Source organism: Oncorhynchus gorbuscha, linkage group LG09, assembly GCF_021184085.1.
Source record: "Oncorhynchus gorbuscha isolate QuinsamMale2020 ecotype Even-year linkage group LG09, OgorEven_v1.0, whole genome shotgun sequence".
Classification (NCBI taxonomy): domain Eukaryota; kingdom Metazoa; phylum Chordata; class Actinopteri; order Salmoniformes; family Salmonidae; genus Oncorhynchus; species Oncorhynchus gorbuscha.
In genome coordinates this window covers 34,371,209-34,487,404 of record NC_060181.1, presented here as the reverse complement: position 1 = coordinate 34,487,404, position 116,196 = coordinate 34,371,209, and the positions used below count along the sequence as shown (strand labels likewise).

Here is a 116,196-nt window from a genome sequence, read left to right as displayed (position 1 = left end):
TTGGAAAACTTGTAATGTCAGTTTTCACCTATTCAGACATATAATACTGCATTTTCAATGTATTTGGACCAGGCCTGTATGTTGAACAATAACTAACCAGAACCTGATAATTTGGCGCCCTCTTGCTGTAGAGACAAAATATGACTACAATAGTGAAGTATTCTGACTGATGTAGGTGGTCTTTGCAGGCCCCCGGTCTCCGGTCTGGAGTGTGAAGTCACAAGCTCTGCCGATCGGCTACTGCTAGCAACCCAACGGTGCCAAAAGCCCTGGTCTGCCCTAGAAAGCCTATGTAAATTACAATCGTCAGAACGGCCAAAGTTGTTGTGATTCTACCAACAACGACCAGAAACTGCCATGTGGGGAATCGTAAGTGACTTGTTACAGATTGTTCTCGATACCATGTCTTGTTTTGAGGTGTTTTTACTGATTTCAATGTAACGTTAAATATGTCTACAATTGGCCAGCTAGCTAAACAACTGTAACGATGTTTTGAGAGACACGTGCTCATTGCGCAAACGTATTTTTGGGTGCACGTTGATAACAGGGGTTCTTAAACTTTTTCAGCCTGGGACCCAAATGAGAATTTCTATTTTCCTGAGACCCAAGCTTATGAAAATATGTAACTATACGTAAATACTGGTACATTTCATTTCCCTTAAACCAAAAACAAATAACAATGAAATACCCTTTTTTCCCATTAAAAACACTCTCTACATCAGTCTAGGGTGTAACTATTGTTGTTAAAATACAATAAATAATTTTACATTTTAACTGGAATAAACTCATTGATCACATCGCACAGGTTGAGTTTTTGATAGTGCAACCATAAGTAACAATACAGATGAAAAAAAATGAGGCCTACTGTACATCTTACTGTAGGAAGTATTGTTGAAAAAAGTATCGGTTAGAACTGTTGCTGTTAAAATACCATATATTTTGTTTATTCTGAACTGTAATGAACTGATTGATCAAATCACACAGGTTGTCTATTCTGGGTATTTGACAGCGCAACACGGAGGTCATGTTCAGCATTGAGTCTGTTTCTGTACTTGTTTTTTAAGTATGCCAGAGTTGAGAACCCTGACTCGCGTAGATACAGTACCAGTCGAAAGTTTGGACACACCTACTCATTCCAGGTGTTCTCTTTATTTGCACTATTTTCTACATTGTATTATAATAGTAAAGACGCCAAAACTATGAAATGACACATATGGAATCATGTAGTAACCAAGAAAAGTGTTAAATCAAAATACACTGCTCAAAAAAATAAAGGGAACACTAAAATAACACATCCTAGATCTGAATGAAATATTCTTATTAAATACTTTTTTCTTTACATAGTTGAATATGCAACAAAATCACACAACAATTAGCAATGGAAATCAAATTTAACAACCTATGGAGGTCTGGATTTGGAGTCACACTCAAAATTAAAATGGAAAACCACACTACAGGCTGATCCAACTTTGATGTAATGTCCTTCAAACAAGTCAAAATGAGGCTCAGTAGTGTGTGTGGCCTCCACGTGCCTGTATGACCTCCCTACAACGCCTGGGCATGCTCCTGATGAGGTGGTGGAGAGTCTCCTGAAGGATCTCCTCCCAGACCTGGACTAAAGCACCTGCCAACTCCTGGACAGTCTGTGGTGCAACGTGGCGTTGGTAGATGGAGCGAGACATGATGTCCCAGATGTGCTCAATTGGATTCAGGTCTGGGGAACGGGTAGTCCATAGCATCAATGCCTTCCTCTTGCAGGAACTGCTGACACACTCCAGCCACATGATGTCTAGCATTGCCTTGCATAAGGAGGAACCCAGGGCCAACCGCACCAGCATATGGTCTCACAAGGGGTCTGAGGATCTCATCTCGCCTGCTTTCATCTGTGAAGAGCACAGGGCACCAGTGGCGAATTTGCCAATCTTGGTGTTCTCTGGCAAATGCACGGTGTTGGGCTGTAAGCACAACCCTCACCTGTGGACGTCGGGCCCTCATACCACCCTCGTGGAGTCTGTTTCTGATCGTTTGAGCAGACACATGCACATTTGTGGCCTGCTGGAGGTCATTTTGCTGTGCTCTGGCAGTGCTCCTCCTTGCCCAAATGCAGAGGTAGCAGTCCTGCTGCTGGGTTGTTGCCCTCCTACGGCCTCCTCCACGTCTCCTGATGTACTGGCCTGTCTCCTGGTAGCGCCTCCATGCTCTGGACACTACGCTGACAGACACAGCAAACCTTCTATCCATAGCTTGCATTGATGTTCCATCCTGGATGAGCTGCACTACCTGACCCACTTGTGGGTTGTAGACTCCGTCTCATGCTACCACTAGAATGAAAGCACCGCCAGCATTCAAAAGTGATCAAAACATCAGCCAGGAAGCATAGGAACTGAGAAGTGGTCTGTGGTCACCCCCAGCAGAACCACTCCTTTATTGGGGGCGTCTTGCTAATTGCCTATAATTTCCACCTGTTGTCTATTCCATTTGCACAACAGCATGTGAAATGTATTGTCAATCAGTGTTGCTTCCTAAGTGGACAGTTTGATTTCACAGAAGTGTGATTGACTTGGAGTTACATTGTGTTGTTTAAGTGTTCCCTTTATTTTTTTGAGCAGTGTATATTGTATTTTTGAGATTCTTCAAATTACCAACCTTTGCCTTGATGACAGATTTGCACACTCTTGGCATTCTCTCAACCAGCTTCACCTGGAATGCTTTTCCAACAGTCTTGAAGGAGTTCCCACATATGCTGAGCACTTGTTGGCTGCTTTTCTTTCACTCTATGGTCCGACTCATCCAAAACCATCTCAATTTGGTTGAGGTCGGGTGATTGTGGAGGCCAGGTCATCTGATGCAGCACTTCATCACTCTCCTTCTTGGTAAAATATATCTTACACAGCCTTGAGATGTGTTGGGTCATTGTCCTGTTGAAAGACAAATGATAGTCCCACTAAGCTCAAACCAGATGTGATGGCGTAACGCTGCAGAATACTGTGGTAGCCATGCTGGTTAAGTGTGCCTTGAATTCTAAATAATTCACAGACAGTGTCACCAGCAATGCACCATATCACCACCTCCTCCATGCTTTACAGTGGGAAATACACATGCAGTGATAATCCGTTCACCCACATCGCGTTTCACAAAGACACGGCAGTTGGAACCAAAAAATCTACAATTTGGACTCCAGACCAAAGGACAAATTTACACCGGTCTAATGTCCACTGCCCATGTTTCTTGGCCCAAGCAAGTTTCTTCTCCTTATTGGTGTCCTTTAGTAGTGGTTTCTTTGCAGCAATTCAACCATGATGGCCTGATTCACAGTCTCATCTGTTGATCTTGAGATGTGTCTGTTACTTGAACTCTGTGAAGCATTTATTTGGGCTGCAATTTCTGAGGCTGGTAGCTCTAATGAGCATATCCTCTGCAGCAGAGGTAACTCTTGGTCTTCCATTCCTGTGGCAGTCCTCATGAGAGCCAGTTTTTATTTTAACTTTATTTAACTAGAACAAATTCTTATTTTCAATGACGGCCTAGGAACAGTGGGTTATCTGCCTTATTCAGGGGAAGAACAACCAATTTTTACCTTGTCAGCTTGGGGATTCGAAATTGCAACCTTTCGGTTACTAGTCCAACACTCTAACCACTAGGGTTAGTGATCGGTTGAAGAGCATGCATTTAGTTTTACTTGCATTTAAGAGCAGTTGAAGGCCACGGAAGGAGAGTTGTTTGGCATTGAAACTCGTCTGGAGGTTAGTTAACACAGTGTCCAAAGAAGGGCCAGAAGTATACAGAATGGTGTCGTCTTCGTAGAGGTGGATCAGAGAATCACCAGCAGCAAGAGCGACATCATTGATGTATACAGAGAAGTGAGTCAGCACGGAATTGAACCCTGTGGCACCCCCATAGCGACTGCTGGAGGTACGGACATCATGCCCTCCGTTTAGACACACTGAACTCTATCAGAGAAGTAGTTGGTGAACCAGGCGAGGCAATATTTTGAGAAACCATGGCTGTTGAGTCTGTCAATAAGAATGTGGTGATTGACAGAGTCGAAAACCTTTGCCAGGTCGATGAATACGGATGAGTAGGTGTTCTAAAACTATTCTAAATCTTTTGACTGGTAGTGTATTTGCATAAACTCTTCACAGTTGTGTTCTGTAGGTGTAACCGAGTAGACTGATTTCATTGCTTCACAATCCAACCTTGTTTAACATTATCTAGTCTAAATATGGCATGATTCCACCAATTCTAAACTTCTGCATCACTTTCAAATAGGTACTTTTATTTTGAAGGTAAACCTCAAATTACACTATTGTGCCTAATCCTTATTGTGGCTAGCTTCACAACATATAACCCGGTCCGGTCGAGCATCACTAACCAGATGAAGCTAGCTGGCTGCTTTTAACGCTAGCTTTAGGCAACAGAGTTATGTAGCTGCCTAGCTATTTATTTTAATGAATTGAAGTTTAATTTCATTAGGCAAACAACAAGTGGCTACCTAGCTAATACTTAAGGATTGCTAAGAATAATGAAAATGACTGCAGTTTCAACTGGTCATTGCTTTCAGGCTGGTTGTATTGGTGCTAGCTAGCTACCCCAGAGGTTGCGGTCGAATAAATAATGCTTTATTACCAACGAAGAATTGTAAACACATCGTTAGTGGCCAGTCTTTGCTTGTTTGCCAGCTTTGCCAGTGCTACTGATAGTAGTGGTGGCGCTGGGCTTGCACGTGCAAATTCAGAACATTCTATAATAAAACTGTGTTATTTGACGTGTCAAATTTAAAGATTATTTAACGCAGCAAATTGTGTTATTGCCAAATGATAGTATTTTGTGATGTGTATCTTTTTTGACACGCAAAGACCCAAACGGCATTTATGTCGTGAAGCTAATAGCAGTAATGCTGTTACTGTGTAACTCGGGTAGGGCAACATCTGAAAAATAGCGCACTGGTAGTGTGTACCGGTGCTCGACCAGTCGTGAAATCCAACATCACCCACGACAAAACGGTTGATTGTCAAGGGAAATTAATTCCATTATCTTAGTGTTAATGGATTTTGCATTTCAGTTGTCTCCCTGAAATGTGTTTACTCTTTCAAATGACTGCTCGACTTGTGGACTGCTCGATCCACACAGCAGACATTGAGGGCTAAGTTAGGAATGCTGTGTTGCACGTGTAGCACCAAATTTTCCGTGGCATCATTACGTCATGTACTTAAGTTATATAGGTATGCACGTCAGCTGTGACATCGGTTTTGCACATATGCATTAAACTAGACATCGGGCTGATACCGATGTTGGCATTTTTAGCTAATAACATCCGATTCCGCTATGTTCACCGATATATCGTGCATCCCTACTGTACAGCATTACCTATGGATTGTGGATAAATGACATGGGGTATCAATTTACTCAGTGACACCCACAGAACACAACTTTAAAGAGTTTAAACAAATATTAGCAGTGTAGCTCTTATTGCGTGACTTTGACTGTGTGAAATCACTTCCTAGTCAGCTTATTGTGCGTATTGACATTAATATTGCATTGTTTATAATTTGTCCCAAAAAATAATCTCGCTTGAGGTTTCTGGAGCATCTGTTTTGATTTTGGTTAGTATCGCTTTAAAATGGCATCTAAGGATACTAACCAAAATCGAAACAGATGCTCCAGAAACCTCAAGGGAGATTCTTTTTTGGGACAAATATAAACTATAGATTTGACAGTAAATAACTCGAAACTACTTGTTTACACACGTGACTCGTACTACATTGAAACCAATATTAATGCCATTTATTAAATAATTAAAATGTTTCCTTTTAATACGTGAAAAGCCTGGCCTCTGGATCCCCATTCAGGCCAATGAGGGATCATTTTGACTCAACATTCAGTGAAATAGCAGGGAGCAGGTCTCGAAAGCCCAAAGTTCAGCGCGCTATCATAATATGGGGACCCCACCAATTGTTTTGGTATAGAGCTAGGAACGGTTCTAGGGAATTGTAACCACTGTCAAATTAATAGACTACACTCAGAATATTTTTACTTTGAAACTATACATCGTTCGGTTCGTAAACATTCGATTTGTAAACACTCACAGCTCACAATATATAATCATCATGTATGGTTGTCAATCTCTAAACAGGTATGGAAATTGAAGGTGAAGAAATAAAATTGAGTGTGGAAAGTGAATTAGGGTTGAAGGGATGACAGATTAATGTGCTTACATTTCAAATTAATGTCTCTTACCGTTTGCAGTGTTTGTCCATTTTGTGGTTGGCAGTGGTGTTGAAGGAGTGGCCACAGAGCAGTTCAGTAGCTGCTTTCTTCTTGCTGAAGAAGGCTCATTTTATCCTCCAATGTCCACCTCTTCTCAACCATCTTATTTTTATTTCTGCATCCCTCTCTTCAGCTGCTCCTACTTACTGGTACCGAGCAACTGAAAACCCAGAGAAAAGTCGTGTTTTACATGGATCTTTCGAAACAATTGTTGTTGTTTTTTACGTAGGAAGAAAGTTTGAGGATTTAGCTAGGTAACTTTGGCTAACTTGAATTCAATTTGGGATAACCGGTCATACGAAAGTGGCTCACCTTTTAGCCAGGTACATAACATATCTGACCTGCTCCGGGGAATGCTAACGAGTTTAAATCATGACGTCAGTGATCTTCAGGTCGGGAAGTCAGCTCGAGAAGGATGCCTGAGTTTCGACTTGGAATTCCGAGTTCCTTTTTTCCCCAGTGCCAGTTGTTATGAACGCGGCATAACTCACGGTTAACTCCATTTATCGCGAATGAAATGTCCGAGCCATGAGATGACGACCAATATAATCAGATTACCTCCCTCTTGCAAAGATTGCGTCATCATCCCCATCATTTGAGGAAGAAGACTGATTACATATTTTAATAAAATGTTTTTTTTGTGTTAAAATGTAGTCATGTTAAAATATCACGTTACACATTTAGTAATGACAGAATGCATTTTATACTTCACGCACATTAAGACTCTTGTATGACTTAGATTAATACATTATTGTATATATTTTATGATAGGAGTGGGGGGAATGGTGCTTGTGCATTGATAAGCACGCCAAACTCGGCATCACTTATCAGTTATAAAATAAAGACAGCACTTCTAATAGCCTATTTCACACCATAGCATGCTGAATGTGCACATTAACATTTCTTTCCTTTGTTATTTCAGCACAGCTGAAAATGTTGCACTGATGCACCCAATGGATTAATGTTTCAGCATTGCCTCAATGAAGAGTTCAACGTTCGACCACCTATGTGCGACATGTGTTACCCCTTCTAAGAGCTTATAATATAAACAACAACGAGAAAGGTACGGTTTACTTCACTTTTAATCATGTCAGCACATGTAACAGCAATTTACATCCCTTTCTTGTTTCTTATTCTTCCTCTCCCCAATTCACTTAAACTATATTTCTTTATTTCCCAAGGCTTCACCAGAGTACCCTCTAGTACCCCCAGCTGTATTAAGCCCCTTACAACACAGTTGAAGTCGAAAGTTTACATACACCTTAGCCAAATACATTAAATCTCAGTTTTTCACAATTGCTGACATTTAATCCTAGAGAAAATCCCTGTTTTAGGTCAGTTAGGATCACAACTTTATTTTAAGAATGTGAAATATCAGAATACAGAAAATGATTTATTTCAGCTTTTATTTATTTCATCACATTCCCAGTGGGTCAGAAGTTTACATACATTCAAATAGTATTTGGTAGCTTTGCCTTGAAATTGTTTAACTTGGGTCAAATGTTTTGGGTAGCCTTCCACAAGCTTCCCACAATAAGTTGGGTGAATTTTGGCCCATTCCTCTTGACAGAGTTGGTGTAACTGAGTCAGGTTTGTAGGCCTCCTTGCTCGCACACTCTTTTTCAGATCTTCCCACAAATTTGATTTAGGACTGAAGTCAGGCTTTGTTATGGCTACTCCAATACCTTGACTTTGTTGTCCTTAAGCCATTTTACCACAATTTTGGAAGTATGCTTGGGTTCATTGTCCATTTGAAAGACCCATTTGCGACCAAGCTTTAACTTCCTGACTGATGTCTTGAGATGTTGCTTCAAAATATCCACATAATTTTCCTGCCTCATGATGCCATCTATTTTGTGAAGTGCACCAGTCCCTCCTGCAGCAAAGCACCCCCACAACATTATGCTGCCACCCCCGTGCTTCACGGTTGGGATGGTGTTCTTCGGCTTGCAACCCTCCACCTTTTTCCTCCAAACATAACGATGGTCATCATGGCCAAGCAGTTCTATTTTTGTTTCACCCATGTGCAGTTGCAAACCGTCATTTGGCTTTTTTATGGCGGTTTATAGCAGTGGCTTCTTCCTTGCTGAGCAGCCTTTCAGGTTATGTCGATATAGGACTTGTTTTACTGTGGATATAGATACTTTTGTACCTGTTTCCTCCAGAATCTTCACAAGGTCCTTTGCTGTTGTTCTGGGATTGATTAGCACTTTTCACACCAAAGTACGTTCATCTCTAGGATACAGACAGAACGCGTCTCCTTCCTGGGTGGTATGACGGCTGCGTGGTCCCCGGCTGCCTTCCTACAGACTTTTTATCATTGGCCACTTTAATAAATGAAACACTAGTCACTTTAATAATGCCACTTACGAATGTTTACATATCTAGTATTACTCATCTCATATTTATATACTGTATCATTCACTATCTATTGCATCTTTGCCGCGCTGTCACTGCTCATCCATATATTTTATACTTATATATTCTTATCCCATTCCTTTACTAGATTGTGTGTACGTCAGCTCCTGGCTGGCTGACGGCTCCGGCAGGTCCTGACTGGCTGACGGCTCCGGAAGCTCCTGGCTGGCCGACGGCTCCGGCAGCTCCTGGCTGACTGACGGCTCTGGCAGTCCTGGCTGACTGACGGCTCCGGCAGCTCCTGGCGGCTCTGACGGCTCAGGACAGACGGGAGACTCTAGCAGCTCAGGACAGACAGGAGACTCTAGCAGCTCAGGACAGACGGGAGACTCTAGCAGCTCAGGACAGACGGGAGACTAGCAGCTCAGGACAGACGGGAGACTCTAGCAGCTCAGGACAGACAGGAGACTCTAGCAGCTCAGGACAGGAGGAAGGCTCTGGCAGCGCTGGACAGGCAGGAGCACCTGTAGGCAGAAGACAGAGAGACAGCCTGGTGCAGGGGGCTGCCACCGGAGGGGTGGTGCGTGGAGGTGGCCCTGGATAGACCGGACCGGGCAGGCGCACTGGAGCTCTTGAGCACCGAGCCTGTCCAACCTTACCTGGTTGAATGCTCCCGGTAGCCAGGCCAGTGCGGCAAGGTGGAATAGCCCGCACTGGGCTGTGCTGGCGAACCGTTGACACCATGCGTAAGGCTGGTGCCATGTACGATGGCCCGAGGAGACGCACTGGAGACCAGATGCGTAAAGCCGGCTTCATGGCATCTGGCTCGATGCCCACTCTAGCCCGGCCAATACGAGGAGCTGGAATTTACTGCACTGGGCTATGCACATGCACTGGGGAGACTGTGCGCTCCACCGCATAACACGGTGCCTGTCCGGTCTCTCTCTCTCTCCAGTAAGCATGGGAAGTTGGTGCAGGTCTCCTACCTGGCTTCACCACACTCCCCGTGTGCCCCCACCAAGAAATGTTTGGGGCTGCCTCTCGGGCTTCAAGCCGCGCTGCCGGGCTGCCTTCTCATACCAGCGCCTCTCTGCCTTGGGACAACAATATTCCCCTGGCTGTGCCCAGGGTCCTTTACCGTCCATAATCTTCTCCCAAGTCCAGGAGTCTTGTGTTCTCTGCTGGTGCTGCTGCTGCCCGTTACCACGCCTCTTGGTCCTTTTGTGGTGGGTGTTTCTGTAACGGCAGATTTCCTCTTCGTCTGAAGAGGAGTAAGGATCGGACCAAGATGCAGCGTGGTAAATGTTCATGACGATTTATTAAAAACAAACTGAACACTGAAATACAAAACAATAAACGATGTGATGAAAACGAAAAACGAAACAGTACCGTGTGGCGACAAACACTCACACAGAAACAAACACCCACAAACCAGCAGTGAAACCCAGGCTACCTAAGTATGATTCTCAATCAGAGACAACTAACGACACCTGCCCCTGATTGAGAACCATACTTGGCTGAACACAAAAACCAACATAGAAAAACAAACATAGACTGCCCACCCCAACTCACGCCCTGACCATACTAAATAAAGACAAAACAAAGGAAATAAAGGTCAGAACGTGACACCTATTACTATCTGCGTTCCCAGCGAATGACCTGCCACTTTCACAACACATTGAAACAAACCTTTTTCATTGATGTTACATTTACTTGAAACTTTAGGCTATTCTTCATCGCATTAGAACCCTTTGAGTGAACTTAAGTTGGTATTTAGGACTGCAGTGCTTTAAACTACATGCCTACAATTCTTGTCTCATCCCTTAAAGTCAGACTCCAAATGATTTAATATCACAATAAATAAATATTTGTCGCTAATGAGACTTTAGTGTAATCGTTTGTCACGATATGTGCCACGTACAGTATCACTCTCTTAATTGGTCAACAAGATGTGTGTTGCTGGACTCCACCCTCTCCTTTGACCAACACATAACACAGACTGTCAAATCCTAATTCTTCCACCTCTGCAACATTTCTAAAGTCAGGTCCTCCCTCTCCTGTCCTGCCGCTGAAACCCGCATACATGCATTAATCTCCTCCTGTCTTGACTACTGCAATGCCCTACTCTCCAGCATCAACTCAAGCTCCCTCCATAAGCTCCAAATGGTTAAAAAAATCTGCAGCCCAACTCCTCAACCACACTAAGTCCTGGCAGCACATCACCCCTGTCCTCTGTGAACTCCACTGGTTCCTTGTCTCCCAACGCATTGATTACAAGATCCTCCTTCTGACCTACAAAGCCCTTCACCACCTTGCCCCCCTTACCTCTAGGTCATTCTTCTCCCCACCAACCCACACGCGCATTCTGTTCCACCACAGCAGGCCACCTTGCCATCCCCAGGTCGAAGCTCCAGAGCTTCAGCGACAGGGCCTTTTCCACAGTTGCTCCTAGGCTCTGGAACTCCCTCCCTCCAGCCATCTGTGACAGCGAGTCCATCACTGTCTTTCAGTCCCTCCTAAAGCCCCACCTCTTTGACAAGGTCGACCCTTAAGCGAGTCCATATACTACAAAGACACTCCTCTCTTCACCATACTGAGCTGCACCTAAACCAAACCCTTACCCTACCACTTACCCTAAACTGGGTTTGTATCCAAATCCCAACCCTCCCCTACCCATACACTGATACATCACATTTTTCTTTTTTCAGCCCACCCCTATCTTTATTCATGTTTTTGTTTAGTCTGATTATTTCTTGTTGACTAAATTTGGTTGTTTTACAATTGTGAAGTGACTTTGGGTCCTTGAAAAACTCTATATAAGTCCACTATTGTATCATTATTATTATTATTATTAATTTGCCATGTAAGGATTATTTTATCTTATAGAAGTTTTGCAATGGTTAGATGGCTACAAATGCAATGACACAGTATAAGTGGACGCAAGTGGCATTTTGGCATCTTTGTTGTGCCTGTTGTCATAGAGACTCATCATGGATATAACCCCTTTTAGCATGGGCATTGCCGTTGAGGGCTTCCAGCATTTTAAAGTAGATAACTGGGTGGGGAATCCTGAGTTTGGACCAATCAGCCAATGAAGATAACCTCAATGGCACTGCCCATGCTGTCACAGATGCTATAATGGCACAGATACAAAGATGAGTCCTATATTTATCTCTATGACCTGTTGTTCAGATGCGTATCTGCCCTCTCATTGGCTAGAACTCATTCTCTTAGGTGGTAGTTTCCAACTCAGGTCCTAAACTACCCCCAACCGGACACATTTCTGTTGTGGCCCCGGACAAGCGCACCTGATTGTACTTGGCAACTAATCTTCAACCCCTTGAAAAGTTGAATGAGATGTGTTTGACTGGGGCTTCAACAAAAATGTTGTGTGCTGTTGGGGGTATTCGAGGACCAGAGTTGGGAATCAATGCCTAAGTTGAAGCAAATCAAAGCCCCACCTATAGTCAATATTTTTGGAAGCCAAATACCCCGGGATCCCAGAGTTCTAATAGTAATACTCCAGGGGTTTTATTGTTTGTGAAAATAATCCTGCTCTCCAAGATATGGTAGAAACAGTAAACATGCTAAATAAATCGTGTTTTTTCCCCCCCTTTTTTTTCTCCCCTTGTCCCCGAGGCCCCATGCGGTGCTGTCTTTTTGAAAGCAAACCTGAGTGGATGGGCCAACAACGCCTGTTTCATCTAGTCATCCAGGGCCTGACAAGGTCTGACTGGCCCGGTCCCCAGTGAGATCTCAGAGTCAAGGCTCGCCACGGCAATCCATAAACAAACGGAGCCAAACGTCATCAGATGTTGGCTTGCATTTAACCGGTGGACGTTCTGGGCAGTGGAAGGTGTGGTGGTAGATTTAGCTATGATTTTGGATGTTGGATGTAAATATGTGGAGACTAATAGAATTTGAAGTTAAATCAGTCTTTTGGATGCTCAACGTCAGTGTGGCCATATATTCTGTAAATTTCCATAAAACACCAGGGTTGTATTATGTGGATGAGCCACACAATTGCTCTATTTGAATTCTTGAAAGACTGGCTATTGGAAGTGTCTGTGTCTGAAATCTAATGTGGCACCTACTTTTTGGAGAGAACCCTTGAGGTGGATGGGTGTAGTAATAATCAAACCACTTTTTCTCCCAGAAGGGTATGGGTGTGATGTTCCAAGATGTCCGTGTGCCCCGACACCTTGGAGAACACGGCAGTATTCCGCTGGACCAACTCTCTGAGCTTTTGTCGTTGGGTTGGGCTGAGATCTTCCCCCATTGCCACTTCGACCAAAGGAGGGCCCTGATGTGACCGGGTCCACGTTACGCACAGTGCCTCGTGTGTGTGTGACATGTCTTCAGTAAATTCACATGGTAAAGCTGGAGGGGTTTTCTCCGCCCCGGTTGGCGGACCTTATAGTTGACGTCGCCTACCGACTCAACGATGTCGTAGGGCCCATGCCACGTAGCCAGGAATTTACTCTCCGTGGTAGGGATCAGCAACAAGACCTTCTCACCGGGTTGGAACTCTCGTGGTTGGGCCCCCCAGTGGTAAACACGCTCCTGGGCACGTTGCGCCTGGTCTATGTGCTCTCTCTCACCACTAGCCAAATCACCATCATCCTCATCTCCTCCACATGTTCTACTATGCTGAAAAGAGGGGTTGGCTGCTCTTCCCAGATCTCTTTGGCTAGGTCCAGCAGCCCGCGGGGCCGACGGCCATACAGGTTCTCAAAGGGGGAGAACCCTGTGGATGCTTGGGGTACCTCACACACTGAAAACATCAGGTGGGGCAACACCTGGTCCCAGTTCCTCCTGTCTCTCTCGATGACCTTCTTCAGCATCTGTTTCAGGGTCTTAACGAAGCGTTCCACCAGCCCGTCGGTTTGTGGATGGTACACACGGGTCCTTACCTGTTTGATTCGTAACAGATTGCAGACATCCATCATCACACGAGACATGAACGCGGTGCCCTGGTCCGTCAGGATACCCACCCAGCTAAATAAATGGAAAAGCTCCCGTGCGATACCTTTTGCTGCCGCCGTGCGTAGTGGGATTGCCTCAAGATACCGGGTGGCATCGTCCACAATTACCAGGATGTATTGGTGTCCTCTCACGGTCTTCACCAATGGACCTACCAGATCCTTTGCCACCCGCTTGAATGGCACTTCTATAATGGGCTAGGGAACCAAAGGGTTTCGATAATGCACCCTTGGAACTGTGATCTGGCACTCCGGGCAACTACGGTAGTAGTCCTCCACGGCGCGCTTGACTCCGGGCCAATGGAACCGGTTCCCGATCCGCTCCCTGGTTTTCTCAATCCCCAGGTGTGCCCCAAGCAGGTGGGTGTGGGCAAGCTGCATCACAGTCCTAACATACTGGCTGGGTATGAGTAACAAGTCTTTGGTATACCCATTATGCTTTGCTACCTGATACAATAAATTATGCTTGATTGCGAAGTGGGGGTAGCGCCGATCACTTACCCCAGGTAACAGTACGCCATCCACCGCAATCACCTGGACCCTAGCGTTCTGGAGATTGGGGTCTTTTAATTGGGCCATCCCGAACTGACCCGTGAGGATTCCCATGCCGCGGGGTCCGTCTAGGGCCTCCACCTCCATAAAGGGGAGCCTGAGGTCTTCCTCGCATGGTGGATCGCTTGCCGGAGCGGGGTCATCTCCCTCCCCCCCGGGTCTGACTCGGGCCCAGTGGACCCCTCTCGTGGCAGGGGTTGGGTTGCACAGGACACCGTCTTTTTTCCTTTTCTTCCTACCTCCCGTACTTGCCTCCCCAGGTCCCTCCCCCACAGTGCCTGGAAGAGAGGGCAGTCTCGACCGAGGAGAAGGGACACGGGCAGGTTAGGAACAGCTCCCACGTGCATCTGGCACTCCCCCTTTGGGGTGGTTATCCTCACGGGCACAGTTGGGTACCTCTTCGTGTCCCCATGTACACAGGACACTGTCACCTCCTCGTCCCCTTGTTCCTCCTTCCCCTCTCATGTGAGCCACTGCGGGTGGGCCAGGGTCACCATGCTGCCGGACTCTGCCGGAGGGGCCGACTCGGTGTGCGCCCAAAAGGAGGTGACGTAACTCGCCATCCGGGTTATCCCAGAGCTGGGGGTTGCGGGTGTTCTGGTGAATCTCCACCACTGTCAGCAACTCCTCCAGGCTCTTGGGGTTCTGCATGCTCACCGTCTTCTTCATCTCGTAGGGCAGGGCCCGAAGGTATTTATCCAGAATAAGCTGGTCGAGCATCGGGAGGGACGGTACTTCCATCAGTAGCCTACCCTTGGTCAGCCGCAATAGGTTGATCATCTGAGCACGGGGGACAGAGTGGGGTCAAAGGCCCAGTCGTGGACCACGACGTGAGAAATTGAACCCATTATGGCTTAGTATCACCCTTTTGAGTCCCTCATAATTCGCTGCCTGATCAATGTTCAAATCCAAGTAGGCCTTCTGGGCCTTCCCAGAGAGGTAGTGTGCCAACAGGCTGGCCCACTTGGGCTTGGGCCATCTTCCCGCTGTGCCGTCCTCTCGAAGGTGCACAGAGACGACTCCACGTAATCTTCCTCCCTTAACTGAACCAGGAACTGATTTGGGCCAGACCCCTGAGCCATCCCAACCTTCAACTTGGCTACCTCCACTACCAGTCTGCGGTTTTGTTGGTGCTGCTCCTCCAGGACTTGCTCCTGGAGAGCCTATTGCTCTGCTGGCTGAGGATGAACTGAGCCACCAGCTCCTCCGCACACTCGACCCCACGGCACCCAAAGCCGAGCATGCAGAGATTGACACAGAGACAGGGAGGCTTTAGTCCAAAAACAACTTTACTAAGACGGAAAATAAACCTATCAAAGAAATCACTTCGGTTTTGCTCTGTCTTTCTTCAATCTCTTAACTGGTGTCCGTCTCTCCCCCTTCTCTCTCGCGGTGTGCGATCATGCTCCTTTAATTTAGCCTCCACGGCTGGTTGGCACTTTCCTCTGAATACCTCCTCCACTTATAGCAGTCCGTGTCGGGGTGCCCAGCTCCCGTATCCCCAGCTGAGGGAGACAACGTCACCTTACGTACCTCCCCTCTATTACCATCCCCCGGGGTAGACCTCCTGGGATGCATTAATAAAACAAATGCTGTGAGTCACCAATCAATAATAAAAAAATTAAAAAGCAGAAAGTAATTCTTATTTATACTATATATTTCAGTCTAAAACTACATGCATTAGCTCCCTAACTAAGTATGATACTGTCACGTTCTTTCAAAATCGAACCCAGAAGCAAACCAGGACAAGAAGAGTAGGAAGAAGGTGAGTATTTATTTACAAGTGAATGTGAATGGGTAGATATATCCAGGTGGCGTAGCGGGCAGCGGTGGTGAGTTGATGGGAGTAAATAGGTGGATCCAATGGGGTAGCGGAATCCGACGACGACCAGGTGGGAATGGGGTAAATGATCCGGGTGAGTAACTGAAGACAGAACAAACGGAGGTAAGTTTAAGACAAGCAATACGTAAAAAACAACAAAACAAATTCTATCCAACTTGAGGCTGATACTATGGCACAACATACTGTTCATGGCTAACGATCCGGCAGGGAATGGATGTCAGGTCAGAGCTTTTGAAGGGGAGAGGTGATGATCAGGACAGGTGTGCAGATTACTGATGGGATACAGGTGCGGGTGAACATCGATCTCCCAACAAGCTACTTCGCCCGCAACCAGACAGGGTGCGTTCCAGGACACCAGAAACACACTCCAGGACAGAAACACAGGCAAACACAGACTCAGGAAGCGGGATTCATGACAGATACTGTACTTATGAAGCACTGTCTTTCAACTGTCTTTATACTACCCGAGGTAGAGACCGTCTTTATACTACCCGAGGTAGAGGGGGGAAAAACTATATGATAAATAAATATAAAATCAAACCAGGCTCAGCGTAAGAAGAAGGGGAATTAATTGACAGAGAGCCAAACAGCCCACGTACACATACCCTTACAATGACTTTGAACCTCTGCGGCTTGTAAAAGTGAGACATAAATATTGAAATGATAGATGATGCCTGCCACACAGTGATGCATGGAGGGAGATGGGTATGAGGGCTGAGCCAGGTGCCAAGGCCTCAATCATGGATATCACATACATGTAGACAAAAACAAACGCACACAAGCGCACACTCACTCGCTCTCACTGCCTTACGTAAATACATGTGCCCCCCACTCACACATTTTTACCCACTGTGAACTAACACACTTCCTCACAGATATACACTCACCACAATACCTCACACACACAAACCAACACTCTCTCTCCCTTTCCCTTCCTTAAATCACTCCACCCCCCCCACACACACACACCCAGTCAAATGTGTTAGGATGTGGACCAGCAAAAGATTTGGTTGGCACCCCCCTTTGGTTGTGGGTAGTATGGGTGATTCATATCAATTATATAAAGGATGATTCATATTCATATTTGCATGCTGTTGAGACTGAAATAAAGAATATTATAAATACACTTTAGAAATCGTTCACAATTTTGAGGAGAGAGAAATTCATTGTCCCGAGAGGTGAGGCGACAAGAACATTTAAATGTGAGAAATTAATTTCACAGATTTGATTTGGCTGAATGCTAATATGATATATTGAGAGAGAGAGAGGAGAGCGAGATGTCCAAACTTTCCTTACAACAACAAAAACATGTGAAAATAGCATTTTCATAATAGCTGTTTTTCACATGTTGAGTTTAAAGTTTTTGTAGAGTTTAAAGGTTTTTTTTGTAAGGGTTCCAACATCTCTCTCTCAATCCATAATATTTGCTTTCAGCCCGAATCAAATCTGTGATATGCAGTTTCACGTGAAAACTTTCATGTGAAAATCTCACGATCACATGTGGAATTGCAAGTTAACATGTGAAAATCAATGTGAAAATCTCACGTTCACATGTGGAATTGAAAGTTAGCATGTGAAAATCAAACTCCACATGGGAAAATCTTACTTTGTCACACCCTGACCTTAGTATTCTTTGTTTTCTTTGTTATTTTGGTTAGGTCAGGGTGTGACATGGGTGATGTATATGTTTTTGACTTGTCTAGGGGTTTTGTATGTTTATGGGGGTGTTTCCTATCTAGGAGTTTTTGTAAGTCTATGATTGCCTAGATTGGTTCTCAATTAGAGGCAGCTGTCTATCGTTGTCTCTGATTGGGAACCATATTTAGGCAGATTTATTCTTTGGGTATTTTGTGGGTGATTGTTCATGTTCCAGTGTTCCAGTGTTTAGTGTTCACATTACAGGACTGTTTCGTCTTCGTTCCTTTTGTCGGTTTGTTGTTTTTGTTCGGTGTTTAGGTATTCCCATTAAATATGGCTTATCATCACGCTGCATCTTGGTCCTCCTCTCTTTCACCCGAAGACAATCGTGACAGAACCACCCACCATCAAAGGACCAAGCAGCGTGGTAACGGGCAGCAGCAGGGGAGGCAGCGATAGGAGGACTTCTGGACGTGGGAGCGAGATCTGGACTATGTCACTACTTGGGAGGAGATAGATAGGTGGGCGGTCGACCCAGGGAGAGTGCCGGAGCCCGCCTGGGATTCTCTGGAGCAGTGTGAGGAGGGATACCGGCGAATGGAGTCAGAGCGGTGGCATGGTAGGAAGCACGAGGGGGGGGGGGCACGGGGAGTGTGGCGGAGACCTGCGCCAACTCCCCGTGCTTACTGTGGAGAGAGAGGGCGTCATCCTGGTCAGGCACCGTGTTATGTGGTGGAATGTCTCCAGTACGCATGCTTAGCCCGGTGCGCTTACATCCCAGCTCCCCGCATCTGCCGGGCTAGAGTGAGGATCCAGCCAGGGCAGATGGTGCCAGCCCTGCTCTCCAGACAACCAGTGTGTCTCCTCGGGCCAGGATATTCTGCGCCGGTGTTACGCACTGTGTCTCCCGTATGTCTGCACAGCCCAGTGCGTCCTGTGCCTGCGCCCCGCATGTGCCGGGCTAGAGTCACTATCCAGCCAGGACGGGTTGGGCAGGCTATTAGCTCGAGACCTCCAGTGCGTCTTCGGTCCAGTCTATCCAGTACCACCAGTGCCAACACCAAGTACCAGCCCTGCAGTACGCCTCCACAGCCCAGTACATCCTGTTCCTTCTCCCCGCACTCACCCTGAGGTGCGTGTCTCCAGCCCAGTACCACCAGTGCCGGCACCACACACCAGGCCACCAATGCGCCTCCAGGGTCCAGTACTCCTTGTTCCTGCTCCTCACACTCACCCTGAGGTGCGTGTCCCCAGCCCGGTACCACCAGTGCCGGCACAATGCACCAGGCCTATAGTTCGCCTCGGCAATCCAGTAAGCCCTGTTCCTCCTCCCGCACTCGCCCTGAGGTGTGTGTCCCTAGCCCGGTACCACCAGTTCCGGCACCATGCACCAGGCCTACATTGCGCCTCGCCAGTCCAGAGTCGCCCGTCTGTCCTGAGCCGCCAGAGTCGCCCGTCTGTCCTGAGCCGCCAGAGTCGCCCGTCTGTCCTGAGCCGCCAGAGTCGCCCGTCTGTCCTGAGCCGCCAGAGTCGCCCGTCTGTCCTGAGCCGCCAGAGTCGCCCGTCTGTCCTGAGCCGCCAGAGTCGCCCGTCTGTCCTGAGCCGCCAGAGTCGCCCGTCTGTCCTGAGCCGCCAGAGTCGCCCGTCTGTCCTGAGCCGCCAGAGTCGCCCGTCTGTCCTGAGCCGCCAGAGCCAGTCTGTCATGAACCGCCAGAGTCGCCCGTCTGTCCTGAGCCGCCAGAGTCGCCCGTCTGTCCTGAGCCGCCAGAGCCGCCCGTCTGTCCTGAGCCGCCAGAGCCGCCCGTCTGTCCTGAGCCGCCAGAGCCGCCCGTCTGTCCTGAGCCGCCAGAGCCGCCCGTCTGTCACGAGCCGCCAGAGCCGCCAATCTGTCAGGAGCCGCCAGTCCGTCAGGAGCCGCCAGAGCCGCCAGTCAGCCAGGAGCCGCCAGTCAGCCAGGAGCCGCCAGTCAGCCAGGAGCTGCCAGATCCGTCAGTCAGCCAGGATCCGCCAGAGTCTCCCTCCAGACCGGAACCGCCAGAGTCTCCCTCCAGGCCGGATCCACCATAGTCTCCCTCCAGTCCGGATCCGCTAGAGTCTCCCTCCAGTCCGGATCCGCCAGAGTCTCCCTCCAATCCAGAGGCGCCACTCACTCCAGACTCGACCATCAGTCCAGTGGCATCCTCTAGTCCATGGTCAGCGGTGAAGGTTCCTGCTCCAGAGACATTAAGTAAGGGTGAAGTGGAGCGGGGTCCACGTCCCGAGCCAGAACCGCCACCTTGGGGGTTCTCAATTAGAGGCAGCTGTCTATCGTTGTCTCTGATTGGGAACCATATTTAGGCAGCCATATTCTTTGGGTATTTTGTGGGTAATTGTTCCTGTTCCAGTGTTTTAGTGTTCACGTTACGGGACTGTTTCGTCTTCGTTCCTTTTGTCGGTTTGTTGTTTTTGTTCGGTTTTTAAGTATTACCATTAAATATGGATTATCATCATTTTCATGTAATTACATTTTCACATGTAAAAACAATCACGTCACTCTGTCCACACATTTCAGGGTTGCGTTGAAACAATAACAGGTAAATGATCCAAGACCAGCTCAGTTAATCCCTACCATTGTGACAATGAGTCGTCATAATGCTGCATCAAATATACATGATCTTAGGGGCATTGGCAAACACAATGTAAGTCATTTAATTTTTGTACCCCTAATTGCACCGAATACATCTGTTTATCCTACAGCTATTGTAAGCAATAATCATGAGCTTATAAACCAGAGTTCCACTGTTAGCACTGAGGTGGTGTGCAATAGTAGGAAGAGCACTTTATGCAGCTCACCCTGCACTATCAGCTTCAATGTAAATAACATGAGTAAGTCTACTGATATGCTTCCCAGTAAAGCATTAAAAACAATCAAGCAACCCAGAAAAGTGCTAAAAATAGCCCATATTAACATATGTAGCCTAAGAAACAAGGTCCAAGAAGTCAATAATTTGCTTGTAACAGAACATTCATATTCTGGCTATCTCTGAAACACACTTAAAAAGTACCTTTGATAATACAGTGGTAGCTGTATGGTTATAACATCTACCAAAAAGACAGAAATGCCAACGGAGGTCAGTGTCTATATTCAGAACTACATTCCTGTAAAGCTTAAAGACGATGTAATGTTAAATACTATTGATGTAATATGGCTACAGGTTAATCTGCCTCACCTAAAGCCCATTCTAGTGGGAAGCTGCTATAGACCACCAAGTGCTAACAGTCAGTATCTGGATAATATGTGTGAAATGCTTGATAAGGTATTTGATATCAACAGACAAGTCTATTTTCTGTGTGATTTAAATATTGACTGGCTATCATCAAGCTGCCCACTCAGGAAATGACTTCAAACTCTAAACAGTGCCTTCAAGCTGGATCAGGTTGTCAGTCAACCTACCAGGGTAGTTACAAACAGCACAGGAATTAAATCATCAACATGTATTGATCACATCTTTACTAACGCTGCAGATATTTGCTTTAAAGCAGTATCCAAATCCATAGGATGTAGTGATTACAATATAATAGCCATATCTAGGAAAACCAAAGTTCCAAAGGCTGGGCCTAATATAGTGTATAAGAGGTCATAAAATAAGATTTCTTGTGATACATATGTTGATGATGTAAAGAAAATGTGCTGGTCTGTGGTGTGTAATGAAGAGCAACTAGATGCTACACTTGACGCATTTATGAAACTGATTTTTCCAGTTACTAATAAGCAGCACCCATTAAGACAATGACTGTAAAAACTGTTAAATCCCCTTGGATTGATGTGGAATTGTATGGTTGAGAGGAATGAAGCATAAGGTATGGCAATTAAGTGTGGCGGTCCAACTGATTGGCAAACATACTGCAAATGAAGAAATCATGTGACTGAACTAAATAAAAATGAACTACACTATGAACCAAAGATAAATTATATCAAATACAATAGTAAAAAGCTTAGTGGCACCTTAAATAACATTTTGGGGGAAAAAATCCAACTCGGCTCCTTCATTCATTGAATCAGATGGCTCATTCATCACAAAGCCCACTGATTTTGCAAATACTACTTTAATGCCTTTTTCATTGGCAAGATAAGCAAATTTAGGGATGACATGCCAGCAACAAACACAGACACTACACATCCAAGTATATCGGACCAAATTTTGAAAGACAGGAATTTAATCAAATGTAATTCCGTAAAGTCAGTGTGGAAGAGGCGAAAAAATTATTATCAACAATGACAAGCCACCGGGATCTGACAATCTGGATGAAAAATTACAGAGGATAATAGCAGACGATATAGCCACTCCTATTTGCCACATCTTGAATTTAAGTCGACGAGAGAGCGTGTGCCCTCAGGCCTGGAGGGAACCTAAAGTCATTCCACTTCCCAAGAATAATAAAGCCCCCTTTACTGGCTCAAATAGCCGACGAATCAGCCTGTTACCAACAAAATATTGTGTTTGACCAGATACAATGCTTTTTAACAGTAAACAAATTGACAACAGAATTTCAGCTTGCTTATAGGGAAGTGTTTCAAATACTTGTTCTCCCCACTGTAAATAATATCCCCGCCAATTTGCATGGTTGAGTGTCTACGTGTGTAGCATGTAGTGCGTATAGCCTTAATATTGAGGATGATAATTGTAATCCATATCGTATCAACGTCATAGTTGCATCATAATTACCTTCAACATCATTGAAAAACACATCCCAGCATTTCCATAGCAATTGACATTTCACATGATCATGAAATAGGCCTTGCATTATTATTAATATAGAGACGGCTTCACTACAGTACAAATGTATCCCGTAAAATATGCTATTATTCCCCAACGTCACTATATATTATGTCTATGTGTATGTATAAGTTTGTATGTGTAAGCGAGCATGTAATTGAGTACTTATGTGTTCATATCCACTTCATAATCTTCAGATATTTTTACAGTTCCCATACTTTCTTTTTTTCGTAACCTGAAGTCCCTGTAGAATTTAGTACATCCATGGTGTTATAGAGCTGTCACGGAATAGCTGTCCATCTATAAAGATTTGGTCCACAATGAGAAAGGCACGCTTACCCCTCTACCTCAGTTGCCTCTGTTCAGGATACAGCCTCTTGCGATGTTAGTTTATCTCCCGTGGAAATTGGTAATTGAGACCGAATTTGGTCCCTTTAAGCTCACTTCCTTTTGTTGGTAGTGTTCAAATTTTGCGATTTTAGGTCGGGGACCCTAGGTCTTGTCGCTCCAAGTCTGTGTGCTCGGTGGAAAGCCACCTTCTTTACGGTCTCTAGAGGAAGTTTCAAGGCAAATTGCACAAATTATCTGATCGCACCCTCTGATTATTGGAAGCGTCTCAGGAATCACAGAAAATATTAGATTTTCACGCATGCTACAGCTTTCTATGTCTAGTAGAGACGTCATCATCACCCTGTTTTACCCTTTGTAGACAATCCATGTTGGAATCGTTGACTTTTACCATGGCAGTGAGTGCCTTGTTCTCTCCAAGGAGCGTAAAACTCCAAACACCCCCTCAGCCCTGCAACCTCCTCACACATCTTTTCCAGTGTTGCATGGATTCCAGCCAGAGCACTAGCCTCTACTCCAACAGTAATTATATCATCCGTGTCTGTAGATGAATATGTCTTTCTTTGCTTTTTTTCGGTCAGAGTTCTTTTGTCAGATAGCCAGATCTTTCCATGATGGAGTATGTTGTACCTTCAAAGGATAAAGCTGTTGTTACTCGTCGACTTCCCTCAGGATTTCCTTAGTATCCAGGTTGGCTCTTTACTGGAACCAGTTGTTTACAAAAGTTTTTAACAATGCGTCTTTCCCACGGCGATGACCGGTGTTTCTGTAGTACAGCCACCTAGCACTGTTGTTTGGTTAGCGGTGTTTCAGTAGTACAGCCACCTCGCACTGTTGATGTTACCAGCCTCAGACTTAATCTTGTGTGTTTGTCTGAAGCACAGCACTGTTTCCTTGTTGAAGTACCGTTGTACATGAATGCCAGACTTTGATGACAGGGTTTGAAGTCAACATTTGCCAACAAGAAGGACCGCCACGACACCTTCTTTATGATCGGAATCCCGTCAAATGGTCATTACTACAGTCACAACGTCATAAACCCTGTCTATTTCTAAAATGTATCTTCTTGATTAAAATCCATTAACACCAATTATGTTATCATGAATTGTTACGATATAGCCAATTTTTGACTTTGTGGATGTGCTATCTAGTAGAAACCTTGTCAATCATTTTTAGCTACCTAACTAGTCTCCTCCCTAGCTGATAATTTGTCATCTCGTTCCTTCCTTGATTCTAGCATGCATTTGTTTACAGTGCCAAATAGCAAGTGAATGAAATCCTCTTTCCTTCTTAATGTGTTTGAGCCAATCTGTTGTGTTGTGATAAGGTAGTCGTGGTATACAGAAGATAGCCATATCTGGTCAAATACCAAGTCTATATTATGGTAAGAACAGGTCAAATAAGCAAAGAGAAACAACAGTCCATCAGTCATTTAAGACATGAACGTCAGTCAATTTGGAAAATGTCAAGAACCAACAAGCGCTATGATGAAACTGGCTCTCATGAGGACTGCCACAGGAGATGAAGACCCAGAGTTTCCTCTGCTGCAGAGGATAAGTTCGTTCGAGTTAACTGCATCTCAGATTGCAGCCCAAGCAAATACTTTAGAGTTCAAGTAACAGAAACATCTCAACATCAACTGTTCAGAGATGACTGCATGAATTAGACCATGGTCGAATTGCTGTAAAGAAACCACTACTAAAGGACACCAATAAGAAGAAGACGCTTGGAGGAGGTGTGATGGTGTGGGGGTGCTTTGCTGGTGGCACTGTCTGTGATTTATTTAGAATTTAAGGCACACTTAACCAGCATGGCTACCACAGCATTCTGCAGCAATACGCCATCCCATCTAGTTTGCACTTAGTGTGACTATTATTTATTTTTCAACTGGACAATGACCCAGCATTCCTCCAGGCTGTGTAAGGGCTATTTGGAGTGCTAAATCAGATGATCTAGCCTCCACAATCACCTGACCTCAACCCAATAGAGATGGGTAGGATGAGTTGGACCGCAGAGTGAAGGAAAAGCAGCCAACAAGTGCTTAGCATATGTGGGAACTACTTTAAGAATGTTGGAAAAGCATTCCAGGTGAAGCTGGTTGAGAGAATGCCAAGAGTGTGCTAAGTTGCCATCAAGGCAAAGGGTGGCTACTTTGATATATTTTTATTTGTTGAACACTTTTTTGGTTACTACATGATTCCATGTGTTATTTCATAGTTTTGATATCTTCACTATTATTCTACAATGTATAAAACAGTCAAAAGAAAGAAAAACTACAAACTGTCCAAACTTTTGACTGGTACTGTACATATTAAATTGTGTTAGATATTTCTGAGCGTAAAGTGCCAGGTGGGACAATCTTGACTTCCTTTGATGTTTAGATGTGCTGTCTGTAATAACACTCATGAGTCAATGCAATTCATACAATGTTTTCTTAATACTGATTTGCAAAGTCTTTATTACATTTGTCAAACTGTGTGATGAAGAAACAAGTACTGTATTGCAGTTGAAAATAAGTTAGTTAATAGTTAGTCAAGAGAGGAAATAACAAAACTCAAATAAATATTTTAATCTACCTTATTATACGTTAAATAAATAACTGATAACCATTTTAGTCAGTGGACAGCACAGCTTGAAACCACATAAATTACATAGCTAATAAATACATAAACATACATGCTGTTCAGCTCAGCTGTAACTTTGATAAACAATCAGATGTATAATATAAAAAATTGTACAATGCACAAAACATGTGGATTATTAAGCACATTATGAATTGTATTTTCATGCTAAAAAATAAATAGATGCAAGTACCCAATGAAACCTCCTGATTAGCAGATATAGGTAGATAATTGGCTGTTCTTGTGATGACAATTGCCTACTGATGTTAGTGTTGTCACCTCAGAAGAGTCCGTTTCTGGTGGTGTACTGTACATTGTAAGATCTGCGCCTGTGCCAGCGTCTCCTTACAGCTGCACAGCAGCCACATAGCATACACTGCAAAAGAAAGATGGGGAAGCATGATTCACATGCAAAATATAATTGCAGAAATTAAACAGCTTATTAGGTGAAATACTTTGTAAACTATGTTCAGAGTAATCATGTGAACACAAGCCTATACGTACACATAGCAGGATCCACAGGGGTACCAGAATAATAGCGATGCCACAAGGAATGATAATGGCCAAAGCCCAGCCAGGAAACCCTCCAACACTTGTGGTATTGAAAGGAGTGGTCAGTAAAAGGGTAGGAAGTGGTGTGGTGCTGGTAGTTGTTGTTGGGGCAACAGTGGTGGTCAGGAGACCTAGAATGGAAATGAAAATACATTTTAGAGGGATTATAAACTTGTAATATGTCATATTATTTTTCTATTTAAAAAAAAATGTAAAATGTTTTTTTACACCTTTATTTAACTAGGCAAGTCAGTTAAAAACAAATTCTTATTTTCAATGATGGCCTAGGAACAGTGGGTTAACTGCCTGTTCAGGGGCAGAACGACAAATTTGTACCATGTCAGCTCAAGTTTGAACTTGCAACCTTCCGGTTCCTAGTCCAATGCTCTAACCACCAGGCTACCCTGCCGCCCCAAGTAGTAACCATATAACATTGATATATAAGTGTTTTCGAGATTGAGTATTATACACAAAAACGTAGAAATGACAACCGTATGGTAACTAAAGGAGCATACCTGAGACTTTTAAGACTTCCTGTAGAAAACCACTAGGGTAGTTGACATCTTCCTCTTTGTATACATACGTCACGTTTGCCCTGATTTCAGTGCCATCATCACTGTGGACATAAAAATGGGTTTTGTGTGAGAGTTAAACATGTTCCCTTCATCCTGTTTAGCTGTACAAGCAGCAGTTAAATGAAATCTGCAGAAATTCTAAAGAGTGCAGTTGAGAAAGATGGGTTGGTTGAAGGTTACGACGTTGTACTTACATGAAGTTGGCGTTGGGAAATTGAAACTGGTTGCCGTTTGGTTCACTGAGAAGTTGACGGAGCTAAAAGGGGACAAAACATCAAGTTATCAATTACGATCATGACCTGAACATGACCATGGATGTATCTTATGTGTAGAAGTACAGTATCTTACAAGTGTGTTAATTGAAAGCTGTATCTGGACGTAGGTCTCATTGGTGAATGTGAGTCTATTACTTAGAGACTCCAGGGTTACATTGGTTATTTTGAAACCAAGGTTGATGGCAAATGAAGTATCTGAAAGTTCTGTAAGCAGACAAAAACATGGTCACTATAACAACAGATCAAATTAACTGCTACAATTTAGGAGTTTCAATGACATAAAAAAACATTCAAGAAGTATTTAGATTGCAGGAGCCGTTGAATGTGTACTTATTAAGAAATGGTTTTATTGAGAGGACATAAATGTCTTCATGAAACCTAATTGCTTAAACTCACTGATATAAGTTGCATTCTGGAAGGTGGTTTGAGTGGTCTTGGATTGAAGAGACAGTTGCTTATTGACGGCACCAAGGACATCATCCTCAGTGGGGACTGGTGTTTTGAGGTTGAATATCAGTTTAACAAAAACCACAGCTGTGCCGAATCTAAGAGAAAATAAAAATACATGGAAAGTTACATTTCCTAAAGAAACCTGTGTACTTGCTAGCTTGTCTTAAAGTAATCATGGTTGTAAAATAAGTTATAGTATTGGCAGGCACTGCAGTAGTAATGGTAGTGACTGGTTATAATTGGAAAAAGAAAGTTGATGGAAAGATTGATTGATGGATAGGATAGGAAAGGATAGCCTGAACATATGAAAGTTGGTTCAGTCTCTCTTTCTTGAACGGTTCAAGAGTTAATATTATTTTTGTTGGTTATTATATGCAAATTTATACTCATTTAAATTGTTTTAGTTTAGAACGTTTAGAAAATTTAAAAATAATTAGAAAAAGTATGTAAGAAATTTAGTGGTCTTGCCTTCAGCAAGCACATTAATTATAATGGATTGGATTTATATTAAGCCTTTTGACCGATTGATGCACTCAAAGAGCTTTTCTAAAGAAAGGTTGACATTTTGGATGATTTTAATTAAAACATCAGTAGTTAACAACACAAGCATGGATATACATGGTTCATTGTTGCAAAGGTTCCTTGTTTGACAAAGTGTTAATTGAATTGATTGAAAACATTATAATAAATGATCTTGCTTACCTAGTTGTTGATGTCACTGAAGTCAAAAGGGTAGGAAGTGGTGTGGTGTTGGTAGTTGTTGTTGGGGCAACAGTGGTGGTCAGGAGACCTAGAATAGAAATGGAAATACATTTTAGAGGGATTATAAACTTGTAATATATCATATAACATTGATATATAAGTGTTTTCGAGATTTAGTATTTTACATGTTACATGCTGTTTGATAACTCACTGTCATAAAAAACATAGATATGACAACTGTATGGTAACAAAAGCAGCATACCTGAGACTTTTAAGACTTCCTGAAGAAAACCACTAGGGTGGTTGACATCTTCCTCTTTGTATACATATGTCACATTTGCCCTGATTTCAGTGCCATCAGCACTGTGAAAGTAAAATTGTGTTTTGTGTGAGAGTTAAACATGTTCCTTTCATCCTGTTTAGCTGCACAAGCAGCAACTAAATGAAATCTGCAGAAATTCTAAAGAGTGCAGTTGAGAAAGACAGGTTGGTTCAAGGTTATGACGTTGTACTTACATGAAGTTGGCGTTGGGAAATTGAAACTGTTTGCCATCTGGTTCACTGAGAACCTTATGGAGCTAAAAGGGGACAAAACATCAAGTTGTCAATTACTATCATGACCTGAACATGACCATGGATGTATCTTATGTGTAGAAGTACAGTATCTTACTAGTCTGTTAATTGAATCCTGTATCTGGGTTTCGGTCTCATTGGTGAGTGTGAGTCTATTACTTAGAGACTCCTGCGTTACATTGGTTATTTTGAAACCAAGGTCGATGGCAAATGAAGTATCTGTAAGTTCTGTGAGCACACAAAAAATGGTCACTATAGCAACAGATCAAATGAAGTGCTACAATTTAGGAGTTTCAACAACATTAAAAAACATTCAAGAAGTATTTAGATAGCAGGAGCAGTTGAATGTTTACTTATTAAGAGATTATTTTATAGAGTGGAAAAAAATGTCTTCATGAAGCCTAATTTGTTGAACTCACTGATATAAGTTGCATTCTGGAAGGTGGTTTGAGTGGTCGTGAATTGAGGAGACAATTGCTTCTTGACGGCACCAAGGACATCATCCTCAGTGGGGACTGGTGTTTTGACCTTGAATATCAGTTTAACAAAAACTCCAACTGTGCCGAATCTAAGAGAAAATAATAATACATGGAAAATTACATTTCCTAAAGAAAATGTGTGTACTTGCTAGCTTGTCTTAAAGTAATCATGGTTATAAAATAAGTTACAGGATTGGTAGTCACTGCAGTAGTAATGGTAGTGACTGGTTATAATTGGAAAAAGAAAGTTGATGGAAAGATTGATTGATGGATAGGATAGGAAAGGATAGCCTGAACATATGAAAGTTGGTTCGGTCTCTCTAGCTTGAACGGTTCAAGAGTTAATATTATTTTTGGTGGGTTATTATATGCTAATTTATACTCATTTATATTGTTTTAGTTTAGAACGTTTAGAAAAATGAAAAATAATTAGAAAAAGTATGTAAGAAATCTAGTGGTCTTGCCTTCAGCAAGCACATTAATAATAATGGATTGGATTTATATTAAGCCTTTTGACCGATTGATGCACTCAAAGAGCTTTTCTAAAGAAAGGTTGACATTTTGGATGATTTTAATTAAAACATCAGTAGTTAACGACACAAGCATGGATATACATGGTTCATTGTTGCAAAGGTTCCTTGTTTGACAAAGTGTTAATTGAATTGATTGAAAACATTATAATAAATGATCTTGCTTACCTAGTTGTTGATGTCACTGAAGTCAAAAGGGTAGGAAGTGGTGTGGTGTTGGTAGTTGTTGTTGGGGCAACAGTGGTGGTCAGGAGACCTAGAATAGAAATGGAAATACATTTTAGAGGGATTATAAACTTGTAATATGTCATGTAACATTGATATATAAGTGTTTTCGAGATTGAGTATTATACACGTTACATGGTGTTTGATAACTCACTGTCATACAAAAACATAGAAATGACAACCGTATGGTAACAAAAGCAGCATACCTGAGACTTTTAAGAGTTCCTGTAGAAAACCACTAGGGTGGTTGACATCTTCCTCTTTGTATACATACGTCACGTTTGCCTGATTTCAGTGCCATCATCACTGTGGACATAAAAATGGGTTTTGTGTGAGAGTTAAACATGTTCCTTTCATCCTGTTTAGCTGCACAAGCAGCAACTAAATGAAATCTGCAGAAATTCTAAAGAGTGCAGTTGAGAAAGACGGGTTGGTTCAAGGTTATGACGTTGTACTTACATGAAGTTGGCGTTGGGAAATTGAAACTGTTTGCCATCTGGTTCACTGAGAACCTTATGGAGCTAAAAGGGGACAAAACATCAAGTTGTCAATTACTATCATGACCTGAACATGACCATGGATGTATCTTATGTGTAGAAGTACAGTATCTTACTAGTCTGTTAATTGAATCCTGTATCTGGGTTTCGGTCTCATTGGTGAGTGTGAGTCTATTACTTAGAGACTCCTGGGTTACATTGGTTATTTTGAAACCAAGGTCGATGGCAAATGAAGTATCTGTAAGTTCTGTGAGCACACAAAAAATGGTCACTATAGCAACAGATCAAATGAAGTGCTACAATTTAGGAGTTTCAACAACATTAAAAAACATTCAAGAAGTATTTAGATAGCAGGAGCAGTTGAATGTTTACTTATTAAGAGATTATTTAATAGAGTGGAAAAAATGTCTTCATGAAGCCTAATTTGTTGAACTCACTGATATAAGTTGCATTCTGGAAGGTGGTTTGAGTGGTCGTGAATTGAGGAGACAATTGCTTCTTGACGGCACCAAGGACATCATCCTCAGTGGGGACTGGTGTTTTGACCTTGAATATCAGTTTAACAAAAACCCCAACTGTGCCGAATCTAAGAGAAAATAATAATACATGGAAAATTACATTTCCTAAAGAAAATGTGTGTACTTGCTAGCTTGTCTTAAAGTAATCATGGTTATAAAATAAGTTACAGGATTGGTAGTCACTGCAGTAGTAATGGTAGTGACTGGTTATAATTGGAAAAAGAAAGTTGATGGAAAGATTGATTGATGGATAGGATAGGAAAGGATAGCCTGAACATATGAAAGTTGGTTCGGTCTCTAGCTTGAACGGTTCAAGAGTTAATATTATTTTTGGTGGGTTATTATATGCTAATTTATACTCATTTAAATTGTTTTAGTTTAGAACTTTTAGAAAAATTTAAAATAATTAGAAAAAGTATGTAAGAAATCTAGTGGTCTTGCCTTCAGCAAGCACATTAATTATAATGGATTGGATTTATATTAAGCCTTTTGACCGATTGATGCACTCAAAGAGCTTTTTAAAGAAAGGTTGACATTTTGGATGATTTTAATTAAAACATCAGTAGTTAACAACACAAGCATGGATATACATGGTTCATTGTTGCAAAGGTTCCTTGTTTGACAAAGTGTTAATTGAATTGATTGAAAACATTATAATAAATGATCTTGCTTACCTAGTTGTTGATGTCACTGAAGTCAAAAGGGTAGGAAGTGGAGTGGTGTTGGTAGTTGTTGTTGGGGCAACAGTGGTGGTCAGGAGACCTAGAATAGAAATGGAAATACATTTTAGAGGATTATAAACTTGTAATATGTCATATAACATTGATATATAAGTGTTTTCGAGATTGAGTATTATACACGTTACATGGTGTTTGATAACTCACTGTCATAAATAAACATAGAAATGACAACCGTATGGTAACAAAAGCAGCATACCTGAGACTTTTAAGACTTCCTGTAGAAAACCACTAGGGTGGTTGACATCTTCCTCTTTGTATACATACGTCACGTTTGCCGTGATTTCAGTGCCATCATCACTGTGGACGTAAAAATGGGTTTTGTGTGAGAGTTAAACATGTTCCTTTCATCCTGTTTAGCTGCACAAGCAGCAGCTAAATGAAATCTGCAGAAATTCTAAAGAGTGCAGTTGAGAAAGACGGGTTGGTTCAAGGTTATGACGTTGTACTTACATGAAGTTGGCATTGGGAAATTTAAACTGTTTGCCATCTGGTTCACTGAGAACCTTATGGAGCTAAAAGGGGACAAAACATCAAGTTGTCAATTACTATCATGACCTGAACATGACCATGGATGTATCTTATGTGTAGAAGTACAGTATCTTACTAGTCTGTTAATTGAATCCTGTATCTGGGTTTCGGTCTCATTGGTGAGTGTGAGTCTATTACTTAGAGACTCCTGGTTACATTGGTTATTTTGAAACCAAGGTCGATGGCAAATGAAGTATCTGTAAGTTCTGTGAGCACACAAAAAATGGTCACTATAGCAACAGATCAAATGAAGTGCTACAATTTAGGAGTTTCAACAACATTAAAAAACATTCAAGAAGTATTTAGATAGCAGGAGCAGTTGAATGTTTACTTATTAAGAGATTATTTAATAGAGTGGAAAAAAATGTCTTCATGAAGCCTAATTTGTTGAACTCACTGATATAAGTTGCATTCTGGAAGGTGGTTTGAGTGGTCGTGAATTGAGGAGACAATTGCTTCTTAACGGCACCAAGGACATCATCCTCAGTGGGGACTGGTGTTTTGACCTTGAATATCAGTTTAACAAAAACCCAACTGTGCCGAATCTAAGAGAAAATAATAATACATGGAAAATTACATTTCCTAAAGAAAATGTGTGTACTTGCTAGCTTGTCTTAAAGTAATCATGGTTATAAAATAAGTTACAGGATTGGTAGTCACTGCAGTAGTAATGGTAGTGACTGGTTATAATTGGAAAAAGAAAGTTGATGGAAAGATTGATTGATGGATAGGATAGGAAAGGATAGCCTGAACATATGAAAGTTGGTTCGGTCTCTCTAGCTTGAACGGTTCAAGAGTTAATATTATTTTTGGTGGGTTATTATATGCTAATTTATACTCATTTAAATTGTTTTAGTTTAGAAAGTTTAGAAAATGTTAAAATAATTAGAAAAAGTATGTAAGAAATCTAGTGGTCTTGCCTTCAGCAAGCACATTAATTATAATGGATTGGATTTATATTAAGCCTTTTGACCGATTGATGCACTCAAAGAGCTTTTTAAAGAAAGGTTGACATTTTGGATGATTTTAATTAAAACATCAGTAGTTAACAACACAAGCATGGATATACATGGTTCATTGTTGCAAAGGTTCCTTGTTTGACAAAGTGTTAATTGAATTGATTGAAAACATTATAATAAATGATCTTGCTTACCTAGTTGTTGATGTCACTGAAGTCAAAAGGGTAGGAAGTGGAGTGGTGTTGGTAGTTGTTGTTGGGGCAACAGTGGTGGTCAGGAGACCTAGAATAGAAATGGAAATACATTTTAGAGGGATTATAAACTTGTAATATGTCATGTAACATTGATATATAAGTGTTTTCGAGATTGAGTATTATACACGTTACATGGTGTTTGATAACTCACTGTCATAAATAAACATAGAAATGACAACCGTATGGTAACAAAAGCAGCATACCTGAGACTTTTAAGACTTCCTGTAGAAAACCACTAGGGTGGTTGACATCTTCCTCTTTGTATACATACGTCACGTTTGCCGTGATTTCAGTGCCATCATCACTGTGGACGTAAAAATGGGTTTTGTGTGAGAGTTAAACATGTTCCTTTCATCCTGTTTAGCTGCACAAGCAGCAACTAAATGAAATCTGCAGAAATTCTAAAGAGTGCAGTTGAGAAAGACGGGTTGGTTCAAGGTTTTGACGTTGTACTTACATGAAGTTGGCATTGGGAAATTGAAACTGTTTGCCATCTGGTTCACTGAGAACCTTATGGAGCTAAAAGGGGACAAAACATCAAGTTGTCAATTACTATCATGACCTGAACATGACCATGGATGTATCTTATGTGTAGAAGTACAGTATCTTACTAGTCTGTTAATTGAATCCTGTATCTGGGTTTCGGTCTCATTGGTGAGTGTGAGTCTATTACTTAGAGACTCCTGGGTTACATTGGTTATTTTGAAACCAAGGTCGATGGCAAATGAAGTATCTGTAAGTTCTGTGAGCACACAAAAAATGGTCACTATAGCAACAGATCAAATGAAGTGCTACAATTTAGGAGTTTCAACAACATTAAAAAACATTCAAGAAGTATTTAGATAGCAGGAGCAGTTGAATGTTTACTTATTAAGAGATTATTTAATAGAGTGGAAAAAAATGTCTTCATGAAGCCTAATTTGTTGAACTCACTGATATAAGTTGCATTCTGGAAGGTGGTTTGAGTGGTCGTGAATTGAGGAGACAATTGCTTCTTAACGGCACCAAGGACATCATCCTCAGTGGGGACTGGTGTTTTGACCTTGAATATCAGTTTAACAAAAACCCAACTGTGCCGAATCTAAGAGAAAATAATAATACATGGAAAATTACATTTCCTAAAGAAAATGTGTGTACTTGCTAGCTTGTCTTAAAGTAATCATGGTTATAAAATAAGTTACAGGATTGGTAGTCACTGCAGTAGTAATGGTAGTGACTGGTTATAATTGGAAAAAGAAAGTTGATGGAAAGATTGATTGATGGATAGGATAGGAAAGGATAGCCTGAACATATGAAAGTTGGTTCGGTCTCTCTAGCTTGAACGGTTCAAGAGTTAATATTATTTTTGGTGGGTTATTATATGCTAATTTATACTCATTTAAATTGTTTTAGTTTAGAACGTTTAGAAAAATGTAAAATAATTAGAAAAAGTATGTAAGAAATCTAGTGGTCTTGCCTTCAGCAAGCACATTAATTATAATGGATTGGATTTATATTAAGCCTTTTGACCGATTGATGCACTCAAAGAGCTTTTCTAAAGAAAGGTTGACATTTTGGATGCTTTTAATTAAAACATCAGTAGTTAACAACACAAGCATGGATATACATGGTTCATTGTTGCAAAGGTTCCTTGTTTGACAAAGTGTTAATTGAATTGATTGAAAACATTATAATAAATGATCTTGCTTACCTAGTTGTTGATGTCACTGAAGTCAAAAGGGTAGGAAGTGGTGTGGTGTTGGTAGTTGTTGTTGGGGCAACAGTGGTGGTCAGGAGACCTAGAATAGAAATGGAAATACATTTTAGAGGGATTATAAACTTGTAATATGTCATATAACATTGATATATAAGTGTTTTCGAGATTGAGTCTTATACACGTTACATGGTGTTTGATAACTCACTGTCATAAATAAACATAGAAATGACAACCGTATGGTAACAAAGCAGCATACCTGAGACTTTTAAGACTTCCTGTAGAAAACCACTAGGGTGGTTGACATCTTCCTCTTTGTATACATACGTCACGTTTGCCGTGATTTCAGTGCCATCATCACTGTGGACGTAAAAATGGGTTTTGTGTGAGAGTTAAACATGTTCCCTTCATCCTGTTTAGCTGTACAAGCAGCAGCTAAATGAAATCTGCAGAAATTCTAAAGAGTGCAGTTGAGAAAGATGGGTTGGTTCAAGGTTTTGACGTTGTACTTACATGAGGTTGGCATTGGGAAATTTAAACTGTTTGCCATCTGGTTCACTGAGAACCTTTGGAGCTAAAAGGGGACAAAACATCAAGTTGTCAATTACTATCATGACCTGAACATGACCATGGATGTATCTTATGTGTAGAAGTACAGTATCTTACTAGTCTGTTAATTGAATCCTGTATCTGGGTTTCGGTCTCATTGGTGAGTGTGAGTCTATTACTTAGAGACTCCTGGGTTACATTGGTTATTTTGAAACCAAGGTCGATGGCAAATGAAGTATCTGTAAGTTCTGTGAGCACACAAAAAAATGGTCACTATAGCAACAGATCAAATTAAGTGCTACAATTTAGGAGTTTCAACAACATTAAAAAACATTCAAGAAGTATTTAGATAGCAGGAGCAGTTGAATGTTTACTTATTAAGAGATTATTTAATAGAGTGGAAAAAATGTCTTCATGAAGCCTAATTTGTTGAACTCACTGATATAAGTTGCATTCTGGAAGGTGGTTTGAGTGGTCGTGAATTGAGGAGACAATTGCTTCTTGACGGCACCAAGGACATCATCCTCAGTGGGGACTGGTGTTTTGACCTTGAATATCAGTTTAACAAAAACCCAACTGTGCCGAATCTAAGAGAAAATAATAATACATGGAAAATTACATTTCCTAAAGAAAATGTGTGTACTTGCTAGCTTGTCTTAAAGTAATCATGGTTATAAAATAAGTTACAGGATTGGTAGTCACTGCAGTAGTAATGGTAGTGACTGGTTATAATTGGAAAAAGAAAGTTGATGGAAAGATTGATTGATGGATAGGATAGGAAAGGATAGCCTGAACATATGAAAGTTGGTTCGGTCTCTCTAGCTTGAACGGTTCAAGAGTTAATATTATTTTTGGTGGGTTATTATATGCTAATTTATACTCATTTAAATTGTTTTAGTTTAGAACGTTTAGAAAAATGTAAAATAATTAGAAAAAGTATGTAAGAAATCTAGTGGTCTTGCCTTCAGCAAGCACATTAATTATAATGGATTGGATTTATATTAAGCCTTTTGACCGATTGATGCACTCAAAGAGCTTTTCTAAAGAAAGGTTGACATTTTGGATGATTTTAATTAAAACATCAGTAGTTAACAACACAAGCATGGATATACATGGTTCATTGTTGCAAAGGTTCCTTGATTGACAAAGTGTTAATTGAATTGATTGAAAACATTATAATAAATGATCTTGCTTACCTAGTTGTTGATGTCACTGAAGTCAAAAGGGTAGGAAGTGGTGTGGTGTTGGTAGTTGTTGTTGGGGCAACAGTGGTGGTTCAGGAGACCTAGAATAGAAATGGAAATACATTTTAGAGGGATTATAAACTTGTAATATGTCATATAACATTGATATATAAGTGTTTTCGAGATTGAGTATTATACACGTTACATGGTGTTTGATAACTCACTGTCATACAAAAACATAGAAATGACAACCGTATGGTAACAAAAGCAGCATACCTGAGACTTTTAAGAGTTCCTGTAGAAAACCACTAGGGTGGTTGACATCTTCCTCTTTGTATACATACGTCACGTTTGCCGTGATTTCAGTGCCATCATCACTGTGGACGTAAAAATGGGATTTGTGTGAGAGTTAAACATGTTCCTTTCATCCTGTTTAGCTGCACAAGCAGCAGCTAAATGAAATCTGCAGAAATTCTAAAGAGTGCAGTTGAGAAAGATGGGTTGGTTCAAGGTTATGACGTTGTACTTACATGAGGTTGGCATTGGGAAATTTGAAACTGTTTGCCATCTGGTTCACTGAGAACCTTATGGAGCTAAAAGGGGACAAAACATCAAGTTGTCAATTACTATCATGACCTGAACATGACCATGGATGTATCTTATGTGTAGAAGTACAGTATCTTACTAGTCTGTTAATTGAATCCTGTATCTGGGTTTCGGTCTCATTGGTGAGTGTGAGTCTATTACTTAGAGACTCCTGCGTTACATTGGTTATTTTGAAACCAAGGTCGATGGCAAATGAAGTATCTGTAAGTTCTGTGAGCACACAAAAAATGGTCACTATAGCAACAGATCAAATGAAGTGCTACAATTTAGGAGTTTCAACAACATTAAAAAACATTCAAGAAGTATTTAGATAGCAGGAGCAGTTGAATGTTTACTTATTAAGAGATTATTTTATAGAGTGGAAAAAAATGTCTTCATGAAGCCTAATTTGTTGAACTCACTGATATAAGTTGCATTCTGGAAGGTGGTTTGAGTGGTCGTGAATTGAGGAGACAATTGCTTCTTGACGGCACCAAGGACATCATCCTCAGTGGGGACTGGTGTTTTGACCTTGAATATCAGTTTAACAAAAACCCAACTGTGCCGAATCTAAGAGAAAATAATAATACATGGAAAATTACATTTCCTAAAGAAAATGTGTGTACTTGCTAGCTTGTCTTAAAGTAATCATGGTTATAAAATAAGTTACAGGATTGGTAGTCACTGCAGTAGTAATGGTAGTGACTGGTTATAATTGGAAAAAGAAAGTTGATGGAAAGATTGATTGATGGATAGGATAGGAAAGGATAGCCTGAACATATGAAAGTTGGTTCGGTCTCTCTAGCTTGAACGGTTCAAGAGTTAATATTATTTTTGGTGGGTTATTATATGCTAATTTATACTCATTTAAATTGTTTTAGTTTAGAAAGTTTAGAAAATGTTAAAATAATTAGAAAAAGTATGTAAGAAATCTAGTGGTCTTGCCTTCAGCAAGCACATTAATTATAATGGATTGGATTTATATTAAGCCTTTTGACCGATTGATGCACTCAAAGAGCTTTTTAAAGAAAGGTTGACATTTTGGATGATTTTAATTAAAACATCAGTAGTTAACAACACAAGCATGGATATACATGGTTCATTGTTGCAAAGGTTCCTTGTTTGACAAAGTGTTAATTGAATTGATTGAAAACATTATAATAAATGATCTTGCTTACCTAGTTGTTGATGTCACTGAAGTCAAAAGGGTAGGAAGTGGAGTGGTGTTGGTAGTTGTTGTTGGGGCAACAGTGGTGGTCAGGAGACCTAGAATAGAAATGGAAATACATTTTAGAGGGATTATAAACTTGTAATATGTCATGTAACATTGATATATAAGTGTTTTCGAGATTGAGTATTATACACGTTACATGGTGTTTGATAACTCACTGTCATAAATAAACATAGAAATGACAACCGTATGGTAACAAAAGCAGCATACCTGAGACTTTTAAGACTTCCTGTAGAAAACCACTAGGGTGGTTGACATCTTCCTCTTTGTATACATACGTCACGTTTGCCGTGATTTCAGTGCCATCATCACTGTGGACGTAAAAATGGGTTTTGTGTGAGAGTTAAACATGTTCCTTTCATCCTGTTTAGCTGCACAAGCAGCAGCTAAATGAAATCTGCAGAAATTCTAAAGAGTGCAGTTGAGAAAGATGGGTTGGTTCAAGGTTATGACGTTGTACTTACATGAAGTTGGCGTTGGGAAATTGAAACTGTTTGCCGTCTGGTTCACTGAGCACCTTATGGAGCTAAAAGGGACAAAACATCAAGTTGTCAATTACTATCATGACCTGAACATGACCATGGATGTATCTTATGTGTAGAAGTACAGTATCTTACTAGTCTGTTAATTGAATCCTGTATCTGGGTTTCGGTCTCATTGGTGAGTGTGAGTCTATTACTTAGAGACTCCTGGGTTACATTGGTTATTTTGAAACCAAGGTCGATGGCAAATGAAGTATCTGTAAGTTCTGTGAGCACACAAAAAAATGGTCACTATAGCAACAGATCAAATTAAGTGCTACAATTTAGGAGTTTCAACAACATTAAAAAACATTCAAGAAGTATTTAGATAGCAGGAGCAGTTGAATGTTTACTTATTAAGAGATTATTTTATAGAGTGGAAAAAATGTCTTCATGAAGCCTAATTTGTTGAACTCACTGATATAAGTTGCATTCTGGAAGGTGGTTTGAGTGGTCGTGAATTGAGGAGACAATTGCTTCTTGACGGCACCAAGGACATCATCCTCAGTGGGGACTGGTGTTTTGACCTTGAATATCAGTTTAACAAAAACTCCAACTGTGCCGAATCTAAGAGAAAATAATAATACATGGAAAATTACATTTCCTAAAGAAAATGTGTGTACTTGCTAGCTTGTCTTAAAGTAATCATGGTTATAAAATAAGTTACAGGATTGGTAGTCACTGCAGTAGTAATGGTAGTGACTGGTTATAATTGGAAAAAGAAAGTTGATGGAAAGATTGATTGATGGATAGGATAGGAAAGGATAGCCTGAACATATGAAAGTTGGTTCGGTCTCTCTAGCTTGAACGGTTCAAGAGTTAATATTATTTTTGGTGGGTTATTATATGCTAATTTATACTCATTTAAATTGTTTTAGTTTAGAACGTTTAGAAAAATGTAAAATAATTAGAAAAAGTATGTAAGAAATCTAGTGGTCTTGCCTTCAGCAAGCACATTAATTATAATGGATTGGATTTATATTAAGCCTTTTGACCGATTGATGCACTCAAAGAGCTTTTCTAAAGAAAGGTTGACATTTTGGATGATTTTAATTAAAACATCAGTAGTTAACAACACAAGCATGGATATACATGGTTCATTGTTGCAAAGGTTCCTTGATTGACAAAGTGTTAATTGAATTGATTGAAAACATTATAATAAATGATCTTGCTTACCTAGTTGTTGATGTCACTGAAGTCAAAAGGGTAGGAAGTGGTGTGGTGTTGGTAGTTGTTGTTGGGGCAACAGTGGTGGTCAGGAGACCTAGAATAGAAATGGAAATACATTTTAGAGGGATTATAAACTTGTAATATGTCATGTAACATTGATATATAAGTGTTTTCGAGATTGAGTATTATACACGTTACATGGTGTTTGATAACTCACTGTCATAAATAAACATAGAAATGACAATCGTATGGTAACAAAAGCAGCATACCTGATACTTTTAAGACTTCCTGTAGAAAACCACTAGGGTGGTTGACATCTTCCTCTTTGTATACATACGTCACGTTTGCCGTGATTTCAGTGCCATCATCACTGTGGACGTAAAAATGGGTTTTGTGTGAGAGTTAAACATGTTCCTTTCATCCTGTTTAGCTGCACAAGCAGCAGCTAAATGAAATCTGCAGAAATTCTAAAGAGTGCAGTTGAGAAAGATGGGTTGGTTCAAGGTTATGACGTTGTACTTACATGAAGTTGGTGTTGGGAAATTGAAACTGTTTGCCGTCTGGTTCACTGAGCACCTTATGGAGCTAAAAGGGGACAAAACATCAAGTTGTCAATTACTATCATGACCTGAACATGACCATGGATGTATCTTATGTGTAGAAGTACAGTATCTTACTAGTCTGTTAATTGAATCCTGTATCTGGGTTTCGGTCTCATTGGTGAGTGTGAGTCTATTACTTAGAGACTCCTGCGTTACATTGGTTATTTTGAAACCAAGGTCGATGGCAAATGAAGTATCTGTAAGTTCTGTGAGCACACAAAAAATGGTCACTATAGCAACAGATCAAATGAAGTGCTACAATTTAGGAGTTTCAACAACATTAAAAAACATTCAAGAAGTATTTAGATAGCAGGAGCAGTTGAATGTTTACTTATTAAGAGATTATTTTATAGAGTGGAAAAAATGTCTTCATGAAGCCTAATTTGTTGAACTCACTGATATAAGTTGCATTCTGGAAGGTGGTTTGAGTGGTCGTGAATTGAGGAGACAATTGCTTCTTGACGGCACCAAGGACATCATCCTCAGTGGGGACTGGTGTTTTGACCTTGAATATCAGTTTAACAAAAACTCCAACTGTGCCGAATCTAAGAGAAAATAATAATACATGGAAAATTACATTTCCTAAAGAAAATGTGTGTACTTGCTAGCTTGTCTTAAAGTAATCATGGTTATAAAATAAGTTACAGGATTGGTAGTCACTGCAGTAGTAATGGTAGTGACTGGTTATAATTGGAAAAAGAAAGTTGATGGAAAGATTGATTGATGGATAGGATAGGAAAGGATAGCCTGAACATATGAAAGTTGGTTCGGTCTCTCTAGCTTGAACGGTTCAAGAGTTAATATTATTTTTGGTGGGTTATTATATGCTAATTTATACTCATTTAAATTGTTTTAGTTTAGAACGTTTAGAAAAATGTAAAATAATTAGAAAAAGTATGTAAGAAATCTAGTGGTCTTGCCTTCAGCAAGCACATTAATTATAATGGATTGGATTTATATTAAGCCTTTTGACCGATTGATGCACTCAAAGAGCTTTTCTAAAGAAAGGTTGACATTTTGGATGATTTTAATTAAAACATCAGTAGTTAACAACACAAGCATGGATATACATGGTTCATTGTTGCAAAGGTTCCTTGTTTGACAAAGTGTTAATTGAATTGATTGAAAACATTATAATAAATGATCTTGCTTACCTAGTTGTTGATGTCACTGAAGTCAAAAGGGTAGGAAGTGGTGTGGTGTTGGTAGTTGTTGTTGGGGCAACAGTGGTGGTCAGGAGACCTAGAATAGAAATGGAAATACATTTTAGAGGGATTATAAACTTGTAATATGTCATATAACATTGATATATAAGTGTTTTCGAGATTGAGTATTATACACGTTACATGGTGTTTGATAACTCACTGTCATAAATAAACATAGAAATGACAACCGTATGGTAACAAAGCAGCATACCTGAGACTTTTAAGACTTCCTGTAGAAAACCACTAGGGTGGTTGACATCTTCCTCTTTGTATACATACGTCACGTTTGCCGTGATTTCAGTGCCATCAACACTGTGGACGTAAAAATGGGATTTGTGTGAGAGTTAAACATGTTCCCTTCATCCTGTTTAGCTGTACAAGCAGCAGCTAAATGAAATCTGCAGAAATTCTAAAGAGTGCAGTTGAGAAAGATGGGTTGGTTCAAGGTTATGACGTTGTACTTACATGAAGTTGGCATTGGGAAATTTAAACTGTTTGCCATCTGGTTCACTGAGAACCTTTTGGAGCTAAAGGGGACAAAACATCAAGTTGTCAATTACTATCATGACCTGAACATGACCATGGATGTATCTTATGTGTAGAAGTACAGTATCTTACTAGTCTGTTAATTGAATCCTGTATCTGGGTTTCGGTCTCATTGGTGAGTGTGAGTCTATTACTTAGAGACTCCTGGGTTACATTGGTTATTTTGAAACCAAGGTCGATGGCAAATGAAGTATCTGTAAGTTCTGTGAGCACACAAAAAAATGGTCACTATAGCAACAGATCAAATTAAGTGCTACAATTTAGGAGTTTCAACAACATTAAAAAACATTCAAGAAGTATTTAGATAGCAGGAGCAGTTGAATGTTTACTTATTAAGAAATTATTTAATAGAGTGGAAAAAAATGTCTTCATGAAGCCTAATTTGTTGAACTCACTGATATAAGTTGCATTCTGGAAGGTGGTTTGAGTGGTCGTGAATTGAGGAGACAATTGCTTCTTGACGGCACCAAGGACATCATCCTCAGTGGGGACTGGTGTTTTGACCTTGAATATCAGTTTAACAAAAACCCAACTGTCGAATCTAAGAGAAAATAATAATACATGGAAAATTACATTTCCTAAAGAAAATGTGTGTACTTGCTAGCTTGTCTTAAAGTAATCATGGTTATAAAATAAGTTACAGGATTGGTAGTCACTGCAGTAGTAATGGTAGTGACTGGTTATAATTGGAAAAAGAAAGTTGATGGAAAGATTGATTGATGGATAGGATAGGAAAGGATAGCCTGAACATATGAAAGTTGGTTCGGTCTCTCTAGCTTGAACGGTTCAAGAGTTAATATTATTTTTGGTGGGTTATTATATGCTAATTTATACTCATTTAAATTGTTTTAGTTTAGAAAGTTTAGAAAATGTTAAAATAATTAGAAAAAGTATGTAAGAAATCTAGTGGTCTTGCCTTCAGCAAGCACATTAATTATAATGGATTGGATTTATATTAAGCCTTTTGACCGATTGATGCACTCAAAGAGCTTTTTAAAGAAAGGTTGACATTTTGGATGATTTTAATTAAAACATCAGTAGTTAACAACACAAGCATGGATATACATGGTTCATTGTTGCAAAGGTTCCTTGATTGACAAAGTGTTAATTGAATTGTATGAAATGATTATAATAAATGATCTTGCTTACCTAGTTGTTGATGTCACTGAAGTCAAAAGGGTAGGAAGTGGTGTGGTGTTGGTAGTTGTTGTTGGGGCAACAGTGGTGGTCAGGAGACCTAGAATAGAAATGGAAATACATTTTAGAGGGATTATAAACGTGTAATATGTCATATAACATTGATATATAAGTGTTTTCGAGATTGAGTCTTATACACGTTACATGGTGTTTGATAACTCACTGTCATAAATAAACATAGAAATGACAACCGTATGGTAACAAAGCAGCATACCTGAGACTTTTAAGACTTCCTGTAGAAAACCACTAGGGTGGTTGACATCTTCCTCTTTGTATACATACGTCACGTTTGCCGTGATTTCAGTGCCATCATCACTGTGGACGTAAAAATGGGTTTTGTGTGAGAGTTAAACATGTTCCTTTCATCCTGTTTAGCTGCACAAGCAGCAGCTAAATGAAATCTGCAGAAATTCTAAAGAGTGCAGTTGAGAAAGACGGGTTGGTTCAAGGTTATGACGTTGTACTTACATGAAGTTGGCATTGGGAAATTTAAACTGTTTGCCATCTGGTTCACTGAGAACCTTATGGAGCTAAAAGGGACAAAACATCAAGTTGTCAATTACTATCATGACCTGAACATGACCATGGATGTATCTTATGTGTAGAAGTACAGTATCTTACTAGTCTGTTAATTGAATCCTGTATCTGGGTTTCGGTCTCATTGGTGAGTGTGAGTCTATTACTTAGAGACTCCTGGGTTACATTGGTTATTTTGAAACCAAGGTCGATGGCAAATGAAGTATCTGTAAGTTCTGTGAGCACACAAAAAAATGGTCACTATAGCAACAGATCAAATTAGTGCTACAATTTAGGAGTTTCAACAACATTAAAAAACATTCAAGAAGTATTTAGATAGCAGGAGCAGTTGAATGTTTACTTATTAAGAGATTATTTAATAGAGTGGAAAAAAATGTCTTCATGAAGCCTAATTTGTTGAACTCACTGATATAAGTTGCATTCTGGAAGGTGGTTTGAGTGGTCGTGAATTGAGGAGACAATTGCTTCTTGACGGCACCAAGGACATCATCCTCAGTGGGGACTGGTGTTTTGACCTTGAATATCAGTTTAACAAAAACTCCAACTGTGCCGAATCTAAGAGAAAATAATAATACATGGAAAATTACATTTCCTAAAGAAAATGTGTGTACTTGCTAGCTTGTCTTAAAGTAATCATGGTTATAAAATAAGTTACAGGATTGGTAGTCACTGCAGTAGTAATGGTAGTGACTGGTTATAATTGGAAAAAGAAAGTTGATGGAAAGATTGATTGATGGATAGGATAGGAAAGGATAGCCTGAACATATGAAAGTTGGTTCGGTCTCTCTAGCTTGAACGGTTCAAGAGTTAATATTATTTTTGGTGGGTTATTATATGCTAATTTATACTCATTTAAATTGTTTTGGTTTAGAAAGTTTAGAAAATGTTAAAATAATTAGAAAAAGTATGTAAGAAATCTAGTGGTCTTGCCTTCAGCAAGCACATTAATTATAATGGATTGGATTTATATTAAGCCTTTTGACCGATTGATGCACTCAAAGAGCTTTTTAAAGAAAGGTTGACATTTTGGATGATTTTAATTAAAACATCAGTAGTTAACAACACAAGCATGGATATACATGGTTCATTGTTGCAAAGGTTCCTTGATTGACAAAGTGTTAATTGAATTGATTGAAAACATTATAATAAATGATCTTGCTTACCTAGTTGTTGATGTCACTGAAGTCAAAAGGGTAGGAAGTGGAGTGGTGTTGGTAGTTGTTGTTGGGGCAACAGTGGTGGTTAGGAGACCTAGAATAGAAATGGAAATACATTTTAGAGGATTATAAACGTGTAATATGTCATATAACATTGATATATAAGTGTTTTCGAGATTGAGTCTTATACACGTTACATGGTGTTTGATAACTCACTGTCATAAATAAACATAGAAATGACAACCGTATGGTAACAAAGCAGCATACCTGAGACTTTTAAGACTTCCTGTAGAAAACCACTAGGGTGGTTGACATCTTCCTCTTTGTAAACATACGTCACGTTTGCCGTGATTTCAGTGCCATCATCACTGTGGACGTAAAAATGGGTTTTGTGTGAGAGTTAAACATGTTCCTTTCATCCTGTTTAGCTGTACAAGCAGCAGCTAAAAGAAATCTGCAGAAATTCTAAAGAGTGCAGTTGAGAAAGACAGGTTGGTTCAAGGTTATGACGTTGTACTTACATGAGGTTGGCATTGGGAAATTTAAACTGTTTGCCATCTGGTTCACTGAGAACCTTTTGGAGCTAAAAGGGGACAAAACATCAAGTTGTCAATTAATATCATGACCTGAACATGACCATGGATGTATCTTATGTGTAGAAGTACAGTATCTTACTAGTCTGTTAATTGAATCCTGTATCTGGGTTTCGGTCTCATTGGTGAGTGTGAGTCTATTACTTAGAGACTCCTGGGTTACATTGGTTATTTTGAAACCAAGGTCGATGGCAAATGAAGTATCTGTAAGTTCTGTGAGCACACAAAAAATGGTCACTATAGCAACAGATCAAATTAACTGCTACAATTTAGGAGTTTCAACAACATTAAAAAACATTCAAGAAGTATTTAGATAGCAGGAGCAGTTGAATGTTTACTTATTAAGAGATTATTTAATAGAGTGGAAAAAAATGTCTTCATGAAGCCTAATTTGTTGAACTCACTGATATAAGTTGCATTCTGGAAGGTGGTTTGAGTGGTCGTGAATTGAGGAGACAATTGCTTCTTGACGGCACCAAGGACATCATCCTCAGTGGGGACTGGTGTTTTGACCTTGAATATCAGTTTAACAAAAACCCAACTGTGCCGAATCTAAGAGAAAATAATAATACATGGAAAATTACATTTCCTAAAGAAAATGTGTGTACTTGCTAGCTTGTCTTAAAGTAATCATGGTTATAAAATAAGTTACAGGATTGGTAGTCACTGCAGTAGTAATGGTAGTGACTGGTTATAATTGGAAAAAGAAAGTTGATGGAAAGATTGATTGATGGATAGGATAGGAAAGGATAGCCTGAACATATGAAAGTTGGTTCGGTCTCTCTAGCTTGAACGGTTCAAGAGTTAATATTATTTTTGGTGGGTTATTATATGCTAATTTATACTCATTTAAATTGTTTTAGTTTAGAACGTTTAGAAAAATGTAAAATAATTAGAAAAAGTATGTAAGAAATCTAGTGGTCTTGCCTTCAGCAAGCACATTAATTATAATGGATTGGATTTATATTAAGCCTTTTGACCGATTGATGCACTCAAAGAGCTTTTTAAAGAAAGGTTGACATTTTGGATGATTTTAATTAAAACATCAGTAGTTAACAACACAAGCATGGATATACATGGTTCATTGTTGCAAAGGTTCCTTGTTTGACAAAGTGTTAATTGAATTGATTGAAAACATTATAATAAATGATCTTGCTTACCTAGTTGTTGATGTCACTGAAGTCAAAAGGGTAGGAAGTGGTGTGGTGTTGGTAGTTGTTGTTGGGGCAACAGTGGTGGTCAGGAGACCTAGAATAGAAATGGAAATACATTTTAGAGGGATTATAAACTTGTAATATGTCATGTAACATTGATATATAAGTGTTTTCGAGATTGAGTATTATACACGTTACATGGTGTTTGATAACTCACTGTCATAAATAAACATAGAAATGACAACCGTATGGTAACAAAAGCAGCATACCTGAGACTTTTAAGAGTTCCTGTAGAAAACCACTAGGGTGGTTGACATCTTCCTCTTTGTATACATACGTCACGTTTGCCTGATTTCAGTGCCATCATCACTGTGGACGTAAAAATGGGTTTTGTGTGAGAGTTAAACATGTTCCTTTCATCCTGTTTAGCTGCACAAGCAGCAGCTAAATGAAATCTGCAGAAATTCTAAAGAGTGCAGTTGAGAAAGATGGGTTGGTTCAAGGTTATGACGTTGTACTTACATGAAGTTGGTGTTGGGAAATTGAAACTGTTTGCCGTCTGGTTCACTGAGAACCTTATGGAGCTAAAAGGGGACAAAACATCAAGTTGTCAATTAATATCATGACCTGAACATGACCATGGATGTATCTTATGTGTAGAAGTACAGTATCTTACTAGTCTGTTAATTGAATCCTGTATCTGGGTTTCGGTCTCATTGGTGAGTGTGAGTCTATTACTTAGAGACTCCTGGGTTACATTGGTTATTTTGAAACCAAGGTCGATGGCAAATGAAGTATCTGTAAGTTCTGTGAGCACACAAAAAATGGTCACTATAGCAACAGATCAAATTAACTGCTACAATTTAGGAGTTTCAACAACATTAAAAAACATTCAAGAAGTATTTAGATAGCAGGAGCAGTTGAATGTTTACTTATTAAGAGATTATTTTATAGAGTGGAAAAAATGTCTTCATGAAGCCTAATTTGTTGAACTCACTGATATAAGTTGCATTCTGGAAGGTGGTTTGAGTGGTCGTGAATTGAGGAGACAATTGCTTCTTGACGGCACCAAGGACATCATCCTCAGTGGGGACTGGTGTTTTGACCTTGAATATCAGTTTAACAAAAACTCCAACTGTGCCGAATCTAAGAGAAAATAATAATACATGGAAAATTACATTTCCTAAAGAAAATGTGTGTACTTGCTAGCTTGTCTTAAAGTAATCATGGTTATAAAATAAGTTACAGGATTGGTAGTCACTGCAGTAGTAATGGTAGTGACTGGTTATAATTGGAAAAAGAAAGTTGATGGAAAGATTGATTGATGGATAGGATAGGAAAGGATAGCCTGAACATATGAAAGTTGGTTCGGTCTCTCTAGCTTGAACGGTTCAAGAGTTAATATTATTTTTGGTGGGTTATTATATGCTAATTTATACTCATTTAAATTGTTTTAGTTTAGAACGTTTAGAAAAATGAAAATAATTAGAAAAAGTATGTAAGAAATCTAGTGGTCTTGCCTTCAGCAAGCACATTAATTATAATGGATTGGATTTATATTAAGCCTTTTGACCGATTGATGCACTCAAAGAGCTTTTCTAAAGAAAGGTTGACATTTTGGATGATTTTAATTAAAACATCAGTAGTTAACGACACAAGCATGGATATACATGGTTCATTGTTGCAAAGGTTCCTTGTTTGACAAAGTGTTAATTGAATTGATTGAAAACATTATAATAAATGATCTTGCTTACCTAGTTGTTGATGTCACTGAAGTCAAAAGGGTAGGAAGTGGAGTGGTGTTGGTAGTTGTTGTTGGGGCAACAGTGGTGGTCAGGAGACCTAGAATAGAAATGGAAATACATTTTAGAGGGATTATAAGCTTGTAATATGTCATGTAACATTGATATATAAGTGTTTTCGAGATTGAGTATTATACACGTTACATGGTGTTTGATAACTCACTGTCATAAATAAACATAGAAATGACAACCGTATGGTAACAAAAGCAGCATACCTGAGACTTTTAAGACTTCCTGTAGAAAACCACTAGGGTGGTTGACATCTTCCTCTTTGTATACATACGTCACGTTTGCCGTGATTTCAGTGCCATCATCACTGTGGACGTAAAAATGGTTTTGTGTGAGAGTTAAACATGTTCCTTTCATCCTGTTTAGCTGCACAAGCAGCAGCTAAATGAAATCTGCAGAAATTCTAAAGAGTGCAGTTGAGAAAGACGGGTTGGTTCAAGGTTATGACGTTGTACTTACATGAAGTTGGCGTTGGGAAATTGAAACTGTTTGCCGTCTGGTTCACTGAGCACCTTATGGAGCTAAAAGGGGACAAAACATCAAGTTGTCAATTACTATCATGACCTGAACATGACCATGGATGTATCTTATGTGTAGAAGTACAGTATCTTACTAGTCTGTTAATTGAATCCTGTATCTGGGTTTCGGTCTCATTGGTGAGTGTGAGTCTATTACTTAGAGACTCCTGCGTTACATTGGTTATTTTGAAACCAAGGTCGATGGCAAATGAAGTATCTGTAAGTTCTGTGAGCACACAAAAAAATGGTCACTATAGCAACAGATCAAATGAAGTGCTACAATTTAGGAGTTTCAACAACATTAAAAAACATTCAAGAAGTATTTAGATAGCAGGAGCAGTTGAATGTTTACTTATTAAGAGATTATTTTATAGAGTGGAAAAAAATGTCTTCATGAAGCCTAATTTGTTGAACTCACTGATATAAGTTGCATTCTGGAAGGTGGTTTGAGTGGTCGTGAATTGAGGAGACAATTGCTTCTTGACGGCACCAAGGACATCATCCTCAGTGGGGACTGGTGTTTTGACCTTGAATATCAGTTTAACAAAAACTCCCACTGTGCCGAATCTAAGAGAAAATAATATTACATGGAAAATTACATTTCCTAAAGAAAATGTGTGTACTTGCTAGCTTGTCTTAAAGTAATCATGGTTGTAAAATAAGTTACAGGATTGGTAGTCACTGCAGTAGTAATGGTATTGACTGGTTATAATTGGAAAAAGAAAGTTGATGGACAGATTGATTGATGGATAGGATAGGAAAGGATAGCCTGAACATATGAAAGTTGGTTCGGTCTCTCTAGCTTGACCGGTTCAAGAGTTTATATTATTTTTGGTGGGTTATTATACGCTAAATAATATTAATATAACGACACAAGCATGGATATACAAGAATATACACAAAATACACTAAATTATCTTGCATACCTAGTTGTTGATGTCATAGAAGTTGAGATATAAGTTGAAGTTCTGGTTGTCGATGTAGGAAGTACAATTATGTTTGTACTTGTAGGTGATGCAGTTGTAGTCCTTGTTGTAGGATGAGAACTACCAGTTGTGGTGGTGGTTGTAGGACCTGCAGAATTAATTGATATAATAGTGGTCGTAGTTGTTGTAGAAGGTGCTGCACTGGTTGTAGTGGTAGGTTCTGCAGTCTTAGGAGCTGCAGTTGATGTTGTTTTAGAAGATGCTGCAGTCGGCGTGGTCGTAAGAACAGCAGTTGTTGTAGTAGGAGCTGCAGTGGTTGTCGTAGACGCAGCTACTGTGGTTGACGTAGAAACTGCAGTTATTGTAGCAGGAGCTGTAGTTGTGATTGTTGTAGAAAGTACAGCAGGTGGAGTGGTCGTGGGAGCTACAGGAACTGCAGGTGTTGTAGTAGGTGCTGTTGTTGTGGCTGTCGTAGGAGCTGAAGTTGTAGATGTTGAAGAAAGTGCTGCAGTCACTGTGGTCGTTAGAACAGCAGTTGTTGTAGTAGGAGCTACACTGGTTGTTGTAGTAGGTTGTGGAGTTGCAGTGGTCGTAGGAGCAGCAGTTATTGTAGTTAGGGCTGCAGTGGCTGTCGTAGATGCTAAAGCTGTTGTAGGAGCTGCAGTTGTCGTGGGAGCTACAGTTGTTGTTGCAGTTTTGGTTGTCGTAGGCACTGAAGTTGTAGATGTTGTAGAAGGTTCTGCAGTTACTGTGGTTATAAGAATAGCAGTTGTTGTAGCAGGAGATGTAGTTGTGGTTGTTGTAGTAAGTACAGCAGGTGGAGTGGTCATGGGAGCTACAGTCGTAGAAACTGCAGGTGTTGTAGTAGGTGCTGTTGTTGTGATTGTCATAGGAGCTGAAGTGGTCGTTGTTGTAGAAGGGGTTGCAGTCGTCATGGTAATTAGAACAGCAGTTGTTGTAGTAGGAGCTGCACTGGTTGTTGTAGTAGGTTCTGGAGTTGCAGTGATCGTAGGAGCAGCAGTTGTTGTAGTTAGGGCTGCAGTGGTCGCAGATGCTAAAGCTGTTGAAGGAGCTGCAGTTGTAGTGGGTGCTACAGTTGTTGTAGGTGCTGTTGTTGTCGTAGGAGCTGAAGTTGAGGTTGTTGTAGATGGTGCTGTAGTCGTTATTGTCGTAAGACCAGCAGTTGTTGTAGAAGGAGATGGACTTGTTGTCGTAGTAGGTTGTGGAGTTGCAGTTGGCGTGGGAGCTACAGTTGTTGTAGTTGCTGTTGTGGTTGTCGTAGGAGCTGAAGATGTAGTTGTTGTAGTTAGAGCTGCAGTGGTTGTCGTAGAGGCAGCTGCTGTGGTTGAAGTAGATGATAAAGTTGTTGTAGGAGCTGCAGTTGTCTTGGGAACTACAGTTGTTGTAGGTGTTGCTGTTGTGGTTGTCGTAGGCGCTGAAGTTGTAGTTGTTGTAGAAGGTGCTGCAGTCACTGTGGTCGTTAGAACAGCAGTTGTTGTAGTAGGAGCTGCACTGGTTGTCGTAATAGGTTCTGGAGTTGCAGTGGTCATAGGAACAGCAGTTGTTGTAGTTAGAGCTGCAGTGGTTGTCGTAGAGGCAGCTGCTGTGGTTGAAGTGGACGCTAAAGTTGTTGTAGGAGCTGCAGTTGTCGTAGGAGCTACAGTTGTTGTAGTTGCTGTTGTTGTTGTTGTCGTAGGAGCTGAAGCTGTAGTTGTTGTAGCAGGAGCTGCAGTGATTGTCGTAATAGGTTCTGGAGTTGTAGTGGTCGTTTGAGCAGCAGTTGTTGTAGTTAAAGCTGCAGTGGTTGTCGTAGAGGCAGCTGCTGTGGTTGAAGTAGATGATAAAGTTGTTGTAGGAGCTGCAGTTGTCGTGGGAACTACAGTTGTTGTAGGTGTTGCTGTTGTGGTTGTCGTAGGCGCTGAAGTTGTAGTTGTTGTAGAAGGTGCTGCAGTCACTGTGGTCGTTAGAACAGCAGTTGTTGTAGTAGGAGCTGCACTGGTTGTTGTAATAGGTTCTGGAGTTGCAGTGGTCGTAGGAACAGCAGTTGTAGTTAGAGCTGCAGTGGTTGTCGTAGAGGCAGCTGCTGTGGTTAAAGTGGACGCTAAAGTTGTTGTAGGAGCTACAGTTGTTGTAGTTGCTGTTGTTGTGGTTGTCGTAGGAGCTGAAGTTGTAGTTGTAGCAGGAGCTGCAGTGTTTGTCGTAATAGGCTCTGGAGTTGTAGTGGTCGTTTGAGCAGCAGTTGTTGTAGTTAGAGCTGCAGTGGTTGTCGTAGAGGCAGCTGCTGTGGTTGAAGTGGACGCTAAAGTTGTTGTAGGAGCTGCAGTTGTCGTAGGAGCTATAGTTGTTGTAGTTGCTGTTGTTGGTGTTGTCGTAGGAGCTGAAGTTGTAGTTGTTGTAGCAGGAGCTGCAGTGGTTGTCGTAATAGGTTCTGGAGTTGTAGTGGTCGTTTGAGCCACAGTTATTGTAGTTAGAGCTGCAGTGGTTGTCGTAGAGGCAGCTGCTGTGGTTGAAGTGGACGCTAAAGTTGTTGTAGGAGCTGCAGTTGTTGTAGGAGCTACAGTTGTTGTAGTTGTTGTTGTTGTTGTTGTCGTAGGAGCTGAAGTTGTAGTTGTTGTAGCAGGAGCTGCAGTGGTTGTCGTAATAGGTTCTGGAGTTGTAGTGGCCGTTTGAGCCGCAGTTATTGTAGTTAGAGCTGCAGTGGTTGTCGTAGAGGCAGCTGCTGTGGTTGAAGTGGACGCTAAAGTTGTTGTAGGAGCTATAGTTGTTGTAGTTGCTGTTGTTGTGGTTGTCGTAGGAGCTGAAGTTGTAGTTGTTGTAGCAGGAGCTGCAGTGGTTGTCGTAATAGGCTCTGGAGTTGTAGTGGTCGTTTGAGCAGCAGTTGTTGTAGTTAGAGCTGCAGTGGTTGTCGTAGAGGCAGCTGCTGTGGTTGAAGTGGATGCTAAAGTTGTTGTAGGAGCTGCAGTTGTCGTAGGAGCTATAGTTGTTGTAGTTGCTGTTGTTGGTGTTGTCGTAGGAGCTGAAGTTGTAGTTGTTGTAGCAGGAGCTGCAGTGGTTGTCGTAATAGGTTCTGGAGTTGTAGTGGCCGTTTGAGCCGCAGTTATTGTAGTTAGAGCTGCAGTGGTTGTCGTAGAGGCAGCTGCTGTGGTTGAAGTGGACGCTAAAGTTGTTGTAGGAGCTATAGTTGTTGTAGTTGCTGTTGTTGTGGTTGTCGTAGGAGCTGAAGTTGTAGCAGGAGCTGCAGTGGTTGTCGTAATAGGCTCTGGAGTTGTAGTGGTCGTTTGAGCAGCAGTTGTTGTAGTTAGAGCTGCAGTGGTTGTCGTAGAGGCAGCTGCTGTGGTTGAAGTGGAGATGCTAAAGTTGTTGTAGGAGCTGCAGTTGTCGTAGGAGCTATAGTTGTTGTAGTTGCTGTTGTTGGTGTTGTCGTAGGAGCTGAAGTTGTAGTTGTTGTAGCAGGAGCTGCAGTGGTTGTCGTAATAGGTTCTGGAGTTGTAGTGGTCGTTTGAGCCGCAGTTATTGTAGTTAGAGCTGCAGTGGTTGTCGTAGAGGCAGCTTCTGTGGTTGAAGTGGACGCTAAAGTTGTTGTAGGAGCTGCAGTTGTTGTAGGAGCTACAGTTGTTGTAGTTGCTGTTGTTGTTGTCGTAGGAGCTGAAGTTGTAGTTGTTGTAGCAGGAGCTGCAGTGGTTGTCGTAATAGGCTCTGGAGTTGTAGTGGTCGTTTGAGCAGCAGTTGTTGTAGTTAGAGCTGCAGTGGTTGTCGTAGAGGCAGCTGCTGTGGTTGAAGTGGATGCTAAAGTTGTTGTAGGAGCTGCAGTTGTCGTAGGAGCTACAGTTGTTGTAGTTGCTGTTGTTGGTGTTGTCGTAGGAGCTGAAGTTGTAGTTGTTGTAGCAGGAGCTGCAGTGGTTGTCGTAATAGGTTCTGGAGTTGTAGTGGTCGTTTGAGCAGCAGTTGTTGTAGTTAGAGCTGCAGTGGTTGTCGTAGAGGCAGCTGCAGTGGTTGAAGTAGATGATAAAGTTGTTGTTGGAGCTGCAGTTGGCGTGGGAGCTACAGTTGTTGTAGGTGTAGCTGTTGTGGTTGTCGTAGGAGTTGAAGTTGTAGTTGTAGCAGGAGCTGCAGTGGTTGTCGTAATAGGCTCTGGAGTTGTAGTGGTCGTTTGAGCAGCAGTTGTTGTAGTTAGAGCTGCAGTGGTTGTCGTAGAGGCAGCTGCTGTGGTTGAAGTAGATGATAAAGTTGTTGTAGGAGCTGCAGTTGTCGTGGGAACTACAGTTGTTGTAGGTGTTGCTGTTGTGGTTGTCGTAGGCGCTGAAGTTGTAGTTGTTGTAGAAGGTGCTGCAGTCACTGTGGTCGTTAGAACAGCAGTTGTTGTAGTAGGAGCTGCACTGGTTGTCGTAATAGGTTCTGGAGTTGTAGTGGTCGTTTGAGCAGCAGTTGTTGTAGTTAGAGCTGCAGTGGTTGTCGTAGAGGCAGCTGCTGTGGTTGAAGTGGACGCTAAAGTTGTTGTAGGAGCTGCAGTTGTTGTAGGAGCTACAGTTGTTGTAGTTGTTGTTGTTGTTGTTGTCGTAGGAGCTGAAGTTGTAGTTGTTGTAGCAGGAGCTGCAGTGGTTGTCGTAATAGGTTCTGGAGTTGTAGTGGCCGTTTGAGCCGCAGTTATTGTAGTTAGAGCTGCAGTGGTTGTCGTAGAGGCAGCTGCTGTGGTTGAAGTGGACGCTAAAGTTGTTGTAGGAGCTATAGTTGTTGTAGTTGCTGTTGTTGTGGTTGTCGTAGGAGCTGAAGTTGTAGTTGTTGTAGCAGGAGCTGCAGTGGTTGTCGTAATAGGCTCTGGAGTTGTAGTGGTCGTTTGAGCAGCAGTTGTTGTAGTTAGAGCTGCAGTGGTTGTCGTAGAGGCAGCTGCTGTGGTTGAAGTGGATGCTAAAGTTGTTGTAGGAGCTGCAGTTGTCGTAGGAGCTATAGTTGTTGTAGTTGCTGTTGTTGGTGTTGTCGTAGGAGCTGAAGTTGTAGTTGTTGTAGCAGGAGCTGCAGTGGTTGTCGTAATAGGTTCTGGAGTTGTAGTGGCCGTTTGAGCCGCAGTTATTGTAGTTAGAGCTGCAGTGGTTGTCGTAGAGGCAGCTGCTGTGGTTGAAGTGGACGCTAAAGTTGTTGTAGGAGCTATAGTTGTTGTAGTTGCTGTTGTTGTGGTTGTCGTAGGAGCTGAAGTTGTAGCAGGAGCTGCAGTGGTTGTCGTAATAGGCTCTGGAGTTGTAGTGGTCGTTTGAGCAGCAGTTGTTGTAGTTAGAGCTGCAGTGGTTGTCGTAGAGGCAGCTGCTGTGGTTGAAGTGGACGCTAAAGTTGTTGTAGGAGCTGCAGTTGTCGTAGGAGCTATAGTTGTTGTAGTTGCTGTTGTTGGTGTTGTCGTAGGAGCTGAAGTTGTAGTTGTTGTAGCAGGAGCTGCAGTGGTTGTCGTAATAGGTTCTGGAGTTGTAGTGGTCGTTTGAGCCGCAGTTATTGTAGTTAGAGCTGCAGTGGTTGTCGTAGAGGCAGCTTCTGTGGTTGAAGTGGACGCTAAAGTTGTTGTAGGAGCTGCAGTTGTTGTAGGAGCTACAGTTGTTGTAGTTGCTGTTGTTGTTGTCGTAGGAGCTGAAGTTGTAGTTGTTGTAGCAGGAGCTGCAGTGGTTGTCGTAATAGGCTCTGGAGTTGTAGTGGTCGTTTGAGCAGCAGTTGTTGTAGTTAGAGCTGCAGTGGTTGTCGTAGAGGCAGCTGCTGTGGTTGAAGTGGATGCTAAAGTTGTTGTAGGAGCTGCAGTTGTCGTAGGAGCTACAGTTGTTGTAGTTGCTGTTGTTGGTGTTGTCGTAGGAGCTGAAGTTGTAGTTGTTGTAGCAGGAGCTGCAGTGGTTGTCGTAATAGGTTCTGGAGTTGTAGTGGTCGTTTGAGCAGCAGTTGTTGTAGTTAGAGCTGCAGTGGTTGTCGTAGAGGCAGCTGCAGTGGTTGAAGTAGATGATAAAGTTGTTGTTGGAGCTGCAGTTGGCGTGGGAGCTACAGTTGTTGTAGGTGTAGCTGTTGTGGTTGTCGTAGGAGTTGAAGTTGTAGTTGTAGCAGGAGCTGCAGTGGTTGTCGTAATAGGCTCTGGAGTTGTAGTGGTCGTTTGAGCAGCAGTTGTTGTAGTTAGAGCTGCAGTGGTTGTCGTAGAGGCAGCTGCTGTGGTTGAAGTAGATGATAAAGTTGTTGTAGGAGCTGCAGTTGTCGTGGGAACTACAGTTGTTGTAGGTGTTGCTGTTGTGGTTGTCGTAGGCGCTGAAGTTGTAGTTGTTGTAGAAGGTGCTGCAGTCACTGTGGTCGTTAGAACAGCAGTTGTTGTAGTAGGAGCTGCACTGGTTGTCGTAATAGGTTCTGGAGTTGTAGTGGTCGTTTGAGCAGCAGTTGTTGTAGTTAGAGCTGCAGTGGTTGTCGTAGAGGCAGCTGCTGTGGTTGAAGTGGACGCTAAAGTTGTTGTTGGAGCTCCAGTTGTTGTAGGAGCTACAGTTGTTGCTGTTGTTGTTGTTGTCGTAGGAGCTGAAGTTGTAGTTGTTGTAGCAGGAGCTGCAGTGGTTGTCGTAATAGGTTCTGGAGTTGTAGTGGTCGTTAGAGCAGCAGTTGTTGTAGTTAGAGCTGCAGTGGTTGTCGTAGAGGCAGCTGCTGTGGTTGAAGTAGATGATAAAGTTGTTGTTGGAGCTGCAGTTGGCGTGGGAGCTACAGTTGTTGTAGGTGTTGCTGTTGTGGTTGTCGTAGGCGCTGAAGTTGTAGTTGTTGTAGAAGGTGCTGCAGTCACTGTGGTCGTTAGAACAGCAGTTGTTGTAGTAGGAGCTGCACTGGTTGTCGTAATAGGTTCTGGAGTTGCAGTGGTCGTAGGAACAGCAGTTGTTGTAGTTAGAGCTGCAGTGGTTGTCATAGAGGCAGCTGCTGTGGTTGAAGTGGACGCTAAAGTTGTTGTAGGAGCTCCAGTTGTTGTAGGAGCTCCAGTTGTTGTAGTTGCTGTTGTTGTTGTTGTCGTAGGAGCTGAAGTTGTAGTTGTTGTAGCAGGAGCTGCAGTGGTTGTCGTAATAGTTTCTGGAGTTGTAGTGGTCGTTTGAGCAGCAGTTGTTGTAGTTAGAGCTGCAGTGGTTGTCGTAGAGGCAGCTGCTGTGGTTGAAGTGGACGCTAAAGTTGTTGTAGGAGCTACAGTTGTTGTAGTTGCTGTTGTTGTGGTTGTCGTAGGAGCTGAAGTTGTAGTTGTAGCAGGAGCTGCAGTGGTTGTCGTAATAGGCTCTGGAGTTGTAGTGGTCGTTTGAGCAGCAGTTGTTGTAGTTAGAGCTGCAGTGGTTGTCGTAGAGGCAGCTGCTGTGGTTGAAGTAGATGATAAAGTTGTTGTAGGAGCTGCAGTTGTTGTGGGAACTACAGTTGTTGTAGGTGTTGCTGTTGTGGTTGTCGTAGGCGCTGAAGTTGTAGTTGTTGTAGAAGGTGCTGCAGTCACTGTGGTCGTTAGAACAGCAGTTGTTGTAGTAGGAGCTGCACTGGTTGTCGTAATAGGTTCTGGAGTTGCAGTGGTCGTAGGAACAGCAGTTGTTGTAGTTAGAGCTGCAGTGGTTGTCGTAGAGGCAGCTGCTGTGGTTAAAGTGGACGCTAAAGTTGTTGTAGGAGCTACAGTTGTTGTAGTTGCTGTTGTTGTGGTTGTCGTAGGAGCTGAAGTTGTAGTTGTAGCAGGAGCTGCAGTGGTTGTCGTAATAGGCTCTGGAGTTGTAGTGGTCGTTTGAGCAGCAGTTGTTGTAGTTAGAGCTGTAGTGGTTGTCGTAGAGGCAGCTGCTGTGGTTGAAGTGGACGCTAAAGTTGTTGTAGGAGCTGCAGTTGTCGTAGGAGCTATAGTTGTTGTAGTTGCTGTTGTTGGTGTTGTCGTAGGAGCTGAAGTTGTAGTTGTTGTAGCAGGAGCTGCAGTGGTTGTCGTAATAGGTTCTGGAGTTGTAGTGGTCGTTTGAGCAGCAGTTGTTGTAGTTAGAGCTGCAGTGGTTGTCGTAGAGGCAGCTGCTGTGGTTGAAGTAGATGATAAAGTTGTTGTTGGAGCTGCAGTTGGCGTGGGAGCTACAGTTGTTGTAGGTGTAGCTGTTGTGGTTGTCGTAGGAGCTGAAGATGTAGTTGTTGTAGCAGGAGCTGCAGTTGTTGTCGTAATAGGTTCTGGAGTTGTAGTGGTCGTTTGAGCAGCAGTTGTTGTAGTTAGAGCTGCAGTGGTTGTCGTAGAGGCAGCTGCTGTGGTTGAAGTAGATGATAAAGTTGTTGTAGGAGCTGCAGTTGTCGTGGGAACTACAGTTGTTGTAGGTGTTGCTGTTGTGGTTGTCGTAGGCGCTGAAGTTGTAGTTGTTGTAGAAGGTGCTGCAGTCACTGTGGTCGTTAGAACAGCAGTTGTTGTAGTAGGAAGTGCACTGGTTGTCGTAATAGGTTCTGGAGTTGCAGTGGTCGTAGGAACAGCAGTTGTTGTAGTTAGAGCTGCAGTGGTTGTCGTAGAGGCAGCTGCTGTGGTTGAAGTGGACGCTAAAGTTGTTGTAGGAGCTACAGTTGTTGTAGTTGCTGTTGTTGTGGTTGTCGTAGGAGCTGAAGTTGTAGTTGTAGCAGGAGCTGCAGTGGTTGTCGTAATAGGCTCTGGAGTTGTAGTGGTCGTTTGAGCAGCAGTTGTTGTAGTTAGAGCTGCAGTGGTTGTCGTAGAGGCAGCTGCTGTGGTTGAAGTGGACGCTAAAGTTGTTGTAGGAGCTACAGTTGTTGTAGTTGCTGTTGTTGTGGTTGTCGTAGGAGCTGAAGTTGTAGTTGTAGCAGGAGCTGCAGTGGTTGTCGTAATAGGCTCTGGAGTTGTAGTGGTCGTTTGAGCAGCAGTTGTTGTAGTTAGAGCTGCAGTGGTTGTCGTAGAGGCAGCTGCTGTGGTTGAAGTAGATGATAAAGTTGTTGTAGGAGCTGCAGTTGTCGTGGGAACTACAGTTGTTGTAGGTGTTGCTGTTGTGGTTGTCGTAGGCGCTGAAGTTGTAGTTGTTGTAGAAGGTGCTGCAGTCACTGTGGTCGTTAGAACAGCAGTTGTTGTAGTAGGAGCTGCACTGGTTGTCGTAATAGGTTCTGGAGTTGCAGTGGTCGTAGGAACAGCAGTTGTTGTAGTTAGAGCTGCAGTGGTTGTCGTAGAGGCAGCTGCTGTGGTTAAAGTGGACGCTAAAGTTGTTGTAGGAGCTACAGTTGTTGTAGTTGCTGTTGTTGTGGTTGTCGTAGGAGCTGAAGTTGTAGTTGTAGCAGGAGCTGCAGTGGTTGTCGTAATAGGCTCTGGAGTTGTAGTGGTCGTTTGAGCAGCAGTTGTTGTAGTTAGAGCTGTAGTGGTTGTCGTAGAGGCAGCTGCTGTGGTTGAAGTGGACGCTAAAGTTGTTGTAGGAGCTGCAGTTGTCGTAGGAGCTATAGTTGTTGTAGTTGCTGTTGTTGGTGTTGTCGTAGGAGCTGAAGTTGTAGTTGTTGTAGCAGGAGCTGCAGTGGTTGTCGTAATAGGTTCTGGAGTTGTAGTGGTCGTTTGAGCAGCAGTTGTTGTAGTTAGAGCTGCAGTGGTTGTCGTAGAGGCAGCTGCTGTGGTTGAAGTAGATGATAAAGTTGTTGTAGGAGCTGCAGTTGTCGTGGGAACTACAGTTGTTGTAGGTGTTGCTGTTGTGGTTGTCGTAGGCGCTGAAGTTGTAGTTGTTGTAGAAGGTGCTGCAGTCACTGTGGTCGTTAGAACAGCAGTTGTTGTAGTAGGAAGTGCACTGGTTGTCGTAATAGGTTCTGGAGTTGCAGTGGTCGTAGGAACAGCAGTTGTTGTAGTTAGAGCTGCAGTGGTTGTCGTAGAGGCAGCTGCTGTGGTTGAAGTGGACGCTAAAGTTGTTGTAGGAGCTACAGTTGTTGTAGTTGCTGTTGTTGTGGTTGTCGTAGGAGCTGAAGTTGTAGTTGTAGCAGGAGCTGCAGTGGTTGTCGTAATAGGCTCTGGAGTTGTAGTGGTCGTTTGAGCAGCAGTTGTTGTAGTTAGAGCTGCAGTGGTTGTCGTAGAGGCAGCTGCTGTGGTTGAAGTGGACGCTAAAGTTGTTGTAGGAGCTGCAGTTGGCGTAGGAGCTACAGTTGTTGTAGTTGCTGTTGTTGGTGTTGTCGTAGGAGCTGAAGTGGTAGTTGTTGTAGCAGGAGCTGCAGTGGTTGTCGAAATAGGTTCTGGAGTTGTAGTGGTCGTTTGAGCAGCAGTTGTTGTAGTTAGAGCTGCAGTGGTTGTCGTAGAGGCAGCTGCTGTGGTTGAAGTAGATGATAAAGTTGTTGTAGGAGCTGCAGTTGGCGTGGGAACTACAGTTGTTGTAGGTGATGCCGTTGTGGATGTCGTAGGCGCTGAAGTTGTAGTTGTTGTAGAAGGTGCTGCAGTCACTGTGGTCGTTAGAACAGCAGTTGTTGTAGCAGGAGCTGCAGTGGTTGTCGTAATAGGCTCTGGAGTTGTAGTGGTCGTTTGAGCAGCAGTTGTTGTAGTTAGAGCTGCAGTGGTTGTCGTAGAGGCAGCTGCTGTGGTTGAAGTGGACGCTAAAGTTGTTGTAGGAGCTACAGTTGTTGTAGTTTCTGTTGTTGTGGTTGTCGTAGGAGCTGAAGTTGTAGTTGTAGCAGGAGCTGCAGTGGTTGTCGTAATAGGCTCTGGAGTTGTAGTGGTCGTTTGAGCAGCAGTTGTTGTAGTTAAAGCTGCAGTGGTTGTCGTAGAGGCAGCTGCTGTGGTTGAGGTAGATGGTAAAGTTGTTGTAGGAGCTGCAGTTGGCGTGGGAGCTATAGTTGTTGTAGGTGTAGCTGTTGTGGTTGTCGTAGGAGCTGAAGATGTAGTTGTTGTAGCAGGAGCTGCAGTTGTTGTCGTAATAGGTTCTGGAGTTGTAGTGGTCGTTTGAGCAGCAGTTGTTGTAGTTAGAGCTGCAGTGGTTGTCGTAGAGGCAGCTGCTGTGGTTGAAGTAGATGATAAAGTTGTTGTAGGAGCTGCAGTTGTCGTGGGAACTACAGTTGTTGTAGGTGTTGCTGTTGTGGTTGTCGTAGGCGCTGAAGTTGTAGTTGTTGTAGAAGGTGCTGCAGTCACTGTGGTCGTTAGAACAGCAGTTGTTGTAGTAGGAAGTGCACTGGTTGTCGTAATAGGTTCTGGAGTTGCAGTGGTCGTAGGAACAGCAGTTGTTGTAGTAGGAAGTGCACTGGTTGTCGTAATAGGTTCTGGAGTTGCAGTGGTCGTAGGAACAGCAGTTGTTGTAGTTAGAGCTGCAGTGGTTGTCGTAGAGGCAGCTGCTGTGGTTGAAGTGGACGCTAAAGTTGTTGTAGGAGCTACAGTTGTTGTAGTTGCTGTTGTTGTGGTTGTCGTAGGAGCTGAAGTTGTAGTTGTAGCAGGAGCTGCAGTGGTTGTCGTAATAGGCTCTGGAGTTGTAGTGGTCGTTTGAGCAGCAGTTGTTGTAGTTAGAGCTGCAGTGGTTGTCGTAGAGGCAGCTGCTGTGGTTGAAGTGGACGCTAAAGTTGTTGTAGGAGCTACAGTTGTTGTAGTTGCTGTTGTTGTGGTTGTCGTAGGAGCTGAAGTTGTAGTTGTAGCAGGAGCTGCAGTGGTTGTCGTAATAGGCTCTGGAGTTGTAGTGGTCGTTTGAGCAGCAGTTGTTGTAGTTAGAGCTGCAGTGGTTGTCGTAGAGGCAGCTGCTGTGGTTGAAGTAGATGATAAAGTTGTTGTAGGAGCTGCAGTTGTCGTGGGAACTACAGTTGTTGTAGGTGTTGCTGTTGTGGTTGTCGTAGGCGCTGAAGTTGTAGTTGTTGTAGAAGGTGCTGCAGTCACTGTGGTCGTTAGAACAGCAGTTGTTGTAGTAGGAAGTGCACTGGTTGTCGTAATAGGTTCTGGAGTTGCAGTGGTCGTAGGAACAGCAGTTGTTGTAGTTAGAGCTGCAGTGGTTGTCGTAGAGGCAGCTGCTCTGGTTGAAGTGGACGCTAAAGTTGTTGTAGGAGCTACAGTTGTTGTAGTTGCTGTTGTTGTGGTTGTCGTAGGAGCTGAAGTTGTAGTTGTAGCAGGAGCTGCAGTGGTTGTCGTAATAGGCTCTGGAGTTGTAGTGGTCGTTTGAGCAGCAGTTGTTGTAGTTAGAGCTGCAGTGGTTGTCGTAGAGGCAGCTGCTGTGGTTGAAGTGGACGCTAAAGTTGTTGTAGGAGCTGCAGTTGGCGTAGGAGCTACAGTTGTTGTAGTTGCTGTTGTTGGTGTTGTCGTAGGCGCTGAAGTTGTAGTTGTTGTAGAAGGTGCTGCAGTCACTGTGGTCGTTAGAACAGCAGTTGTTGTAGCAGGAGCTGCAGTGGTTGTCGTAATAGGCTCTGGAGTTGTAGTGGTCGTTTGAGCAGCAGTTGTTGTAGTTAGAGCTGCAGTGGTTGTCGTAGAGGCAGCTGCTGTGGTTGAAGTGGACGCTAAAGTTGTTGTAGGAGCTACAGTTGTTGTAATTTCTGTTGTTGTGGTTGTCGTAGGAGCTGCAGTTGTCGTAGGAGCTACAGTTGTTGTAGTTGCTGTTGTTGTTGTCATAGGAGCTGAAGCTGTAGTTGTTGTAGCAGGATCTGCAGTGGTTGTCGTAATAGGTTCTGGGGTTGTAGTGGTCGTTTGAGCAGCAGTTGTTGTACTTAGAGCTGCAGTGGTTGTCGTAGAGGCAGCTGCTGTGGTTGAAGTAGATGGTAAAGTTGTTGTAGGAGCTGCAGTTGGCGTGGGAGCTACAGTTGTTGTAGGTGTAGCTGTTGTGGTTGTCGTAGGAGCTGAAGATGTAGTTGTTGTAGCAGGAGCTGCAGTGGTTGTCGTAATAGGTTCTGGAGTTGTAGTGGTCGTTTGAGCAGCAGTTGTTGTAGTTAGAGCTGCAGTGGTTGTCGTAGAGGCAGCTGCTGTGGTTGAAGTAGATGATAAAGTTGTTGTTGGAGCTGCAGTTGGCGTGGGAGCTACAGTTGTTGTAGGTGTAGCTGTTGTGGTTGTCGTAGGAGCTGAAGATGTAGTTGTTGTAGCAGGAGCTGCAGTTGTTGTCGTAATAGGTTCTGGAGTTGTAGTGGTCGTTTGAGCAGCAGTTGTTGTAGTTAGAGCTGCAGTGATTGTCGTAGAGGCAGCTGCTGTGGTTGAAGTAGATGATAAAGTTGTTGTAGGAGCTGCAGTTGTCGTGGGAACTACAGTTGTTGTAGGTGTTGCTGTTGTGGTTGTCGTAGGCGCTGAAGTTGTAGTTGTTGTAGAAGGTGCTGCAGTCACTGTGGTCGTTAGAACAGCAGTTGTTGTAGTAGGAGCTGCTCTGGTTGTCGTAATAGGTTCTGGAGTTGCAGTGGTCGTAGGAACAGCAGTTGTTGTAGTTAGAGCTGCAGTGGTTGTCGTAGATGCAGCTGCTGTGGTTGAAGTGGACGCTAAAGTTGTTGTAGGAGCTACAGTTGTTGTAGTTTCTGTTGTTGTGGTTGTCGTAGGAGCTGAAGTTGTAGTTGTAGCAGGAGCTGCAGTGGTTGTCGTAATAGGGTCTGGAGTTGTAGTGGTCGTTTGAGCAGCAGTTGTTGTAGTTAGAGCTGCAGTGGTTGTTGTAGAGGCAGCTGCTGTGGTTGAAGTAGATGGTAAAGTTGTTGTAGGAGCTGCAGTTGGCGTGGGAGCTACAGTTGTTGTAGGTGTAGCTGTTGTGGTTGTCGTAGGATCTGAAGATGTAATTGTTGTAGCAGGAGCTGCAGTGGTTGTCGTAATAGGTTCTGGAGTTGTAGTGGTCGTTTGAGCAGCAGTTGTTGTAGTTAGAGCTGCAGTGGTTGTCGTTGAGGCAGCTGCTGTGGTTGAAGTAGATGGTAAAGTTGTTGTAGGAGCTGCAGTTGGCGTGGGAGCTACAGTTGTTGTAGTTGCTGTTGTTGTTGTTGTCGTAGGAGCTGAAGTTGTAGTTGTTGTAGCAGGAGCTGCAGTGGTTGTCGTAATAGGTTCTGGAGTTGTAGTGGTCGTTTGAGAAGCAGTTGTTGTAGTTAGAGCTGCAGTGGTTGTCGTAGAGGCAGCTGCTGTGGTTGAAGTAGATGATAAAGTTGTTGTAGGAGCTGCAGTTGGCGTGGGTACTACAGTTGTTGTAGGTGTTGCTGTTGTGGTTGTCGTAGGCGCTGAAGTTGTAGTTGTTGTAGAAGGTGCTGCAGTCACTGTGGTCGTTAGAACAGCAGTTGTTGTAGTAGGAGCTGCACTGGTTGTCGTAATAGGTTCTGGAGTTGCAGTGGTCGTAGGAACAGCAGTTGTTGTAGTTAGAGCTGCAGTGGTTGTCGTAGAGGCAGCTGCTGTGGTTGAAGTGGACGCTACAGTTGTTGTAGGAGCTGCAGTTGTCGTAGGAGCTACAGTTGTTGTAGTTGCTGTTGTTGTTGTCATAGGAGCTGAAGCTGTAGTTGTTGTAGCAGGATCTGCAGTGGTTGTCGTAATAGGTTCTGGGGTTGTAGTGGTCGTTTGAGCAGCAGTTGTTGTACTTAGAGCTGCAGTGGTTGTCGTAGAGGCAGCTGCTGTGGTTGAAGTAGATGGTAAAGTTGTTGTAGGAGCTGCAGTTGGCGTGGGAGCTACAGTTGTTGTAGGTGTAGCTGTTGTGGTTGTCGTAGGAGCTGAAGATGTAGTTGTTGTAGCAGGAGCTGCAGTTGTTGTCGTAATAGGTTCTGGAGTTGTAGTGGTCGTTTGAGCAGCAGTTGTTGTAGTTAGAGCTGCAGTGGTTGTCGTAGAGGCAGCTGCTGTGGTTGAAGTAGATGATAAAGTTGTTGTAGGAGCTGCAGTTGTCGTGGGAACTATAGTTGTTGTAGGTGTTGCTGTTGTGGTTGTCGTAGGCGCTGAAGTTGTAGTTGTTGTAGAAGGTGCTGCAGTCACTGTGGTCGTTAGAACAGCAGTTGTTGTAGTAGGAGCTGCACTGGTTGTCGTAATAGGTTCTGGAGTTGCAGTGGTCGTAGGAACAGCAGTTGTTGTAGTTAGAGCTGCAGTGGTTGTCGTAGAGGCAGCTGCTGTGGTTGAAGTGGACGCTAAAGTTGTTGTAGGAGCTACAGTTGTTGTAGTTTCTGTTGTTGTGGTTGTCGTAGGAGCTGAAGTTGTAGTTGTAGCAGGAGCTGCAGTGGTTGTCGTAATAGGCTCTGGAGTTGTAGTGGTCGTTTGAGCAGCAGTTGTTGTAGTTAGAGCTGCAGTGGTTGTCGTAGAGGCAGCTGCTGTGGTTGAAGTAGATGGTAAAGTTGTTGTAGGAGCTGCAGTTGGCGTGGGAGCTACAGTTGTTGTAGGTGTAGCTGTTGTGGTTGTCGTAGGAGCTGAAGATGTAATTGTTGTAGCAGGAGCTGCAGTGGTTGTCGTAATAGGTTCTGGAGTTGTAGTGGTCGTTTGAGCAGCAGTTGTTGTAGTTAGAGCTGCAGTGGTTGTCGTAGAAGCAGCTGCTGTGGTTGAAGTGGACGCTAAAGTTGTTGTAGGAGCTACAGTTGTTGTAGTTTCTGTTGTTGTGGTTGTCGTAGGAGCTGAAGTTGTAGTTGTAGCAGGAGCTGCAGTGGTTGTCGTAATAGGCTCTGGAGTTGTAGTGGTCGTTTGAGCAGCAGTTGTTGTAGTTAGAGCTGCAGTGGTTGTCGTAGAGGCAGCTGCTGTGGTTGAAGTAGATGGTAAAGTTGTTGTAGGAGCTGCAGTTGGCGTGGGAGCTACAGTTGTTGTAGGTGTAGCTGTTGTGGTTGTCGTAGGAGCTGAAGATGTAATTGTTGTAGCAGGAGCTGCAGTGGTTGTCGTAATAGGTTCTGGAGTTGTAGTGGTCGTTTGAGCAGCAGTTGTTGTAGTTAGAGCTGCATTGGTTGTCGTTGAGGCAGCTGCTGTGGTTGAAGTAGATGGTAAAGTTGTTGTAGGAGCTGCAGTTGGCGTGGGAGCTACAGTTGTTGTAGTTGCTGTTGTTGTTGTTGTCGTAGGAGCTGAAGTTGTAGTTGTTGTAGCAGGAGCTGCAGTGGTTGTCGTAATAGGTTCTGGAGTTGTAGTGGTCGTTTGAGCAGCAGTTGTTGTAGTTAGAGCTGCAGTGGTTGTTGTAGAGGCAGCTGCTGTGGTTGAAGTAGATGGTAAAGTTGTTGTAGGAGCTGCAGTTGGCGTGGGAGCTACAGTTGTTGTAGGTGTAGCTGTTGTGGTTGTCGTAGGATCTGAAGATGTAATTGTTGTAGCAGGAGCTGCAGTGGTTGTCGTAATAGGTTCTGGAGTTGTAGTGGTCGTTTGAGCAGCAGTTGTTGTAGTTAGAGCTGCAGTGGTTGTCGTTGAGGCAGCTGCTGTGGTTGAAGTAGATGGTAAAGTTGTTGTAGGAGCTGCAGTTGGCGTGGGAGCTACAGTTGTTGTAGTTGCTGTTGTTGTTGTTGTCGTAGGAGCTGAAGTTGTAGTTGTTGTAGCAGGAGCTGCAGTGGTTGTCGTAATAGGTTCTGGAGTTGTAGTGGTCGTTTGAGAAGCAGTTGTTGTAGTTAGAGCTGCAGTGGTTGTCGTAGAGGCAGCTGCTGTGGTTGAAGTAGATGATAAAGTTGTTGTAGGAGCTGCAGTTGGCGTGGGTACTACAGTTGTTGTAGGTGTTGCTGTTGTGGTTGTCGTAGGCGCTGAAGTTGTAGTTGTTGTAGAAGGTGCTGCAGTCACTGTGGTCGTTAGAACAGCAGTTGTTGTAGTAGGAGCTGCACTGGTTGTCGTAATAGGTTCTGGAGTTGCAGTGGTCGTAGGAACAGCAGTTGTTGTAGTTAGAGCTGCAGTGGTTGTCGTAGAGGCAGCTGCTGTGGTTGAAGTGGACGCTACAGTTGTTGTAGGAGCTGCAGTTGTCGTAGGAGCTACAGTTGTTGTAGTTGCTGTTGTTGTTGTCATAGGAGCTGAAGCTGTAGTTGTTGTAGCAGGATCTGCAGTGGTTGTCGTAATAGGTTCTGGGGTTGTAGTGGTCGTTTGAGCAGCAGTTGTTGTACTTAGAGCTGCAGTGGTTGTCGTAGAGGCAGCTGCTGTGGTTGAAGTAGATGGTAAAGTTGTTGTAGGAGCTGCAGTTGGCGTGGGAGCTACAGTTGTTGTAGGTGTAGCTGTTGTGGTTGTCGTAGGAGCTGAAGATGTAGTTGTTGTAGCAGGAGCTGCAGTTGTTGTCGTAATAGGTTCTGGAGTTGTAGTGGTCGTTTGAGCAGCAGTTGTCGTAGTTAGAGCTGCAGTGGTTGTCGTAGAGGCAGCTGCTGTGGTTGAAGTAGATGATAAAGTTGTTGTAGGAGCTGCAGTTGTCGTGGGAACTACAGTTGTTGTAGGTGTTGCTGTTGTGGTTGTCGTAGGCGCTGAAGTTGTAGTTGTTGTAGAAGGTGCTGCAGTCACTGTGGTCGTTAGAACAGCAGTTGTTGTAGTAGGAGCTGCACTGGTTGTCGTAATAGGTTCTGGAGTTGCAGTGGTCGTAGGAACAGCAGTTGTTGTAGTTAGAGCTGCAGTGGTTGTCGTAGAGGCAGCTGCTGTGGTTGAAGTGGACGCTAAAGTTGTTGTAGGAGCTACAGTTGTTGTAGTTGCTGTTGTTGTGGTTGTCGTAGGAGCTGAAGTTGTAGTTGTAGCAGGAGCTGCAGTGGTTGTCGTAATAGTTTCTGGAGTTGTAGTGGTCGTTTGAGCAGCAGTTGTTGTAGTTAGAGCTGCAGTGGTTGTCATAGATGCAGCTGCTGTGGTTGAAGTAGAAGCTACAGTTGTTGTATCAGGACCTGTAGTTGTGATTGTTGTAGTAAGTACTGCAGGTGGAGTGATCGTCGGAGCTACAGTTGTAGGATCTGCAGGTGTTGTAGTAGGTGCTGTTGTTGTGGTTGTCGTAGGAGCTGAAGTTGTAGTTGTTGTAGAAGGTGCCGCAGTCGTTGTTGTCGTAAGAACAGCTGTTGTAGTAGGAGCTGCACTAGTTGTCGTAGTAAGTTCTGGAATTGTAGTGGTCGTAGGAACAGCAGTTGTTGTAGTTAGGGCTGCAGTGGCTGTCGTAGGGGCATCTGCTGTGGTTGAAGTAGATGCTAAAGTTGTTGTAGGAGCTGCAGTTGTCGTGGGAGCTACAGTTGTTGTAGGAGTTGTTGTAGGTTTTGTTGTTGTGGTTGTCGTAGGCCCTGAAGTTGTAGTTATTGTAGATGGTGCCGCAGTCGTTGTTGTCGTAAGAACAGCAGTTGTTGCCATAGGAGCTGCAGTTGTTGTTGTTGTAATAAGATCTGCAGTTGTTGGAGATGCGGTTGTGGAAGAAACTTCATGGATAATCCAACATAAGAACACTGTGGATTGTGAGATGAAGGGTTAAATTGTTTGTTGTGCACAATATCAATATTTCCAAGATTACTCTTCATCTGGATGGTGCAGTTTTTAAATATTCTACTTATTTTCATATAAAATAAATAAATGTAATTTGTAGCCACACTCCTTATTTCTTTCAGAAAATAAATAATGATGTAAAAAAATAAAAAAAAATAAAGAGTAAATGTTTACCTACAATGACTTAAGAAAGTGTTCATACCCCTGGACTTATTCCATATTTTGTTGTTTTACAGCCTGAATTCAAAATGTATTAAAAAATATACATATTACTAAATGTATTTAAAAAATAATAATTCTTACCATCTACACACAATAAGTCATAATGACAAAGTGAAAACATGTGAAAACATGAAAATAAAATACAGAATCACTACTTTGTAGAAAGACCTTTTGTCAGTCTAAGTGCTTTCCACACCTGGATTGTGCAACATTTGATCATTATTCTTTTCAAAATTCTTCAAGCTGTGTCAAATTGGTTGTTGATCATTGCTAGACAACCATTTACATAGATTCTCAAGTAGATTCAAGTCAAAACTGGAACATTCACACTGTCTTCTTGATTATGAACTGCAGTGGAGATATGGCCTTCCTTTTTAGGTTATTGTCCTGCTGAAAGGTGAGAATTAATCTCCCAGTGTCTGGTGGAAAGCAGACCTCTCTAGGATCCTCCTGTAGGATTTCGCCTGTGCTTAGCTCCATTCCATTTCTTTTTTATCCTTAAAATCTCCCCAGTCCTTAATGATTATAAGCATACCCATAACATGATGCATCTACCACTATGTGTGAAAATATGGAGTGGTACTCAGTAATGTGTTGTATTGGATTTGCTCCAAACATATTCAGGACAAAAAGTGAATAGCATATTCTGGATAGGTTTCTGTCTTTTACACTCTGTCAATTAGGTTAGTATTGTGGATTAACTACAATGTTGTTGATCCATCCTCAGTTTTCTCCTATCACGGCCATTAAACTGTTTCAAAGTTACCATTGGCTTGATGGTGAAATCCCTGAGAGTTTTCCTTCCTCTCCGGTAACTTAATTAGGAAGGATGCCTGTGTCTTTGTAGTGACTGGGTGTATTGATACACCTTCTAAAGTTGAATTAATAACTTCACCATGCTCAAAGGGATATTCAATGTCTGCTTTTTTTGTGAGGCATTGGAAAACCTTCCTGGTCTTTGTGGTTGAATCTGTGTTTGAAATTCACTGCTCGATAACTTACAGATAATTGTATGTGTGGGGTACAGAGATGAGTTAGTCACTCAAAAATCATGTTAAACACTATTATTGCACACAGAATGAGTCCTTGCAACTTATTATGTGACTTGTAAATTACATTTTTACTCCTGGACTTATGTAGGCTTGCTATAGCAAAAGGGGTTGAAGACACTTATGAACTCAAGACATTTCAGTTTTTCTTTTTTTATTAATTTGTTTAAAAGAAATGAAAAACATGACTCCACTTTGACATTATCGGGTGTTGACTGTCGGCCAGTGACATAAAAATCTAAATTTAATCCATTCTAAATTCAGGCTGGAATTCAACAACGTATAAAAAGTGAAATGGTGTGATACTTTCTGAAGGCACTGTATAATACCTTACTGAGATTAACACACTTGAGTTGTATTTTTTGTTTGTTTACAAGATATCACATTTTTCATTACAGTAAGTAGTGTGTTAATATAATTGAAGAAATATATAGCCGTGTAATTATGTTTACCTCTTACACTTTAGTAATTTTCCCTTTAAATATGTATGTATTTAATCGAGGTGTGACATTTGACAGTAGATTAGGCAACATTTAAAATTTCCCAAACTAAATGTCAAAATATAAACATATTTCGAAAAAATTATATGCATTGTAACATCATATGCCTTTTTGATCATTTATATTTTGATTTCGGATTAATACACTAGTTGACATGAAGTTAGCATTCAGTTGGAAACATGACTACAGAATGAAATTCAGTTTACTACATACCCATGGTGAAAGTAGCTGTCACTTTCTGTGCCTTCATTTTGAACCCAGTTGATGCAGTTGTTTTCTGAACAGAAAGAAAAATATCAATTTTATTGACTGTTCATATGAACCACTATTAATGTGCAATGGTGGACTCCATTCAAGTTAAACTTAATGTGTAACTTGGTAAGGAAACGTGTGCACTATAACTCATTTAGGTTTGCCAGATCAAGAGTAATAAAGATCTCAAAACGTTTTCTGTACTTTTTTGTATAGTAGGCTGCTGTAAAAATGAATTTATACACTCTAGTGAAATTTTATCGTAAAAACTAAATTTGTGTTGTATTTTTTTCCATGAGGAATCTACCTTTTACTGTAGCACATCAATCATGTTACTTCATAAAATAAGAAAAGTCATTTCTAGTTTTCAAACAGTCTACCAGCACCCAGCAATACACTCTGAAACCTATACATATTCTGTGACAGTAATAGGTGCAGTTCATCAAAAGTGGAGTGTTTTTCCAAATATAACACATAATACATCAAATAATACAGTAAAATCTACATTCGGGTTGCATTTTGTCAAGAGAAATCAGCCTTTTACTACTTAAAACACATTGGTATTTAAACTTGGCTATCATAAAGCTCATAAATCCAATGTCTATATTCTTCAAAAGGAAAGGTGGTAGATTTAGATGGGAGACATGTTTGTGTCATTCATTATGGCAACACAGGACTTGGCTACATGTTATTGTATTCATATAAAGAAGACAGGAGGATAAATAATTATGCTTAATATCCTCTCACACATATGTAAGCTTAGTTCATTATTTTGAAAGGAATCCACATCCATCCATTATACTGATGAATGCATATCACTCAAATCATGTAACCGTTACTTCATAAAAGAGGAAAAGTCATTTCACGTTTCCAAGCGGTCTGCCAGAAATTCTGAATCCTATATATATTCTGTGACAGTAGTAGTTGTAGTTCATCAAAAGTGGATGGGTTTTCATATAGAACACAAACATAATAACCATAGTTGTTTTTAACCAATAACCAATGTTTTTTATTTACATTATCCATGTAGGACTTGTATCCTTTCTTATAAGCCCATTTTGGGTTTCTCTTCCTCATGTGACATGTGTACCTACCTTGTGTTATATTTTCTATTACATTTTTTTACTGTGTGCAAACAAAATATGTTAAAAATTCTAAGCTTTTCCATGTATAGATTACATTATACAGTAAAGGTCATTACTTACCTACAGAAAACACTTTACTGCCAGTCTCCTTATTTCTGTAATTTCTCCAAATATCAATTGAGGAAGGAATTGGTCAATGACAATAAATAATCACAATATCTAGCTTCTATCCACTCTAAAATGTTATTATCCTTGTAGTTGTGTTTGCCATTTCAATCTTACAATTGAACTGTTCCTTTGTATACTGTCATGCCAATGTATTTCTAGTTTCTATTTATATTACTCTAGGGCTGTGTTGATGCCACAAATTCTTCACCTTTCAAGTGACGTAAATATTTTGGGAGGCACACAATATATGATAAAGATTATGAAAAAAGGGAGGGACAATGGATGGACGGCTGAATGCATGTGAAAGGTCTTGTGGATAATACTGTTTTTGTTTTTTTCCCAAGATACTGACGTGGTATTGAAAACTGGTCAGGTGAAAGAAAACTGGTTAGGTGTTCTGACAAAAACGTTTGGGAGGGACAAAAGATATGAAAAAAGGGAGGAACAAAATATGGGCAGGTAAATCTGTTCGCGTGTATAATAACAATTTTGTTTTCCCCAATTACAGACCTTATTGTATTGAAAACTGGTCAGGCACAAGTACAATTTTTCAACGTTTTCTATAGTCAAAAACATTATTTTATTTAGTCAGTGGCCTAAGGTTATAATTCAGTCTTTTTCTATTTAACAGTCCTACACTCACACACCTGCTAATTCCAATAGATTTGAACTAACATAACATAGCTGTTTCTTTTGAAGGTAGATTCAGTTTATGATTCTCTAACAAAAGAGATGTCAAGGTATTTTGTAATCACCTGCTGACTATAGCCGAGGGTCATAATGACCCCACATGGTGAACAATGAAGAAAATCATCTTGGATTTCCAGATTTCAGTTGGACTTCATTAATTAATTCATTAATTGTATTAATAAGAATAATATATTTGTATGACACTTTTTTTCAGATGGTAAAATTATTTAACATTGATTAATTAAACTGAAGGTTGACACCAAAATATGCCTGCAGAAAATATATATATATTTTAATTATAATAATTCTGACATTCTGTCTATTATTTTTGTGCGCAAACTACCCTTTATTTTTTGGACTTCAGAGATAATATATTTTGAGAAATTAATATAAATCTTTATCACATGGCTGAATGAAAAAAATGTATTAAAAAGGTAATTGGGCTGTCTTTAAATGGACAATCCGGGATTGGTAAATATTAATTATTGCATCCATAACAGTCTATGAATTTGAGTGGTTACATTTCCCCAGGACAGGGGATAACCTAAGGATGTGAACCCTACAAAATGGCTATTGAGAGACAATTTTAAGACCGCCACCCAATGTTGAACTCCGAACCAAACATATTGAAGGGACTCAATTGTAACAATCCGCAACAATTTATATTTATCAGATGTGAATTGTACAACGTACTCTTACACTTACTCTTAGCACTACTTTGGATATGTGAACTGTGATTTCATGTTTCTGATCATTTACTGTTGTCTTAGGTGTTGCTGTCCACAGATGACTAATTCTGTGACTTGCCAAACCCTTTATAATCATGGTTGATTGAACACTGGCTTGGTTTGTTATAATATTACATATCAGAAGATTGCATGTTTATTTAAAGACTTGTATCTCTGCCTGACAAATGCTATAATGATGAAAGGGGTTCAAGTAATTTTGTATTTGTTCTATTGAACATGAAACTACACTAAAATAAAGGCATTTCAATATTTTGAAGACTGCCTTGGTCCTCATCATTTTTACCTCATTGATGGTCATTCCTTGCATCCATGAATTTGAGAGTGGTTACATTTCTCCAGCCTCATTTTCCAGCTGTTAACTAAAGTGGTGGGGTCACTGCTATGTCATATAATAATATACAGTATATAGATAATATTGCTTTTGTTTTTTTCCCAAAGATCCTGGCGTTTCACCGATCGGGTGAAAGAAAACTGGTTAGGTGTTCTGAAGAATACTTGTGGGAGGGTCAAACGATAATGTGAAAAAGGGAGGGACAAAAGATGGGTAGGTGAATCTCTTGGAGAGTATAATTACAATTGTTAGTTCCCCAGTTACTGACCTTCTTGTAATGAAAACTGGTCAGGTGACAAACATTTTTCAAGATTTTCTATAGCCCAAAACTTGCTTAATTACACTTAATTTACTTAACTTTTGAGCCATTCATTTGATTTAGTCAGTGGCCTAAAGTGATCACTCAGACTTTTTTATTTAACAGTCCTACACTCACATACCTGCTAATTCCAATAGATTTGAACTAACATAACATAGCTGTTTCTTTTGAAGGTAGATTCAGTTTATGAATCTCTAACAAAAGAGATGTCAACGTACTTTGTAATCAGCTGCTAACTATGATTGAGGATCACAATGACCCCACGTGGCGAACCCAACAAAGGAGGAAATCATCTGGGATTTCCAGATTTCTAGTTTTATAGTGAGTTGAACTTGTGTTAATAAGAATAATATACACTGTACAAAAATATAAACGCAACATGCAACAATTTCAAATATTTTACTGAGTTACACAGTTCATATAAGGAAATCAGTTCATTGAAATAAAATCATTAGGCCCTATTCTATGGATTTCACATGACTGTGAATACAGATATGAATCTGTTGGCCACAGATACCTTAAACAAGGTAGCAGTGTGGATCAGAAAACCAGTCAGTATCTGGTGTGGCCACCATTTGCCTCATGCAGCACAATACATCTCCTTTAGAGTTGATCAGACTGTTGCTTGTGGCCTGTGGAATGTTGTCCCACATTTATTCAATGGCAGTGCAAAGTAGCTGGATACTGACGGGTACTGTCAGTACACGCTGTCGTACACGACGATCCAAAGCATCCCAAACAAGCTCGATGGGTGACACGTCTGGTGAGTATGCAAACTCTAAAAGGAGGTTGGAGGTGGCTTATGGTGGAGAAATGAACATTAAATTCTCTGGAAACAGTTCTGGTGAATGTTCCTGCAGTCAGCATGCCAATTGCACGCTCCCTCAAAACTTGAGACATCTGTGGCATTGTGTTGTGTGACAACATTGCATATTTTAGAGTGACCTTTAATTTTCCCCAGCACAAGGTGCACCTGTGATAATGATCATGCTGTTTAATCAACTTCTTGATATGCCACACCTGTCAGGTGGATGGATTATCTTGGCAAAGGACAAATGCTCAATAACTGGTAAGTAAACAAATTTGTGCACAAGATTTGAGTGAAATAAGCTTTTATGTGTATAGAACATTTCTGGGATCTTTAATTTCAGCTTATTCACTTTAAACATGTTACCAACACTTTACCTGTTGCATTTATCATTTTGTTCAGAATTGATATAGTGCATTATAGGAAAGTAGTCAGACCCCTTGACTTTTTCCACATTTTGTTACGTTAAAACTTTATTCTAAAATTGATTAAATAAAAAACATCCTCATCAATCTACACACAATACCCCATAATGACAAGACAAAAACATTTTTTTCAGTATTCAGACCCTTTAATGTGAGACTCGAAATGCCTTTAATGTGAGACTCGAACATCCTTGAGATGTTTCTACAACTTAATTGGAGTCCACCTGTGGTGAATTCAATTGATTGGACATGATTTGGAAAGGCACACACCTGTCTATAAGGTCCCACAGTTGACAGTGCATGTCAGAGCAAAAACCAATGCCATGAGTTCAAAGGAATTGTTTGTAGAGCTCCATGACATGATATAGTCAAGGCACAGATCTGAGGAAGGGTACCAAAACATTTCTGCAGCATTGAAGGTCCCCAAGAACACAGTGTCCTCCATCTTTCTTAAATGGAAGAAGTTTGGAACTACTAAGACTTTTCCTACAGCTGGCCACCCAGCCAAACTGAGCAATTGGGGCAGAAGGGCCTTGATCAGGGAGGTGACCAAGAACCCGATGGTAACTCTGACAGAGCTCTAGAGTTCCTCTGTGGAGATGGGAGAACCTTCCAGAAGGACAACCATCTCTGCAGCACTCCACCATTCAGGCCTTTATGGTAGAGTGGCCAGACGGAAGCCACTTCTCAGGAAAAGGCACATGACAGCCCGCTTGGAGTTTGCCAAAAGACACCTAAAGGACTCTCAGACCATGGGAAACAACATTATCTGGTCTGATGAAACCAAGATTTAACTATTTGGCCTGAATGCTGAGTGTCACGTCTCAGGGAAACCTGGCACCATCCCTACAGTGAAGCATGGTGGTGGCAGCCTCATACTGTGGGGATGTTTTTCAGCGGCAGGGACTGAGAGACTAGTCAGGATCGAGGGAACGATGAACAGGTATTTAATTAGGATCCCCTTTAGCTGTTGCAAAAGCAGCAGCTACTCTTCCTGGGGTCCACACAAAACATGACATAATATAGAACATTTATGGACAAGAACAGGTCAAGGACAGAACTACATTATTTTTTTTATAATGTAAAAAGGAACACGTAGCCTACATATCAATACCAATACATACACACTAACTATCGAGGTCATAAAGGGGAGAGGGCATTGTGCCGTGGGTGTTGCTTTATCTGTTTTGTAAAACCAGATTTTCTGTTCACTTGAGCAATATGAGATGGAATGAAGTTCCATGCAATAATGGCTCTTTATAATACTGTAAACTTTCTTGAATTTGTTCTGTATTTGGGGACTGTGAAAAGACCAATGGTGGCATGTCTGGTGGGGTAAGTGTGTGTGTCAGAGCTGTGTGCAAGATGACTATGCAAACAATTTGGGATTAATATTTATTATAAAAAGAAGTGATGTAGTCTGTCTCTCCTTAACTTTTAGCTAAGAGAGACTGGCATGCATAGTATTTATATCAGGCTTTCTGATTACAATGAAGAGTGTCGCTCTGTTCTGGGCCAGCTGCAGCTTAATGAGGTATTTCCTTGCAGGACTCGACCACACGACTGGACAATAATCAACATAAGACAAAACTAGAGCCTGCAGAACTTGCTTTTTGGAGTGTGGTGTCAAAAATGCAGAGCATCTCTTTATTATGGACAGATCTCACCATATTTACAACCATTGAATCTATATGTTTTGACTATGACAGTTTACAAGGTAACACCAAGTAATTTAGTCTCTTCAACTTGTTCAACAGCCACCCCATTCATTACCAGATTCAGCTGAAGTCTAGAACTTAAGAAATGATTTGTACCAAATACAATGCTCTTATTTTTTAGAGATGTTCAGCACCAGTTTATTACTGGCCACCCATTCCAAAACAGACTGCAACTCTTTGCTACGGGTTTCAGTGACTTCATTAGCTGTGGTTTCTGATGCGTATATGGTTGAATCATCAGCATACATAGACACACATGCTTTGTTTAATGCAAGTGGCAGGTCATTGGTAAAAATAGAAAAGAGTAGAGGTTCTAGAAAGCTGCCCTGCGGTACACCACACGTCACATGTTTGACATTAGAGAAGCTTACATTAAAGAAAACCAGTTGAGTTCAATTAGATAGATGGCTCTGAATCCATGATATGGCAAGGGTTGAAAAGCTATTACACATACGTTTTTTCAACAACAGGTTACAATATCAAAAGGCTGCACTGAACTCTAACAGAAAACAAAATCAAATCAAATGTTCTTGGTCACATACACATGGTTAGCAGATGTTATTGCGAGTTTAGCGAAATGCTTGTGCCTCTAGTTCCGGCAGTACAGCAATATCAAACAAGTAATCTAACAATTCCACAACAACTGCCTAATAGACACAAATCTAAGTAAAGGGATTGAATGAGAATATACACATATAAATATATGGATGAGCAATGACCGAGTGGAATAGGCCAGATGCAATAGATGGTATAAAATACAGTATATACATATGGGATGAGAAATGCAAGATATGTAAACATTATTAAAGTGACTAGTGATCCATTTATTAAAGTGGCCAATGATTTCAAGTCTGTATGTAAGCAGCAGCCACTCTGTGTTAGTGATGGCTGTTAAACAGTCTGATGGTCTCGAGATTGAAAAATAGCTTCTGTCTCTCGGTCCCAGCTTGGATGCACCTGTACTGACCTCACCTTCTGGATGGTAGTGGGGTGAACAGGCAGTGGCTCGGTTGTTGTCCTTAATTATGGCCTTCCTGTGACATCAGGTGCTGTAGGTGTCCTGGAGAGAGGTAGTTTGCCCCTGGTGATGCGTTGTGCAGGCCGCACCACCCTCTGGAGAGCCCTGCGGTTGTAGGCGGTGCAGTTGCCTACCAGGCGGTGATTCAGTCCGACTTTATGCTCTCAATTGTGTGTCTGTAAAAGTTTGAGGGTTTTAGGTGACAAGCCAAATTTCTTCAGCCTCCTGAAGTTGAAAAGGTGCTGTTGAGCCTTCTTCACCACACTGTCTCTGTGGGTGGACCATTTCAGTTTGTCCTTGATGTTTATGCCGAGGAACTTAAAACGTTCCACCTTCTCCAATGCTGACCCCTCAATGTGGATAGGGGGTTCCTCCCTCTGCTGTTTCCTGAAGTCCACGATCATCTCCTTCGTTTTGTTGACGTTGAGGGAGAGGTCATTTTCCTGACACCACACTCCTCTAGGCTCATATTAAAGATATGACAGATAGGAGGGTAGCTGATTCTATAGCCACTCCTCAGTAGCCTTCCATCCAATGTGTCAATGCCAGGAGGTTTGTCATTATTGACCGTTAACAATTATTTTTTTGCACCTCGACCACACAAACTTGACAAAATTCAAACTTGTAATGTTTTTCTTACATGTGTCATGCAGGTGAAAGAGGACCCAAAAGCGACTTGGCGAAAACAGAGTCTTTAATCCAGTAAAGTGAATACAATCAAAAAAACACAACTTTCACTCGAAATGACGAGGACAAACTGGAGACTCGATCTTGAACAGCAGGTGAACAGCAGGTTGCCTCGGGAAGGCACTTGAACCAGACAGACTCAGACACCTGCTCACCACGCAGCATCTGAGGAAAACACGACACGACAGGGCGATACACAAACACAGCACGGTGAAATCTAGACAAGGAACCGACAGGGCAGAAACGAATAACAAGGAGAGAAATAGGGACTCTAATCAGGGAAAAGGATCGGGAACAGGTGTGGGAAGGCTAAATGATGATTAGGGGAATAGGAACAGCTGGGAGCAGGAACGGAACGATAGAGAGAAGAGAGAGCGAGAGAGTGAGAGAGGGAGGGGAGAGAGAGGGATAGAAAGAGGGAAAGAACCTAATAAGACCAGCAGAGGGAAACGAATAGAATGGGGAGCACAGGGACAAGACATGATAATAAATGACAAAACATGACAGTACCCCCCACTCACCGAGCGCCTCCTGGCGCACTCGAGGAGGAATCCTGGCGGCAACGGAGGAAATCATCAATGAGTGAACGGTCCAGCACGTCCCGAGACGGAACCCAACTCCTCTCCTCAGGACCGTAACCCTCCCAATCCACTAAGTATTGGTGACCCCGTCCCCGAGAACGCATGTCCATGATCTTATGTACCTTGTAAATAGGTGCGCTCTCGACAAGGACGGGAGGGGGGAGGGAAGACGAACGGGAGTGCGAAGAAAGGGCTTGACACAGGAGACATGGAAGACAGGATGGACGCGACGAAGATGTCGCGGAAGAAGCAGTCGCGCACAGCGACAGGATTGACGACCTGGGAGACACGGAACGGACCAATGAACCGCGGAGTCAACTTACGAGAAGCTGTCGTAAGAGGAAGGTTGCGAGTGGAAAGCCACACTCTCTGGCCGCAACAATACCTTGGACTCTTAATCCTGCGTTTATTGGCGGCTCTCACAGTCTGTGCCCTGTAACGGCAAAGTGCAGACCTCACCCTCCTCCAGGTGCGCTCACAACGTTGGACAAACGCTTGAGCGGAGGGAACGCTGGACTCGGCAAGCTGGGATGAGAACAGAGGAGGCTGGTAACCCAGACTACTCTGAAACGGAGATAACCCGGTAGCAGACGAAGGAAGCAAATTGTGAGCGTATTCTGCCCAGGGAGCTGTTCTGCCCAAGACGCAGGGTTTCTGAAAGAAAGGCTGCGTAGTATGCGACCAATCGTCTGATTGGCCCTCTCTGCTTGACCGTTAGACTGGGGATGAAACCCGGAAGAGAGACTGACGGACGCACCAATCAAACGACAGAACTCCCTCCAAAACTGTGACGTGAATTGCGGGCCTCTGTCTGAAACGGCGTCTAACGGGAGGCCATGAATTCTGAATACATTCTCGATAATGATTTGTGCCGTCTCCTTAGCGGAAGGAAGTTTAGCGAGGGGAATGAAATGTGCCGCCTTAGAGAACCTATCGACAACCGTAAGAATCACAGTCTTCCCCGCAGACAAAGGCAGACCGGTAATGAAGTCTAGGGCGATGTGAGACCATGGTCGAGAAGGAATGGGGAGCGGTCTGAGACGACCGGCAGGAGGAGAGTTACCCGACTTAGTCTGCGCGCAGTCCGAACAAGCAGCCACGAAACGGCGCGTGTCACGCTCCTGAGTCGGCCACCAAAAGCGCTGGCGAATAGACGCAAGAGTGCCTCGAACACCGGGATGACCAGCTAACTTGGCAGAGTGAGCCCACTGAAGAACAGCCAGACGAGTGGAAACAGGGACGAAAAGGAGGTTACTAGGACAAGCGCGCGGCGACGCAGTGTGCGTGAGTGCTTGCTTAACCTGTCTTTCAATTCCCCAGACTGTTAACCCGACAACACGCCCATAAGGAAGAATCCCCTCGGGATCAGTAGAAGCCACAGAAGAACTAAACAGACGGGATAAGGCATCAGGCTTGGTGTTCTTGCTACCCGGACGGTAAGAAATCACAAACTCGAAACGAGCGAAAAACAACGCCCAACGAGCTTGACGGGCATTAAGTCGTTTGGCAGAACGGATGTACTCAAGGTTCTTATGGTCTGTCCAAACGACAAAAGGAACGGTCGCCCCCTCCAACCACTGTCGCCATTCGCCTAGGGCTAAGCGGATGGCGAGCAGTTCACGGTTACCCACATCATAGTTGCGCTCAGATGGCGACAGGCGATGAGAAAAATAAGCGCAAGGATGAACCTTATCGTCAGACTGGAAGCGCTGGGATAGAATGGCTCCCACGCCTACCTCTGAAGCGTCAACCTCGACAATGAATTGTCTAGTGACGTCAGGAGTAACGAGGATAGGAGCGGACGTAAAACGTTCTTTTAGAAGATCAAAAGCTCCCTGGGCGGAACCGGACCACTTAAAACACGTCTTGACAGAAGTAAGAGCTGTGAGAGGGGCAGCAACTTGACCGAAATTACGAATGAAACGCCGATAGAAATTAGCGAAACCTAAAAAGCGCTGCAACTCGACACGTGACCTTGGAACGGGCCAATCACTGACAGCTTGGACCTTAGCGGAATCCATCTGAATGCCTTCAGCGGAAATAACGGAACCGAGAAAAGTAACGGAGGAGACATGAAAAGAGCACTTCTCAGCCTTTACGTAGAGACAATTCTCTAAAAGGCGCTGTAGAACACGTCGAACGTGCTGAACATGAATCTCGAGTGACGGAGAAAAAATCAGGATATCGTCAAGATAGACAAAAACAAAGATGTTCAGCATGTCTCTCAGAACATCATTAACTAATGCCTGAAAAACAGCTGGCGCATTGGCGAGACCGAACGGCAGAACCCGGTACTCAAAATGCCCTAACGGAGTGTTAAACGCCGTTTTCCACTCGTCCCCCTCTCTGATGCGCACGAGATGGTAAGCGTTACGAAGGTCCAACTTAGTAAAGCACCTGGCTCCCTGCAGAATCTCGAAGGCTGATGACATAAGGGGAAGCGGATAACGATTCTTAACCGTTATGTCATTCAGCCCTCGATAATCCACGCAGGGGCGCAGAGTACCGTCCTTCTTCTTAACAAAAAGAACCCCGCCCCGGCCGGAGAGGAAGAAGGCACTATGGTACCGGCGTCAAGAGACACAGACAAATAATCCTCGAGAGCCTTACGTTCGGGAGCCGACAGAGAGTATAGTCTACCCCGAGGAGGAGTGGTCCCCGGAAGGAGATCAATACTACAATCATACGACCGGTGAGGAGGAAGGGAGTTGGCTCGGGACCGACTGAAGACCGTGCGCAGATCATGATATTCCTCGGCACTCCTGTCAAATCGCCAGGTTCCTCCTGAGAAGTAGGGACAGAAGAAACGGGAGGGATGGCAGACATTAAACACTTCACATGACAAGAAACGTTCCAGGATAGGATAGAATTACTAGACCAATTAATAGAAGGATTATGACATACTAGCCAGGGATGACCCAAAACAACAGGTGTAAACGGTGAACGGAAAATCAAAAAAGAAATAGTCTCACTGTGGTTACCAGATACTGTGAGGGTTAAAGGTAGTGTCTCAAATCTGATACTGGGAAGATGACTACCATCTAAGGCGAACATGGGCGTAGGCTTATCTAACTCTCTGAAAGGAATGTCATGTTTCCGAACCCATGCTTCGTCCATGAAACAACCCTCAGCCCCAGAGTCTATCAAGGCACTACATGTAGCACCCGAACCGGTCCAGCGTAGATGGACCGACAAAGTAGTACAGGATTTTGATGGAGAGACTTGAGTAGTTGCGCTCACCTGTAGCCCTCCGCTTACAGATGAGCTCTGGCTTTTACTGGACATGAATTAACAAAATGTCCAGCAACTCCGCAATAGAGGCACAGGCGGTTGGTGATCCTCCGTTCCCTCTCCTTAGTCGAGATGCGAATCCCTCCCAGCTGCATGGGCTCAGTCTCTGAGCCAGAGGAGGGAGATGGTTGCGATGCGGAGCAGGGAAACACCGTTGATGCGAGCTCTCTTCCACGAGCCCGGTGACGAAGATCTACCCGTCCGTCGTTCTATGCGGATGGCGAGAGCAATCAAAGAGTCCACATCTGAAGGAACCTCCCGGGAGAGAATCTCATCCTTAACCACTGCGTGGAGTCCCTCCAGAAAACGAGCGAGCAGCGCCGGCTCGTTCCACTCACTAGAGGCAGCAAGAGTGCGAAACTCAATAGAATAATCCGTTATGGACCGTTCACCTTGGCATAAGGAAGCCAGGGCCCTAGAAGCCTCCCTACCAAAAACTGAACGGTCAAAAACCCGAATCATCTCCTCTTTAAAGTTCTGGAACTTGTTAGAGCAATCAGCCCTTGCCTCCCAGATAGCTGTGCCCCATTCTCGAGCCCGGCCAGTAAGGACTGAAATGACGTAAGCAACCCGAGCTCTCTCACTAGAGTATGTGTTGGGTTGGAGAGAGAACACAATCTCACACTGCGTGAGAAAGGAGCGGCACTCAGTGGGCTGCCCGGAGTAGCAAGGTGGGTTATTAACCCTAGGTTCTGGAGGCTCGGCAGGCCAGGAAGTAACAGGTGGCACGAGACGTAGACTCTGGAACTGTCCAGAGAGGTCGGAAACCTGAGCGGCCAGGTTCTCCACGGCATGGCGAGCAGCAGACAATTCCTGCTCGTGTCTGCCGAGCATGGCTCCTTGGATCTCGACGGCAGTGTAACGAGCGTCTGAAGTCGCTGGGTCCATTCCTTGGTCGGTTCCTTCTGTCATGCAGGTGAAAGAGGACCCAAAAGCGACTTGGCGAAAACAGAGTCTTTAATCCAGTAAAGTGAATACAATCAAAAAACACAACTTTCACTCGAAATGACGAGGACAAACTGGAGACTCGATCTTGAACAGCAGGTGAACAGCAGGTTGCCTCGGGAAGGCACTTGAACCAGACAGACTCAGACACCTGCTCACCACGCAGCATCTGAGGAAAACACGACACGACAGGGCGATACACAAACACAGCACGGTGAAATCTAGACAAGGAACCGACAGGGCAGAAACGAATAACAAGGAGAGAAATAGGGACTCTAATCAGGGAAAAGGATCGGGAACAGGTGTGGGAAGGCTAAATGATGATTAGGGGAATAGGAACAGCTGGGAGCAGGAACGGAACGATAGAGAGAAGAGAGAGCGAGAGAGTGAGAGAGGGAGGGGGAGAGAGAGGGATAGAAAGAGGGAAAGAACCTAATAAGACCAGCAGAGGGAAACGAATAGAATGGGGAGCACAGGGACAAGACATGATAATAAATGACAAAACATGACAACATGATTTTAATTGTATTTTTATGCACTAATACGATGGCTCACTGCTCATTGCTAGCATTTTCTGCCTAAGTTTGCCCACTTTGCAAATGAAGTAATCATTAAAATAATTAGTAACATCAAATGGTTTTGTGATGAATAAGCCATGATTAAATGAAAGATGGAGCTGAATGTCTTTCTGCCCATAATTCCATTTAAAGTACTCAAGTTTTCCCCGCCATTCTTCATATCATTGATCTTGGCTTCATAACAGTTTCTTCTTTTTTTTGTCACATAATTAGTTACATCATTTCTCAATTTGTAGCAAGTCAGCCAGACTTATTAGTCACTCCTTTTGCTCCATCTCTTTCAACCATATTTTCTTTTCAATTCCTCATCAATCCATGGATCCTTAACAGTTCTCACAGTCAGTTTCTTAACAGGTGCATGTGTATCAATAATTGGAAGAAGCAACTTCATAAATTCATCAAGTGCAGTGTCTGGATGCTCCTTATTAATCACATCAGACTAATAAATATTTTTAACATTATCCACATAAGAGTCACAACAAAATATTTTCTATGATCTCTTATACAGTATTTTATGCCCAGCTTTTGGAACTTTGGCCTTCCCGGATATAGCCACTATATTGTGATCACTGCATCCATTGGGTACAGATTTAACTTTAGGACAAAGTTCTACAGTATTAGTAAAAATGTGATCCATACATGTGGATAATCTTGTCCCTATAGTGTTTGTAAACACCCTGATAGGTTGATTAATAACCTGAACCAGATTACAGGAACTGGTTACAGTGAGAAGCTTCCTCTTGAGCAGACAGCTTGATGAAAACCAGTCAATATTCAGGTCCCCAAGAAAGTAGACCTCTCTGTTTACATCACATACACTATCAAGCATTTCACACATTATTTAGATACTGACTGTTAGCACTTGGAGGCCTATAGCAACACCCCCAAAATAAAAGGCTTTAGATGTGCCAAGAGAACCTGCAACCACAACACTTCAATAACACTTGACATAAGATCTTCTCTAACCATTACAGGGATATGGCTCTGAATATATACAGCATCACCTCATCCATAAGCGTTTCTGACTCATATATAGATGTTATATCCTTGTATTGCTACTGCTGTATCATCAAATTAATTATCTAAGTGAGTCTCAGAAATGGCTAATATATTAATGTTATCTGATGTTAGCAAGTTATTGATTTCATTAATCTTATTTATAAGGCTACATATTAATATGGGCAATTTTCAGCCCTTTCCTGGGTAGCTTATCAGAGATAGACATTATATGGAAAAGAGCAAACAAAGCAAGAGAATAAAAATAAACATTCAGCAGTCCATGAATCAATTGGTGTGTGTGTGTGTGGGTTGGAGCTACGGACCCATAGGCTTGGCTCTCTCATCCCTTCCAGGCTTCTGGGAGGGAGGGTGGACAATGAGCCTGTCATAGCGGATGTAAGCAATGTCCCCACACGCTCTGACAGCTTTCATGGCTGGGATAAGGTCTTTCCTCTTCTGGCACACAGCTTCAGGATAGTCCTTGTTGAGGAAGCTATACATTCCTCAGACTTCATCCAGGTCTCATGTGGGAATTCTGCAATTCCGTCCACAACCATTTTGTTCCGCCTTTATTGTCCCTCGAGATTTATCAGGGATTCACACACAGGGAGAACTGCAAACTGTTCTTCAGGTCCTGGACTCTTTTTTTGTTTGTTTAAAAGATCCCTCACCTGTGATAGAGAGACACCAATGTCCTCAACAATACTCCCGCCGGCTTTGTCTCTGTCATGGTAGGTAGCAACGTAGGTTACGCTGTTACTACTCACAGTTCCAGACATGGCAGGTCACAGGGAAGATTAGATCCCTGCTGTTTGTTGTGTTCAAACAGCCACAAACCTGGGACAATCCGCGGTCCCAGCCACAATGGCTAACCGCGTCGCGGGCTACATTGAAGTCCTCAATGAACCCAGCTACCTTGATAGCCAGCTATTAAGCAGCTAGACTAGTTGCCACGCCAAATAGCTCCTCAGACCCAGCCTTGATCGGCAGGATCACTGGACAGAGAGTAGCAGTCCCAGTAACTGATGTCAAATGTTTCACGGGATCCAAACTAAAAAGTTAGATAGCTACTAAGAAACTTTCCAATACACTTTCAAAACAACAAACCAAGCTCTCCCTCGTTCCACATTCAACAGGATGTGTTCAACAGGAACTTATAGAGAGATCATTGATGAAAACCTGCTCCAGAGCAAACAGGACCTCAGACTGGGGCAAAAGTTCACCTAAGCACACAGCCAAGACAATGCAGGACTGGCTTCGGGACAAGTCTCTGAATGTCCTTGAGTGGACTAGCGAGAGCCCGGACTTGAACCCGATCGAACATCTTTGGAGAGACCTGAAAATAGCTGTGCAGCAACGCACCCCTTCCAACCTAAAAAGAACTTGAGAGGATCTGCAGAGAAGAATGGGAGAAACTCCCCAAATACAGGTGTGCCAAGTTTGTAGTATCATACCCAAGATGACTCGAGGCTGGAATCACTGCCAAAGGTGCTTCAACAAAGTACTGAGTGAAGGGTCTGAATACATATGTAAATGTGATATCAATTTTTTAGGTTTTATAAATTTGCTTAAATTTCTAAATATGTATTTTTGCTTTGTCATTATGGGGTACCGTGTGTAGAAAAATGATTTAATACATTTTAGAATAAGGTTAAGGTTATAACGTAACAAAATGTAGAAAAAGTTGAGGGGTCTGAATACCTTCCAAATGCACTGTATAGAGACATATACCGTACATACACATTCAGTACCGGTCTAAAGTTTGGAGACACCTTCTCATTCAAAGGTTTTTCTTTATTTGTTACAATGTTTTACATTGTAGAATAATAGTGAAGAGATCAAAACTATGAAAAAACACATGGAATAACATAGTAACCAAAAACATGTTAATTAAACAAATCAAAATATACTTTATATACTTGAGATTCTTCAATGTATCCGCCCTTTTCCTTGATGACAGCTTTGCACACTCTTGGCATTCTCTCAACCAGCTTCATGAGGTAGGTGTGCCTTGTTAAAAGTTCATTTGTGGAATTTCTTGAAAGACAAACACTTTTATGAGTAGACTAAAACATGTGGACACACACAAATAGGAGAGGAAGGTAATGTTCTCCGGGATGTTCTTCCTCAGAGGGAGTGTAGCAGGTTAGCGCCCTCGCACACTAACCTCTTCAGGACAGAGGGTACGACAGGTTCTGCCTCCTCACCACCGACACACATCTCCTCCCTCAACCCTTCTTTCTCCCCTTCTTACTAGTAATGGCTGTACCACAGGGAGTGTTCTCGAGAGCTCCATGGCTGTATGCATGCAGTATAAGGGTTGCTCCCCGCTCTGGCCCTCTCCACAGTCACCTTAAAAACTCTCTCAGCCAACCCCTCGGACACTGACACCGGAGAGTCTTCATACACACTGCTGCATCTCGGCATCTCGTTTTTTTGTTCATCTGCAAAAAATGAGATAACAACAAGCAATGTGTTTTATGTAAAAAGAAAAGAAAAGATTGAAAAAGAAAGAAAAACGTGCCTTTTTCACGTTCTGACGTTTCCGTTTTACATCAGAAAACCATTGTCTACGATGTACACAGACCGGGTCACAACCTTGAGTATCTGGCATGACAATAAAGAAAGTAACCACGGGAAGCATGTTAATTAATAAACATTAGGCCTATACTCTCTGTAAAATTCACACAATTATCCTGTATTTATAATCACTGTAAAAATCACATAATTGTATTATGCAAATGAAACATGAAATCACTCACAATTGAAATTACCTGAATGTCAAGCCCTGGACTGGTACCCAGGCTAACTGCCTTCTATTTTGAACACATTTATTTTAATTATTAGAGCGGCCACTTGAGTATCTGGTCAATATATTGGATAAAATGTGGTCACACACAATAACATTTATTAGTTGGAGGACATGTTTAATGTTGCCTTGTTTATCAATACAATGAAAATGTGTATTCCACCTGTCACAGTACCCAACCCTCTGACATACTATTCACGCAACAGTCTGGGAGCATCAGGTAAGCCTCAGAGCAGTACCCAGGTAGCAGTTCAGGGGTTTATGTGCCTTGCTCAAGGACACAATGGCAGAATGGGTTGGAACCAGACCTGGATAAATAGTATATTTCAAATACTCTAATGAGCTGTGGTCGATGATTGAGCTTGCCTGGCACAAACTCCATTGTAATAGTCCCAAAAGAGCAAACCACATCTTTCTGGCACTCTACTCCAGACAGGCTCAATACTATTTGAACTCAGGTCAGAGCAATTGATGGCATTGTAATGTGTTCAGTAACCTTGCCTGATACCTGAAGACATGTATTAGCTCCAATCAAATCAATCACATTTATTTTATAAAGCCCTTTTTACAACAGCAGTGGTCAGGAAGTGCTTTACAGATACACGCCTAACACCCATTGAGCCAGAAGCTTATGCCTTGGCTTTAGCTCAGCAGTCTAATACAGTCTTGTGGTGCACAGGACTAATCCAGTCAGCAACAGCAGCCACAATACTGCTACTAAATACTGTAATGAACAAATCAATTATTCTGGTATCTTTTGAATTATTTTTAAATATTAGGTTGTTATGACACCTTTAACATTCACAACGTGTTACCCAAATTATTTAGTTAAGCAATTCGGGTGAGTCTCTTTCAAAATGTGAGTATCACTTTTGAACCTGTACATCCCTGAGAGTGATGCCTGACTCAACATGTCTAATTGTTACTATCAGAGCCTTCTTGACTAATAAGGAATGTTTATATGGATGTAATGTCTGTGCATTTCCGTTGTACTTGCTAGGTGCAAACACAACAAGTTTTAGAGAGTATGTTTATCTTCGAGGGTGTGACTTTTTAGGGTGTGACCAGTGTTAACTCATATTGTATACCAACCTACTTAGAGACAGTGCTGGGAAAGAAGATATTTATATTCATATGACATTTCACATTCATCAAATCCCGAGGCTTGGTCCGTGTCCAATATACGTCTTGCCTACTACTTACTAAAAGTACATACTTCTGTTTACTAATCGTACTCCATAAAACATATGCAGTAAGCAATGAATATCAACATATTAGGCATATTCATACTGTGAACGCATCGAATGCGTGATTTCCCGTCATTTGTTCATTTTTGTCCCTGACTGTAGAGAGACGTTTTATTTCTCTATTTGGTTAGGTCAAGGTGTGATGTGATGTGGGGTGGGCATTCTGTTTTGTTTTCTATGTTTCTTTATTACTATGTTTTGGCCGGCTATGGTTCTCATTCAGGGACAGCTGTCTATTGTTGTCTCTGATTGGGAATCATACTTAGGTAGCCCTCTTTTCCCTCCTTTCAGTGTGGGTAGTTGACTTTTGTTAGTGGCACTTTATCCCTGTAAGCTTCACGGTTGTGTCTTCGTTTGTTGTTTTGTTGGTGACATTATTAATTATTAAAAGGAGAATGTACGCTCGCCACGCTACACTTTGGTCTACTTCTTTTAATGGCCGTGACAATTTTGGTAACATCATCAGCTTCTGAATGTATGCATTTAAAGTATACACATGTTTTACCAGTGTCTGCAATGTGTTTCAAGAGACACTTGTTCTACGAAAGTAGCTTGCAATTTGAAGTTTTGTAATTTCATGTAAAGACACAACATTTTCTGCTGTAATATTGATGTGCTTGTAAAGACAGTATGCCTACACTTTACCTAGCAAAAATACAAATAAGTTGTGTGTAGAGGAGAACCGCAGATAGATTTGTATGCTCCTTGTTCTTCGGTACAACTTCAGCTGTCCCAGAAATAGCATGGCATTCAATTCTATTTCTATGGTATATTCTGAGGATTTGGCTGTCTAACCACATACCGACATTCCCAGGTCTCTGGGTGAGGTTTGGTTTTCATGTACGTACAGGTGCAGTCGAGTGGCAGGAGGGGTGGAGTGCATGACACTTCATCCTGGATATGACAGAGTTCGCCTCAAACCAAGGGTCCACCAGAAGCATACAAAGTAATGTGAGAATAGTGCAAATTCCTAAACTTATGTAGATATTCCAAACAAAGTGTTTTGATACCTTTCAAGTGTAACGGTTCCATGTAGAGTAAACCATCCTTAGTGTTCTGCTAATACAACAATGTGCAAATATTATAATTGTCTTTCATCTTCTATTGTCATTCCCAACCAATACAGATACGGCACCTGTCATTCGTCATCCCTTCGTATGGTGTCCCACATAAGAGTTCCCTGACATGTTTGAAGAACACACTCATTTTTAATACGTCAGTAGCCAGTGATGCTGACGTCGTCACTATTTCCATGTTCAAAACAACTAGGAGCTGGGCACTCAGAAAAGAATGGAAGAAACTCCCCAAATACAGGTGTGCCAAGCTTGTAGTGCCATACACAAGAAGACTCGAGGCTGTAATCGCTGCCAAAGGTACTTTAACAAAGTGCTGAGTAAAGGGTCTGAATACTTGTGGAAATATGATATTTCAGATTTTTATTTTTTATAAATTAGCAAAAAGTTCTAAAAACCTGTTTTTGCTTTGTCATTATGGGGTATTGTGTGTAAACAAATATTAAATACATTTTAGAAGAAGTCTGTAACCTAACAAACTGTGGAAAAAAGTCAAGGGGTCGGAATACTGAATACTGAATGCACTGTGTAGCGAATGTGCCCACTCTGGTATTGGCACGTGTGCTCTAGCTAACAGCTAGCACATACATTGTGGGTATAGCCTACATCAGGGGTATTCAACTTTTACTCTACGAGGTGCAGAGCCTGCTGGTTTTCTGTTCTACCTGATAATTAAGTGCACACACCTGGTGTCCCTAAATCAGTCCCTGATTAGAGGGGGACAATGACAAAAATGCAGTGGAGCTGGCTTCGAGGTCCAACGGCAGCATCGGTCATCATGTCACCAGAATAAGACCTTCAATATTTATTGAAAGGAGAATCATGCTCATCACTGTGCACTTTCACCACACTGTGAAGTTCATCATTACTTGTTTAATTTGTAGCCTAATAAACTGCATGCTTTCACGAGTTGTATTGGGAGAACCACACAACATATCATCACATGAATCCAAGCCTACTTGAAAAGCGTTTTCCACCAACATTTCTCACATTATTAATTTGTCTGACACAAAAATATCCCACCTTGTCCAGCCTATTTTGTTTTGTCGACATCTGGTAAGTTTACCTACACAAAATGTCTGTTATCATCAGGCCTGTCCTAACATTTTGTTTACGTACTTTACTCGCATAAAAAGGGAAGCACAGCTCACACAGCCGTGAGCTGCCCAAAAAAAGCCTAACAGACAAGCTAAAATACTTCTATGCTCACTTCGAGGCAAGCAACACTGAAGCATGCATGTTAGCATCAGCTGTTCCAGACGACTGTGTGATCACTCTCTCCGTAGCTGATGTGAGTAACACCTTAAAACAGGTCAACAATCACAAGGCCGCGGGGCCAGACGGATTACCAGGACGTGTACTCATGTGCTGACCTACTGGCAAGTGTCTTCACTGACAATTTCAAACTGTCCCTGACTGAGTCTAATACCAACATGTCTCAAGCAGACCACTATAGTCCCTGTGCCTAACAACACTAACGTAACCTTCCTAAATGACTACCGACCCATAGCACTCATGTCTGTAGCCAGGTTGGTCATTTGAAAGGCTGGTCATGGCTCACATCAACACCATTATCCCAGAAACCCTAGACCCACTCCAATTTGCATACCACCCCAACAGATCCACAGATGATGCAATCTCTAATGCACTCCACACTACCCTTTCCCACCTGGACAAAAGGAATGCTGATCCTCAACACGTGGGCCCCTCAGGGGTGTGTGATCAGTCCCCTCCTGTACTCCCTGTTCACTCATGACTGCATAGCCAGGCACGACTCCAACACCATCATTAAGTTTGCTGATGACACAACAGTTGTAGGCCTGATCACTGACAACAATGAGAAAGCCTATAGGGAGGAGGTAAGAGACCTGGTCATGTGGTGCCAGGATAACAACCTCTCCCTCAAAGTGTTCAAGACAAAGGAGATGACTGTGGACTACAAGAAAAGGAGGACCAAACACAACCCCATTCTCATAGATGGGGCTGTAGTGGAGCAGGTTGAGCGCTTCAATTTCCTTGGTATCCACATCACCAACAAACTATCATTGTCCAAACACACAAAGACAGTCATGAAGAGGGCACGACAAAGACTATTCCCCTCATGGGTCCACAGATCCTCAAAAGTTCTATAGCTGCACCATTGAGAGCATTGGTTGCATCACTACAGAGGGTAGTGTACGGCCTAGTACATCACTAGGGTCAAGCTTCCTGCCATCCAGGACCTCTATACCAGACCTCTATATCCCCCTCCCCCCGTTTTACACTGCTGCAACTCTCTGGTTATTATCTGTGCATAGTCACTTTAACTCTACCTACATGTACATATTACCTCAATTACCTCAACTAATCTGTGACTCTGTAGCCCCTGTATATAGCCTCGCTACTGTTATTTTACTGCAGCTCTTTAACTATTTGTTATTTTTATATATTTTTTACTTAACACTTATTTTTCTTAAAACTGCATTGTTGGTTAAGGGCATGTAAGTAAGCATTTCACTATTCGGCGCATGTGACAAATAAAATTAGATTTGATTTGGATGGAAACCTGGTTAATGTGAAGCCATTTTGAAGAGGCTGGAATCATATTTTGGATGAACATGCACATGCCTACAGGAGACTTGAAGTAGCCTAATAATCCGATTAAAACACTGTGACTGGTTGTGTTCATGGCACATAAAGTTAAATGACCAATATTTAGGCTATATTGATACGTTAGGTTCGAGGTGTGCAAGGAATAGCCGCTCGGATTGAAGACTAAGCAGAGCTCATGTTAAGCTGTCCTGAATAACTGGGCCTGCCGGGAGCATGTGGCCACATTATTGTACGAAGACTTGGTAGAATGATGATCAGCAACAGACCACATCTCAGTATCAGAAATAAAAAGCCAGATAGGCCTGCTATTCTATTTTTCTAGAACTTCTACACCGTCGAGAGTAGACCCACAACTGATCCAAATTAAATGAAACACAGGGCTTTTGCGCCATTATTCAAATGACATTTTCAAAGCAGCCTAGAGTAGAATTTTGTACTCACTTGAAAACAATAATGCAATTATTCATTGCATTGTGGTGTTGTAGGCTAGTCTAGGTAGCATATTGTCTCTAAACATGATCAATAGGGGAACTTTTTGAGCTGTGTGTTTCATGTCTTCACTGTTCTTTCATGCGCAATGATGCACCTGGCCTCTCTGCTGCCTGTGTCCTGACTCTCTGAGGTCATTAAAGATCCCATGGCACTTATCGTAAGAGTAGGGGTGTTAACCCCGGTGTCCTGGCTAAATTCCCAATCTGGCGCTCAAACCATCACTGTCACCTAATAATCCCCAGTGTACAATTGGCTTATTCATCCCCCTCCTCTCCCCTGTAACTATTCCCCAGGTCGTTGGTGCAAATGAGAACGTGTTCTCAGTCAACTTACCTGGTAAAATAACAGATAAATAAAATAAATAAATCAGCTATTCATATTTCTTATTATGGATTCATATTGAAAATTGATGCAGCTTTGAATGCTTTTATATGTGGTATGATTGCTAGTTATCCTACTGCAGATCTGAACAAATGATCCACCAACCACTATTGTCACTATGAATGGTGGATGGAGGGCAGGATATACTGGTAGACTATACTGACCTGTGGTATAGTAAAAGTTAGCATAATGAAAAGCGTAGTGCTTAAGGGAAGTACCAAAACACCTTGATATAGGGGAGGGGCATGCAAGCATACGAGGAAATGTGGCTAAGATGGAATACATTATATAGTAAAACCTACAAAAAAGCAAATGTAAACCAGGGGGGGCTAAATGCACTACCCTCCCCCTTTTCCAAAAAAAAAAAAACACAACCCTCACAAAAGCAAAAACACACAAAAAAAAATAGACAACCCTCCCGTATTATGGATGACCTCCCCACCCCAGTATCGGTATGTAAAATAAGGCATTCAAAATAAGGGTGTCCATTAGAATATTTTGAAATATTTTCTCTATCCTAGAAAGCAAATTTGTAAAACCAGATGATCAGTATGTTTACTCTTTCTATAAGGCACTAATATTGTGTAAGTGCTCTTTGAGTGAACTTGACTGTAACTATGGATGGGAAATGTTAATTTGTATGAGTTTGTAGAGTCTGTGGTGGTCGGCGAACCCTCAACCTTCTGGCCCATAGCCCTGCATGGCATCTACTGTGCCACAAAAACATGCTGAAGTGGCAAAATTGATATCCATGTCTATAAACACAGGGTCGCTAGCTACAGTTATCGTTAACCATTATTGTTGAGTTAATTCTATGAGGACGGAGGGTGTGCAATTTTTTTTACAATACAAGTGGAGGGTCTTGTGAAGATATTTTGACGTTGGGGAAGGGAGTGCCTTTTTTTAAAGACACCTTGAGTTGGAATGTTCCTAAATAACCGCCCTTTCTATTCTGGTGTGCGTCTGTCTGACTGTCTTAATTACACATAATAACACCCAGACATGTAGAGACACCTCTGCATATGACGTAGAATGTGTGAAATATGTTGATGACAAACTCAGAACATATGTGTTGAAAGCTTTCCAGGCTGGTGAGGCATTGCAAAATACAGTGTTTCATTGATCAATTCATTGCAAAGTTACTTTAAGATGACTCATAAGAATTGTCTACCACTTAATCAAGGTGGTGAGGTAAGTTGCTGTGTTAACGTATACCCTTTCACACTATTGAACTGACCCAAACCATACTGTGCTGGCTTGGATAATTTCTTATAACATTGTCCTTTCCAGCAACTAGTGGATGACAGCTCAGTAGAGCTTGGCTCTGTTTGTCTCAGCATTGTGAAAAGCCCATTATAGTTTTTACAACTTTAGTCTAACCAGAATTTAGAGTCAGAATGAAATACAAATATTGGATATATACAGGATATTTCCTCAAACTTAGCCAGCCAGGTGTATTTACAACTAAATTTATACTAGCGTACTATAAAAATTGGCCTGGTGCATGCCGTTAAACCTCTGTGAAGTGGATTATTTCTATAGAACTCCTTCCTGCTTATAGGATGGCTACTTGCCACAGTAAACAAAACACATGTACAGGTAGAAATGTATTCAGTTAGAGAAAACGTGTCATCTTGCAAAGAGCAACATCCCCAGTCAGTGTGTCAGTGTTTTGACCAATGATTTTTTTTTAAATTGGCACACATTCCAACTAACGATTTGCAGTGACCCAATCATAACAAATCCTAACTTATATTTATCAGATGTGAATTGTACAACTTACCCTTACACAACACTATTTGAATATGTGAAATGTGATTTCAAGTTTGTGATTATTTATTGTTGTCTTAGGCATTGCCATCCTCCAATAACTAGACACACCCTAAACAGTCATGGTTGATTTCAAACTGGTTTGGTTTGTCAGTAGATGTCATATAAGAGTAGACTCACTCCCTAACATTTCCCTGACTTCTACTATGACTCTGAAAGGTGTTCTAGTTTCATTGAATCTGTTCTATTGAACATGCCATTACATCCACGATAAGGAAAATCCTCTTGTTTTATGTGTGAATGCCATGGTATGACATGAAAGATGAACAGTACATGCTTAGTTTATATTATAATTTGGTAGATGCTTTTATTGAAAGCGAACAACAGTAGAGCATGCATGCATGCATTTGTGTGTGGAGGACTCCAGTGGAAACCGACCCTGGCATTGCAAGCTCCACACTCCACATAATGGTATATAATGGCTCTTGGAAAACTTGTAACGTTAGCTTTCACCTATTCAGACATATAAGACTACATTTTCAAAGTATTTGGACCGGGCCTGTATGTTGAACAATAACTAACCAGAACCTGATAATTTGGCGCCCTCTTGCTGTAGAGACAAAATATGACTACAATATTGAAGTATTCTGACTGATGTAGGTGGTCTTTGCAGGCCCCCGTTGTCCGGTCTGGAGTGTGAAGTCACAAGCTCTGCTGATCGGCTACTGCTAGCAACCCAGCGGTGCCAAAAGCCCTGGTCTGCCATAGGCTTTCTATGTAAATTCCAATCGTCAGAACGGCCAAAGTTGTTGTGATTCTACCAACAACGACAAGAAACTGCCATGTGGGGAATCGTACGTGACTTGTTTCAGCTTGTTATTGATACCATGTCTTGTTTTGAGGTGTTTTGACTGATGTCATGTCAATGTAACGTTAAATATGTCTACGATTGGCTGGCTAGCTAGCTAAACAACAACTGTAACGATGTTTTGAGAGAGAACTGCTCATTGTGCAAACGTATTTGTTTTAAATAAACGTTGGAGAATAAATAAGAGTTCACATATTGTCAACTATGGAATGCAGTTTGGTTATTTGCGTGTCAAAAAAGATACAAACTATTTGATGCGTCAAATAAGCTTGTTGACCAACCAGGACCTGGATAAATAGAACGCCGTTTCGACCTTTGTGTGTCAAAAAATATACAAGTCAACACTATTTAATGCAACGATAAGCTTTCTGTCCAATCAGGACCTGGATATGACTGTACGTCACATATTCATTTAACACGCGCATTACTTTTTTACGTAGTTTTATTAATACAAAATAATATATATATATAACATAATTGTAAAAATAACGTTGATAATAGAGGTTCTTAAATTTTTTCAGCCTGGGACCCAAATTAGAAATGATTTTTTCCTGAAACCCAAGTTTATGAAAATATTAGTAAATTTAAAAAAATTAAAACTATACGTAAATACTGGTACATTTCATTGCCCTTAAGCCAAAAACAAATAACAATGAAATACCCATATAAATAGCTATGCATATTTATTTTTTCCCATTAAAAACACTCTACATCTGTCTAGGTTGGAACTGTTGCTGTTAAAATACAATCAATGATTTTAAATCTTAACTGGAATAAACTCATTGATCACATCACACAGGTTGAGTTTTTGATAATGCAACCCTAAGTAATAGAAGATGAAAAATGCAGGCGTACTGTACATCTTACTGGAGGAAGTATTGTTGAAAAAAAGTCTAGGTTAGAACTGTTGCTGTTAAAATACAATTTTTTTATGTATTCTGAAATGTAATAAACTGATTGATCAAATCACACAGGTTGTCTATTCTGGGTTTGACAGCACAACACGGAGGTCATGTTCAGCATTGAGTCTGTTTCTGTACTTGTTTTTTAAGTACCAGTCAAAAGTTTGGACACACCTACTCATTCCAGGGTTTTTCTTTATTTTTTACTATTTTCTACATTGTAGAATAATAGTAAAGACATAAAAACTATGAAATACCACATATGGAATCATGTAGTAACCAAAAAGTGTGTAAATCAAAATATATTGTATTTTTGAGATTCTTCAAATTGCCAACCTTTGCCTTGATGACAGATTTGCACACTCTTGGCATTCTCTCAACCAGCTTTACCTGAAATGCTTTTCCAACAGTCTTGAAGGAGTTCCCACATATGCTGAGCACTTGTTGGCTGCTTTCCCTTCACTATGCGGTCCGACTCTTCCAAAACCATCTCAATTTGGTTGAGGTCGGGGGATTGTGGAGGCCAGGTCATCTGATGCAGCACTTCGTCACTCTCCTTCTTGGTAAAATATATCTTACACAGCCTTGACGTGTGTTGGGTCATTGTCCTGTTGAAAAACAATGATAGTCCCACTAAGCTCAAACAAGATGGATTCTGCATTGCTGCAGAATACTGTGGTAGAGATGCTGGTTAAGTGTGCCTTGAATTTTAAATAAATCACAGACAGTGTAACCAGCAAAGCACCATAACACCTCCTCCTTCTTGCTTTACGGTGGGAAATACAGATGCAGAGATAATCTGTTCACCCACACCGCGTCTCACAAAGACACGGCAGTTGGACCTAGAGGTTGACCGATTAATTAGGGCCGATTTCAAGTTTTCATAACAATCGGAAATCTGTATTTTTGGGCGCCGTTTTTGCAGATGTGTTTTTAAATTGTATTTTTACACCTTTATTTAATCTTTATTTAACAAGGCAAGTCAGTTAAGAACACATTCTTATTTTCAATGATGGCCTAGAAACGAGGCAGAACGACAGATTTTTACCTTGTCAGCTCGGGGGATCCAATCTTGCAACCTTACAGTTAACTAGTCCAACGCTCTAACCACCTGCCTCACGAGGAGCCTGCCTGTTGCGCGAATACAGTAAGCCAAGGTAAGTTGCTAGCTAGCATTAAACTTATCTTCTAAAAAACAATCAATCAACGACTGTCGTTGCTCCAATGTGTACTTAACCATAAACATCAATGCCTTTCTTAAAATCAGTACACAAGTATATATTTTTAAACCTGCATATTTAGCTAAAAGAAATCCAGGTTAGCAGGCAATATTAACCAGGTGAAATTGTGTCACTTCTCTTGCGTTCATTGCACGCAGAGTCAGGGTATATGCAACAGTTTGGGCCGCCTGGCTCTTTGCGAACTAATTTGCCAGAATTTTACGTAATTATGACATAACATTGAAAGTTGTGCAATGTAACAGTAATATTTAGACTCATGGATGCCACCCGTTAGATAAAATACGGAACGGAATAAACGTTTTGTTTTCAAGGTGATAGGTCAAATCCGGAAACTAAGGCTCGTATTTCTGTGTGTTTATTATAGTTAAGTCTATGATTTGATATTTGATAGAGCAGTCTGACTGAGAGGTGGTAGGCAGCAGCAGCCTCATAATAGTCAAAGGTATATGGTTTAGAGAGAAATAGTTGACGCGTTATAATTCCTGTAATAACTTGCGGCTGAACTTGAAAGGGGTTCCATCGTTATTTTACCGTTCATGTCTTCCATAGAGAATGTCTCGATCTACTTCAAATAAGGTCTGTTTCGTGCAGGCTTAAACCGCCTCGCCGTTTTGAAACCCGTGTAAATCTCACTAGAATAAGGTAACATGTCAAAATATTTTCATAAATCCACTCTACATTTTTTTTTTTTATCTTCGCTTATATTTAGCCAATATTGATCAGAGTTACCTTGTCCTATGGATATCTACACAGTTATAAAATTGGCACGGTGGTGTAAGCCTACACGAAACACAGACCTTATTTTAAGTGAATCTAAAAAATATCCTATGGAATAAATTAATGAAGGAACCACTTTTCAGATGTTGTGTCATGGGAATTATGACTCGCACTTTGGTAGTCAATTGTTACCATGTCCATTATTAAAATAGGATTTCCTGCATATAGAAATTACAGTTTTTGTTTTCAACATTCATCACAAGTAACTTAAACTCTATTTTTATTCAAACAGTTGAGAGTATTTGTCTCCTAAGAATACTCTTCAGTATCATTGTCACTTCAGAGCTGTGTGTGTGTTTTACAGATGGCAGAGAAAAGCAGAGCACCAGTGTGGGACTATTACATGGAATTGGCACCAGGGAAAGCAAGGTGTCTTATTTGTGATAAAGATGTAAGCATGGGGTCAGCAACGGCAAAATAAAAAAATACCACCAACCTGTGGAATCACCTTAAGAACACCCATCCAAAAGCCGATATGTATTATATTAAGTTAAAATAAAAGTGTTCATTCAATATTGTTGTAATTGTCATTATTACAAAAATGTAATATCGGCGTTGAAAAATCATAATCGGTCGACCTCTAGTTGGAACCAAACATCTCCAATTTGGACTCCAGACCAAAGAACAAATTTACACCAGTCTAATGTCCACTGCTCATGTTTCTTGGCCCAAGCAGGTCTCTTCTCCTTATTGGTGTCCTTTAGTAGTGGTTTCATTGCAGCAATTTGACCGTGAAGGCCTGATTCACAGAGTCTCATCTGTTGATGTTGAGATGTGTGTTACTTGAACTCTGTGAAGCATTTATTTGGGCTGCAATTTCTGAGGCTGGTAACTCTAATGAACATATCCTCTGCAGCAGAGGTAACTCTTGGTTTTTCATTCCTGTGGCAGTCCTCATGAGAGCCCGTTTTTATTTTACCTTTATTTAACTAGGCAAGTCAGTTAAGAACAAATTCTTATTTTCAATGACGGCCAAAGAACAGTGGAAGAACGGCCTAAGAACTGCCTTGTTCAGGGGCAGAACGACAGATTTTTACCTTGTCAGCTTAGGGATTTAATCTTGCAACCTTTGCGATTACTATTCCAAAGCTCTAACCACTAGGCTACCTGCCGCCCCAGTTTCATCATAGCGCTTGATGGTTTTTGATCCTACATCCTACTACCCAATGGCTATCACTGCCACATTTGTAGCAATGTAGCAATGTCTGTTGACCAGTCTTATAACAACTTTTGCTTTTTCTTTTCTCCCTGTTGGTAGGACTTGGTTTTCTGTTGGAGCGATTCCTAACTGAACTGTCACCCTGGCCATGCACTGATTGTACTAATGAGGCTTCCTGACAGGTCAGTTCTTTGATTGCTTCATTGCTCACATCAATTTTACTCTGTAGAGGATTGTATTTATTTTGTTTTTGGACTATTGTCCGTGAGGGCTCTGCCTGTGCACATTCCTATCTGCTATCCCCGTTATTCTCACTCAGTACTGCGTTCACTCGTGTGGGTGTGAACTTACGTGAAATCCTGGCCTTTTGCATGCGTTCGCTTTCATTGCCCTGGGCAATTAGCATTTTTCTCAAGCAACAGTTCATTACTGGTGTTAATATTCTGGAGATGCACTATCATCTCTGCCCTGACATGATCATTTATTAATCCTGTAACAATGGCCTGCAGGCATTGGCTCTTGACTAACTCTGTGCCATATTTCAGTCCTGATTGGGCTTGAGCTGAGGCGGATAACACTTTCTGTCTCAGGTCAAAGACTCGGAAGTCCAAGGCAGACTCACCCGGCTCTTGTGTTGCTTTAGTCATCTTGTGATACAGTTCAGTTGCATCCTTCTCTGCATGTGTCCTCAAGATTTGCCTTAAGTGTGTAGAGTGTCATGTCTGTTTTTCCCTCCAGATAACTCCTCATTTTAAGTCCTGGGCTCACAGCTCTGGTTACTGCTTGTATGATTTCTAATTCATGGTACCCTTTTCTCTGTCCATTTTCAATCTGATGTCCTAGCCTGCTGAAGCTGAGCTTATCTTTCTGATTCTCATCTCCTATCTGTCTATGGATTTTAAAGTCTTTATAACTGGACATACTCATTCCATTCTCTCTCTGTGGCGGGTGCCTTTCTGGAGCTGATACCGTTTCTCTGCTGGGCTGAGGACTCCCTCCCTCTTCTTTTCGTTCTGCCGCAGCTCCCATCTCTCCGCTGGGTTCGCTGTCCACTTTCATCATTGGCGCCGACTGGCTGGGACTTGTAGGCAGACTTTTCACATTATCCTCAGAGTCCGATATTCCTTTGATTTCGTATTTCAGTTGAATCAGTCAGGACATTCCTTCATTCTCTGATTCCATTAAATCCTCCTTCTCACAGTAATCTTCCATCAATTTGCACCGCAAAGCGCGACGGCTCTTTCCTTTTACTTGTCATCTACACTTCCTATTCCACAACGTACACACAAGTGCCATAAATTGTCCTCAGTTAAAGTCCATAAACTCTGCTCGATTTCATCCAACGTTTCCCTCTCTCAACTCATATTGGTCCTACTCACGTGGCAACAACGTCAATGCAGGCAATGGCAAGATAGCTACAATCTGTTTGGTGGTTAGCCCGCTAACGTTAGTTAGTTAGCTACTCTCCCAAGGTCTCTCACTCGTTGTCCGTTCCAGGAATATGGGCTGGTGCTCACATGAAAATAAATCTCAGCGGTGCCTACACATTTTTTACCCCTTCTATGAGCTTATAATATAAACTTACACGCGGAAGGTACGGTTTACTCCACCTTTAATCATGTCAGCACATGTAACAGAAGTTTACAGCCCTTTTTTTGTTTCTTATTCTTCCTCTCCCCAATTCACTTAAACTATATTTCTTTATTTCCCATGGGCTTCACCAGAGTACCCCCTAGTGGCTGGAATACAACTGTATTAAGCCCCTTACACATGCAGTTACAAACCTGCTAGAGTTAGCGGCAGGTGGACGAGTAATATCCACCGTAATAGTACGGATGAGGCCTTAGCTGGAATGTGAAGCTAACTGAAGCTGGTTAGCTTTAGAAACCCCTGAGTATATATCGCTTGCTTCGTAGGATTCCCGGCTGGTGGGTATTCCAGAAAGAGTGTTTAACATTTCCGGCTTCGCTTAACCAGTTGAGGGAGTCCGGGATTTGTTGGTTCCAGAATGGCTGCTTCTCGTTTAAATAGGCCCAATTGCAATCCAAAGGCTCTGTGTGGAGGCTAAATTGAGCTCTGTATCACATCGCTGTGTCTCCCAAATTGTGTAACAATGCGCAGTAGTGTAAAGTACTTAAGTAAAAATGCTTTAAAGTACTAATTAAGTCGTTTTGGGGGGTATCTGTACTATTTATATTTTTTACTACTTTTACTTCACTACATTCCTAAAGAAAATATTGTAATTTTTACTCCATACATTTTCCCTGACACCCAAAAGTACTCGTTACGTTGTAAATGCTTAGCAGACCAGGAAAATTTTGAAATTCATGCACTTATCAAGAGAACACGTGGTCATCCCTACTGTCTGTCTTGGCGGATTCACTAAACACAAATTCACTAAACACATCTTTTGTAAATAATGTGTTGGGATGTCACCCTGGCTATAAAATACATTTTAACAATGTATGTTAAACAAGAAAATGGTGCCATCTGGTTGGCTTAATATAAGGAATATTTGATACTTAAGTATATTTTATCCATTTAATTTACTTTTGATACTTAAGTATATTTAAAACCAAATATTTTTTATTCAAGTAGTGACTTTCTATTAAGGTATCTATACTTTTACTCAAGTATGACAATAAGGTATTTTTTCCATTATTGACACTGCGGAGGACTCCACATAGCTCTGTATTGACACTTCCTTCACAACAGCTCTGCTCTTCTCAAGAAGTATGAATGCCCTGTCTTCTGCATAGGCCTTATCACAGTAAATGCTGTATGGCCACTGCAGATGTCAGATTTACCATGCAGAGCCTTTAAGCGAAGCACAGATTAGTTGATCGGACAACTGGCGGGTGAGTACAACATTCAAAAAGGTTGTCATGTTGATGGCAGAAACAAATGATAGAGAGGGAGTCAAAAGACCGAACCAAAAATTTCACAAGTCTAGAACAAGAAACAATTGTAACATACAATTAATATATTCACATATTTACCAAAAAAAGAGAGGGAGCCTGGCAGAAAATAGCAGACAAAGTAAATGTGCAAGTGAAGTGGCACTATTCCAATATCTAATAGGCCTAGCTTACACACATGGTTTAACAAAGCATCACTGGCAGTCAACTGACCGCAGCCTACTGTACCCGCTATTATGCAAGAGTCCTCTTTGATTATATGGACAGCTTGATGGCCAGGGAATGCAACAAAGACATTCAAATATCTCTCAATGCGAGGCATTTCCAAATCGTTCAGAAATGTACAGGAAACTTCCTGTGGTAATTTAAAAAAATAAGTAATACATTTACTTTTGTAGTTTGTAGGCCTATAGCAGTCAGAGCGTAACTGCTTTGGGTTACATTGGCTATGTACGGGTTGAGTAAATTGTTCAATAATTTGTTCCCGTTGTAATGCACGGCGAACAGTGCAGGTTCCGATGTTAATTGGATTTTCCGCAAAGGGACAGGCTATAGTGACGAACAAAAATCTGATTGTCGGAAAAGGACTGTTTTTATTCACCAGGACAGGTTAAGATGGCAAGGCCACCACCTTTTTTAAATAACCCTGCCTGAGGTAGAAAAAAACACAACCATGTTTTTTCACATCTCTCATGTCTCCCATTTATGATTGTGTAAAAATATTTTACTGCATAAGTGGTTAAATTGATAGATATTGTGAAACACCCCCTAAACACAAAGGGATTCATGGTCAAATTGCTGCAAAGAAACCACTACTAAAGGACACCAATAATAAGAAGAGACTTGCTTTGGCCAAGAAACACAAGCAATGGACTTTAGACCGGTGGAAATCTGTCCTTTGGTCTGATGAGTCCAAATTTTAGATTTTTGGTTCAAACCGCTGTGTCTTTGAGAGACGCAGAGTAGGTGAATGGATGATCTCTGCATGTGTGGTTCCCACCGTGAAGCATGGAGGAGGAGGTGTGATGGTGTGGGGTGCTTTGCTGGTGAAGCTGTGTGTGATTTATTTTGATGTCTGCCTGACTGCATAAGCCGACGCAAAATGGTTTATCTGAGCCTGTGCTAGCTCGTGAGATCTGGCTATGTCGATAGCTTTGTCCAGCATTACCTCAGACTCAACATTCAAATGTTTCTCTCACTTGCGGTGAGTGTATTCCAAATACAATACGGTCCCTGACCATCTCATCCTTTGCATAATCAGTCTTTCACAAGCAGACGCAGCTTTGTCACAAACTGTTCAAAAGACTCGCAGGCTCCCTGTATTTCCTCATGGAATTTGTACCTAGCGAAAATCATATTGGTCTTTGGCGCAACATATGCTTCAAAACGTTCGTAGTATGTTTTTAGTACCTTTGATTCAGCCACGGTAAGTGTCCATGTGTTGTAAATATCTCTCCCTTTTTCACCGATCCAGAGGAGCAAGAAGCTGCACTTTTCCTCTTCTCCTCTGTCCTTCAGTGGACCCGTGAACATTAGCTCCACATGCTGTTTGTACTTACGCTATGCATCGGGTAAGTTTGTAGACTATCAGTCCATTCAAGGTGAAGGAACTCCAGAAAAATCCATCTTTTAAGATCTTTTACTCTGACACCATGTCTTCTAATTACAATTCAGTATGTTTATTTTCAATGAAGGCCTAGGAACAGTGGGTTAACTGCCTGTTCAGGGGCAGAACGACAGATTTGTACCATGTCAGCTCGGGGGTTGAACTTGCAACCTTCCGGTTACTAGTCCAACGCTCTAACCACTAGGCTACCCTGCCACCCCAATGTGAGCAAATGAGGTGAGATAAGGGAGGTAAAGGCAAAAAAAGGCCATGGTGGCGAAGTAAATACAATATAGCAAGTAAAACACTGGTATGGTAGATTTGCAGTGGAAGAATGTGCAAAGTAGAGATAGAAATAATGGGGTGCAAAGGAGCAAAATAAATAAATAAATACAGTAGGGGGAGAGGTAGTTGTTTGGGCTAAATTATAGATGGGCTATGTACAGGTGTAGTAATCTGTGAGCTGCTCTGACAGCTGGTGCTTAAACTTCTTATGGCTGCAGGGGCAGTATTGAGTAGCTTGGATGAATAAGGTGCCCAGAGTAAAAGGCCTGCTCCTCAGTCCCAGTTGCTAATATATGCATATTAGTAGTACATTTGGATAGAAAACACTGTTAAAACTGTTAAAAAGATGTCTGTGAGTATAACAGAACTCATATGGCAGGCAAAAACCTGAGAAAAAATCCAAACAGGAAGTGGGAAATCTGAAGTTTGTAGTTGTTGAACTCAGCCCTATCGAATACACAGTGGGATATTGGTTATGTTGCACTTCCCAGGGCTTCCACTAGATGTCAACCATTTTTAGAAACTTGAATGAGGCTTCTACTGTGATGTGGGGCCGGATGAGAGCTCTTTGAGTCAGTGGTCTGGCAGAGAGCCAGTTCCTGGTCACGCGCATTTCACGAGAGCAACCTGCATTCCATGGCTTTTCTACAGAGAATGGAATTCTCCGGTTGGAACGTAATTGAAGATTTATGATAAAAACATCCTAAAGATTGATTCCATACTTAGTTTGAACTGTTTCTACGACCTGTAATATAACTTTTTAAACTTTTCGTCCGACGTTCGGCTGGACCTGCACGAGCGTTTGTGTTTCCACCCCCATTCTTCACAGTAGGTATGGTGTTCTTTGGATGCAACTCAGCATTCTTTGTCCTCCAAACACGACGAGTTGAGTTTTTACCAAAAAGTTATATTTTGGTTTCATCTGACCATATGACATTCTCCCAATCTTCTTCTGGATCATCCAAATGATCTCTAGCAAACTTCGGACGGGCCTGGACATGTACTGGCTTAAGCAGGGGGACATGTCTGGCACTGCAGGATTTGAGTCCCTGGCGGCGTAGTGTGTTACTGATGGTAGGATTAGCTTCTTTGGTCCCAGCTCTCTGCAGGTCTTGCATGGAGTCCCAGATCAATGGAGATTATCAGTAGTCTTGTATGTCTTCCATTTCCTAATAATTGCTCCCACAGTTAATTTCTTCAAACCAAGCTGCTTACCTATTGCAGATTCAGTCTTTCCAGCCTGGTGCAGGTCTACAATTTTGTTTCTGATGTCCTTTGACAGCTCTTTGGTCTTGGCCATAGTGGAGTTTGGAGTGTGACTGTTTGAGGTTGTGGACAGGTGTCTTTTATACTGATAACAAGTTCAAACAGGTGCCATTAATACAGGTAACGAGTGGAGGACAGAGGAGCCTCTTAAAGAAGAAGTTACAGGTCTGTGAGAGCCATGTCTGTCATAGTTGAAGTGTACCTATGATGAAAATTACAGGCCTCTCTCATCTTTTTAAGTGGGAGAACTTGCACAATTGGTGGCTGACTAAATACTTTTTTGCCCCACTGTACCTGCTGGAGCGCGTGCTACAGCTGGGTGCTGCTATGGTGACCAGGAAACATTGAAAATTCATGTCAATTGCGTGAGATGAAAATGGACAAACTTAAAGGGTGTGCAATGTGTAGGCCCACTGAGTGTACATGCTAAACCTTGTGTGAAGTCAGTAGGTCACATGACCAAGGAGCTATTGAAATTCAAAAATGTAAATAAATCATTTAAAATAGTGTGAGATGTGAATCAACCAAAAAAAAGTGTGTGCAATGTGTGACTATGCCATCGGGTTAGCTAGAACCAGTTTTGGATGTTTTAGGAGTAATGGTTAAAGAGCTATTGAAATGAGAAAATGTTGATTTGTCACTATGTTGACAGTCCCTAACTGCTGTTGGTGGACATAAGGAAAACTACAGGCGAATATCCGTTGAATATCCAACCTGAATCTGTCTTTACCTCGGTAGCTGACAGTCGGCAAACTCAACATCACAACAAACAGGAGGGACAGACATGGAGTAACTACGTTGAATAATGATGTATTAATCTCCATGTCCGCTGACACAAACTCCGTACATGTCTGTGTGTTGCAGCTTGAGAATCGGGATGTTAGATTTACACAGTGGATTTATTTTTTATTGAAATGTTTAAAAAATATATATAATAATAGTAATAATAATCAGGCCCTATTCATTTCTGTGTACCTTTAACTCGGATCTCGTACCTGCATACATGGACAGAGAATTGCATAGTTGTACGCAAAATGCGTGCATTTTGGCAGGTCTGTTTTACAACCAGAGCTGGAGTCAATTAAAGATGCACTATGGTGAAATCACACCGCCATTTCATGGTTGCAAAAATTCTAATAGTTTGCCTAATTTAACTTTATGTGACAAAACAAGCAAGTATAGTGTAGAGAATCATTGTACCATCTAAACCACTGTGAAATATATTTTCTATAACCAAACATTTTCAGCTGGTGTACAGAACCGAAAGTAAGAGACATAAAAATGACCAATTAGCATAGAAATAGCTCACATAGAATATATCTACTGCTTCTTAGACTTGCTTTCAACGAGAATAACAGATCTATAACTTACATTTCTATGTGTATTTGGTCAGCTTGTCCCAAAAAGTAACATATTGCAGCTTTAAGGCAGGGGCTTTCAAACCTCACCTCGGGGACCCCCAAACTTTCCATGTATATTAACTAATCCACAGCAAGTATACCTGATCACAATTGTCAACTAATCATCAAGCCCTTGAAATGTCTGGAGGGTCCCCTTGAGGAGGTTTGAGAACCACTGAGTTAAGGGTTAAGAGACTGAATTGACGTGCGCCCCATCTCAAATCAACCCTTAGCCCAAGGTTCGTACAGACAGTGGCAAGTCAAATTCAAGAACTGAAGTACTTTTGCAAGCACTAATACTTATTTTAAAAGGACCAATTTGTATTATGCAATTGTTTTAGTCGCCACCAGATGGCAGTATATCAACTCAACCTCATGAAATAATTAAATATGTACAACTCATCACAAGTTCTACTCAATAATACGTGTTTCACTACTTATTTACTGTATACATGAGTGGTAAGTCAGTACTAATGATGTAATTTGAGTAGTGATGAGCAGAGTTTTGGGAGATGTCTACTGGTGAACACACATTTCTTATTCGAATTACTACACAATTCCAGCATAATGACTATTGTATTTTTATTGGGCATTTGGGATTCTACTACTTAATAGCTAAGAAAAAGAGTCTTGCTCAGACTGGCAGCTTTAATGTCGCCGGTTGGGAGAAGGGCAGGTGGGCTGTGTGAGGTAACCTGCACATGAACGGCCACCAGAACGGCAGGAGCACGGCTGCCGCTTGATAAAGTGAACGAGGCAAAAAAGCTCTGGAGAGAAAAAGTCACAATGTAGAACTGGAGCCAGTGCAGGATGTAGCGTTGTCTTTCCTCTTCCAGGGCCGATTCACCCATGCTAGCAATGTCAAAGTCTGACGCATTTACTGCACCTTACACTGTGTGGGTTGGGTCCAGTGATGTAGTGGTAAAATAAAAAAAATGGGTAAAATAATACTGACCAAAACCTTAAAACACAACATGAAAAGTGCTGATCCTATGTTTCATGAGCTGAAATAAAAGATCCTAGAAATGCTCCATATGCACAAAAGGCTAGATTTAATATATTTTTCCTGGCATTTTAGCTATTGATGTGACATTTGGCAGGCCTAATCAGTCAGTTCTGTACCCGCCTGACTGAATGGCAGTGTGGGTGGAATGAGCAAGCTCATCTGGCAACCAGAGCACAAAACACATGGAAATATACCTTGTGCGTACTTTGCCCAAGCCCCTCATCAAGCCTCCCTATGCACTTGTGTAGATCTGAAAGAATTGGTTAAGAGTAAGCTATATCCTATCCACTCAGCCTCAGAGCACACTCCTCTGATCGGTCAAATTACGTGAAATCTAAAGTACGATGCATTGCATTCGGAAAGTATTCAGACCCCTTGGCATTATCTACATTTTGTTACGTTACAGCCTTTTTCTAAGATGGACTAAATTATTTTTTCCCCTCATCAATCTACACACAATACCCCTGAATGCCATAGCAAAAACAGGTGAAGACATTTTTACGATAGGTATTCAGACCCTTCACTCAGTACTTTGTTGAAGCACCTTTGGCAGCGTTTACAGCCTTGAGTCTTCTTGGTAATGACACTTCAAGCTTGGCACACCTTTATTTGGAGAGTTACTCCAATTCTTCTCTCCAGATCCTCTCAAACTCTGTCAGGTTGGATGGGGAGCATTGCTTCACAGCTATTTTCAGGTATCCCCAGAGATGTTCAATCGGGTTCAAGTCTGGACTCTGGCTGGGCCACTCAAGGACATTCAGAGACTTGTCCCGAAGCCACTCCTGCATTGTCTTGGTGGTGTGCTCCGGGACATTGTCCTGTTGGAAGGTGAACCTTCACCTCAGTCTGAGGCCCTGAGCGCTCAATCAGGTTTTCATCAAGGATCTCTCTGTCCTGACTAGTCTCCCAGTCCCTGCCTCTGAAAAACACCCCCACAGTATGATGCTGCCACCACCATGCTTCACTGTAGGGATGGTGCCAGGTTTCCTCCTGACGTGATGCTTGGCATTCAGGCCAGAGTCATGTCATGTGCCTTTTACTTAGGAGTGGCTTCCGTCTGGCCACTCTACCATAAAGGCCTGATTGGTGGAGTGCTGCAGAGATGGTTGTCCTTCTGGAAGGTTCTATCTCCACAGAGGAACTCTGGAGCTCTGTCAGAGTGACTATCGGGTTCTTGGTCACCTCCCTGATCAAGACCCTTCTCCCCTGATTGCTCAGTTTGGCTGTGCGGCCAGCTCTAGGTAGAATCTTGGTTGTTCCAAACTTCTTCCATTTAAGAATGGTGGAGGCCACTGTGTTCTTGGGGACCGTCAATGCTGCAGAAATGTTTTGGTACCCTTCCCCAGATCTGTGTCGACACAATCCTGTCTCAGAGCTCCTAGGACAATTCAATTTTTGCTCTGACATGCACTGTCAACTGTGGGACCTTACAGAATCATGTCCAATCAATTGAATTTACCACAGGTGGACTCAAATCAAGTTGTAAAGACATCTCAAGCATGATCAATGGAAACAGGATGCACCTGAGCTTAATTTTGAGTCTCCATGAGTCTGAATACTTATGTAAATAAGATATTTCTGTTTTTTTATACATTTGCAAAAATGTCTTAACCAGTTTTTGCATTGTCATTATGTGGTTGTGTGTGTAGATTGATGAGGGAAGAAAAAATATTTAATACATTTTAGAATAAGGCCATAACGTAACAAAATGTGGAAAATGTTAAGGGGTCGGAATACTTTCCGAATGCACTGTCTTTTCTTTTCCATTAAGATACTAACCTTGCCAGCATAATACCCGAAACTTCAGTCTCTCTAGCCTTCATGGTATCATCGTAAAACAAAATGTCCCCATTACCTACATAGAAGAGATATTAGGTTTAACAGGTGCTCACACAAAGATGCATGCACGAACATACACACTTTGTGAGATTGAGACGCCGGCAACCTGTCCTCAATTACAGAGTTTACCACTCGCCAATGTTCAATCAATAATGAATAAACTTGAACTCAGTGTGAGGGACATCAGATCCTGCAGCATACATTGTTTCAATGAGACTTGGCTTTCCTTCAACAGCCAAACGGATTATATACAACCAATGGGTTTTACAGTTTATCGAGGGGACAAAACAAGGGCGAAGGGCTCCATTCTATGATCAGCAACAAGTGGTGCGACAGGGGAAACGTATAGGAACTTGCAAGGTTCTGCTCTCCCAATTTGGAATACTTGGTCATCAAATGTCGCCCTTTTTACCTTCCAGGGAGAGTTCTCAGGGATTACCGCCATATGTGGCAGGTAGCCTAGCGGTTAAGCTCTTTGGGCCAGTAACCAAAAACATTGTAGTTTATGTCACATTTTACATTGTTGGTCCTGTCACACAGTTATGCCACATTTATGAACCCTTTATAAAGCATGACATAGGGTTAGAGATGATTTGTAGAACATTTGTGGTATTTATGAAACCTTTATAAACTGCACGTCATTTAAAGCAGGACCATTATCTTTATTGTTTCTTTCACTTTCCTTTGGCCTGCGCTGTTGGAGCTCGGAGTTTAAGAATTTCACTGTTATTACATCTGCATCTGACTAATGAAATCTCCAAATCTAACTCACCAAAGAGTGGGATGGAGCTGGCAAATTGGGAGCAGGTATTAATGTAGTCCCAGTCAGCTGACTTGGTATAGCACTGTTCCCTGGACCTGCCATGCAGCTGCATAGATACTTGAAATTACTCTTATGCTACACATCCCTGACACAACCAAAGATCCCAACAATACACAACAGTTTACTTGGGCTAGATCGATTTAGGATTCAGCATTACATTCTGACACACGTACGGTGATCATGGACACAACCCACTTCTTCATCTCTGGGATGAGTTTGTGTGTGATGTTGGCCTTATCCTGAACGCCGGTACAAATCTGGACAGTCAATGGAACATCCAGAACCAGAGGACAGAACAACCAAGTCCCTTTACATACCAGAACTGAGTTCAAGTAATATTTATTTTCTTTCAAATGCTTTGAGCGTTTTATTGAGCCTGCATCGAGTGCAACATCTCCAATAACATAGTTGAGCAAATAAGGAATTATTCTATATATAGAAGCATCGCTTACAGAGTTCATTTCTCTGATGATTTGCTCAAACTTGTTGGTGCACGTCATCAGGCCACAACCTCCGCCCTAAAGAAAGGGAAGACCATATTAATCATCTGTTTTAGAGGGCTGGTTTCCCCACACAGATTAAGACTAATCCTGGATTTAAAAGCAAGCTCAATGGAGAATGTCCATTGAAATACCTTATTTCGTTCCTCACATGATAGGTTCAGAAGTGCCTTCTTGCACACAAGGTCAATGGGACACCCCGAGCTGAAGTCCACAAAGTCCACGTCTATTTTGTTGTTGAGTTGCTCTGTACATCTGGTCATTGCGTCAAGAAAGCATCTCTCCACCTAAAATGTTAAATTATCAGACTTTTAGTACAGACCAAGGCCCTAAAGCTAGAATCCTTAGTTGCTACATTTTTTTATGTAGGAACTAAATGCATAGATTCTTAAATAATATAAGTTGTAAATGCCCCATGAGCTTAGTTCAACTGCTGTACCCCACCAGAACCCCTAATATAAGCTCCTTTTACTCCAATGTTTTAAACAAAGTAAATGTAAACAAACACTATAGCCTCTAAACATGGTTAAAATTGTAATTGTATTATTCTATTATCATTTTGGCATTATTATCAGCCCTTGTATCCATAACTCTGTCTATCCCTCAGCTTTTTTCAAAAACATAGGTGGGGTGACTTTGGTATTGTTTCAATACCTTTACTTTGAGCTCAAATTCCCAGGAGGACAAATCTGAAATGGACTAAAATGATCCCCATCTTTCACATTTATTTCAAATTGAGGCAAATAGCTAGATCCACACAACAAACGAGAAATAAATCTGAAACTTTGGAGTGATCTACTACCACTTCCACGACTATCACTTTTAGAACCGGCATGGGGTGGAACAAGCTTAAGCATACTGCCCAGAACAAAGTGCAATGGACAGGAGTTATCGATGGCCTATGCTCCCCGAGTATTCAGATTATCATTGCTAATCAGTTTTAAAAAAAAAATACTAATCTAAGTATTACTTTCAGCCTGGTCTTTGTTCTCGTTTTATTAGATAATTCTAAAATACATAATGCAGAACACAACACACAAAATCATAGAGTATATGAAGCGCAAAGTTGTGATCCTCTTTGGAGTATGGTTATGTAACCGATGTGAAATGGCTAGCTAGTTAACGGTGTTGCGCGCTAATAGCGTTTCAATCGGTGACGTCACTTGCTCTGAGACCTTGAAGTAGTTGTTCCCCTTGCCCTGCAAGGGCCGTGACTTTTGTGGCGCGATGGGTAACAATGCTTCGTGGGTGACTGTTGTTGTGTGCAGAGGGTCCCTGGGTCAAGCCCAGGTAGGGGCGAGGAGAGGGACGGAAGCTAAACTGTTACAGTTTACATACAGTTGACATATCAAGCACATTGGGTCGGTTTCCATGACCCAGAAGAAGCTTATTCCTGGACTAAGAAACTCTTTTAAAAATAGATTTTCAGTTGAGCTTGGGTTTCAGTCCAGGAGTAGGGATAATCTAAGTCTGGGAAAGTGGCCAATTCTGTTCCAAGGACCATTTACTGTTGTTAAGGGTGCAAGATACAGCTTGTCTTTGAAGTTCACCTTTAGGAAGAATAAAAACAATATTCATAAATGTACTATTTGGTTTATATAACTTCTTAATATTAAAATGGGTTGTTAATATTTAAATGAGCCTAATATACAAAGTGCCACTCAGATCCCTGACATGCAAGACAAAAAACCTTGCACTGTGTTTCAGACAAACAGCTCAAACGTACCAGCTTCTTTTCACATTGTAGTAGCTTTATGACATCAGCATCAGTCAACGCACAATGGTCTTCACTAGAGCCAGGTCCTCCTGGCTAACATGCAATTTTTCAAAAGGTAAACAACTTGTCAAGGAAAAACCTCTAGACACCATAAAGTAAATTCAGTCATTGGAAGAGTATCTCCCCCCCTTTCTTCGAAGATTAAGGCCCCTACCTGAATTTGTCCAATAGAAACTATTTTTGTTGCAAACCATTTTCTGTTACAAAACATTTTGCTATGGTGTGTGACTAATGAATACAACCCAGGCAACATACCGTTCCCACATAATGGCAGAACCACCCAGCCTTACCGTTCTCTGCTGCTGCAGCTTTTTCCTGCTTTGTGTCCACCTTTGAAAATGGTCTTCATGTAGGCGTCAGACGCTGTAAAGGGGACCACCTTGTTGTGGAAGCGCCACTGCATGTCCTTGTCCAGGCTATTTCTCACTGGCATTCTCCTTTCCATGGCTTTCACATGCTCCTTGTTGACCAGGTTTTTGAGGTCAGCGCTGGTGTTGGCCCAGGCAAACTGGCAGCTCAGGCCGTAGTGCCACTTACCAAAAGTGTCAGAGGTAGCAGTGCTCTCCAACATCGGTGGGCTAAGAGGCCATGTTAATTTTACCTTTATTTAACTAGGCAAGTCCGTTAAGAACAAATTCTTATTTTCAATGACGGCCTAGGAACAGTGAGTTAACTGCCTTGTTCAAGGGCATAACGACAGATATTTACGTTAGCTGTGGGATTCAATCTTGCAATCTTTTGGTTACTAGTACAATGCTCTAACCACTAGCCTACCTGCCGCATGTACACCACAATGTTATGGAAGAACTTGCAATTGTCACCTTAGACACATTTGGCCTCACGCTCCTGGGGGGGGGGGGGGGGGGGGGGATATAAAATTGGTGTTGATAAACAATTAGGTCTACAGGAAACTCAATTGAGCATGCTCCTGATAGGTAAAGGAAAAACATCACTGAATGACTTGGTGGGATTTCTAAGATGGAAAGTCCCAGGTTGCATGAAAAGTAGTTGGCCCTTTCATCTATCAACTAAAGTGGCATTCCTACCTGAATAATGGAAGGACAGTCTGTTTTCGTTGCTCGTGGGTTTCATGTGCGGCCTGGACTTGTCCTGCCCTCGCATTCGCTTGCTGTCCGGTTTCCCCGTCCTCTCCTGCTCATCCGGGTCCACTTTCATTTTTTTCCCTTGAGGCTCTTCCATAGAGTATGCTCTGTCGTCTCCTTTGGTCCTGCATCACTGCTGGCCTTGTCACCGTTAGGACCCTTCCCTCCAGTAATTCATGGAACTTTTCTTTCGTTGTGAGAAACCTGAAAAACAGAGAATGCTAAATCACATTGACATATAATTGAGACAATTCAATAGGTATGCCTAATACTTTTAGATTCCCCTTTTTGGTGTGATATTTTCAATTGTGTAGTTTCTCTCATTGATGCCTGTTCCATCAGTACTCATGTCAGACTGGTGATGGTCTGGGGCAGGGGTGGCCAGTTATATTCACATAGGGCCATTGTGGGTGCAGGCTTTTGTTCCAGCCCAACACACTAACTGAGTTGTAATGGCAGCTTTGCCTTTATCAGGCCCATTCATCCCATGCACATGGCTTTCTGTGGCTATATTTGGGGTTGTCTCAGTCTCCAAAAATCTCTCTGAAATAAACATCTCATGAGACTAATGATTATTTAGAAAGCTAGCAAGCATTGTTTGCTAACGTGGCAGACAGTTGCTTGCTTGCACACTTAGAGTAGACACTGGGCTCGGCCTTTGGCTGACTTGAACATGGGTGCTATCCTTACTTACAATGCATTATGGCTAGCTAGAAATGCATGTGTCCGAAACAGAATACGACTGCAATGTGTCAGTAGTACACATTCTAAAAAGCAATAACCATAGGTAGTATGATAAACATTAAATGCACTATGCATTGTATGGGTTGAATGCTGTAACACAGAATAAAACAATTAATGAAAGACGAAATCAACATTTTAGTAGTTCTTCAAAGTATATAAGGCATGTGACTGCTGAATACCAACTATGAATCAATTAGATAATGTATTTTTAGGCAGAGATACCTGGCAAAGTAACTGCTCTCCTCTGGATTGCATAAAATGTAGCTGACATAAAAAGAAACACAGACCTGGCAAGTAGACTTGCAATAGATTATGGTCATTGTAGTTAATTACCACGTTTTCTAAACTGTATCGAATATTTGGGCTTGATCTGATTTATCTCTGGCGAAATTTCATTGAGCTCACAAAATAACTAAAACGAAATTGTATTCAATTTATTGAATCAACGTTGGTCAATTAGTAGTTTACAAACCGAAAGATAACCGAAATGTTAATCGCTGATTTTAAAAAACAACGATTTTCAACTAAATTGTGTCGAGGTTTTTTGGTATTTCAGACAACAGAGGACGCTGTTGCCTGATGAAGAT

General features: G+C 41.7%; 10 protein-coding genes, 9 long non-coding RNA genes and 1 pseudogene across 19 annotated transcripts in view; all 20 read right to left on the bottom strand.

The window, feature by feature from the left end:
- LOC124043449 overlaps nucleotides 1-6,824 on the bottom strand; it is a 43,746-nt gene extending 36,922 nt beyond the window's left edge. Inside the window, exons 1-2 of the long non-coding RNA XR_006840320.1 lie at nucleotides 6,580-6,824; nucleotides 6,238-6,427 (exon numbers count right to left, since the gene is read on the bottom strand). This is a non-coding gene — a long non-coding RNA (uncharacterized LOC124043449). The remainder of the gene's footprint in view (nucleotides 1-6,237; nucleotides 6,428-6,579) is intronic.
- Nucleotides 6,825-25,185: 18,361 nt separating this feature from the next.
- LOC124044362 lies at nucleotides 25,186-32,034 on the bottom strand. The gene is made up of 10 exons (XM_046364015.1): nucleotides 32,029-32,034; nucleotides 31,933-31,994; nucleotides 31,679-31,779; nucleotides 31,417-31,504; nucleotides 27,165-27,313; nucleotides 26,842-26,972; nucleotides 26,688-26,749; nucleotides 26,434-26,534; nucleotides 25,871-26,049; nucleotides 25,186-25,742 (listed from the first exon to the last, which is right to left on the bottom strand). Exons 1-10 carry the CDS (start codon nucleotides 32,032-32,034, stop codon nucleotides 25,647-25,649), a joined length of 975 nt encoding a protein of 324 aa, XP_046219971.1. The 3' UTR covers nucleotides 25,186-25,646.
- On the bottom strand, nucleotides 28,472-29,964 carry LOC124043439. The gene is made up of 5 exons (XR_006840310.1): nucleotides 29,934-29,964; nucleotides 29,671-29,758; nucleotides 28,913-29,061; nucleotides 28,591-28,721; nucleotides 28,472-28,498 (listed from the first exon to the last, which is right to left on the bottom strand). It is a non-coding gene; the product is annotated as an uncharacterized LOC124043439 (long non-coding RNA).
- A 506-nt stretch (nucleotides 32,035-32,540) lies between the features above and the next one.
- Nucleotides 32,541-33,717, bottom strand: LOC124043446. Its single transcript, XR_006840316.1, has 4 exons — nucleotides 33,681-33,717; nucleotides 33,427-33,527; nucleotides 33,164-33,251; nucleotides 32,541-32,555 (listed from the first exon to the last, which is right to left on the bottom strand). It is a non-coding gene; the product is annotated as an uncharacterized LOC124043446 (long non-coding RNA).
- Nucleotides 33,718-33,828: 111 nt separating this feature from the next.
- Nucleotides 33,829-35,315, bottom strand: LOC124043441. Its single transcript, XR_006840312.1, has 4 exons — nucleotides 35,176-35,315; nucleotides 34,914-35,001; nucleotides 34,157-34,304; nucleotides 33,829-33,965 (listed from the first exon to the last, which is right to left on the bottom strand). It is a non-coding gene; the product is annotated as an uncharacterized LOC124043441 (long non-coding RNA).
- A 1,900-nt stretch (nucleotides 35,316-37,215) lies between these two features.
- Nucleotides 37,216-37,791, bottom strand: LOC124043440. The gene is made up of 3 exons (XR_006840311.1): nucleotides 37,657-37,791; nucleotides 37,335-37,465; nucleotides 37,216-37,242 (listed from the first exon to the last, which is right to left on the bottom strand). It is a non-coding gene; the product is annotated as an uncharacterized LOC124043440 (long non-coding RNA).
- Nucleotides 37,792-42,433: 4,642 nt separating this feature from the next.
- Nucleotides 42,434-42,916, bottom strand: LOC124043447. The gene is made up of 3 exons (XR_006840317.1): nucleotides 42,905-42,916; nucleotides 42,582-42,712; nucleotides 42,434-42,490 (listed from the first exon to the last, which is right to left on the bottom strand). It is a non-coding gene; the product is annotated as an uncharacterized LOC124043447 (long non-coding RNA).
- A 730-nt stretch (nucleotides 42,917-43,646) lies between these two features.
- Nucleotides 43,647-44,195, bottom strand: LOC124043443. The gene is made up of 3 exons (XR_006840314.1): nucleotides 44,175-44,195; nucleotides 43,921-44,021; nucleotides 43,647-43,746 (listed from the first exon to the last, which is right to left on the bottom strand). It is a non-coding gene; the product is annotated as an uncharacterized LOC124043443 (long non-coding RNA).
- Nucleotides 44,196-44,321: 126 nt separating this feature from the next.
- Nucleotides 44,322-45,763, bottom strand: LOC124043442. The gene is made up of 4 exons (XR_006840313.1): nucleotides 45,668-45,763; nucleotides 45,407-45,494; nucleotides 44,650-44,798; nucleotides 44,322-44,458 (listed from the first exon to the last, which is right to left on the bottom strand). It is a non-coding gene; the product is annotated as an uncharacterized LOC124043442 (long non-coding RNA).
- A 158-nt stretch (nucleotides 45,764-45,921) lies between these two features.
- On the bottom strand, nucleotides 45,922-46,532 carry LOC124043445. Its single transcript, XR_006840315.1, has 3 exons — nucleotides 46,398-46,532; nucleotides 46,076-46,206; nucleotides 45,922-45,983 (listed from the first exon to the last, which is right to left on the bottom strand). It is a non-coding gene; the product is annotated as an uncharacterized LOC124043445 (long non-coding RNA).
- A 621-nt stretch (nucleotides 46,533-47,153) lies between these two features.
- LOC124044361 lies at nucleotides 47,154-50,528 on the bottom strand. The gene is made up of 10 exons (XM_046364014.1): nucleotides 50,403-50,528; nucleotides 49,895-50,043; nucleotides 49,572-49,702; nucleotides 49,418-49,479; nucleotides 49,165-49,265; nucleotides 48,902-48,989; nucleotides 48,145-48,293; nucleotides 47,824-47,954; nucleotides 47,670-47,731; nucleotides 47,154-47,241 (listed from the first exon to the last, which is right to left on the bottom strand). Exons 1-10 carry the CDS (start codon nucleotides 50,417-50,419, stop codon nucleotides 47,154-47,156), a joined length of 978 nt encoding a protein of 325 aa, XP_046219970.1. The 5' UTR covers nucleotides 50,420-50,528.
- Nucleotides 50,529-50,654: 126 nt separating this feature from the next.
- On the bottom strand, nucleotides 50,655-55,398 carry LOC124044359 (mucin-5AC-like; the record flags this gene model as incomplete). The annotated part of the gene is made up of 6 exons (XM_046364013.1): nucleotides 50,655-50,754; nucleotides 52,503-52,609; nucleotides 52,961-53,248; nucleotides 54,448-54,986; nucleotides 55,110-55,237; nucleotides 55,334-55,398. Coding segments are annotated over 6 exons (1,227 nt in total), but the record flags the coding sequence as incomplete, so codon positions are not given.
- A 1,134-nt stretch (nucleotides 55,399-56,532) lies between these two features.
- On the bottom strand, nucleotides 56,533-57,714 carry LOC124044327 (mucin-5AC-like; the record flags this gene model as incomplete). Its single annotated transcript, XM_046363988.1, has 1 exon — nucleotides 56,533-57,714. A coding segment is annotated over one exon (1,182 nt), but the record flags the coding sequence as incomplete, so codon positions are not given.
- Nucleotides 57,715-58,590: 876 nt separating this feature from the next.
- LOC124044323 (mucin-5AC-like) lies at nucleotides 58,591-59,955 on the bottom strand (the record flags this gene model as incomplete). The annotated part of the gene is made up of 2 exons (XM_046363984.1): nucleotides 58,591-59,016; nucleotides 59,131-59,955. Coding segments are annotated over 2 exons (1,251 nt in total), but the record flags the coding sequence as incomplete, so codon positions are not given.
- A 78-nt stretch (nucleotides 59,956-60,033) lies between these two features.
- On the bottom strand, nucleotides 60,034-60,591 carry LOC124043098 (integumentary mucin C.1-like; the record flags this gene model as incomplete). The annotated part of the gene is made up of 1 exon (XM_046361265.1): nucleotides 60,034-60,591. A coding segment is annotated over one exon (558 nt), but the record flags the coding sequence as incomplete, so codon positions are not given.
- A 306-nt stretch (nucleotides 60,592-60,897) lies between these two features.
- LOC124043097 (mucin-5AC-like) lies at nucleotides 60,898-62,148 on the bottom strand (the record flags this gene model as incomplete). The annotated part of the gene is made up of 1 exon (XM_046361264.1): nucleotides 60,898-62,148. A coding segment is annotated over one exon (1,251 nt), but the record flags the coding sequence as incomplete, so codon positions are not given.
- A 1,077-nt stretch (nucleotides 62,149-63,225) lies between these two features.
- Nucleotides 63,226-64,368, bottom strand: LOC124044325 (mucin-5AC-like; the record flags this gene model as incomplete). The annotated part of the gene is made up of 1 exon (XM_046363986.1): nucleotides 63,226-64,368. A coding segment is annotated over one exon (1,143 nt), but the record flags the coding sequence as incomplete, so codon positions are not given.
- Nucleotides 64,369-65,328: 960 nt separating this feature from the next.
- LOC124044324 (mucin-5AC-like) lies at nucleotides 65,329-66,459 on the bottom strand (the record flags this gene model as incomplete). The annotated part of the gene is made up of 1 exon (XM_046363985.1): nucleotides 65,329-66,459. A coding segment is annotated over one exon (1,131 nt), but the record flags the coding sequence as incomplete, so codon positions are not given.
- An 840-nt stretch (nucleotides 66,460-67,299) lies between these two features.
- LOC124044358 (mucin-5AC-like) lies at nucleotides 67,300-68,487 on the bottom strand (the record flags this gene model as incomplete). Its single annotated transcript, XM_046364012.1, has 1 exon — nucleotides 67,300-68,487. A coding segment is annotated over exon 1 (1,188 nt), but the record flags the coding sequence as incomplete, so codon positions are not given.
- Nucleotides 68,488-107,378: 38,891 nt separating this feature from the next.
- Nucleotides 107,379-115,421, bottom strand: LOC124044357 (annotated as a pseudogene).
- Between the last annotated feature and the right edge of the window lie 775 nt (nucleotides 115,422-116,196).

What these genes read in the sequence shown, in the direction of transcription:
- LOC124044362 (XM_046364015.1), bottom strand. An exon ending in AGCTTTCAATTAACACACTT is followed by an intron (nt 26,750 to 26,841) that starts GTAAGATACTGT and finishes GTCCCCTTTTAG; the next exon opens with CTCCGTCAACTTCTCAGTGA. An exon ending in TTTCCCAACGCCAACTTCAT is followed by an intron (nt 26,535 to 26,687) that starts GTAAGTACAACG and finishes TTATGTCCACAG; the next exon opens with TGATGATGGCACTGAAATCA.
- LOC124044361 (XM_046364014.1), bottom strand. An exon ending in AGGATTCAATTAACAGACTA is followed by an intron (nt 49,480 to 49,571) that starts GTAAGATACTGT and finishes GTCCCCTTTTAG; the next exon opens with CTCCATAAGGTGCTCAGTGA. An exon ending in CCAGAATGCAACTTATATCA is followed by an intron (nt 47,955 to 48,144) that starts GTGAGTTCAACA and finishes GTGTGCTCACAG; the next exon opens with AACTTACAGATACTTCATTT.